General features: G+C 39.0%; 1 protein-coding gene across 1 annotated transcript; it reads right to left on the minus strand.

Moving 5' to 3' along the window:
• Window positions 1–17507: 17507 nt before the first annotated feature.
• Pten (phosphatase and tensin homolog) lies at window positions 17508–89122 on the minus strand. The gene is made up of 10 exons (XM_057777593.1): window positions 88996–89122; window positions 88302–88964; window positions 69083–69167; window positions 50776–50820; window positions 44604–44647; window positions 42307–42545; window positions 32727–32868; window positions 26648–26814; window positions 24423–24647; window positions 17508–21957 (listed from the first exon to the last, which is right to left on the minus strand). The coding sequence occupies exons 1-10, from the start codon at window positions 89120–89122 to the stop codon at window positions 21772–21774; spliced, it is 1923 nt and encodes a 640-aa protein (XP_057633576.1). The 3' UTR covers window positions 17508–21771.
• Between the last annotated feature and the right edge of the window lie 21746 nt (window positions 89123–110868).

Consider the following 110868-nt stretch of genomic DNA (forward strand, 5'->3'; position numbering starts at 1 on the left):
TGGCATAACTGGATGTCAATATGTAGAAGAATGAAAATAGATCCGTATCTATCACCATGCACAAAACATAAGTCCAAATAGATTAAAGACCTCAATATAAATACGACCACACTGAACCCAAGAGAAGAGAAAGTGGAAAGTAGTCTTCAATGCATTGGCACAGGAGACCACTTCCTAAATAGCACAGTATCACAGACACTGAGAGCAACAATAAATAAATGGGACCTCCTGAAACTGAGAAGCTTCTGTAAAGCATACAGTCAATAACACAAAAAGGCAGCCTGCTGAATGAGAAAAGATCTTCACCAACCCTACATCAGACAAAGGACTGATCTCCAAAATATATAAAGAACTCAAGAAATTAGACATTAAAATTCTAAATAACCCAATTAAAAAATGGGGTACTGAACTAAACAGAGAATTCTCAACAGAAGAATCTCAAATGGCCAAAAGATACTTAAGGAGATGTTCAACATTCTTAGCTATCAGAGAAGTGTAAATCAAAACAACTCTGAGATACCTTCTTACACCTGTCAGAATGGCTAAGATCAAAAACACTAATGATAACTTAGCTGGAGAGGATGTGGAGTAAGGGGAACACTCATCCATTGCTGGTGGGAATGCAAACTTGTACAACCACTTTGGAAATCAGTATGGCGGTTTCTCAGAAAATTGGGACTCAACCTACCTCAAGATTCAGCAATATCACTCTTGGGCATATACTCAAAAGATGCTCAGTGATGCTACAAAAGCATTTGCTCAACTCTGTTCATAGAAGCAGAGTAGAGAAAAAAGTATACGAAGAAGAACTAACACTAAAGATATTTCAAAGAAGTTACATGGGAATCCACTACTATGGACATTGGCCACCCTGACTTTTAACTCCATTCTTTTTAAACTGCCTGGTTCCTGCAGGTATTTCAGGATTTCTTATCACTTCAGTCTGGCTCCAGTGCACCAAAACTAACAGAAATTCCATGAATTTTGCGGAATGTGGTTGGCACTATTCCTTGATTTGGGTTATTTTGTGTTTATGTCTCTTGGACATTTTAATTCTGAAAAAAAAAAAAAACCCTAAGAAGCTCATATACAAACTAACATCTTTCCAAGAACTCAGTGGCCTCTGACTCGGGCTTCACTCATGTCTCAATATTCTCATAAAAACAGAGAATATAAAGTACAGTTTTTAAAAAATAAACAATTCCAATTAAAAACCTAAAACAGGTTATGTTTTGGTGCATACTAGGTCGCATCTTGTAGCTCTATTTTGATTCATGTATATAATGTTAATAAAGATGCTTCAAATTCTAATGCCAACAAAATATGGTATACTTACAAAAATTAAATGCTATTAAGTCATGAAGCACAATGCATGAAATTTGAAAACATCGTACTTAGTGGAAGAAGCAGATACCGAAAACCATATGTTGCACAATTCCATAGTGTTCAGAAAAGAAATGAAGAAAATTACTGATTTTCAGTGTAGTGAAGGGAAGTGGGGAGTAATTGCTACTGGACACAGATAATATAAATGTTATGGAATTAGAAAGTAATGGTGATTGTAGCACATTCTAACAACATATTAAATATATGAAATAGATGATATATATTGCATTTCAAAAAATTTAATGACATCTTCTTGGGGCTTAAGACCTGTTGACAAATTTCAAGTCATGGTAAGCACGGTCAAATAAAAAGCAGAACTGACAGTTATACAGAAATATCCCTTCCTAAAGTTGCCCAAACTACAGTTTTTTGTACCAATAATAAAACTAGTATATTGTTAAATGGTCAAAATAAATGGAGTTCTGAAATGTATATAGTGTTGTCATTCATCAAAGATAAAGAAAAAAGATCTTTTGTGTAAGCATAAAATACCTTTAGGCAATAACATAAAATAATTGGTGACAATAATTGTCTTAAATATGTGACAAGATGGTGGGCTTTTTCCTTATGTGTTCTGATTTTAAATTATGAACAAAGTGCTGCTAAATTAATTAGAAATGATGTTAATACTGTATAATTACAGCTTAATCAGCCTTAGAGTAAATGCACTCTCAACTATGTGGATATGTCTATTTTTACTGTCAGCTCTATTAGCTTTTGTTTCGTACATTTGGTACTCTGCTATTAGTGCAGGTGCATTAAAAGGAACTATGCCTTCTTATTATCCTGTATCGTTAGGGTCTCTCTAAACCTCTCAACATTTCCTGTTTTTAAAGTTTACATTGTCTAATAACAATACAGCCACTTCAGCTCTCTTCTGACTTACAGTTACATAATATTTATTTTCTCATTCTTTGATTTTTAACTTATCTGCATTTATTATGAATGTGAGTGTGCACATGTATGTGTATAGGTGTCTACAGAGGTCAAAAGGGAGCATTGGATCCCTTGAGGTTGGAGTTTCAGGTGTTTGTGGTCACTGGGACTCAGAACTCTAAGAGGGCGGTCATGGCTCTTTCCCTCCAAGCCATCCTTTCTGTTGCTATCTGTATTTTATATAAAAAGGTGATTGCAGGCAGCATATAATTATGATTCTCCTTTCTATTCTATCAGACATTTTTTGCCTTTTAATAGAATGTTTTAAAACTTTTATTCTTAGTGTTTTGTGAGGTATTTGGCCTTTCAGTTACCTCATTAGTATCGGTTGGTCTATGCTTTGTGCTCCCCTTTTTATTCTCCTTACTTTCCTTTGAATTGTTGTGCTATTTTTTAATCATTGCATTTATTTTCATTAATGGCGTAATTGCTATGATTTTTTGTTATCAACATGGTGTGGTTGTTTTAGGACTTGCAATACACTTTTTTTTTAAAAAAACATTCATACTTATCTATAAGTCTTATATCACCTCAAGTATAGGTGTAAGCATTTTACAATTGCATATCTATGTATCCTCTGTCCATTCTTTGTACTGTTGCACTAATTCTAGATGTTGTAAATTTTATAGTATGTCATCATCAAATATTTAATAATCAATATTTAATTTTATGTGTAAAATTGGCTGGGCCATTACTGCCCAGATATTTCATCAAATCTAAGCATAGATGTTTATTAACAGTATTACTGATTGATTTTTATGCTGCACGTGTGTATGTACACAAAGACACTAGAAGAGAAAGTCAGGTGTCTCCTGCATCACTTTCCATCTTGGTATTCCTTTGAGGCAGAGTCTCTCCCTGAATCCAGAGTTCATGGTTTTGGTTTTGGTTTTTCTATGCTGGCAGTCATACAAGTCCAGTGAGCCTCCTGTCTGTCCTTATGAGTGCATGAGACCATGCCCAGCTTCTACATAGGTAAAGTGACCCTGTAGCCCTCGTAATTACCCAGAAAGTGCTTTTAACTACTGAGTCATCTCTCCAGCCCCACAATAAAACACTTTATAAATAAAATTAATATTTATATCAGAGTACCTTGAGCAAGCAATTACTCACCTTAGTGAGGGTGTGTTTCACAGTTAGTCAAGATCTTAGTAGAGCAAAAACTAAAATCTTGTCCAGAAGGAACTCTGCCAGTTTCTGAGTATGATGGCAGTTTGATGTGGCAGCATCACTGGGCCACGAATGCCCAGATGTTTGGTTAAACATTGTTCTAAGAGTGTCTGCAACTATGTTTCTAGGGGATATTAATGTCTGAGCAGTGATCTGACTGCTCCAGTGTGGGTGGGACCCATCACCCTGCTCAAGGCCTGAATAGAAGAAAAGGACTTCTGCTGAACGTGATGACTTATGTCTCTAAGTCCGAGCACTCAGGATGCCGAGGCAGGAGAATTGTGTGAGGCCAGCCTGGGCCTCAGAGTGAAATTCTGTTTTAAAAAACAGTAATACAGAAAAGTACATAAACAAAAATGTGCACACATCACTCCAAAAGATGAAGAGGTTTGTTTTGGGATATCTGTTTGTTTTGTTTTGTTTTTATTGTTGTTTTTAGATTGTTTGTTTTTGAGACAGGTTCTCTCCACATATCCCTGACTGTTCTGGAACTCACTTGTAAACCATGTTGGTCTTGAACTCACAGAGATCCACCTGCTTTTGCTTCCTAAGTGCTGGGACTAAGGGTGTGTGCCAACACACCTGGCCCTTGGCTTTGATTTTAATAAAGGAGAATGCATGCTGCCTGTTTCCAAGATGGGATTATAGTCTGTCTTTAGAACAGAATTTAATAATATCAACTTCCTCTTCTGTTTTACTGAGCAGTCCCATATCTACCTTCCGGTTCAAATTATATATCTTTCTTCAGTCTCTGGCCTACCATCCTACCTTGCAATCTACCAAACCTCCAGAAGATTAGAGGGAAAAAAAATGGGAACTATTTATCTAGAGATCCCTAATACATTTATGTTTCAAAGAAGCTGGAAAAAATGATAGAGAAAAAAATCTTTTATTTACCGATGCTCTTTATTTTCTAAGTTTTATTTTATTTGTAATTATATGGGTGAATATCCTATACGTGTGGGCACCTACAAAGACAAGAAATGGGAGTCAGATCACCTGGAGCTGGAGTTGTAAGCAGTCAAGAGCTACCTGTCCTAGGTTCTGGAAACCATGCTCAGCTACTTTTAACCCCTGAGCCATCTCTCCAGTCCCTACCTGTGTTCTCCTACTTAGAGTATTCTTTACTCATTTGAAGAGAAACGAACAACAATGCTTTTGTTGTAACAAAACATCAGAAGAGCACATTCACTGCCAATAGATTCTATGATAGAAATGTTTCTATGATACCTACAAGGCTCAGTGTTGGGTTGCTGACCTAAGTTTCATAGGTTTAATGGAGGAGAAGATATGAAATTTCTCTTCAGGAATGAGAACATCAGTGTACTAGAAATACTTATTTCTTATATTTTGAATTAATGTTTAGAAAGATTAGGAAGGCCAGCTGTATGTTTTACCTTGCAGTGTTCAGTTGCAAGGATACAACTACCTGGAATGCACACCGTAACTAAATGTCACGAGCAGAAAAAAAAAATCAGTGAACGAGCTGTGAGAAAGTAGAGAAAAAAGCAAATTTTTATTTTAAGTTTTTAGTTTTAAAAAAGAAAGATCAGTCTTGCCTAAATACAATGTAAATTAAAGTCCCTCCTTTTATTAAAAAGATTAAAATTAGGAATATTGGTTGTAGACAGACTGTCCTGACAGTCAGCTCTGTCCCGCCAGCTGACCCCCAAACAACCACACAGAGACTTATTAGTAATTATAAATGCTTGCCGATAGCTTAAGCTTGGTACTTAACCAGCTCTTACAACTTGAATTAACCTGTATTTCTTCTCTGTGCTCTACCTCGGGCTGGTTTCTTTTTCAATGTGTTCATCTCCCGTCTGACCCCTTCCTACCTAGCTACCGGTCAGTCAGCTCTTTATTAACAGTGAGTGAGAAGCACCTCCACAGGTTACAAAAGAATTATTCCACAGCAATCGAGAGATCTCCCCGGGAAATGATCCAAAAGAGAATTAAGTGTTGTAAAAAGAAAAGAAGGAGATTGATCTAGAACTAAATGTGATCTGTCTTTAGAAAGAGACTAAGAGGCGGAGCAGAGGACAAGGAGAGAAACAGTTCCTGCACTCGTCCGTGTTGCCAGCAAAGGCAGGATGAACACCTGAGGGTTTGAAACTTGTCCTCTGAGCCTCAAATAATGGAATACCAGTTCTCTCTCAAGAAAGGCTTCCGACGTTTTAGGACACAGCGGTGCCTTTGGGTTTCTCTTCTCTCAAGGAAAGTGCTTAGATTTACACTCTTACCTTTTACACTTGTTCTTTTTCTGCAAACATTTTGCATATGGCAGGTATTGCAGTAGGGATTTTCAACCAAAAGAGAGCTGATTACACCAAGCATGCTACAAAAAAGCTACTTTCAACTGTCTTACACAAGTGTTGCAGTTGTCCATCTGCAAATGTCCATCTGTCATGTAGCACACTGTACACATGACCACACAGGAAGACTACAATTTGAGGTGATTTAAAGATGGCCTGTATGACCTTCAGGACAGCTAGTGATCACTGAGTTTATTTTTCTGGTGTTTATAAAAACTGCCTGATACCAAATATATATTAAACTTTTTTTTTCTGGGAATTTATGTTAAATATACACTACCCAGAATTCATCTTTCTAGAGAGAGAAGGCATTCTTTTTTCATTTCTGTGTGCCTGAACTCTCTATTTCCCTTAATTTAGCAGACAATGTTGTTTGTGACTCTGAGAGTCCATTTTCAAATTCCGCAGCACTCTGAAAAATTACTTTGCTTGGATCTTTTAGATAAATATGCTTGTGTTTGTTCCTCCCAATCAAATCTCTTACACCAGTCATCTTCAAAGGATCGGCACAACCCCTGCAGAACACTGAGACCCTTTCCAGGAAACAAAGGACATTGCTTGCCAGTGACAGATTTCAAGCTTTTTATAATATTTCAGAGGATTGGATCTGCCATTATGAACTTGACAGTTTCTCAATATGTAAAGGCTCATAGTAAGCTCAGTAGTGATATTAACAGGTGTGCAATGTGTGTGTGTGTGTGTGTAAAGAAATTGTAGTCATTGGGGAGATGTGTAAAATTTAGTATGATAGTTAACCTTGACTGTCAGCTGCCTGGGGTCTGGAATCAATTAAAGATAAGTTCTGGGGCCATTTCCAGGGGTATTAGCTAAAGGGAAAAGAGCCTCCTTGAATGGGCAACACCTTTCAGATTCAGAAGTCAGAGGTTAAAGCAGTGTTGCCCACGTGCATTGCTTCTTGCTCTTGCTGCTGCTTTCATTAGACTCCAGTTTCTTTAGCCCCAACGTGGACTGAATGCCAATGAGTCCAGGAATCTTCAAGAATGTCAGCACTGGATTGGGACTGCTAGAGGCACCCAGCTTCCTAGACTAAGCTGGTCTCTCAGCCCCTCTAACCTGAATCCATCCCATATTCTCTAAACCAGTCTTCTGAATCCCCAACCCCCTATCTTAATCTATACATTCTACTGGTTCTGTTCCTCTAGAGAACAGTAACCAATACACACACTGCACTATTTTCCCCCACATAATTAATGGACTAAGTAACAAAATTGAGGAGCACAGATCTATTCACAAAATAAGACAAGGGAATAGTACAAAAAGTTCATTGTGGGCTTCTGATTCCACACTTTAACTAGTTTTTAGTTAGTTTTAGCTTTTAGTTACCATGCAGCTGGACATGGTAGTGTGCGTCAGCTATCCAAACTTTCTGGAAAACAAGACATGAGGATTGAGGCTTACATCAGCTAGGCAACATAGTGAGTCCAAGGCCAACCTGGTATATATACATATACTTGTATAGGTACACACACATAAATAGATAGAGATAGATATACATGATATACATAAATATGTATGTTTATGAAAGAGAGAATTACAACTTTCTTGCTTTGAAAGTCTTAAAAGGCTTTTAAAATGCCTCTTTTAAAACTGTATGCGATATGCTACAGCCGGAACAGCAGAGCACAAGTACAGAAGTAAACACACAGCAAGTACAGAAGTATACACACAGCAAGCCAGGTATTTTCTGCTAAGCCAAATGTTCCAGAGATATCAAGAAGTGTTTTCAAAACAACACCCTCATAACTAAAAATTTTGCACAGGAAAATGTATTTTTAAAATATTTACAATATTTATGTAAGTATGGAATGGGTTATTGTCATTTTAAAATCAGTAAATATTGATCAGATAAGAAGTAATCTGTTTTAGTTTCCAATATGTTCAATATCAGTAGCAAAGCTTATTTAAGGCCTTTACACATTACAAGAGTGCAGAGGGGTGGGTCCTGAGAACTCCGTTTCAGAGTCACCACTGACATCACGATTCTACCCATTCCAGTTTGAAGCCTATGCTCTTAAAGAAAACAAGTCTAATTAATGTAGGAATTAACATACACAATGAACCTTAGCTTAGCAATCAAATTGACCTCTTCTGTTGTGTTATTTGGCATTCTATCGCTGTGATAGAAGACTTGAGATAATCACTTTAAAAGGAGTCAAATTATGTCTTCGCTTACAGTTTGGGGAATGCCAGTCCATGGTTTCTTGGCCTTTTGCTTAGGGCCTGTGGCAACACAACCTCATGGTGAGAATACATGATGGAGAGGGGATGTTCACAATGGCAAAGAAGCAAGAGGCAGACAAGAAGGTGCCTCTTCAGGGGCACACCCCCATTGCTGTAATGTTCTCCTGTGAGACCCCACATACTAAGGTTCTAACCCTTCTCACACAAAGCAGGCTTGGGCTTCAACACATGGGCCTTTGTGTGTATTTGAGATTCAAACTATAATTCCTAAGTTTGGATCCTGGCTCTGTCAGGCACCAGATCTGGTACATTCAACAAATTCTTGAACTTTTTCCATTCCTCTGGTACATATCCATAGCATAGATAGAATGTGCTTCCTATTTTATGAGAATTAAATGCAACGGTTGAACATTTAAAGCAAAAGTTAGCCCAGACATTACAAGAATCTATACCATCTTTTAAAAGTTTTAGTTTGTGGGCTGGACAGATGTCTCAGTGGGTTAAGAGTAGGGGCTATTCTTCCAGAGGACCTGGGTTCTACTGCCAACACCCACATGGCAGCTCACAACTATCTGGGTTCTAAGGAGACCAGGCACCATCCATGTGATACACAGACATACATGCCAGCAAAATACCAATATACATTTTTAAAAGTCAAAAAATGAAAAAATTTGTAAGGTTATATGTTTCTAATATACCAGTGAGAGTTACTCTAAAGCTTTGAAACTGTGCTCCTTAGTTAGAAAGTCATTTCTCCAAACACAAATACTGACTCAGTGTTTGTGTGTGTGTGTGTGTGTGTGTGTGTGTGTGTGTGTGTGTTTGGTTTTTCGAGATAGGGTTTCTCTGTAGCTTTGGAGCCTGTCCTGGAGCTAGCTCTTGGAGACCAGGCTGACCACAAACTCACAGAGATCCGCCTGCCTCTGCCTCCCGAGTGCTGGGATTAAAGGCATGCGCCACCACCTGGCTTTTGACTCAAGGTTTTACCCAAACCTGCCTTAATGTTTTCTCAATCACCTAGCATCATATTGACCTTTTTTTCTCCTAAAATATTTGCTACTGAAAAGCATGTATGATACCTATATGACAGGTTGATTTTTGTATGACATCTTCGTCTAGGGGGAAAAAAAGGTCACAGGTGAAAGGTCTGACTACCAAAGCTGCATCTAAGAGTTAACTGTAGCCAGCAAGCACAACAATCACTGGGTGCTAACTCTGGGGATGAACTTGACCATGTTCTAGGGGTGACTTTGCTAGGTTTCCAAATTGCTCCCACTGCAGGCGTACAACTTAATAGATACTTAATAGCAAAACTGTGGATGGAACATTCAGAACGTTCTTTATTGTTTTAAGACTATCTAGAAGTGTTTTTCAACCTGTGGGTCTTGACCCCTTCACAAGGGTCGCTACTCAGATATTTATATTGTGATTCTTAACAGTAGCCAAATTACAGTTATGAAGTACCACTGAGATACTTTTATGGCTGGGTTGGGGTGTCAGCGCAGCATGGGGAGCTGTATCACAGGGTTGCAGCATTGGAGCTGAGGACCACGCCTCTGGAGCATCTTTCTTTATAAAACATTTTCATGATCGCTATGGTTGAGCTTGTGATGGTGCTAATTCCTTACGCAGTGTCACTAAGAGCAGAATCTTCTTCAGGGTGTCTAGGGGGGGCACATAAAAGCACCAGGTTTATTATTTTAGTAAGTACTCTGTAGCTGGTTACAGTCAGATTTTGCTTTTCCAAGCTACAGCCCCTTTAAGGCTCTCAAGCCATTATTAAGATGGGTATGTATCAAGTCATCATCAAGTTTGCTGGCTGGGCTCTTCCTTGTCACTCTTCTATTGTCCATGTAGTATGTTCTTTTTTTTACTTCAGAAACCATAATTTTTAGTAATACCATGATTTTCTTTGTTGAGATCATGGGTCTTTCCATTCAGCTGTGTATTTTTAATAACAAAGAACCGCAATAGCTGTTTTCTGTCTCGTCATTTTCATCTGGGTGATCCTGCAGTGGCCATCTCTTGATTGTCTCTGTCCTTGTTATTCTCATTTTTCTGGTTCTTCCCAGTTAAAAAAACACTGGACAGGCTGGATGGTGGTGACGCATGCCTTTAATCCCAGAACTCAGGATGCAGCTCGAGACCTTGAACTCTGTGAGTTCAAGACCAGCCAGGTCTACAAGGGCTAGTTCCAGGACAGTAGGGCTGTTACAAAGAGAAACCCTGTCTCGAAAAGCCCACCAGGCCCTTAGGGCTTTGTCTGAGGTCAGGAGTGCGAGAAAGAAGCCTGAAGTTTACCAACTTTCTTTTCTCTTTTTGGCCCCTTTCCCTGGGAGGGCACTGTCAATGAAGCGATTGCTTTGACTCATCTTGAGACGTTCTCAGGCACTCAGTCCTTATGCAGGAGTCTGATGTAACAAATACCGATCAGTTATGCTTAGATCTGTCTGTCAAACAAAACTAGCTTAATTTAGATGGGGAAAAAAAAAAGATTTGCTTTCTCTGACCTCATCTTTCTACAGATGCCTTTCTTTCTACACAGTCCAGTCAGACACACGATTACATTTCATCAAACTAAATAAGACGTTACTCATCAAGTTAAGAAATTTTCATTAACTTTGTCTCTTAATGTCCCCCCAATGAGGCCATGATAGAACAAACCCAAAGGCCAACTTCTGAATTTGAACTGATAAAAAGTTTCTCAAACTCTCAAGCTAGACTAATGGCTTCCTCCACAGGGTACATCCTGTACTGGACAGAGATGGCAAAGAAAATACTAATCTCGCTGATGCCAACGACAAGGTTCTTTAGATGGTTGTGCTCTTCCGCTAATAAAGGCAAAACTGCTCACAACAAAAGTTTTTTTTTGGAGACAGCATCTCTCTACATATTTCTGACTATCCTAGAATTTACCCTGGAGGGCCCTGAACTCAGAGACCTCCCTGCCCTCTGCCTCCTAGACGATGGGATTAAAGACATGAGCCGCCATACCTAATCTCCCCAACAATTTTCTGAACTACTTTTAGTAGGAATTGTAGTAGCTGTTCTGTGTTACAGATCCTATTTCACGCACATAGCTAGCTGCAAGGATGCACAGCCACTATATGGCTCTTGTGTTCAGAATCTTTGGCATTGGCGAAGTTTATCAAAGCCCCTATGAGCCCTCCTCAGAGGCACTCTGCTGCTCCTATGCTACACTTTTCCAGCTTGGAATACATTACAATGGTCTGCACCCCAACACAGCTAACAGTAGTTAGGGTGGCCTCTGAGAGGGGAACGAGGGACTAGGAGAGTTACACTAACCCTTGGTTGGTGCAGAGATTTTTAGTTGCTATCTGTGGGATTGGAATCTGCAGCTTTATTCTGCTCTGATCATGAGCTCCTCTGACAAATTCTCCAAAATTCACCTTCTACTACTTACACTGCTATCAGCTCTGCCTTCCTCTCACTCATGATTTCCAAAATGGTTATCTTTGTTCAGACGTCAAATCAATTGCACTGGCTCCTCCCTCGCCATAATATATACTGACTTCTCTGATATCTACACTGGAATAATTCTAATCTGAGGCATGACAGACTTGCTGAGGACCAGCAATTTAAACAATCTGGGTATTCCAGGTCAAACAAAAATAAAGGACATTTATGTAATGACTTTCACACCAGATTAGCAAATCAGAATTCAAATTCTGTCTACTCAAACAGGCCTTTATATGCCCCCACCTTACCGATATAACCTGCCAAGAACTTCATGGCTTGAATGATTAAACCTTTGCCTTTTTAAAGATTTTTATTTTATGTGGATGAGTGTTTCACTTGCATGTGTGCAGCACTACAAGCATGCAATCCCATGGAGGCCAGAAGAGGGTGTTGGATCACCTGGAACTCATGTGAGTGCTTGAGAACCGAACCCGAGTCCTCTCCAAGAACAGCAAGTGCTCTCAACCACTGAGCCATTTCTCTAGTAGTCCCTGATGTCTATTATCCTTGATGTCCATTTTGCAAGATTCGTATCTTATACTGGTTTGCTTTTTAGTATTTCTAACAAGGAATATTAGCTCCATGAAACAAATTACTTTAGAGCTTTGCTTTTTGTTTGTTTTGTATTTGATTCTAAGAGACAGTGGTCACATCATGGCAGAAGCCAGACTGCTCTGCGTTCAAGTCCAATTCATTACTACCTGGCTGAGTGTAGGTACGTTTTTTGTTTTGTTTTGTTTTTTTTGGTTTTTCGAGACAGGGTTTCTCTGTGGCTTTGGAGCCTGTCCTGGAACTAGCTCTGTAGACCAGGCTGGTCTCGAACTCACAGAGATCCGCCTGCCTCTGCCTCCCGAGTGCTGGGATTAAAGGCGTGTGCCACCACTGCCCGGCTGGTACTTTACGTTTTTATGAGTGAGATCACCTACCCTAACCGAAGGGAAAACATGTGTTCCGCACACAGCAGACTCCACACCATCAGTCTGTTCCCCTGCATCTCTGGCTCTCCCTATTCTTCCTTCATGTTTGACATTCTCTTCACCTTCAATATTTTTCTGTGTTCCTGTTTTGACTTCCAGGAAAGCAAAGCTACATTACCACAGAATTCCTTCACATTCTAAATGCGTCTTCAGGTCTTGAGGTGGTTTAACATTTTGGAGATTTAATCAAGTGCCGCTTAGTCAAGATTTTACACCTGAGTAAATCATGTTCATTATGACATTGTTTTAATCTTACTAGATTTTTATAGAAGCAACAATTCAGTCTTCTCTATGGACAGCTGAACACATTAACTAGTGTCTACTGAGTCTGACCTTTTTTTTTAACCTGCACTTTTACCAAAGAGTAAACCGGTCATTTAATGTATAACATTTAGCCGTCAATGCTGCAAAACCTCTGTAATTTCAGCATTAGCATCTGGGAGAGTATTGTAGGCCAACCTAGACTAAATAGTGAGTTCGAGGCCAGCCTAACTACATGGTGAGACCCTGTTTCAAAACAAACAAAAAAAGAAGAATACTTGCAATGCTAAAATACAATCTTTCCATCAATCAGTCCTTTCCACCACAAAAAAAAAAAAAAAAAAAAAACCACTGTTGCTCATGTGACTTACGGTAGCTGTACTTTCTGAAATACTTGTTAAAGAATGGCTTGTGTGGGCAGGTGAGATGCTTAGCAGGTGAAGGCACTTGCCAAGTCTGACAGTCTAAGTTTGAGTCCTGGGACCCACATAGTGAGTGGGACGAGAGAACTGCCCACGGCATGTCCTCTGACCTCCACAGATGCCACAGCAAACATCTGCACATGCATAAACATACACACAAATTTAATAAACAACAAAACAGTTTGTGGCTCCACTGTTAAAGGTAATCACAAAATGTTTGGTTTTCTACCAATAATATTCTCATGAAAACATTAAAACTAAAACTTCTAGTTGTTTTCAAATATTTTTGAGATTATAATGTAATTTACTTATGTCATTTCTCCCTCCACTTTCCTTCCTCCAAACCCTTCCATATACCCTTGCTCGTTCAGATTCAGTCACGTTTTTTCATTAATTACTGCACACACATATATACATAAACATATATTCCCAAATATAACATGCTCGGTCTGTATAATGTTCCTTGTATTTTCAGGGCAGACCATTTGGTAGTGGGTTCCTAATCAGTGTAGTCTTCCCAGGGAAAGACTCTCTCACTCAGATTCCCTAGTTGTCTGTCGTTCTTGAACATACACATTCTTGAAATGTGGATGCATTACTCTACAAAATCCAATAGACCAGCTCATGACACGATCTAAGTAAAGTTTAACAGTTAAAGCAGGACCAACAGAACTTGTGATAATTTTTCTACATTTACATAAATTTTCTCCTACTCAGTGGTTCTATAGTTTTTCTGAACCAAGACATCTTTCAACTCATCTATTTTAAAATTAAGTATCGAGTTAAAAAAAATGAATAGCTAGTATTTCCTTTTAGAATTTCATGCCTGGGACGGGGAGGGCCTAGGGAGATGGCTCACTGAATGATGTGCAAGGATGAGGACTGGATTAGGATCCCAGCACCTACATGCTCAGCAGTACACCCACCTGTAATCATAGAAGAACCAAAAAGCTCCAGGTTAGGGAAAGAACCTGCCTGTCCTCCAACCACATGTACATACATACAAGTTACACATGTGAACGTGCATACACAAAAATAAATATAAAAGATTTCATATCCAAGTCTATGGCCCTGATTTGAGGGGAGGACCCAGCCACCAGCAAAATATTGATGACATAATGAATATACAAGCTTCAGATGTCCAGTGTATTGGGTTATTAAACTATTTTGGATCAAAACCTTGAGATGAGGTGGGAATTTCATATTCATGTGAAAATATTGCTTCTGATTTTTGACATTTTTCCAGATGGTTTTAAGAATATATAGTACCAGGCCATAAATCTCACCCATTTTCTGAATAGCTCAAAATTCACATCATTTTCCATCAGCAAATCATAAATGACATGACCCTACAGCGTTACAGTGTTTAAGGTCATAATGAACTTTTCAAAACACAAAGAAAAATACTAAAGAAAAGTAACTCTGAGAAGAGGAACCAATTGTTTAAATAAGATTTACCAAATCAATTTAGACAACAGAATGGTCATGGCTACTTAGAGTGGGATTATTATAAATTCTCCTTAGCTATACTAAAAATTTTGAAACTCAAGATGTCATAGTCTGAATAAAGTTTTGTGGAGGCTTCTGAGTGCAAATTGCACACTCCTGCTGAATCCATCCCCTAATAACCCATCCAACACTGCAATCACCCCACCTTTAGCTAACACATTTCCCCAAATGTACCTATTAGCCTCTGTCTGGGCTCTTCATTCTCTTCTCTGGCTAGAATGCAAAGCTCACAGACAGGAAATCGCTCTCCACCCAAGGTGCACACTGAGCACCCAGAATAATGCCCCCTGAATACCTCAGTAGCTATTTCTCAAAAATGTTTGGATGTCTTGCATTTTGTTAATTGAACCAGGTAACCTAAATATGTTGGGTTTTATTATTAAATCCCTTTGTTGCTCAAGAAACCTGAAGTTTTTGAAGCACATTAGAATAAACTACACTTTAGTGGTGTACTAACCCAAAATAGTAACATGATTGTTTCTTGGTGGGGCTAAGAGTTTGAAGGGGGGTGAAGGAGGAACTTTAGGACTCTTAAGAACTGTATGCAGTATCTCATGGCTGACAGAGCCATGGCATACAATAAGACATACTTCAAGTCACTGCAACAAAGAAAGAATGGATAGTACAGGGATTTCTCACCGCCTTTACTTGGTGAAGTGTCTCAGTACTTTGTGGCTACTGCACTGGAAGCCTTGGAACTGAAGGGATGGAAATGCAGGGGTGCCCACAGAATGTTAGAGATCCGCACAGTGGAGCATATGCATGCATCTTGAGCTTCCCAGCACACCCCACAGCCTTTAGGTAGTTTATGAGTCTAAACTCTTCACCAGAAGGACAGGATGTGCCTCTTTTACTTGGTAACATTCCAAATACCTGTTATTCACAGCAGGGTGTTAAAATTCGTTGGATGAATAAAAAGCTAAGAAACAAATCATCAAAAATAATGAACCTTTTTAATTGTTTAAAGGAAAAATAGTCTCCACAGGAAGGTACTTCTAGTCTTATGTCCATTGGTAGCCAAACGGAACTTCATAAAAAAACACTTCCACAACTCCAACTTTGGTTTAATGTACAACTTTGATATATCTTATTAATGTACACATCAAGAAGCTACTAACAAATTCATTAATATTCAATATCTTCCAAGGTTAACATTTTATTACAATGAACTGCAAAATCTCAGTGGGAAAATTCTGCTTGAACCAAATTTCATCTCTGTTCTAGCACTTCCAAAACTAGTTCTCCCATACACACCCCACAAACACACACAAATGTGCACACCTGCAAACTCAGTAGAGAATGGGGGTAATTTAATGGAGACATAAAATAGATACTAAGATGGTATTTGTAAATGTAGGAGTATCATTTAGACAACTGCACAAAACAGGCAGAAAAATCTCAAAGGCATACATGACAGCCAGTAAGTGAACACATTTAGACATTAAGAGTTTTACTGTAAGCTCAAACACACGCCTTGCTCTATTCTACATAAATCTAACCATTGTGACAGAGATCCCACATATGAGAAGACATAAATTACTTTTAATCTTAAAAAACAAAAAATATAAATCCTTGTTAAACACTTCATTTAAAAATATGCAGCTTTATTTTAAAATGCAGTATGCGCAAAAATGGCAGTTAATGTCTCCCGTATACGTTAAGTTTCTTGAGATACACATTTTCTTATAAATTATAAAATGCTTTCAGCTAAATGGTTCATGAAAATTCTCAAATGACTGTCAACAGTTTGTTATAAGCCCATCACAACACTAAATATTCAGAGCTAAAAGGTAACAATTTGTGAACTATTAAGATTCTCATGTGATGCAAGTCACAGGAGCACACATATAAAGAGAGCTGAGTGGTAAATCAGTAGTAGTAGTTCTTGCTTTTATTTAGGGGACAAGATTAGACACGAGTTTGTTCTAAACCGAACAACCGTTTGCAAACTACAAGAGGAAGAGAGTGATAAAGGTCGCTGCCCATCAGTGCTTCACACACCCTGCTTTAAGATGGTTCTCGAAGAGAAATATCCACATTAAGGTTGCTAGGCTAAACCAATATAACAGTTGTGCTTACTTATTCACCGCCCTCATGCCAACGATAAACATTCAGGTAGACCCACAGAACTGGAACGGTCTCTAATGCACATATCCCATACCTGCTGCATTAAAAAGTGACCCAATCCGTGTCCATTTCCTAAAAACTAAGCTAAAGGCTTTGGAGACATACACAGTACAGAATTAAGTTTTAAACAGAAAATGTACAGGAATAAACCAAAAAAAATGATTGTTTAGTCACTAAAATATATTTCATAATATGGGGTGTGTCTCCAAGGGAAAGGGAATTGTGATGATGTTATGTCAGGAAAGAGTTCTCAGAATAGCTAAATTAAGAGCCAGAGGCCTGTTCTTAATGACATTGTCCTGCTGTCTTCACATTGTAAGTGTTTAAAGTTACCCATCCACATCTTGATACCTGTTCAAAGATGGAAAAACAGAAATAGTATATAACCATAAAAATGTGTTCTAACATTAAAAGGAATTATACCAGAAGACTTCCTGTTGCAATGTAATTCCTTAGGAAAATCAGTCTCTGTGGCTGATCTCCATCACCCTGTGGGTGGGACTTTAGGTGCTGCTCTCTCCACCAGACCAGACTGGGTGCTGCTGTTTCCCTTCAGCGACATTCCTCTCTGCCTAGCACAGCACTGTTAAGTAAACGCTACGTGCAAGCCATTTAAGACGATGCTTTAGATGTATCACAAATTATCTAACAAAATATGAAATAACTAAAAGTTTCATATTAGCAGTTAATTAACTGGAATTATGGGTCTTGATTTTTTTGGGGGGGAGCCTTTCAGAAGCCTGCATGTTAAACACTGGTGATTTTTAAATTCTCAATGGAAATGGTGATGGCATTCACTGAACCAAGCTAGTTCAAATTACAGTAGAATGGGGATATGATCTAAAAGCAAAACACCAGGAAACTGGTAATCAAACATCAAACATCTTATAAATCAAAATACCTTTATATTCAAGTTTTAACCCATATGCACTACCTAAGAAATCTAAAGAAAATGTGTGAATTCATTCAATCTTCAAATCTCTTTACATAATTACATGTTACTCAATTTACTTTTTAAAAAAGGTCACAGAGAAACTATAAACTTTATGTAACATTAAAATTCCACAGTGGCATGAATGGTCTGCTTCCTTTGAAAACATCTGTACAAACTACACTCTCACAAATGACCTTACTGTCCCCTGAAAGGCTCTGCCTTGTTCTTTAACCTTTAAGAATATAAGAAACGAGATTATATTTGAGCCCATTATTCCGAACATTCATCTTCCTATGGGGCAAGTCCTGATGAAGCCTCCCATGTGCTGATAGCCAACTGCTGAGTTAGACAACAGAAAGCCACAGAACAGACCTGGACAGTAAGCCCATGGGGGGAGGAGGGGAAACACCTATCTTCAGATATCTGGTTTTATAAAACAGAAATAAGCACTGTTTTTTTTTTTTTTCAAAAAACCTTTAACTTTTTCAAGATTAATATATTCCTTACTGTGCCTGGAATAATTTATGACGTGATGACTAACTCAGGCTCTAAGTGCTTCTCTTAGCCACGAGTAGACAGATAGGAGTCTACTCCCGAGCTGACAAAAGGCATGCTTTTCTAATAGTCGGCTATGAAGAACACTGAGGAGGGGGAAAAAACTGAAAAACCTACAGGAACTTTGCAATCGTATTTGGCTGCCCATTACTGAACATTTCAATGGGTTTAAGTAATTTGAATTATAAATACTCTCATTTAATAAAACAGCCACACAATGACAAGAATGAGACTTTAATCAGCTTTCAGTGGAGTTTATAACACTAAGATAAAGGGTTGTTAACAAACACAGTAACAAATGGACATCTGATTGGCATGAGGCATTATCCTGTACACGTCATACTTGTGTATCCTCAGTGCATAGCATTTACACACAGAGCCACTGCTGCACAGCACAAGAGTATCTGAAGAGGCTGAATCGGAGTAAGGCTGTTTTACAGACTCAGTTTTTTAGTATATATATTCTATATGAAAACAGATTGAACTTTTGAACTGGCAGGTAGAAGGCAACTCTGCCAAATACTACAGTAAAAGCCCCCAGTTTAGTGCACAGTTCCACCCCTTCCATCTGCATGCATGACACATTAACAGTATTTAAAGGTAAACGAGGCACTTTGTGGCAACCACAGCCATCGTTATGAACATATTGCACAAATTTTCTAGAACTAAACATGTAACTTGTAACCTACTTTTATTTTTAAAGCTGAAACATTTGATGCTGCCGGTAAACTCCACTTATGTTTATAACCTGTGCCACAGCAAAGAATGGTGATGTTACTAAATTCAACTAACTACCCTTTTACAATTATGGCAAAAATGTCCACGAGGAATTACAGAGGACTTGGGATGGCACAGGGCCCAACTGTAAGCCTTCTTAAAAGATGGTGTCTTCAAGTCATTTCAGACACGTAAGCTGCTGCACACCCAACAAGTCTAAGAGAGCATTCCAGAAACACGGGAGAGATTACCTACAGAATGCATTTCAGGCTAATCGCGAATACTGTCATAAATAAAGTTTTAATTAGGACTCAAAAACCTTTCAGTCATAGCAATTCTTGTCAAATTCTATGGGGATGGTAACTGAAATAAGGAAGGAGAGTATGTATAATATATATTTATATATATAATATATATATAATGCCATTTTTCCATTTCCAATGACTACACCATAAAATGTAAGCAAGGCTTCTCAAAAACACTGAAACATTCAAAATCAAAACCCTCATTCAGACCTTCACATTCCAAAGGAAAAATATTAACAGTGCAACAGCCCATTGTAATGTCATTATTCATGACCTGGCCCTCTGTGTTACATATTGGAACAATACAAGTTATAGTTTAGCATGCTGTGCCCAAAACTAACAAAGAACAGTGTTTATCACTATCTCCAAAACACTAATAGCTGCTTTTCATTTTAGTCACCACTTCAGCTTTTAGGAAACACAAGGTGGCATACAAATTTCAACGGTGAGAGTTTAGGAAAAGTTGTCTCTGACTTTATCACTTTATCAACAGTCATCGATATTCATGTATCAATGTTTAAATATAAATGTGTAAATCCTAAGAGCTTTGTTACAATTTTAAAAATTTTATTGGTTGAATGAAACTGATGAGGTATGGAAAATACATCAACATTATTTTCTAAGAATATTTTAGATGACGTTCTGCCTAATCTACTTACCATCAAACTATAAATGCTTCTCTGGTGGGTCCTACGCAATCTGTACTTGTAAATTAACTAGGTCAGACCACAGCTAGTGAACAATTTCAGCACCAATAAGTTATTGAAAATGGGACTTCACACCATTAAGAAATATAATGGCTGGATATTCAAATGTCAAGGTCAAGGTCTAATTTGAAAGACACCAAATTCCCAGGAAAAAAAAATCCTTTTTAATAGTATCTTCACATTACCATTACAATAGTAGTTGTACTCTTGCTTTAAATTGTATGCAGTCTGGGCATATCCAACATATAATGATATTTAAGAAGTAAAATTGAAGCCCTAATCCCAACTCTACACTATAAAGAAGTGACTCAACACTGCACATTAAAAAAAGATCTACTCTTTCAATAGCAAGTCGATAAAGCATCTGCAGGACAATTTCTACTGAAAAACTTAAATGCCTTATTATTCGTGCAGTGCTGAAAATTTACTGCAACTCTAATTTCCTTTTTAACACAAACAACGACTTTTTAATATACACATTATATGTATTCAGTATTCAAGTAAAATTCCCTAACAGTTAATGACATTTAAAAAATGTGCAAAACTGCAAAACTCATTGTAATAGAATGTGTAAGGTCAAAAGGGTGGGGCATCTGACGACTACTGGACTGAGTAAGTGCATCATCCTCTTTATAGAAAAAAACTGCTTACTGTTGAATCTCAAATTGAAATTTCCTGTGAAGAATTACAAAATATTTTATATTGAACAAGAAAAAGAAACTGGCAGCCAGCACATGAAGCATCCACAGTAGGTGTATGATTGAAAACTAATAAAAAAGATGTGAGTTGTTGACTGATGTAGGTACTAACAGCATCTGACTTTTAGCATTGGCCTTGAATACAGAGGAGATGGAGCAGTCATTACAACTGAGAAAGCATACTGAATAAATCATTGTCAATTTTTCTGTTTCCAGCCATTCTTTGTTAATAGCCTCCACATTTGTATGGTTAAGTCATTGTTGCTGTGTCTCTTATCTATGACCACCTTATTTTCATATCCCTTCATTTGTAGATTCTTAAGATGCTGTAGAAGGTTCATTCCTGTACCCCAATACAAATTTAATCGCTCTAGCTGCCTTTTCTAGCACCAATAATGCTCTTAAAAATGCACAAACAACAAGCAGTGACAGCGGCCAATTCCTTCGATGTCCAGATTAGTAACTGTAGCATGCTAAAGAAAGGTGCTTGTAAGTAGCTGGAGATGGTATATGGTCCAGAGCCCAGCTAAAAATATGCCTTTCTGAGCATTTCCTCCATTCCCTCAACCCAAGAACATGCATTAGAATGTAGCAAAACCCTGTAGAAACTTCTCCTAGCCAACTGAAGACTTATCTGTTGCCACAAGTGCAAGGGGGTAGGACGTGAACCTGGGAATCTGAGCTCTTCAGCCACTTCAGCTGGTGACAGAAAATAAAAGGAAAAACTCCTACGTATACACATCAGTCTGTCTCCACTTTTTATAAAACTGGAATAAAATGGGAAAGTGCCATTTTTATTTATCCTAATTGAATTTTAAATGTCCTTTTGACACAAAAAGGTATATACATGACACAGCTACACAAGGTTTTTCAACTGCACAACAAGTGTCAAACCCTGTGGATGTATAGGGTAAAACAAGATTGGTCAGGAAGAGAGAATTGTTCCTATAACTGCAATCTGACACAATGTCCTATTGCCATTTAAAAAAAAAAAAAAAAAAAAAAGGTCCATTTCAGTTTATTCAAGTTTTTTTTCATGGTATTTATCCCTCTTGATAAAAAAAAAAAAATCAGACTTTTGTAATTTGTGAATGCTGATCTTCATCAAAAGGTTCATTCTCTGGATCAGAGTCAGTGGTGTCAGAGTATCTATAATGATCAGGTTCATTGTCACTAACATCTGGTGTCACAGAAGTTGAACTGCTAGCCTCTGGATTTGACGGCTCCTCTACTGTTTTTGTAAAGTATAATTTCACCTAGAGAAAGAAAGTGTAAGATGAAAATGAACAATTAAGATGAGTTTTATATTAGCAAAGGCATTTGTTTTTACAAATTCACTTGAAAGGACTGTAACAAACTTGCTTTTCAAATGACCTTAATGCCTAAAGAAACACAAGCTATATAATTCTAGAAAAGAAATGCAAAATGAAACCTCAGGAACTTACCAAATACATTTTCAGTCCAAAATTCAACTTACAAATGCTTAAGTTTCAAACATGTTTCTCTTTCCATCCCTGCCTGAGATAACTCTATATTACTAACACTGCACAAACATGGGTTGATAATAATATGTTCAAGATCTATTAGCCCCAAAATCTGCACCTAAATAGAGAATGGACGAAGCTAACAGAGACCACACAGTGGTCCAAAGAGTGGGTCAGTAGTCTTTACACACAGGGCTACAGTAAACTTATTAAGTATTTCCATTTTAAAGAAAAAGAAACGAAGAACCAGGAGACCAGACAACATGTTAACGGACAGTACCTGGTGAATAGCAGACAGGAGGCCGGATTTAAACCGGATCTTTATCTGTAGCTTCTCTCCCGTTATCTAAGTCATTATATATAAACTTTCTTACAACTAACATTGGCTTTAAGCTCCCCCTTCCAAGAACTTTACTAATTTTATCACTCCTTTCTGTCACGTCTTTAGAGCATGTAACCACTACCTCTCATCTACACTAACTTGCTGCCAATGAGCTCATTTCTCCACTCATCCCTTCTTCTATCCTTCTTCCTAGTTTCCTACCCAGTCTCATATAAGGAAGTTAACTGAATATTTAAAGGCAAACTCAGATTACATCTTTTCTATACTGAACACTCCATATCATCACAAGAAGACTGGTTTCCTTGGGAATCGCTTTCAGTAAAACTGACTTTGTCATGAAGTTACTTTTATATTGATCCTTAGTCTGGAACTAGACCTTCCATTTAATCCATAAATAGCTCTGAAATACCTTATTCTATTGATTTGACTGCATTTACTTTTCAAAATTTACTATATGTATATATGTGTACATATGTATGTATGTGTATATATAGCTGTTTGTGTGTGTTCTAATTATATAACATGGTAAAGATTTCTAAGCAACTCTAGTCTGTCAGACTAACGACACACTCTGCTGTTCAGAGATACCATTTATCCCATATAGGGGTTTAAATTGGCATTTTGTTGTGTTCTTTGTTCCAAGCTTAGATCAACATTCTCTTTGTGTGTACATATAGAGACCAAAGGTTGATGCTGGGTCTCTTCTTCAATTGTTCTCCACTTTATTTCTTGATACAAGGTCTGTGAGATTATAAAACAAAGATGGTATCTAAATATCGATACCTATGGTTATCATTTGGCTTGCCTGCGTATACATATACTTCCATATACATGAACATACACACATCCACACACAATTTTTGGTAATTTCTAAACAAGTTTTAAAATTCTGGCTTAGTTAATTTTCAGTTTCTTAATTCCAATTAAGTTATGAGTCTTCACAATATTGGTGACAGGGTTTACAGCATGATTTTAATTAAACTTCTAAATAATAATAATAAAAAAAAACTGACTTTGTCCACTCCAATCTATCAAGCTCATTCCTGCCTAGGATTCTTGCACCTACTCTTCCTTTTCCCAAACTGTTGCGAGTCTGCCCAGTTCATTTAGACCTCTCTTTACGTATCAGGCCATCTTTGCCAGTTCTATGTTTCTTCGTACTTACCTTGATTTATGTGTTCAGTAACAAAGAAAACAGCTTTCATGTACAATAACTTTTTCTTTTATATACTTTATTTTTAAGGATTGTTTCTGTAGTACTTGGTGTTGAACTCAGGGCATCACCCATGCTAGTTAGGCAAGCACTGAGGTGCATTGCCAGAGAAATATCAAGACAGTAAAACTAGAAATACATTTAAAAGAAAGTGGTGACGCAGGAGGAATGCCAGTTCAAGACCAACCTGGGTCTACACAGCAAGACCCTACCTAAAAAAAACAGAAAGCAGAAAAATGGTTGACAGAAATATAAATTTATAGAAAAGAAATTAAAACCCAGGGATTCTATAGGAAACTTAAACTTGAGAGTCAAAGACTGAATATTATTTTCATTTGACACATATAATTACCTATCTCTACTTTAAGTATGAGGAGTACTATTATGTTAATACATTTATAACCTATGGTTAAGTTTGTTACAAGCGAATGAAACAAATACAACAGAATTAAAAACAGAGAAGGGAAAGGCTGAAGTGAGGAGGGGAGGAAGAAAAGAGGAAGAAGGGGCACGAACACATAGAGCAATAAAGAGAAAAGGAAAGACGAGGCAACCCTGTGGAAATGTTCCAAATAGAAGAGCAGTAACACATGATTAGTCTGAAAGGAGCAAAGCCAAGTTCTCCGGCTACACACGTTGGATAAAACACATGCTCCCACCCCAAAAATGACTTTAACTGACCTTAAAATTTGGAGAAAAGTATCGGTTGGCCTTGTCTTTGTTTGCTTTGTCAAGATCATTTTTTGTTAAGGTGAGTACTAGGTACTCTTTGTCGTTCTCAGCACGCTCTATACTGCAAATACTGTCAATTTCCTGATCACAAAGACTTCCATTCTCCACTTTTTCTGATGTTTCCTCTGGTCCTGGTATGAAGAACGTATTTACCCAAAAGTGAAACATTTTGTCCTAAGAAAGGAAAAAAGTATTTGTTTCACTTATTTAAAAATGTATCACAAATAGTCAACATAATAAACCACACAAAAGCCAGTGTTCTAAGAGAAGGCAAACAGCTTATGGAATGCCACATTCTTATTCACTAAGTCTTCTTTCGCTCAAATCTCAGATGAAAATATAATCAATCATGCACATCTGGTAACTTACTTTTATGTTAAAACTCTAAAATATTTTCTATTCTAATACTGGATTTTAAAAATGTTTTGAATTTATGTGATGTAGAGAGAAGCAAAGTTCAGATGTCTTAGCAACAGAAGTCTAAGAAGGTTAGTACCAACTCCCTAAGGAAATTTAGCAACTGCATTTTTGCCTAGATATACATATGTGCACTCTGTGCATGCCTGGTACCCATAGAGCCCAGAAAGGAATTCAGATCCCCTGGGAATGGAGTTACAGATGACTGTAAGCCAATTTATGTAAGTGCTGGGGACGAAACCACGGTCCTTTAAAAGAATAGCCAGTACTTCTAACTGCTGAGCTATTTCTCCAGTCCATGATAAGCCTTTTTAAAACCTTATTGGTCTCAGTTATTTTAGCAAAGTTGTTAACTTAGCAATTATATTTTACTTAGAAAAAAGGTAATATTATTTAAACTTCCAAAATGTAGCTCATTGGTGTGTACTAATTTTCTGAAATTGTTTTTATTTAAATCAAAACAGGAACATAACTTAGTCAGGAAAATCTAAAATAAATGCAAACTTATGTAAAGTAATCTAAGATATACAAATATAAATATCCAATCTTCAGTTTCATATACATAAGTGTGCGACTGAGATCTGAAGTAAAGAATAGCACAGTCCTAAAAATACAAGGAAATGGTGAATTAAGCATTAAAAGACAATATAAAGCCAAGTGTGCTGGTACACCCATAATCACAACACTTGGGAGGTTAAGGCAAAAGCACTGCAACCTGGGCTACTTAGTTCCAGGCCAGCCTGAGCTACAAAGTGAGAACCTATCTCCAAACATACAAACAAACACTAACAAAAAGAAAATCAGTGGGAAAAATGTACACACACACATACAATTTTACGTGAGCCAGAATTTTATAAGAAGTAGGAGAAGAAACCAGAGCCTTCTAATTACCTGATTTTTGAAATATTGGCATACACCTATTGTAGTCTCAAAAACAAAATCAAGGAAACAGTAACTCAAAGATACCGAGATAAACTTAGCTTTTCCCCCTTTATTAGAGGCAGAAAATGAGTCTATGATAAAAATATTAATTTGGTATGCTTGTGATTTTTCTCTTTTAACTACTTAGATTCTAGAAAACAGAACCATTTCTCCCGATAAATCAAATTAACATTGAAAAGCTTTACAGTAAGTGAAATTTCCTTCAATTGCTTGTAAAAAAAAAAAAAATCTAAAGATTGAGAAGATGAACCCCCTTTCTGGAAATGCCCTGTCCTGCGTGTTTCACAGGCGTCACTTCTACTAGCTAAAGCTTCTACACTTTAAACACATTTTAAATGTTCACAATACTCCAAACTGAGGATATTACAGCTGAGTACTGGCCTTCTCTTAAGAATATCCCAAGCCTCGGTAATTCTGAACATAGATGTCTAAGTATTAGTATTTTTCTTTTTTTTTTTTTTTATTTACTTCTTTGTTGTCATTTCTTTGAACTAAGTAATACTGACTAAACTCTCAGCGAATCTGGGGAAACAAATGTAAAATAGTCCTGTCTCGATAAACATAAACCCAAATGGGTAAAACTCAGCTTGCATCATTGCACAATATCACAGAACAAACCCAAAACAAAAACACACAAAGGTACTCCTTAAACATGTCTCATCAGTACCACAGATGAGACAAGGTATATTGTCTGAAATCTAACAAGAAACCCATCAGAGCTCAGTGGACAGTGAAGAAATACTGTACTTTTTTTAAAAAAAGGCCTGAGGTCACTAAGGATGGCTATTTCTACCCAACAGAAGTGAAGCACAAACCTTTTTGAGCATCTTGTTCTGTTTATGGAAGAACTCTACTTTGATGTCACCGCACACAGGCAACGGCTGAGGGAACTCAAAGTACATGAACTTGTCCTCCCGCCGCGTGGGTCCTGAATTGGAGGAGTAGATCTTCACCTTTAGCTGGCAGACCACAAACTGAGGATCTACATGGTTAGATGACATATGATCATTTCACAGTAAACGCCTTTAACACTTAGATGATCCGAAACTATTTTAATGATAAAGTAACAGAAGTAAAAATAAAATGATAATTCTTCATATCGACTGCTGATCTAAAACACATTAACAGAAATAAATTGCATTAAAAACAAAACCACTCATTCCAAATAAGGATCGCTCCACTTTGAACCTTTATGTAAAGTTCTATTACAGATAAAAAATCAATTGCTACTTCTTAAATAGTAAGTCCCAAGACTAGACTTTAACAACATATTAATATCAAAGCTTTACATTAACATTAGGCAAAAGATCCACCATAAATTACCTTAAGCATAAAATAATTTAAACAACTTCCTAGGACTTTTGTAAACTGCATAAAGGCAATATAACAAGAAAATTTAAATAAACTGTACAACATAAGCCTAAGCATTTATAATTTATAAATATAAAATATTCATCATCATTCTTTTGACCTCTATTCCATGTATTTAATACTTTGTTTTATTAATTCCTTGAGAATTTCATATATGCAATCAAAGTACTTTGATCTAATTCACTTCCCACCTCTCCCTCTAACTCTTTCTGGATGCGCAACCAAGTTTCCTCCCGAACTTCATGTTTTCTGTTTTTTTGGTTGAAACCCACTGAGCCCAATTTGTGCTGTCCATATTCACACGGGGTGGCAGCCCACATTTATTTTAAAGGTATGGAAACTCACAATCATGACAAAAAGAAAGGAAACTATCCTACATGTCCACAGGAAATGCAGCAGGCGCCAAGGGAAAACTACAGCCGGGCTCTCCTTCCCTCTAAGCACTGCTTTTATCAACAATTATTTGGTTCCAATCCAGGTCTATTTTAGAATTACTGCTTAAGTTCAACTTCTCATCATCAAATCATCACGATTTGATTAGCAACTCACAAAAGATGATTACAGATGTGGAAAGGAAAAGATGCTTTTGTTGTTTTGTGGGGTTTTTCACTTGTTTGGTTGGTTTATTTTGGTTTGGTTTTTTGAAACAGGTTTTCACTGTGCAGCCCTGGCTGTCCTGGAGTTTATTTGTAGATGAGACTGATCCAAACTCACAGAAATCCACCTGCCTCTGCCTCCTGAGTATTAGGATGAAAGGTGTGTACCACCATTGCCTGGCCTTTTATTTCTAAGATGTACTCAAATTCATTTATAGAGAGAAACAGGACATTAGTATGTTCAAATTAGAAGATTTGTATGTAGACATGTGGCATAAAAATATCAATACCAACCAAAGGTGCTATTTCTTTCAAGATGAGACTTTTTTTAAATCAATGTGACGAATGACTGAAAAAATGCAAAAGTCAAACCAATCAATCTAAGTGAAATTTCTAACTTAATAAACACACAGAGTTCCCATATTTAACATATAAAAGCAATAACACAGCAATCATCTCATAGGAAACAGGACCCTTAACAAAGCATATGGGGTTATTCTAACATGGATTTACAAGACATTTATCAGGAAACCCACCCAAAAGAAACATTACAGCAACAAGCTGCCAATACATTTCATTTCTGTGACTAAAGGTTCAAAGTGCAAATGCAAGGAGACAGTTTACAAAGTTCTATACAATAATGAATTGTAACATGAAGCAAATAAACAAAGCATAGTTTCAATGCTGTGGTTAAAAATTATCAGGACAAAATGCCTTATAATCTTATTAATGAATTATTCTACTAGTTCAGCATCTGATACTACTGGTTTTAGGATTTGAAAACTGATAGTACAATCTGGAATTCAACTAAATAACATCTAAGGGTATACATTTCCAAGGTTTGAACAACTGTTATAAACAATCGACAAGTTAATTACAAATCCATATTACTTAGAACTTCTACTAAAATTAGGGTAAAAATGTTTCATTAAAAAATAATTTGCCTGACCATGCTGCTTGTTGGCAGAATGTGGACCTTGGATTAGGACTTTGGCTTAACTGGCCAGACTACTAGAAGCATGGAGGACAGTGGTGCCCTGAGAGCAGTGTGGATAGAGGAAGAGGCTCAGTAGTGGAGTACCTGCCTAGTACACTGTAGCATGGATAATACAAACCCAGAGACAGATGTCGGAGTTCAATCAGAACATCAGAAAAGCAAAGCAGCCAAGCCACTAGAGAGCCTTTACCTTTATAAAATCTTTAGACTGAAAGAGAGCGAGTTCCTGTCTCATCCCACCTTATATTCCTCTCTAGTTTTGAGATTAAAGGTGTGCACCAATACCCCAGGCCTCTCTGGCTAACTACTATAGCTCCTGGTATTAGGGGTGTGTTCAGCCACTGCCTGGCCTGTATGGTTGATTAATGTGGCTGCTTTAAACTGACCTTAAGGCAAGCTTTATTTATTAAAACACAAATAATATACCATTATAACATGTAAGACCCTGGTCTCTACTGTGTGTGTGTGCATAAGTGCACCGCGTGCATTGAGGAGGAGGGCTGTTGAGCGATTTTTAACTCAGTGTCTGTGGTAGTTTGAATAAGGATGGCGCCCAGAGGCTCATATATTTCAATGCTTAGTCATAAGGGAATGGCACTACTTGAGAGGAATTAGGAGGTGTGGCCTTGAAGTAGGTGTGCCCTTGTTGGAGAAAGTATGTCACTGGGGAGAAGCTTTGGCTTTCAAAAGCTCAACCCAAGCCTAGTGTCTCTGCTCTTCCTACTGCCTGCAGATCCATATGTAGAACCCTCAGCTATTTCTCCAGCACCATGTCTGCCTGAATACTGCCATGCTGGTAATGGACTAAACCTCTAAAACTGTAGGCAAGCCCCAATTAAATGCTTTAAGACTTGCCATGGTCATGGTGTCTTTTCACAGAAGTAGAACACTGACTAAGGAGAGTGTCCTTAGCTGTCATGTACAATAAAACAGTATAAAGTTTTTAAAGAAATGAATAAATAAAGCATTTCCTAAAGCCACTAAGAAAAAAAAATCTCTGGTATAATATGAGTTACACATTGGGATGAAGTCCTAACAACAAAACTCTAATACTATTAAAGTTCTTCTGACTTCTAACCTACACATTTGAAACACAACGTTTGATATGTTAATTATGTTCTAAAGAAATGACAAGATCTAGACCCAGTAAACAAAGATGAAAAGTACACTTTCCTGGGGAGAGTGTATCCCAACAGAAAAGTATACTGATCTTCCTTATTAATATTTATAACCCATACACTAAAACCTTCCTTCACTTAGAAACACCAAGACAATAATCAAGAAAGAAAAATGCTGCCAGCTCCTGGCAACTGCAGAAGATACTTTAGTTTTCATTACTAGTTTTATCTGTTTCACAACACTGTCTCTTTTTCTTGAACCTTGCTCCTCCCCTTTCTCAGTCTTTACCCTTTCCTACATTAACAACATACTCAACCAAAAGGCTAAATTACTATCTTGTTCCTGATGTTTCTCCCAAACAAATATAATCTCTCACCTAGACTTGAATCTATGCTCATATCCACCAATGATCTAAACACTGAGCATCTTCCGCACAGCCTTGTGCTTTCCAGTCCTAGTCAAGTACTGCACCCAAGACAAACCTCCAGCCTGCACATCTTCCCATGAAGAATTTGTTTTCATTAGATTTAAAACAACTTTAAAGCCAAAGTGATAATATTTATGGCTCCAAATTTCAAATGTCCCTTTCATCTTTCTGTGAATCATCCACCTGAGCAAGATCAAAAACTTTAACAAAAATCTCTGGATACACACAGCCAAAGAAAAACCAAACAAAGCCCATTTCATTGCTCTAGAAACATCTGGCAAGTTGCACAGCTGGTTTTACTCCCCCAGCCACTAGCACAACATTCTATAGAAAATACGACTGTCCTTAAAACATGGCTATAGTCCCTAAAAATCACCATGACATCAACACTCAAGATCCTGTAACAGTCACACCTTCGCTTCTTGTCCAGCTCGTTTCCTGCTGTCTGCTGTGCTTCAGGTCAACCTACTTCCCAATGCCTGCAACATTTCCTTCAGACTTAACGCCAATCTGAGCTGTACATGCTTTCCAATTGGCAGACCTTTCCCATGAAATTAACAGTTTCCAAAACCTTTTATGAACATAGCATTTATAATTTATAGACACCGCCATGAACAGTACTTTAATATAACTTCAATATACAGTATTAAATCCCAGCACATAAATAGGTAACTAGAAAATTTTAAAGAAATTAAGTAGTCAATAATTTTAAGTCTAGAGAGGTATTGTGTTTCACAAAAACAATATTGTGAAACCAGAAGATAACAAAACAGTGTTTAATCACACACAGGCAAAGAGGCAAAGTAGAACTTACTTCAGTAAGATTCAGGAGTCTAATAACACTTTTTTTTCTTTTTTGAGACAGGGTTTCCCAGCCTGTTCCCAGTCATGGAGCCTGTCCTGGAACTTGCTCTGTTACTCTGTAGACCAGGCTGGCCTTGAACTCACAGAAATCCACCTGCCTCTGTCTCCTGCGTCCTGGAATTAAAGGTGTGCACCACCACTGCCTGCTCCTAAAATTACCTCCGCATCGCTCATTTGGTTCTTATACTGATACATAAACCATAGGAAGAGCATTAAGTTTTAACCTTTCTCCTTTTTTCTATGAATCTGGTAATGTTCCTAGGTCAATCACGTTCAAAAGTCCACTGTGCCTTGTACACAGGTTTTTTAAATTATACTGATATGATCAGTGACGTTCCTTAGCACTTTCCAACAAGCTATATTAATAAATCTGGAACCTCTGATAAAGTTGTCACACACATGGTAATGAGACCCACCAGACAAAGATAGATGACTTCTAGAAATTAATTTTCTCCATATAAATTATTTTAGAGAGAACAAATTAATTTACCTAAATAAATTAGCTTAAAGCTAAAAACTAAAATCACTAACAAATTGTAAAGCATCCATAAAATAAGGAATTCTAATAAGTGACATCTATCTGAAACTATGGCATTACGTTGTAAATACAAATAGTATAAAATATGACTGACTACTCCCAGGTGACACTTAAAGACATTCAGTGTCAAAACACTGTTACAGAACAAGAGATGGTGCAGCAGCCTGGTCTTCTGGGGCTGCATAAAATTCCTCCATTTAGTTTCCATATACATCCCACCCACACATTCTCCTTCATTAAACAACTGCCATGGGTCCAGGTATTGGGATTCCTAATCCTAGAGTTATGTTGCTAAGAACTCTAGTCATGAACAACAGGCAAAGAGAACAAGATCAAAATGATCGCGGTGGGTTGATCCAAGGTAGGCAGAGAGCTGCTAAGGTAAAAGAGGAATCACAGGAGATAGCAATGTCATGACAGTACTTATCAAGGGATGGTCAGAATCCAGGATCTCTTCCTTTTACTAACAAGCAAATTCAGCAAGGCAGATGACATGGCCAGTTCACTGGCCGAGGGCTGGAACCAAGAGCTAAACCCAGGTTTTCTGACTCACACACCCTTCCTCTTTGTAAGGAGGTTGCTGCAGTGGCTTCTCTCTTCCATCACCGTGACTGTAAACATTTGTCTCCCTCAGACGGGCTTGGTTCCTGCCTCAAGACCAGTAAATCGGCGATCCCACCGCAACTTTCACGCTGGCCTCCAAGAGTGTCCTTCAATTGTTTGGTCAGAAGGGAGATTGTAGTCGGTAGTTACAATATACAACATTTCTCCCATAAATGTAACTCTCTTCAAGAACACTAAAACTCACCATTCTTAACTTTCTTAGCCCAGTGAGCTGAACCACTTGAACTAATTAATTCCAACACTTCAGAAATAGAGTCTCCTGAGTAAGCTTTAACCAGGTATGTTTATTTCTAAATTTTTTACATACACATTTTGATATTTCCAGCACAACAGAAGCACGAGAATTTGGAGCACTTACTGCAAGTCCCGCCACTGAACATCGGAATAGTTTCAAACATCATCTTGTGAAACAGCAGCGCCACTGGTCTGTAATCCAGGTGGTTCTTTAGCAGGTAGCTGTAATAGTATACATAGCGCCTCTGACTGGGGATAGTTACTCCCTGGTGGACAAGAAAAGAAAAAAGGGAAGTCAATTTAAAAGAAAAATTTCAGTAAAGTTACTGCACTAAATTGCTATGATAACTGGATTATTCCAAAGTTTCTCTAAGTGACTACACTCATTCTAACTCAATATTAGAATCAATGAAAGCAACAGCAAAAGAAAGGAAAATATCAGCCATTCTTAAAAATGCACTGATTAAACAACTCATTTGTTCAAAGATTAAATACTGCTTTGATCTATGAACCCAATAAACAGAGGCCACTGCATATCTAAAGTAACAGCCAACGGCCTCTGTACTATAGCTATGTTTTTTATACCCAAGGTTCCTCACAAAGATGGACTCATTAGGCACATAATTCTTCACAAAGCTGCTTACCTACTTTCTTAGCAAAAGCATATCAGAATCAGCACACTAGAGAGAAATGTGCTGCCTTTACTGCCTTTATGCAGAAAAGCAGCAGAACATGAGTCTGACCTTGGAGCCTAACAAAGAACACGCAGCTGAATAATAGCTGCAACAACCTGTTGGCAGAGGTACTAAAGGCTTATCTTTTTGTACACTGTGAAGATGTGTCTTTGCCAAGGCACCTTCTGATTTGATTTAATAAAAGAGCTGACTCGGGGGCTGGAGAGATGGCTCAGCGGTTAAGAGCATTGCCTGTTCTTCCAAAGGTCCTGAGTTCAATTCTCAGCAACCACATGGTGGCTCACAACCATCTGTAAAGAGGTCTGGCACCCTCTTCTGGCCTTCAGGCATACAGACAGAATATTGTATACATAATAAATAAATAAATAAATATTTTTAAAAAAAAAAAAAAAAAAAAAAAAAATAAAAGAGCTGACTATCGAATAGCTAGGCAGGAATTTCAGGGCAGAGAAGGTGCTGGGAAGAAGGGCAGAGCTGTTAGGAGATGCACAGAGGAAGCAGGACATGTAGAAGATGAGGTAACAAACCATGAGGCACATGGCAGTACACAAATTAATAGAAATGGGTTGATTTAAGTTGTAAGAAGGAGCTAGTTAGTAACAAGCCTACGCTATCAGCCGTGCATTTATAATTAAGATTATAATTTATAATCTCTGTGTGGTTATTTGGGAGCTGGCCAGCAGTCCAGATGAAAAACTCCACCTACACTAAAGGGCATGCCTATGCTAGCCATTCCTTAAAGAAATTAGGGAAGCATGAAATGGCTTAGAAAAAAATGAGGTGAATATTTAAAAGATGTAAGTCATAAGATATTTAAAAGGGGACCCTAACCAGGTATGGTGCCCCACACCTGTAATCCTACCACAGAAAAATCTGAGAAAGGATTACTATGAAGTTCAAACTAGGACTACTTAGTAAGTTCCAGACCAGGCAGAAATACATAAAATCCACACCCCCGCCCGCAACACACACTAATATACAGGCTGAGATGATTCAATCAATAAGGTACTGTCCTTGCAAACATGAAAGACCCAGAACCCATGTATGTATGTATGTATGTATGTATGTATGTATGTATGTATGTATGTACGTACGTATAAGAATAAGTGTGTGGCCAGGCGGTGGTGGCGCACGCCTTTAATCCCAGCACTTGGGAGGCAGAGGCAGGTGGATCTCTGTGAGTTCGAGACCAGCCTGGTCTACAAGAGCTAGTTCCAGGACAGGCTCCAAAACCAAAGAGAAACCCTGTCTCGAAAAACAAAAAAACAAAACAAAACAAAAACAAACAAACAAAAAAAAGCCTTTCTGAAATAAACATAAGCAAGGAAGGAAAAAGGAAGAGAAAAGAGAGATTCTGGATATCTGCTGAGCATTTAGCTCCAGATCTGAGCTTATAGGCTATATTAAGAAACAGCCCCGCTGGACGGTGGTGTGCATGCCTTTAATCCCAGCACTTGGGAGGCAGAAGCAGGCGGATCTCTGTGAGTTCGAGACCAACCTGGTCTACAAGAGCTAGTTCCAGGACAGGCTCCAAAACCACAGAGAAACCTTGTCTCGAAAAACCAAAAAAAAAAAAAAAAAAAAAGAAAGAGCCCCTTCTATTTAAGCTTAATTTCTCTAACCTGAAACTGGAAAACTCACTCATTTAGAGCAGCGATTTTTCTTTTTCTCCCCCGCCCCTTTTTTTTGCGTTATTTTCTATTTTAGGAATCAAAAACAAAAGGAAAAAATTAAGTAGAACTTAGTATAGCAGGGAGAAGACAAGGTTCAAAATTAGGAAATCTGACTTTGAGTATGATGAAGAGAGATTGTGACTTAGGACAGCTTGATCTTTGCAGATGTACTTTGAAGTAAGAACTGCTTAAATCTTTGAAAGCATAAAATTGCACAACTTTCTTTAATCCCACACTCGGGAGGCAGATGCAGGTGGATCTCTGTGAGTTTGAGGCCAGTCTGGTCTATAAGAGCTAGTTCCAGAACGGCCAAAGCTACAGAGAAACCCTATCTCGAAAAACCAAATAAATAATTAAATAAATAGAAATTGCGCAACTTTATGAACCTATGGACTGGACGATAGGCTAAAATAGTATATATCAAAGGAAAACACATTACCCCTTGACAACTGATGTCACAGGAAATTCAATTACAAGAATTTGTTGTATTTTTTGCATAAAGGCAGTAACCATAGCTTATTTGGTTTGAAATAAAAGAGCAAGCAAGAAAATTTCATAAGGTTATGATATGGGGAATTTAATAAATGAAACTTAAAAAAACTGATGTTATAAAACTTCACCTCAGAGAAAATAATAAAATCCCTTGACATGAAAGTAATCATTATTATTTTAGTAAACTTGACAAGCTGAGGCACTGAGCTCACCACACACACACACACACACACACACACACACTTGCATACACCTTTCAAATAATTAATTTGGGAGCAAAGAAAAAAATAAATTAAAGCTTATTTTGCTTGCCATTATTCAAGGGCAGGGGAGAGCAGTGACTCTAAGGTTGACAACAGTGTCTTTAATGCAGAAGTTTGGGAAATCATTCTAAAATATACACTCACCAGCATTCCTAAGGTTTTCCTCTTTCTTCACAGTTTACACAATATAAACTATGTATCGCAGCTCTGACACTCACGTGCAGAGGCAAACAGCAAAGAACAAGTGAGAACAACCCCAGGCGGTGACTCACAGCGTGGGGTGGGTGCCCTCGTGGCTTTGCATTTGAACAATTTGCCATACTTTCATAAAGAAAAATATCACCAGGCGGTAATGGCACACGCCTTTAATCCTAGCACTTGGGAGGCAGAGGCAGAGGCAGGTCGATGGTCTCTGAATTTGAGGCCAGCCTGGTCTACAAAGTGAGTTCCAGGACAGTCAGGACTGTTACACAGAGAAACCTTGTCTTGAAAGACAAACAAACAAAACAAAACAAAAACAAAAAATAAATTAATTAAAATATCAACTATACAAGTAAATAATTTCCAGGGAAATGGAGTAATATATTTGTTTTGTTTGACTGAATAAAAGATACGAGTCTTTGTTCTCTTGGGAGATGTCACCCTTGGGACATTTCTCTTCATAGGAAGTATCAACTGCTGGACTTCTCTGCGCCATTCAAAACCTAAAGCATTGTTTGGACATTAAGAATACAATGCTATATTTTATGATTAGCTTGTATATTAAATCTGCACCATGTCTATATGTCAAGACCTAGTCATATTATTTCGAGAAGCTATGCAAAGTCCACAAATTTTTCAAAACAATATGCCAAATGTCTCCTCCTTTAAAGTAAGAAGAAAAAGATTCCTCACCAGAGCATAGTTTTCTTCAGCTTGTTATGGTGCCTTCACAGTTAAAGTTAAGAAAATACAGCAAAAAAAAAAAAAAAAAAAGGCCATTCAAGTAAAATCAACTCCACACAAACTACAAAATGGATTTTTAAAGTGTTCCCCTCCAGTCATTTACAATCACAATCACACAAATGTAAATCCATAGGCTCAACCTAAATGACAAGTGGGTAAATGTGAGACTGGGGGGATTCTTAGCTGGCATACAAAATGCTAGGTATTATTATGGCATTTTAAGCAAAATTCCATTGTGTGTACTGTCACAAGCTTTAGAATGAAATCACTCAGAGTAATCAATTATATTTATTATAAGGTACTCACTTCTCAAGAAGAATTCTGAGATAAACAGCTATCTCATCCTTATCTATTTTCTTGTGATGAAAACAAGCTCAAGCATCCATCATGTCACTGCCGCTCTGATCACCAGGCAGATGAGGGTGCCTTTAAAGCTTGTTTTACTATTTATTTGTTGTTAATAATGTGTCTCATTATGGCACTTCCACACACACAGGAATCAGTGCACTTCCTACTGATTCATCTCCCTCCCCCAGAAAGCTCCTTTTGCATTGTGTCATGTAGCTGACTTTCCCCTCCCCATTTTCCCTTGAAATCTCCTCTTCCCCCAAAGGTCTCCTTTCTACTTTGACAGTATGCACACACGCACACCTCCAGTCTAGGTCCTTCACATGAGAGAAAACAAGTATCTCTTGATTTCATTTTCTTTACATTTAAAGTTTTAAGAAAATTAACTGCAAAAACTGTAAGGAAATGCTCAGCATTATATTTACAAGACAAACCATTTCACCCTGTTCTTATTAAACACATTTGTTTGTAAAGAAAGACATAAGACTGAGGAGCCTTGCAAACACCATCAGCATTACTGAACCTTTCAGCAGAGCCTGGAAAGAGGTAACATCCTCAACAGCTCAAAGTTCCTTCTGCAGTTCAGAACTTGAAAACTTGATACTATACAAAGAAACTGAACAACAAACAACATGGCGAGGGACTTGCTTGTACTCTAAATGATGTCATGTACGTATAATTCTGATCACAAGAGTTCACTTTTCTGGGCCTTTACATATTCTATAAAGAAGCATTTTTGAGGTAGGGGTATCTTAAGGCTTTTTATCTGCATGTGGCTTTCTAAAACTACTGCAACTTAAAATGCAAATAAAACCATTTAGCAAAACACAGCCTGGTCAACAGCATCTGTTCGTAAACTCTTTCCTGTCTTTAAATAAATGAACGAATAAAGGTAAGAAATGTGTATAAGCTTTTTTAAATCCATGTATAATTTATCCAAAACACTGTCTCAGTGTATTAATCATATACATCAGCTAAGCACAGTAAATCCTACTGATGTAACAGTAAGATGCTAAATTACTTAAGGAATCTCCTTATAATACAATAGCTAAACATCAGATGTACCAGCCACATCTCTAACAATGTGGACCACTTTGCATTTTCTATTTACATTAGTCTATTATCTTCACTTGGGGGACATGGTAAAGAATGGAGAGTGCCTGCTGCCCAGAGCAGTTCTACTAAGGACACAGGTATCACATTTTATTAAATGACAGTAGAGGCTTCACATTTCACTCTCACAAATACTTCCTCAACTGTCTTTGCAGTCTGGCCCCACTCTGTCACATTCCCCAAGACTTCCTGTCATTTCCACAAACACCCTCTCTTCCTCTCTAGAGGCAAACAAGCTATTGTTACCAGGTTATAATAAATAGTCTTTGCACTGGCAGATTAACATGACCTCACTTTCTGACCTGGGCCTCCTGCACCTAAACCTGAACCCTGTACCTAATCTGGATCCTGTATCTAACCTGAACCCTGTACCTAACCTGCATCCTGCACCTAACCTGGATCCTGTATCTAACCTGCATCCTGCACCTAAGCTGCATCCTGCACCTAACCTGCATCCTGTACCTAACCTGCATCCTGCACCTAACCTGAACCCTGCACCTAACCTGCATCCTGCACCTAACCTGCATCCTGCACCTAACCTGCATCCTGCACCTAACCTGCATCTTGTACCTAACCTGCATCCTGCACCTAACCTGAACCCTGCACCTAACTTGCATCCTGCACCTAACCTGCATCCTGCAACTAACCTGCATCCTGCACGTAACCTGCATCCTGCACGTAACCTGCATCCTGCACGTAACCTGCATCCTGCACCTAACCTGCATCCTGCACCTAACCTGCATCCTGTACCTAACCTGCATCCTGTACCTAACCTGCATCCTGCACCTAACCTGGACTGGAAACAGAAAACTTACAGGAAAGTTCAAGTGCCTCTGAACTCTACTTTTATCCTTGAACATGAGGAAGACTTTCCCAAGAGGTTTTCACATCTCACCATCCTCAACAGATTGCTGACAATACTGAAGAAATAAAGGGAGAAAGACTCGGGATGGGCAACAGAGCTTAGAAAAGCCTAGACCATACCAAGAGAAAAGACTTTGATTGAAATGGCCGGAGGGAGGGAAGGAGGGAGGGGAGGGAGGGAGGGGAGGGGAGGGAGGGAGGGAGGAGGTCATGTAGTTGAACATGATGAAAGCAGCAGGTAACTATCTCAGAAACAGTTCAACAAGGACTGAGGATATAGATTAGTAGTAGTAGATACAGATTACAGTGTGCCCATCTGTAAGGCATTCTCACCATCACAGAAGAACAAGTGGAGAGAAAAAAAAGGAAAAAAAAGTAAAGCCAAATATCTGAGGCTCTTAATGGCAGGAGAGGTTAATACAGTCACAGGACCTTAATCAAATAATCTCATCTACTTCTCCAAAAATAACATTTTTCTCTAAAACTATGAGACAGGCCATAAAATGCATATACATTATAAAAATGAATAAATAATCAACAAATATTATAGGGCCCTATTTGAAAAGGTCAGGAAAAGGTTTTGAAAATGGTGACATAGCCTTGCTTCCCTCTGTCTCCCAGGCCCCACCACCAAAATATATAAATAATTTTTAAAGATCCTCTTTAAGAAAAAGAAACTTTGTCTGGTACTAAAAACCTAGTCAACTGATAGGCGGTGGTGGTACACACTTTAGTCCCAGCACTTGGAATGCAGAGGCAGGTGGGTCTCTGAAGCAAGCCTGATCTACAGATCAATTTCCAGGACAGCCAGGGCTACAAAGAGAAACCCTGTCCCAAAAAACAGAAAGAAAGAAAAAAAGAAACAAAAACCCTAGCCCAACTACCTGGGGTCAGGGAAGCCATGGATCTTGGAAAAGAACTTAAACCACTAATTTACTAAATAAGCATAATCCCTAACTACATTCTAAATATTTATTTTTATACCAAGAGATAAGTATAGTCCTCACCCCTCATCAAGGTAATTTCTCTTTGCAACAGGAGACCATTACAGAAAACCACAAGAGATCAAAATACAGTTTCCAGGCCCAACTGAGATATCCATAACACAACTCCTCTACCTAAGGCTTGGGGATCACTGCAGACGAGGGGTTAGAAAGACTAAGAGTCGGAGGACCAGGGACTTGGCTGAGTTACACACATAAAGTCTAATCAACATGACTTCCCAAACATGAGTTGAACAAGGAGGACAATAGATGTTAGTGTGGAAGGGGGAAAGCTCACTAGGTCTCAACCCTAGACAAAGATCTACTGGCAACTAAGAAATGCTGAGCTGGGAAGAAAGAGTACAATTGGTTATCCAATACCAATTCAATGGTCAGCACTGAAAACATATATCAGCTGATGGTATTTACACACACACACACACACACACACACACACACACACACCACACTCATAATTTTATTATAATCTCAAAAAACTGTATTGAAAAAAATTTCAATGTTTAAAAAAAAAAGTCAATTAAAATTGGCTAAGAAAGATCTGCTCTTGAGGAAGAAACCTCCATATACTACCGTTGGAACGCTTTACCTACACCACCTCTGGTTCTCCTGCACCAGGAAAGGTAAATGATCTCTGCCATGGTATCTATGCTCACTGCTGCACTGGGCAACAAGATCACATTAATCCTAAAAGAGCCTTGTCTACTGTTACAAAAAATTTTCCTACTAATAAACACACGTTTTAAATTATATCCTATGCATGATTTGTTATGGAAAGCCTACTTCTGTGAAAGACCCAAATTCATGAGAGCCAAGACTTTCAATCAAGAGATTCTCAAGATGCTTTGTCAAGAAACAGGAGCATAACAAGGATGACCTCTATTTATGATCCAAAACTGAGCTAGATAAAATTAGGGCTTAAAAGAAAAATAAAGAAGGGGGGGTGGATAGAGGAAGGAGGATGAGAGGGAGACAGAAGGGAGAGCGGCAAAAGAACAAGTTTAATACTAGAATCAATTTTCAAAGTTGTCTTACTTCCTAGAGCAGCCATGTACAACTCTTTGACATTGCAAAATGATGGTGTCATTACAAAGTCCACACTCCAGAACCATGCAATTGGATTACAAAAGATTGCAAACAATCCAACCTTTTGTAAGTTTATGATCTTGTGTTGGGCCATAGTCACTGCTATCCTGAGTTTTTCAATTTATCTGGAGTAGTTTAGGCCTTTTCTTTGGAGAAGAAGAAATGCACAAAAATTCTTTGTATCGAACACTTTTCAACTTACTTCCCAAAGAAATGGGTCCTCTAAAAAAAGCATTACAAGAATTTGCTTTTGCTTTAAACTGTACTACTTACTAAACATGTCATTCATTTTCAACAGTCTTTAGTTTTCTGAATCAATGAATCTTTGATTAGTTAACTATATTAAAATATTCATACCAGAAAATGTTTTTATTTACTATGAAATTGAATATCATGCTTTACTAGGTAATGGCATCCAAGTTATCAGCAAAATACATCTTGTTTTCATGTATGCCTCTGAAATATCAAGATTACAATTTTTATAAATATATCCTTTTATTTAATTAAGCCTTATAAAGATTTCCATTATAATTAGTGGGTAAGTTTGCTAGTATTATTAGAAAACAGCAACATGAGGAAAAACACTCAATGAACTGATTACAAACTGGAAGCATTGGCATATTTCAATAATTGCTACACTTCAGAGGGTCAGCCTCAACTATATAGAAAGATCCTATCTCAACAAAACAAAAAGATTTAAAAATAGGTATTAGCTCATCTCTTAAAGGGTGAGATGTACGAATAACTTCTATTAGTTAAAAATAGGAGCTGGACTTGGGAGGCAGAGGCAGGCGGATCTCTGTGAGTTCGAGACCAGCCTGGTCTACAAGAGCTAGTTCCAGGACAGGCTCCAAAAAACCACAGAGAAACCCTGTCTCGAAAAAGCAAAAAAAAAAAAAAAAAAAAAAATAGGAGCTGGACACTTAGACTGCACAGCATAGCAGCAAGAGTTAACAGCATATAGCATTGTGAGCTTAGCAGTTGCCAAGCAGATCTCAACTGCTCTCAGTACAGTGAAGCCAGCGGGTGAGGGATATAGTAAGTGGATAAAGCTGTGGTAATGACAATGTAACATTTCTCAAAACATCACATGGGCGCACTGTTAAGTAGATCAGACTTTTATTTTTCAGTTACATCTCAATAAAGGAAGAGGAAAAAAAACCCGTTTCCCACTAAATTCTTGGGTCCACATGGAGGAAAAGGAAAATAAGTAATACAGCTTACCTTTTTGTCTCTGGTCCTTACTTCCCCATAGAAATCTAGGGCCTCTTGTGCCTTTAAAAATTTGCCCCGATGCAATAAATATGCACAAATCATGACACCAGTCCGTCCCTTCCCAGCTTTGCAGTGGATCGCTGCAACATGATTGTCATCTTCACTTAGCCACTGGTCGAGATCTTCACAGAAGGGTTTGATAAGTTCTAGCTGTGGTGGGTTATGGTCTTCAAAAGGATACTGTGCAACTGTTGCAAAAAGATAACCTCAGTGTAAGATATCCTAAATTTTTCATTACAAAGTAGGTTAACTTTAAAAATGTTATATATAAACTTACTGCTACTTAAAAGAAGCCTAACTTTAAGGAAAATTTAACTTACTGCTTATTAACCTAGCTTTTTAATAAAAGTCTCTTATTAATTCTTAAATGTACTCATTAGCCAAGGAAACATTCACAACCCAAGTGTTGTGCTCTTTGCTCCACAGAGGAGAAATCTGCTACACGAAGGGAACATGACACAGCATATCAGTACAGCTGAATGCAAATGGATGTCACCCAGGCCTCTTGTCAAAGAGTAACTTCTAACAGAAGGAGCAGTAACAGACATTACTGCATCACCACAAAACGTGTTCTAAGGAAAGTATAGATTATCAATAGAGTCAACTATGGAAAAGACTGATACCTAATAATAAAAATACTATTATACAAAAATATATATATATTATTATTATTATTATTATTATTATTGATTTTTCAAGGCAGGGTTTCACTGTGTGTAGTTCTGGTTGTCTAGGAACTCACTCTGTAGACCAGGCTGGCCTTGAACTCATAGAGATCCACTTGCCTCTGGCTGCCTAAGCGCCTTATTTTTAAAATAGTCTCACAAATATTGTAATTGTATATCTACAGCTTGAAAAGCATATATGTGCACATATATATCCCCTGAAATTAATGACTCATAAAAAGCATAAAATTGTAGTAAAGTTTACCAAATTAAGTTTCAGATTATTTTCACATGAATTAAGAATCAAAGCTATCTTCAGATAGGCAGAGTTGAGCTTTGTGGGGGTGGTGCTTTTGTCTAGAAACAAGGCTCCGGCTCTAGCCCTCTTCACTTTTATCTCACTAGGGTATGTCTTAATGCTTCTCTACAGAGATTCTTTTTTTCTTTTTTTTTTTTTTTTTTGGTTTTTCGAGACGGGGGGTTCTCTGTCTATAGAAATTCTTAAATTCTAACGAGAACTCTAGGGATGTAACTCAGTTTGCCAAGTGCTTGCTTAATCCCTGCTCTGCATAAACACATAGCTGATGATGAGGTGAACATCTGTAATCCCAAAACTTAGAAGGTGAAATCAGGAGGACCAGGGATTCAGAAGTCTGAAGTCACCTCAGCTACACAAAGGAGTTCAAGGCCACTCTGGGACACTGAGACATTGCCTTAAAATTTAAAAAATAAAATAATAATCCTGATGGATATTGTTCTAGTTATCTGCTATATTATCTAATATGCAAAAATTACGATATATCTCAACTGAGCCATCATAAAGTGGGATAAGAACTATCCATCTGATCCCCTCTGTGAAAGGAGAGCTCTCTGGTACATGAGGGCACGCAGTTACATAGGTAGCAGGCTAGCTTTCACTCAATCATCTGTCTAACTGTGCCCCCCATCTCATTTCCCCAGTGGCACACAAGACCACTCAAGAGAGTCTGTTAAAATGTACATTTAAAATTAAGTAAAGTTCAACTGTGGTATGCTTCCTAAAAAGCAGTAGCTTACATCTATCCTACAAAAGAAACATTCCTAGTAAATTGTTCTTACTCAGTCCTTCATGCTTCACAGTTCTCAGACCATGGTTAACGTGCATGCTGGATGACAAACATCAATCCATCTTTTATAGTGTCCATGGCAGTCTCTGCAGGCTCTCGGACAGAATGGACCAAGCTGCTCTAGCCTTTCCTCTTTTATGTCATTTTTCTATATAGAAAACTTAAAACAGTTCTGCTGTCTTCCTGTAATTGTTTTGGGGCACCAACTGCCCCAAAGAGTCAATAAGTTCCTCCTTATCTTAGTTTAGCCTAGTGATCTCCCCTGATTCTCAATCTACTCTTTGATTTAGCTTTCTTGACAATTTTGGTAGATTTATATGACCTAAAAAACAACTCTGAAATTAAATTCACTTTTTAAAGCAAAGGCCATTCTTAAGATTTTTATCTCAATAATCCGATAACTATCAACGAGGCAGTAAAGGATAGTCTATTGGTCTTAAGTTACACAATACACTATGGTTACATTTATACATACCTCTGCAGTTAAATTTGGCGGTGTCATAATGTCTTTCAGCACATCTACAAGAAAGTTTAAATGTGGCGTAAAGTTACCTTTCACATTTTGAAGGAAGAATAATTATCCCAACATTTATTCACCTTTATACTATGCCAGGCATTGGGCTAAGTGTTTTTATGTTCACTATTTCAGTTAATTTCAAGAATGCTGAAGTAAGCACCATTATTATTATTTGATAATTAAGAAAACCAAAGCTTAACAAAAAGGTTAAATGCATACATGCTATTAGAGTGCGTGTATTTGTTCATACAGTTTGTGACATCAACACACAGCACTAGGAATTCAACTGCACTGGCCCTGTACATTTCTTGGATGAAGACTGTACATGCCTTTTTTTAATTAATTATTTATTTATTTATTATGTATACAATATTCTGTCCGTGTGTATGTCTGCAGTCCAGAAGAGGGCACCAGACCTCATTACAGATGGTTGTGAGCCACCATGTGGTTGCCGGGGATTGAACTCAGGACCTTTGGAAGAGCAGGCAGTGCTCTTCACCTCTGAGCTATCTCTCCAGCCCCTGTACATGCCTTTAAAAAGTGTTTATTTCACAAATACCTGGGAATCGCTACTTTTAATATTATTTTTACCTGCAGATGATCATATACAATCTTAAACCATTATTTAAAACAGACATGCCAGAGACAGTGAAAACAAAAGAAGAAAATGTAAAAGACAATGGACTGATACTAATTAATTTACTTAACATAATGTTTACTAAAAATTATAAGCCAAACCTTTATCCTTTTATATACAAATGTCACAGTGTACAAATTTTAGTATCAGATCATAATAAAGTAACTAAGTAAAACAAACCGAAACAGAATAGCAAAAGCTGGCACCATTATATCTTCACAATAACACTAGCGGCTGTTATTATGCAACTGGCTCGCTTTAAATTAACAAACTATGAAATAAAGATTAATTGGCTCAAGGGGGCACCCCACATTTTAGTGGGGTCAGCAGCATCCTGGTGACTCCAACTACCAACAAATCAGACATTAAAGAATCACTAAAAGCTAGGCGTGTTGGCACGGGCTGTAATCCCAGCACTTGGTAAACTGTGACAGGAAGATTGCCTCGTTAAGATCAGTCTGCTATTCAGGGAGTTCTAGGCCGGGCGGGGCTCAAAAAACCAAGAAAGGAAATTACTGAAAACAAAAGTTAGCATTTTAAAACAAATAACGTTCCATTACTCCTTAGCCCAGAAACCCAAATCCCGAAGTTTTAAGTATGTAATCTCAGTTTTAAGAGAACAATCTGAGGCTGCTCAATAACACACAATAACGGGGCCAGATTCACGCCGAGTCCTAGCCAATCCACCACATGGTTACTTGGGTAACAAAAGGATATGCTCCTCTATCATTTTTTTTTTGAAAGCTGAAAATTTCTACATATTGAAATGTAGCTGATCCAAGACTTCCAAATAAGCAGCTGTGTGTGGACCTGCAGTATGCATCTGGAATCTACACAACTCCTCAACTTTAAAGTCTCAAAACCAATTCACATGAAAACTGAACAACTCATACATGAACTACAGCCCATTGGATTTATAACTGGTCAGACTGAGGCAAATCAACTTTTGTATTATCACACAAAACAAGCTTTTTCCTTTTAGTGTATTATTTAATTATGCATCCATGCTAAATAATCTTGTGTTTGCTTATATAAAAATAAGACAGGAAGAAGAGAACTGACACACAAAAGAGAGCATTTACATTTTCCTTTCCCTCTCATTTGTTTTTTCTGAGTCAGAATCTTATATACCCAAGGCTGGCTTTGAACCCCTCTTCCCACTACCTCCCAAGTGTTGGAATTCCACGCAGGGCAGCCAGGATCTGCTCTTCTGAGAGACACAGTGGTAAAGAACCCACAGTGGAGCATAGACATGAATCCTGGAGACACTTAGTTGTCTCAATCTCCCATGCTTGTTCAGGACTTCCAAATGGCTGGTTTAGGGTCTGGGATAGCACGTGTCTATCAGGTGCAAAGAGGGCTACACCCCAACAAAGAAAAGAGTGCCCCAGAGAAAGAGAGCGCAAATACTCTCAAAAGCCTGGTTTAGTGGGAATTGCTTAAGATTACCATCACAAATGGTTCTGATGGATCAGTTAAGATGATGATATGGAAGCGAAAATAAAGCCAAGACAACTCAATGTCTATGAAATGTACACACCTTACAATAACATTTGTGTTCTCATCCTCACAATCATGTGACAGTTTATATCCCCCACATACAGATGAAAAAAGCATACAAAGAAGAAAAAGCATACAGCTCTGAGAGGGCGAGCATGGTCGGCCGCACTACATGCTGAGGCCGCACATGGAACAGTGCTCAACAGAAGAGTCGACAAGGAAAGAAGACTTCCGTCTTATTTAAAATCTCTGCTATATAGCCAAAATTCACATAGGAGTTTTTTTTAATTTCTTATGGCATGTTAACAGTAAGTCACTCAACATACTAAAATGAAAGATAGCAAATAACTGAAATTTAAAATTCTTTATAATTAAAACTCAAATGACATCTTTGTCCTTACCTTAAATTGGCTTATAGGAAAAGAAATGAGGAAGCAATGAAAGAGAAAGGTTTTAAAAGGTGGATACAGACCGTAGAGGAAGGAGCATGATTAAAGAGAAGTTTGCAGAGAACTAAGACTCCGTCGGTAGGAAGCTCTCTTCTTTACTCTTTACAATAAAGCTATTGCTCTACTTTACAAAGGAAATTTTTGTTTGTTTGTTTCATTTTTCGAGGCAGGGTTTCTCTGTATAACAACTCTAGCTGTTCCGGAGCTCACGCTGTAGAACAGGCTGGTCTGGAACTCACAGAGATCCACCTGTCTCTGCTTCCCTGAGTGCTGGGATTAAAAGAGTGCATCACCAACACCCAACATAAAGAAAATCTTTTTTTTTTTTTTTTTTTGGTTTTTCGAGACAGGGTTTCTCTGTGGTTTTGGAGCCTGTCCTGGAACTAGCTCTTGTAGACCAGGCTGGTCTCGAACTCACAGAGATCCGCCTGCCTCTGCCTCCCGAGTGCTGGGATTAAAGGCGTGCGCCACCACCGCCCGGCCACAAAGAAAATCTTAACAGATAAATAACAAACCTAAATATTTGCCAAGAACTATGTCAAATATTTATGAAAATAAAACTTAAAATTGTATATTCTCTGAACATGGAGAAACAAAAAATGAAACATCATTCCAAAAAAAAAAAAAAGACTAACGAGTGTTACCCTTTCTTAAAATAGTTAATGAATATCCAAGGAAACTCAAATATAAACAAGTGATTATCAGAAAGCTTCTAGTAGGAGTTCTTTGTCCATACACAACAGCTGTCATAAAAGGTTTCATAAACTACTAATTATGGGTATGTCCAATGAAAAATAAGATTTTCAAATATTCCAAGAAAAAATACATACCACATGTAATTGCTATCCTAAGACAAAAAGAAGTAAAACTGCTAGTCTCAGTTACCTAAAACCAGACACATAGAAAGCAGGGGAAAGGAAGTCCTAGAAATTAAAACAGCCTGGCAATGGTGGTGTGCACCTTTAATCCTAGCACTCAGGAGGCTGAGGCAGGCAGTTCTCTGTGAGTTTGAGCTCTGCTCTACAGAGTGAGTTCCAGGACAGTCAAGGCTACAGAGAAAGCTTGTCTCAGAAAAAAAGGGAAGGAGGGAGGGAGGGAGGGAGGGAGGGAGGGAGGGAGGGAGGGAGGGAGGGAGGGAGGGAGGGAGGAAGGAAGGAAGGAAGGAAGGAAGGAAGGAAGGAAGGAAGGAAGGAAGGAAGGAAGGAAGGAAGGAAGGAAGGAAATTAAAACACTCAATTTCATAGATGTTGAAATTTTTGAAGTGATAAAATATGGAGAAGAAAAACAAAGACCTGACAAGCAGGCGTGGATAACCTGTTACCGGATGTAAAACTATGAGTCTTTGGCCAATTCACTTAACTTCCCTAGGCCTGATTCACTATCTGTAAGGTAAGAAGGTTCTACTAAACGATCTTTCAGTTCCTTTGCCATTCTGAAAGCCTCCGTACAGGTGACATGGGAGTAAGTTAATATGCACTAAAGGTTATTCTCACCTAAAAAAAGAGATAGTTCCTTAAATTGCAAATCAAATGCTTAGAAACAGGGAGTCAGTTTCTAGGCTCTGACCCAAGGCCACCTTTAACTATTCTAAAACAGAACAAAGGAGATAGCATAAACCTAATCCCTAAATTCTAGAAGCAGGAAGCCACTATACACGGGAATGAAAAGAATTTCCTCCCTGTTCTTTGGATATGTTAAACAGGCATAAAATTTCAACACAGGCAAAATGTGTCTTCTAGTGTCTTTCTACTTCCCTTTTGGGACTCTAAATCTCCAATCCTGACAGTGTGAGTCCGAAATGATTCATTTAATGAATTCCAGCTTTCAACAGTTCTTGTCCTTTTTTTAGTCAGCTTCCCAATGCAGCTGTTCAACACACAGTTTTGTGGCTTGTCCTATGCACCTTTTATTATTATAACCCCACCTAAGCCAGCAAAAACCACCACCTGCCAAAAACAATTTATCTCCATATCTCAAAGACCACTTTGCTATTAATCTCCTAACTTGCCATGCTCCACACTCCTCAGCCTAATAGATAACCCCTACGGATTCTGATTAGCAGAAAAGCCTAATGGAAATATTTCAAGATCTTCAAATGTATGTATATGCAATGAAAGATATAGCACATATAACTGCAGCCCTAAAATTAAAAGAAAGCAAACTCCTGGTGTTAGCTTGTCTACTCCAAACCAGGTGTGTAACAGGGAGGAGGAGAACAAAGAAGGAATCAGAAGTAATCACAGCTTAAACATCCCGCCCTTTACAAAACCTTCCTATGGGGCCCAGTTCCTATGTCTACAGTTCTTCCACTGCTCAGTCCTATAATACTCAGCTTAACTTTCACATTAACTGTATGCCACTTGAGGACTGGAAGTATCCTTCTGAGCACTATAGCTATATATTTTATCATGACTAAAGGGATGCCCCTAACTAAAGGGCTCCACCTTTCTGAATCTGAAGTCAACAAAAACTATGAGAAACAATATTGACTACTGCACATGAATACTTCTAACTCTTATCAAAATAAAAATATTATTAAAGATTGAAAGAAAAAAAAAAACAACATCCAGCAATCTAACAAGGCACACAAAAAATCCTCTGGATAAAAATTCAAATGCCTGCCAGACAATGGTGGTAACACACTTCAATTCCAGCACTGGGGAGACAGAGGCAGGCAAATCTCTGTGAATTCGAAGCCAGCCTGGTCTACAGAGCAAGTTCCAGGACAATCAAGACTACATAGAAAAACCTTGTCTCAACAGACCTCCCCCCCAAATCAAATGCCCACTGGAAGCGGAGAATACTTGCGCTTATACTTGATAAAGTCTATAGAAAATAAAAATTGCTAATAGGTATTTAACATTGCATAAAATTCCCCTGCTGTATAAATAAATTATAAATATAAAAGTCAAAAGGCATATGGAGAAATGATAACTTATACAACTTTTAAAATTAAAAAATGCTCAGTATTTGGGGAAAATAAGAAAGGTGTTCAAAGACAAAAATGTTTAATGTTTTTTTCTTTTTTCCTTTCTCTTTTTCACATCTTTACTCCAAAAGTCAAAAGAAAGCACAGGTTTAAAGACAGGTCTACAATTTCTAAAGGAAAATTCCTAAAATCCTACACCAGACAATTAAACAGTGCTGGGTAACTAACTTCTTTAGATTATACACAGAATATTCAAATAGCTGTTTCAATTGACCAACAAGCACAGAGGACACAAAGTCTGTCCACCCTGGAGTCTGCCTCCACAGAAGCCATCATTAACATTAACAGCAGCTCTGCTGTGGATTACATTTCAAATTATCACATGATTATGGGCTCAAGGATGGGCTAGATGCCAAGTCTTTTAAGGCAGATCAAGTAGCATGAATCTGCCAGCACTGCTGCAGCTCTCACCACTTTCTAGAGTCAACAATCCTCTCTATCGGACTCCAACTGTTTGAGGAATCCAGTGCTATTAAAATATATTTTTAACTCCAACAAAGAAATAACTTTTACTTAGCTATTTTAACAAACATACAAATAAGAAAACATACTTACAGATTGTATATCTTGTAATGGTTTTTATGTTTTGAATCCAAAAACCTTAAAACAAAACAAACAAAAAGCCACCATTAACAAAAATGAGCTAACATTTCAAATTACAATAATATTAAGAACTAAAACATTTGATTTTCTCCAATCTCAAATACTATTAATAACCCAAATGCATATTCTCTCCAATTTCATGTTATTTATTAATAATCATTACATTACATAGATTTATACAATCTGAAGTAGAACCAACTATATCAAAAACTATTTTCATCTCTTCTGTCTCCAGCCTAATAAATTAATAATGTCTTGAAAACGCAATCTTAGCAATTCCCATGTGTACCTAGCTCATACTGATTTCCACAAAAAGCATAAGCAATAATGTACTCTTTAAAAAGTTTACTGTTTTTTTTGTTTTGTTTTTTGTTGATAGATAAACCTGAACTTCTGACCACGCCCCCATCCCTCCTTCCCTGGAATACTGGGATTACAGGTATGTGTCACCAAACTGGTTTTATGCAGGTCTGGGGATTAAACCTAGAGCCTCATGCATGTTAGAAAAGCATTCTACCAATTAATCAGGCCCAACATGAGTTTATCAAGATGAAGGAATAAAGAAATAGTCAATAAAATTGACTTAAAAGAAACACACATATCTTTATGTAATTTATAAATGCCAAAAATATCACAAGACCCCAAAGTCTGCTAGAAAAGAAATAGCATAAAAACAAAAAGGCAAAGATACTACCATTAACAGCACCAGCTTCTAAAAATAACTACACAAAGTCTGATCTTCAGGAAAAACTACTTCCAGCCTAGAACGCTGTACCAAGACAGACTATAAATCACGGGCAAGTAGATAATACAAGCATCGGCTAAGCTACGAGTCCTCCTATTTTCCATACACTGTCGCAGGAAGTTGTGAAAGATGCTGAGTGAGAGTAGAAATCATGGAAAGGTGATGGTAGGTTCTAGAAATTGGGGAAGCCCATTTGAAAGAAAAGAAATGAGAATCCCAAGAAGAATGGTAAGGGGCATCTCAGGCTAGAAAAGGAAACCATTAGTTCACAATCAAGCAGATCAGGAGGAGACTCCAGGAGAGGGAGAGACTGATGAGCATCAAATGTGCTCAACCCCAGTGGCCAGCAGTGGTGGCGCACTTTAATCCCAGCACTCAGAAGACAGAGGCAGGCAGATCAGAGTTCCATGATAACCAACAACCAGGGCTACAAGAAGAAACCTTGGGGGTTGAGGGGGGAATGTGTGTGACATGACAAAAAGCGAGAGAGAGAGAGAGAGAGAGAGAGAGAGAGAGAGAGAGAGAGAGAGAGAGAGAGAGAACAGAAAAAAATGTGCTCAACCACAGTGAGATTTATAGAACTGAGGGCAGGCTTGTGAATAAACTAAAATAGAGAACATAGATCTTTAGCAGATACATTAGAGTTTCCAGCTTGGTGTTTCTATGGTTTCTGTGGGAGCAAATGAGTGTTTCTGAGTCTTTGTGTTGCTTGTGTTTTTCCTTTGGCTCTTTCTCTTCATTTTTTTGTTTGTTTTGTCCTATTCTAGTTTGTTCACCTTTGTATTATTTTACTCTACTACTTTTTGGATGTCTCTGTTTTATAATGAGAGAGAGAAAGGGTGTGAATTTGAATGGGAGGGACTGGGAAGAGTCGGGGGAAGGGAACTATAATCAGAATATATTATATAAAAAAAATCTGTTTTCAAAAAAAAAGAAAATTAAACAGTATGACACAACATACTTGTATCCTAATCATGTAACAGAGTGGGTATATCCTTGGAACAATATAAAACTAGGAGAAAAACACAGCAAAATATTAGGAACTTTATACCTTTTAACTACTGCAGTTTTTTTTTAAAAAAAAATATTGAAATGCTTGGTCAGTTCTCTTTCACAGAGAATTTTTTTTTTAAAGGAAACTACAACTCTGGAACTATCAGGAAACAGGGAGAAAGTGTTCGTGTAATTTTAGAGTTCACGTCAGACAAGGAAGGAAATACTGGCATAGTGAGATACGATACCAATCTGTAAAACATTTCAAATGCTTCATTTCATCAACAGCCTGTGAATTTACAACCAAACCTAAAAGAAAGACTATAGCAAGGATTTAACTGTAAGTCCATAGGGCAACTTTAAACTATTCTAATTTTTTTTAAGATAGAGAAAGAAAATGCTATTATTTTTAAAAAGACAAAACATGAAGACATACTTTGATTACTTAAAGAAAAAAAAACGCCCCTTGAGTAACATGGTGAATATGTGTTATCACAATACACTTGTAAACACAACACACAGAAGACAGCCAGGTCTATGTAATGAGTTTGAAGTCAGACAGGACTAGAGTGAGACACTATCTCAAAAGAAAGCAGCAGCGACCATAATAACAATGCTATGTATTTGGTAAGACTCTCTAGGATTCTCTTTTGTAATGAATTCTTTTGCAACAAATTCTTTAAGACCAAAAAGGAGGGAGGTGGTGGCACACACCTTTAATCCCAGCTCTGGGGTGGCAGAAGCAGGTGGGTCTCTGTGAGTTCCAGGATAGCCAGGGCTACAGAGAGACCCTGTGGAGAAAAACCAATATATACCTATTCGGTATATACATTACTAAAGCAAAGTTAGCAATCAGTAATTCTGAACAAAAGATAGCGCATCAATTTCTGTAATCGATGCTTATCTGAATCTAATGTCATAGAAGGAAAGGGCATTCTGTAATGGGATTGATGACATCTTAAATGTCACCATAGAACCTTCACCCAGCAACTGATGGAGACGGGCAGAGACCCACACCGGAGCACTGGGCTGAGCTCTCAAGGTCCAGTTGAAGAGTGGGAGGAAGGAGAATATGAGCAAAGAAGTCAAGACCATGGTGGGGACACCCACTGAAAACAGCTTATCTGAGCTAAGGGGAGCTCACCAACGCCAGCCGGACAGGGAGGAACCAGCATAGGACAAAGCCAGACCCTCTGAATGTGGGTTTTATGGCTGGGGCAGACTGGAGGTACACTGGCAGTGGCACCAAGATTTGTCTTTGCTGCTTGTATTGGCTTTTTGGAACCCATTCTCTGGATAGATACCTTGCTTAGGCTGGATATAGTAAAAAGCCTTGGTCCTTCCTTGGAGCAAACTGCTTTGCCCTGTCTGGGGAGTGGATGGGGGTGCAGTGGGGGAAAGGTGTAGGGAATGGGAAGAGGGAAGGGAGTGGGAACCAGGATTAATATGTAAAATGAAAAAAGATAGTTTGTTTTTTTTTAAAGAAAGAATATATAATTTTTAAAAGTGAAAAAAAAATTACCGGAAGGGCATTATAAAGCCATGTCTACAAAAGGAATCAAAGTGGTTTCCTTACGTTTTAGAGTTCACAGAATAATTAAGGGGAAAACAATCTCAAAAAATATAGTAAGTTGAAAAGAAAGTCAACACATAACCACCAAGTGTACACACCATGCCCAACTAGATTTGGTAATTTATAAACAACAGAAATTAACTATCATAGCTCTGGAAGCTGAAAAGTCCAAGAGTACACACACACACAAAAAAAAAAATTGAGTAAATGATATTAAAAACAAAAACACAATGTTTTTTTCTATGTGTAGACACAGCTCCAAAGATCTAAAAGAGGAATAAAGTTAAGCACCTCACAGGGAAGCCATCCTTATGCTGACCAGTCAGCAAACACTACAGAAAATCAGAAGCAAGTGTTTCTTTCCTAACTTTCTGTGTTAGATGCTGAAACCTACAGAGCTAGAAGCAAGTATAGGAGAACAGATTCTTCAGGATGCTGGCAGGGCAGGAGGAGCATGCATAGCAAGTGACCTAAGCAGACTGCAGCCCCTAATATCTCCTAGACATTCCATGTTTCCTAAACTTCTTTCCAAGACAGGAACTTCCTAAGAAGCTTTATTCCTTTCTGATTAAGTTAAAGACACTTTCTGCCCTTTGCAACCAAGAACTCATAATTCTTTCTAAAGGGTATTTCCTACAGTATATTTTAAGTTAAGATTAGTGAAATCATATTTGTGTGTCCCACTATGGTTTCTTAGCAAGCATGTGAGCCACAGCAAGACTACCAGCAGAAAGAAGCCCTTTAAAGGATACAGTACAGCATTTGAAAGAGGTGTGTGTGTGTGGCAGGGGGATTCTCTCAAAGAACTTGAGTACTTAGGAAACATTCACCACTTCTGTCACCGTCCTCTCTGGAATTTCATGACCACATCTGGCTCAGCTTTTAAGTCTGACACAACAGAAAGGCAGGGGAGGAGGGAGGCAAGGAAACAGTACTTTCCAAAGAGAAACAAGTACACTTGCCTACAGATATTTAGAAGGTAGAGACTAAAATATTAGACAAAAGCAGAGAGGCAATACTCCCTAAACCTGCACAATCTATGACATCTCTTTCATAATACCATACTTGAAGCAATTCTGGTATGTATACCCCCCAACTACTTTCTCTTACCCCTACTCATACCCCTGCTGAACCCCTTCTTTTCATCTTTGATGTCAGCCAGGTAGTGGTGTCACAGGTCTTTAATCCCAGCACTCAGGAGGCAAAGGCAGGCAGCTCTCTCTGAGTTCGAGGTCAGTCTGATCTACAGACAAACCCTGTCTTAAACCAAAACAACAACAACAACAACAAACCCGAAACTAACTTTGGTGTCTTTGTGGGTATATGTGAGAGTCTAACTGAGGTTGCCTGCATGAACACAGAAGATTTCTTATGAAATAAATCTAGGTAAGCCACGAGAGTGAATTTTTAAGTTACATTACTAACATATTTCATATGCCAGAAAAGTGTTAACAAACAAAAAAGACCAAAAACAAATACAAAAAACTAGTTAAAGAAAGAGAACAGAAAAGGCAGCACCAGAAATCAACATTCATTTACCAACTGCATTGGCAGAACCTTTGCCATGTGCCCACTCAGGTTCTGGGTAGTCTAGACAAAGGCTGACAGTTTCCATGAGTAACACTGATGTGTGTGTGTGTGTGTGGGGGGGGTGTTCACCTGTGGGGAGATCAACAAACCCCAGGATCCAGTGCTCTTTGCCCCTATCCCACCACTGGCGTCACAAAAACACACCACACCACCTGGCACAGCTTCTAGGGATTTGAACTCAGCTCTTTTTCATGCTTATACAGCAGGCACGTACCAACTGAGCCATTTCCACAGCCCTGACTTTAGCTCTTATGCAGCAGAGTCTACTCATTCCAGCTCATAATACACAGTCAGTCACTGATATACCTCCACAGAGGCCTGTAACCAACTCGCAGAAGCCAAGGTTACTAATAAAGACATGTGTTCCAATATTAGCTATCTGTGTTCTGGTCACTAATTCCTGCTTTTATCACACATGAGGAGACAGAGAGGAAGTGGATCTGACCATGCTTGCAAACCCCACCAACTGAAGACTTCAGGGATTTAAAATCTAGAGCCTTCTTCTGCCCCCCTCCTCCTTTTTCCTACGAAAAGTCAAACATATAAAAGCTGTAATAATAGAGAGTAATTACACAGACAAGAGAAATTAGGAAGTCATTTCCTATGTCTAGAAAAAAGCCTAAGTCTAAAAGATTTTAACTTTATAGCATAAGCACAAAAATACCCACCAAAAAAGCTGGCAAACTCTGGAAAAGGGGAAAAATTGATTTCTACTCCAGAAAAGTCAAATTCCAGTTTTTAGAAACAAAATTTATAAGACTGAGACAAAAACACACATGCACCCCAAAATAAAAAGTTATGAATCACTCAAAGGGGAAAAAATAAGTCAAAAAATTATCTCTCAGAAAAACCTCACAGCAAATTCACTACACAAAAATTTTTCTTTACCTTAATGGTGCTCATAGATCTAAAGAGAGAAATGAATGAGATCAAGAAAAATGATAAACATAAATATCAATGTGAAAGAAAAAAACTTGAATGTGGTGGCACACACAGGTAACTCCAGCATTCAGAAGGTCAAAGCAGGAAACTAGAGTTTCTGGGTTGTTTTAAAAATGGCGTGGGGGGTAGGGGGTAGCAAACAACTAACTAGATGACTCATGCATAGGTCAAGATGGTTGCCACCAAGCCTGAAGATGAGTTTGGTCTCCAAGAACCACATGGTAGAAAAAAAAACTGTAAATTGTCCTCTACACATGTGACATGTCACAAGCATGCCCCCCCAACACAAAAAATAAAAAAGGCAATAATTTAAATTTTTAAAACTGTAGAATTCCAGGGCTAGGAAGATGCCTCAGTTAATAAAGCACACTACTCAAAGGTATGAGGACCTAAGTTTGAAGCCCTAGAGCCCACATAAAAAAGTACAGCAGCACACACTTTTAACCCCAATATCACAGCTACTGCCAAGGCTACTGCTTCCCTCCATAACCAGACAGTAAGGTCCTGTTGTTGGAGATACCACTTACTGTGTCATCAAACACAGAGAAATTGAGCTGGTGCCCAAGCAGAAGCACCACTGAAGTTCATGGTGTTGGAAGGTACTTTGCACACTACGGGAGGAGAAGAGTAGTCATCAACATAACCCAGTTCCGAACCCTTCGACCTACAACAGAGACCTACCAGCATGCGGGCATATATACTGGTTCAACAGTGGCACAAATGTTATAGGAATAATCAATTACTGTTTTAAAATTGAATATAAGGCTCATGCCATAAGACAGAACTCATGTCTGCCCCTTCTAAAGTGATCAAGAACTTGAGACTAGATCTATGTCATGGGTCTAGGGGAAAACCTACTATTATTCTGTTAAAGGAACATAACAATCACATGATTCCTAACAACATAAGTTCTACCCATAGATGAGTGAGTGCATCTCTCAGCCCTCTGAGAGAAGCTTCCTTTTGCAGTAGATGGTGATTGACACAGAGTCCCACAACTGGACAGTGTGCAGACTGAAAGGCTACGGAGCACTGAGTCCTAAGTAGGATGTCTTTATTGAAACCCTTTCTTAAGGTTCAGAGACCTGTGCAGAAGAAGAGAAAAGATTGTAAGAACTATAGGTAATAAATGACCCCAAGGACACAGTGTCTTCCAGACACAACAGGGGTGATACACATATAAACTCAAAGAGACTATCATGGCATGCACGAGATTTGCTAAAGTGCAAACCAAACAAAATCCCAGGAGAAGTGGACACAAAGTCCTGCTCCTAAACAAGAAATTATCTGCAGTTGATACCTACTAAAAACAGAAAATCAGGTTTCTCCAACAGATTGTTCTTAGGTGTAGCAGCCACATTCCAGGTCAGCCCCCATGCCCAGGAGTAGTTGGCCAATACAAAACAGACTCCATGGATATGTCTTCTGATATGTCATTGTCTTTTGTTTGTCAACAGGGTTTCCCCTGGGTAGCTCTGGTTGTCCTGGAGCTCATCCTTTAGATCAGGCTATCCTAGAACTCACAGAAATCCACCAGCCTCTGCCTCCCAGTGTTGGGATTAAAAGTGTGCCATGCCACCACAGCCCGGTGTTTGTTTTGATTTTTTTCTTCTTCTTTTTGAGAAGGTCAAAGAAAAAGAATACAAAGTTGGGTGGATAGGGAGGTGGGAAAGATCTGGGAGGAGACGGAAGAGGGGAAAGAATATAATCCAAACATATGAAAAAATTTTAATAAAAGTAGAACACTATCGTAGTATATACTTGTAATTCTAGCCATGGTTGAAAAATACAGTAAATAGAATAAAAACATATTAGAAGAAGTCAAACGTAGATCTAAGCACAAATGTTATAGGAGTAACGACTTTTTGATTAGGTTTAAGGTCTGTTCCATAAGATGGAATCCATATCCAACATTGCCAAAATGAGGCCAAGAGCCTGTGGCTAGATAGGTCAGGGACCTTTGGTAAAAAACCTGTAGCACAAATTCTAATTACTCTTAATAAAAACCCAGAGTCAGATATTAGGGGGTGAAAGCTAAGAGATAAGAGAAGCAGAGTGGCCAGCCACTATGGAGGACCTTTTACCTCTATCAATGCTCAGTCCAAAGGGGCAATCTTGTCCTCAGACAGCCTCCTCAGACTGCCCTTGAGCTCCTGTCTCCTACCACCTTATATTTCTCTCTCCACCCAGCCATATCACTCCTGTCTCCATCTCCCACCTCCCATAAAATCCCAAGTGCTAGGATCACCTTTGTGTGGGCTGTTTCTCTTCGATCTTGTGTAGCCCAGCATGGCCCTGAACTACCAGAGATCCTTCTGCCTGTGTCTTCCGAGTCCTGGGATTAAAAGTGTATGCCACTATTCCCTGGCCTCTAGTGGCTAAGTTCTGTACTCTGATCTTCAGGCAAGCTTTATTTGTTAAAACACACACAAAATATCACCACAAAAACCTGCTATTACTCTGCTAGGTAGACAAAGCAATAGAATGACTCTTAATGACTTATTGCTATACCGATACATCAGCGTATCACTCAACCCTCATCAGAGAAGCTTCTTGTAATGCCAATTAACACAAAGACCCACAACTGGTCAGCATGCAAAGAATAAGACTTCAGAATGCTAGGCTCTAAATGGCATTCTGTACCACACCCCTTTCCTCGAGGCTCAGGGATATATGTAGGAGAGGGGCAGAAAGACTTCTAGGAGCCAGAGGTGAAGGGTGACTTCAAGGAAACAGTGTTTTCCAGGAACAACAGGCAGACGCACACTGCAACTATAAAACATGACAGACCTGTGAAAGCTCTAGCCAAAGCCCCGCCCCAATCCAAGGCAGGCAAAACACCCAGCAGTGGGTGTTCAACACTAACTGGACCTGATTTGGGGAGAACACAACATAAAGTTATAAAGGAAGAGAGTTGGGGGAGAGGGATAAATATCAAAATACTGAAAGCAACTTACTGAAGAAAAGTAAAGATATTAAGCAACCTGTAAGACACCATCAACTGGGCTAAATTATTTATCTGGAGGATTTCAGAAAGACAGCTATATGCAGAAGTAACAAACTTCTCAAACCTGATAAAAGAGAAACATACAGAATTTGTGGCTCAATGGACTACAAGTCACAACAACTCAGAGACTCACTAGACAGATCACAATCAAACCATCAAAAGACAAATACAGACTGGGGATGTACCTCATTTGATAAGAGCATTTACCTAACACACACAAAGGCCTGGGATCCATTCCAAGCTTTGCATAAACCTCTCATGGTGAGAGTCACTTAAAATCCCATCACTAGCCAGGTAGAAGCAGGAGGACCAGAAGTTCAAGTATTAGAGAGCTCCAGGTCAGTATATACTGTGAGACACTGTCTTTAGAAAAACCCAGTCAGTTGGGCAGTGGTAGCACACACCTTTAGTCCCAGCATTCAGGAGGCAGAGCCTGGTCCACAGATCAAGTTCCAGATCAGTCAAAGCTACACAGAGAAATCCTGCCTTGGAAAAGAAACAAACAAAACAAGGAAGGCAGGAAGGCAGGAAGGGAAAGAAGGGAGGGGAGGGGGGGGAGGGAGGGAGGGGGGAGGGAGGGAGGGGGGGAGGGAGGGAAGGGGGGAGGGAGGGAGGGAGGGGGGGAGGAAGGGAGGGAGGGAGGGAATCTGCAGTCTCAATGCAGAATGAAAGAAGCAACTTGTCATAAAGAAAAGAGTCTCAGTGCAGGTTTTTTTCCCTCAAAAATCTTGAGGAACAGGAAGCAAAAATACAACAATATTTAAAGCCCTAGAAGACAAGAATATCAACCAAAAATATCCAGCAAAACTGTACTTCAAAAATGAGGAATACTTAGATATTCCCAGAGAAACAAAAATTAAGGATATTTATTACCAAAAGACTAGTCCTTCAAAAAAATGCTGAAGGGAGTCCTTCAAGTGGGAATGATGGAACACTAGCCCCAGAGGACACACTACACTACACTCTCCTCCCATAGTGGTTGCCTAAAGCTGTAGTCAGCAACAAACTATATATACACATTTTTCCTATACCTATTTATCTATGATAGTTTAATAAACTAGGCACAGTAAAACATTAACCTTAATATTTAAACACAACAATTTTAACACTACAATATAGTGAAAGTTATATAAATATGGTACTTTTCTCAAGAGGAAAGGCAAATAGTATTTTTGAACCACTATTGACTACACCTAAGCTGAAACCTCAGATAAAGGTAACTACAGCAACTTGAAGCTACAAGATGAAATGATGAACTCTGAGAAATGACAATTATAACAACAAACATCAAATCTAACAGAAGTATAACTTTAACTTGGAATTCCACATTTTGTTTTCTACATGATTTTAGATATGGTATTTTTAAAAATCCAATTGTTAAATAATGGATAAATGGCATTAAAAAATACAACTTTACAAATTTTTTAAAAGCTAACAGGAAGTAAGGATGGAACTGTACAGGAACCAAGGCTTGAATACTACTAAAGGTAAACTGGTATTGCAATTTTAGGATGTTCGATGCAATTCCTATGGTAACTACAAGGAAAACAGCTCCAGAATAAAAACACCAAGAAATTAAAACATTTCATTATAAAACATCAACTGAAGAAAAAACGCAGAAAGGCAAACCAGAAACAAACAGCAAACTGTAGGGCAGTAAGTGTGGACACGCTAAAAACCCTCCAATAGACAGAGACTGGCAGAAAGCATACAAAAGACATGATCCAACAACATACTATTCACAAAACACATAAGCACAAACAGATTTTTTAATTTACAAACACAAACAGATTAAAAGAGGGCAAATAAAAATTCTATGTAATAATCAAAAGAGTGAGAGTAGTATCAGAAAATATACTAGATTTAAAGTATGAGATTAAAAATAAACAATAAAAGGATCAACACATCAAGAAGATTCTAAAAATTGTAAAAACTTAGACATCTAGTGGGAGACCATCCAAATACCTAAAGCAGCCAGGCAGAGTCACACCTCTGTAATCCCAGAGGTGGAGGCAGGAGAATCACATATTCAGGGAATAGACTACATAAGACCAGTCTTAACAATAACAAAAATAAACCCAAATAAATAAACAAAATTTAACCAAATGAAAATAAGAGATAGTTCTGGAGGAGTAAATGCACACCTTGATATACAATATACTTCAACACAGTAGTGGACGGACAGGCAAGTGGGACTTGAATAGCACGGTAAAGACTACCAGCCTAAGACTCCTCACACAACCTGCTCAGCAACAAAAGACACACCATGTTCAGATAAACTCGATGTTCAGACACAAATGAACTCCACTAGTTTGTGACTTTTAACTAGACATCAAATCAAAGAATAAATGTAAATGAACAGACATCAAATAAAGTATTTTCTTCTACACAACAGAATATTAGAAACAAGTAGAAAAGAAAGTAAAGTTTCCAAACATTTGCTTGTTGTGACTTCTGGGAACTGGAGATCAGAATTCTATGCTGATCCTCTGGTGTGTTTAAGAACAATGTTGAAAAACAGTACTTTTAAAGATTCTTTTAAATTTTATTTCATGTGCATGAGTATTTTGACTGCTTGTACATTAGTGGAGAGCACATGAGTGTCTGAGGGCATCAGATTCCTTGGAAGTGGAATTACAGGCAGTTCTGAGCACTTGAGCAAACTGCCTGGGTGCTAGGAACCAAACCTAGACCTTTGGAAGAGCAGCCAGTTCTCTCAATCTTTGTGCCACCTCTCTAGTCCTTTATAGCACATTTTCAGTTTTACAATAATTTACTGATTGTGACCAAAATCTTGCTACACATTCACTAATAAAGCAAAAATACTGAGTATACATAGCACAGTTACAGTTGTTAATGCCTAATGATGAGTCTGTTAGAAGAGGAGAAATGGCAACTTAACCATGTTGTGACAAAGGTCAGGCATTACACAACCCTAGCTGATCCGGCACACAGGAATATGACTCCAGTTTTGACAATTCTGTCAGTTTTTTAAAATAAGCTAGAAATGTTGGTTTCAGAATGAGGCTTCCTGGTTTTTAAATATGGTCAGATTTCTACAAAGGTTTCCAGATTCTGTCCTGTGATACACAGAAAAACAGATATTAAGGAAAGCAGCTCTGAGCTCTGCACAGTGGTAGAACACCTAGTGATTGATATCTTGGAATTCAACCAGCAGAACTGCTCCCCACCCCCAATAAAAAAGAAAAACCTTGAACTTTTGCCAAGCAGATTATACACCCAGCATTAAGGATACAGAGTTCAGAGGATCATGAGTTCAAGACTGGCCTTAACTACATAATGAGACCCTGTCTCAAATACAATAACAAGCAATAAAGAAAAAAAATCAACTTTGGAATCTTACAGACATGGACTCAACTTTCAGCCTCTTGCTACTTCCAAGATGTGGTAACTGAAGATTTTAATTTCTCTTAAATCACTTATGAAAGTGAAACAGGGATTAGATTCACTCTAAAACTTAATAAGATGGTAAATGTAAGCTAGTAATATAATAGTTAACACTATAAATAGTAAGTAAATAATGTACAGAAAATAGTATCTACTATTAATAGCAAAGCTAGATTTGTGCCCATAATATTTTAATTGTCTAATAGACTAAATCTCCCTATGAGCAAAGAAATATAGCTTACAAAACTGAGAGACAGGCAGCCGAGAGAAATGGGGCTTTCTTCAGGAGCGACAAAAATGTTCTGGAGTTTGGTATACATGGTGAGTGCATCACCTCTGGCTACAATGTGAAAATATTAAATATCACTCAAATTACACGGTTCAAAAGCAATGATTGATTTTTATATGAACTCACTTTAAGTGGGAAAGAGGCAGGCAAAATGAGGGAAGGAACAAGAAATGGCAGACAAGAAGAACAGAAGTAATATATCCTTCCTAGTCATTATTGTGAAGTTGGCCTCTGATCAATCTGTTTTCAAGTCTCATTTTTAAATGACAGTCAATAATGATGTTAGAATAAATACTTCTTACTTATTGAAAATCAACAAACATAATTAAGCTTGATTGAGGAATGTACATATAACTAAGAACTGAACATTTGCAAAGTTTCTTCAGAGAAAAAATGTATATGCTAGCAGCCAAGAAAGAATAGTCTTGAATCTATAACAGGTTACACATGGGTAAGGAAGTCAAGTACACAAGACAGTAATAGATACTCTTGTGCTAAATCGTTATGTCATAAAACTGAGCTCTAATTGTTTCCTTATTAAAACCTTGGGTGAACATGCTAGTATGGCAGCACCCATAGATGAAAGTGTAAGGATCATGAGTTCAAAACCAGCCTGGACTATATAAGTCAGCCTGGGTCGTATAGTATGACCCTACCTTAAAACACAGCAAAGTTATAAAAATGTTCTTATTATAAACTTTACAATAAATTGCCACAGATTCAGACAAGGAGAAAAAATTTGTACACGTAACTTTTTCATTTTCAACATTTCCCAAATCGAGCTCCATGAAATGCCGTCTAGAAAGATGAGAAAACATGGAGGAAACATAAAAGGTGGGAAAGGTGCACATGGTGGCACTGTGGGTATCTGCAAAGAAGGCAGTTTGCCTCTGCTCCATCTACATTTTCCTGACTCCTTGGGCGCAGAACAGTTCACAAGATACACTCCTTCAGTACACTATGCACCAGTCTGTTAAAGACTGCTTAAATTTAGAAATGGCAATTTCATCTTGGCCAACGTAAACCCACAAATCAAAGAGTAATGAACTATCAGAACCAAATGTGGTTTCATATTACCCCTAGCTCAGGGCAAGATCTTAGCAAGAAATACAGAGAAGAAAAAAAAAAAAACCTAATGCAGAGATGCTCTTATATTCCCTCCCTTAAACTGTGTTGATCATCAGTGTTCATCCCTCAGATTAAGTAAATCATCTGCAATTAAGAAAGTAAAGTTCCGTTGTGTGGTGGAAGCACAAGCCTTTAATCCCAGCACTTGGAAGGTAGAGTCAGGTAGGTGGATCTCTGTGAGTTTGACGCCAGCCTGACCTACAGAGCGAGTTCTAGGACAGTCAGGGCTACATAGAGACAGGCATGCCTGTCTTGAAAAACAGAGACAGATAGAGACAGACACACAGAGAGAGAGAGAGACAGAGAGACAGAGAGAGCACACAAAGTTCCAACTTGATTTCTTTCTCCATTTACATTGTTTATATTAATCCCTGATCTCAAATGGAGAAGTTAAATATTTGTCTCAAATTCTCAAATATGAAATTTCACATTACCATGACACTAAATATCTCAAACCTCTAATCACAGAACAAAGTTTTTTTTTTGTTGTTTTGTTTTTGTTTTTTATTTTATTTATTTTTTTTTTTTTTTGGTTTTTCGAGACAGGGTTTCTCTGTAGCTTTGGAGCCTGTCCTGGAACTCCCTTTGTAGACCAGGCTGGACTCGAACTCACAGAGATCCGCCTGCCTCTGCCTCCCGAGTGCTGGGATTAAGGGCGTGGGCCACCACCGCCCGGCTCACAGAACAATGTAAGCATGTAAGCTTAAAGATATTTGCAATTTAAGTTTGCTTCACTCCACGTAACAATACAGTACAATAACAAAGACTAAGTTTTATACAATATCTCTTGTTTGGGGAAAATCATAAGAAAAATGGAATTAGATAAAATACTTCAAGATATCCTTTGGACACCCCACTAGACAAAGTGAAGAAAGCTCAACTGAAAAACATTAATAAAAGAGCAAAGCTGTTATGCTTTGTGGAGCCTTTTGGAAGTAAAATCTGGCTGTCAGAAATGAGTCTCTAGGAGCAGGTATCTGAAGAGTCCTCTAGTCCCTGCTTCCTATCCACTACCACGAGGCGTCACTGATACACACTCCTTCCACCATGAACTTCTGCTACAAGTTCATGATGCTATGGATGGATGAATCTGGGGTGCCTCTGCCCTGCATTCTCAAATGCAAAGGCTGAAATCCTTCTGCAACAATGAGACAAACCTGTTTCTGCCATGTTATTTGGAGACAGACGCTAATAGTAACTAATATAAAAGGTATAAAAAATGAAAATATTTCTGAGATGTTACTAACTTTAAAGCAAAAAAGAATCACTATTGATTATTTCTAATATCACCAATATAGTGTAAACAAACTAAAGTCACCAGTTATTAAGATGTTGGACACAGATGTTCTTTGAAAGAGTCAATCCCAAAGGTTGTTAACTAAAAATTATTTGTAAGGGTGCCACATAGTGACACATGCTTTTAATCCTAGCACTCAGAGGCAGAGGCAGGCTAATGTCTGTGAGTTCAAGACCAGACTGGTCTACATAGGGACCTCCAGGCTAGCCAAGGCTACTTAGGTGAGACCCAGCTCCAAAATAACACACATGCACATGAAAAATATTATTTGTAGTCATTTTAGTGTGTAAGGAAGATGTTACCTTCCTTTCTAAGCACCATATAACAGAGGGTGGGGAGCTGGTAAACAGAAGCCATCCACACCTTGCTGGTCATTTAACTTATAAAATAAACCAAGAACAATAACAACAAATCACATCGGGAACATAGTTTTATGCACAGCTAGTTCTCCATATGCTATGCTAAAAACATAGGAAGAGGTGACAAAATCAGCTGGCTAAAAGAACAACTAGCTAAACAAATAATTTAGATATGAAACTCTTTAGGAGAAAACATCTGACAAAGCCCATAGGCTAAATAAAACAAACTAGAATAGATAAAGTCAAACTGAATCAATTTCAGTCTTGGTTACTAATTACAAAGTGAACATAAACCTTTTAACTTGCAAGTCTAAATATAGGAATTATGAAACCAGAAGATTCAGGACCAAACTAACTTCCCAACACAACATATTCTTGGCTGAGTTATTATAAGGTCTAATAACCAGTGATGAAGGTCTAGAAACTGGATTCTGCCAGTAACCTGAAAGATTATCAGTCATCCTCACTGACTAATCCATACTTAGCAGAAGCCAATATAAAATGAGCATGCCAGATTACTCAGAAGAACCTTACATGCCAGAAAATGTTCCCTCTACTCAAAGTACTCGTACCCTTTTTTGATTTAGAAGCTGAAGTACTAATTTGGCTTTGTTAAATTCGTCCTTGGTTGAATATAAAATTGATGTGAAATAGTTCATCTTAAGAGACATTACATGCAGGGCATAAACAATTCTGCATTAAAGCAGAAAATATATTAACTGGTGACTCGTATCTGGCCAGACTGCTCATTTACCACATTCTGCAACCTGCAGTTCAAACAATCCCCCTTTGCTCTGTTTTCTATGGCTTATTTTATTTTCTCTGTGTCATCACCGACTACCAAGCTGCTACTCCTATCGGTCTGCCGTGCAAACTATCCTTCTGTTGTGTGATATTTTTATTGCACTGACATCCCTAAGACTGGCAATAAAGTTTGTTTTGAATCAGAGGGCAGAGCTAGCTGACCAAAACCACAAAGGTTTCAGAGAACTAAGGACAGATAGATAGAGGAAGTAGGAGAATGGAGCCAAGAGCATGTCCTACCCGTATTGGATAGAAGAGCGAGAAAAGGGGGGAGGGATGTAGTATTCCCCTCTGTATGCTGTGAATGTTTTATTACCATTGGTTAATAAAGAAGTGGCTTTGACCTATGGCAGGGCAAAATACAGCCAGGCAAGAAATCCAGAGATAGAGAGCAAAAGAGGTCCGTCAAAGAGATGCCATGTAGCTGCCGAAGGAAACAAGACACCTGAACTTTACTGGTAGGCCACAGCCTTGTGGCAATACACAGATTAATAGAAATGGGTTAATTTAAGATGTAAGAGCTAGTTGGGAATATGCCTAAGCTATTATCCAAACAGTATTGTAATTAATATAGTTCCTGTGTGATTATTTGGATCTGGGCGGCAGGAAATGAGGCAGGCAGGGAGGGAGAGGTGAGAGGGCGGAGAGAGAGGAGGTCACTGGTGGCTTCTCTGACACTTCTCTGATCTTTCAAGTTCTTACCCTGATATCAGACTCCCGAGTTTTTATTGTTAGAGTATAAGACAATCACTTCACCCTTCCACTATGTTCTATCTAATTATGAGAAGGCAAATGCATTTCCCTACTTTTAAAAGTTTTAAACAATACTTCTGACAGTACAACCTAAAATTTAATGGAAACCACAAAGTAGTACACGGGGCTTAGGGGTTTTGGTAGATTTTATAGACAGTGAAACTTAAACTTGAACAAAACATAAATAATACTATAAAATCTAAATGAACACAACTTAATACAATAATTAACCACTTAGAAAAACTGATAGCTAACTCATATAAAGTCATGTATTCATACACTACTACAGACGCATACTACCTTGTAAGTTACAAAGTGCTTTTCCACCTATTTAAGTCCACATAATAACAAAGTAGTTAGAAGTCCCAGGAAAGATACTTTGAGTACAAGAAATAATCCAGAATTTTAACTTTTAACTATTCAAGTATTTTAAAAAAGTATAGCAAACATAGCAAGACCCAATATTAATGAATCATTATTAATGAACATTACAGTTCATACTAAAAATTTAATGTTCATTTACATGTATTTTTATTCTGAAATTAGAAAATATGTTCAAACTAATTTGCCCAACAGGCAATTTCATATATTCTTAGATCATAAAGTATTTTTATTTATTTATTTATTTATTTATTTATTTATTTATTTATTTATTTATTATGTACACAATATCCTGTCTGCATGTATGCCTGAAGGCCAGAAGAGGGCACCAGACCTCATTATAGATGGTTGTGAGCCACCATGTGGTTGCTGGTAATTGAACTCAGGACCTTTGGAAGAGCAGGCAATACTCTTAACCACTGAGCCATCTCTCCAGCCCCATAAAGTATTTTTGACTGGGCCTTGAGGAAGACTTTTCTGAATTGAATCACAATTATACTTGGAAAATTATGTTTATCATAAAACTCTGAATTTATTCTTTCATGTGTCCCAACAATTCCCTTCTATAACCACTGCATCAAACATTAGTACATGTGTAAGTTCCACATAAACATGACTTACCAGTCACCCACACCTCAGTGTGAACAACTAAAAAACTCAAAGATTACTCCAAATGTAAAATTAAAAACTTGTACTGTGATAGAAGCCAGACACTAACCTAGTAAGAGGCACCTTACCAGATACAAAAAAAAAAGAAAAAACAAAAAACACATCACACAAACACATGATTATATATGAGGTCAGTTCTTATCCAGTGAATTGCATTCAGTAAGAGCTACCAGATGTTTAAGTTATAAACTTTCAGAGCACTATCATAACAAAACAAACTCTACATCATAATGCACATACTGCTCTGTTTTAGGAATCTTCTAAATAAAATACATCAATATAGTTTATTAATAAATGAATTAGAAAATCAAGAGTTCTTACCTTACTACATCATCAATATTGTTCCTGTATACACCTTCAAGTCTTTCTGCAGGAAATCCCATAGCAATAATATTTGGATAAATATCTGAGTATTTAAATTAAGGAAATACCTAAAATATGCAACTATACAAATATTCATGCATTTTAAAACATTAGCTTCCCCCACTATAGCTATAATTATAAAAGGTTGTCAAATGTATGTATACAACCTATGATGTATAATTAAGAAATACCAATAAACAAATCACTCTAAAAAGGACTTTCAAAACAATTTTACAACAAAATACTGTTAAAAATTCTCTATTTAGTACCTTGAAAAATAAACCTAAAGCTGAGCATAATACAAGCCTATATTGAAGGCTATTCTTGGACATGGAACAAATTTCAGATGAGCCTAGATTACAGTGAGAAACTATCACAAACATAAAAAAATTAAACAGCAGGTAAGAAGCTGGAAGGCCTTTAATCCCAGCACTTGTCAGGCAGTGGCAGAGAGATCTCTGAGTTGAAGGCCAGCCTAGTCTACAGAGTGAGTTCCAGGACAGCCAGGGCTACACAGAGAAATCCTATCTTGAAAAACAAAAATAACAATAACAACAACAACAAAAACCAGTAAGTAAGTAAGAACCGAAGACAAAAGGTCATCTTGATATTTACAATGTTAAGGCATAAGGAAAATAAAACCTCCATATTTTGTAAATCATACAGCTAGTGTGTCAGGGTGAACTCAAAAACAAAAAACTGAACCAGCCTGAAAAGACATAACAGTACAACTTCTCGTTTTTCCTGGTTAACAATGATCAGAACAGTAAGAAAGAAGTAAATACAGAGAAACTCTGGAAGATAGAAAGCTAGTGTCCCTTGAGCTGTATAACCTGGACAAATCACTCAACTTAACTTGGACTATTCTACACAAAGACTGAGCTGGAAGAGATAACCTGGAAGACCTCTAGCCCTCTACTAGTGAGGTCACAATACTCAATTGAGGTTTAAGTCTGGTTACTCTCTCCTAATCAATGTAATCAGTACCTAGCATGTCTATTAGTTTCAACTCTGTTGCACAACAGTTAACACAGAATCAAAATCTCTATACTCAGGAAGAATTTAGTTACCTAAAAAAGTCTACATCTCAATGAAGCCTGCCCATCTTTCCAGCTCTCACTTACTCTGGGGTTCCACCCATCCGCTCTCATCTCATGATTAACTATCAGACTTTTCACATCAACTAAGCCAAACTGCTCCCTTTAAAACTGTCACTAAAGATATCTGGCTACGTTTTCTGGATCTATTTGCCCCCCTCATGTAACTCACCAATCAATCTCTGAGCCACTGAGAAAGCTGCAGTCATATACACTACGGGGCAGAGCAACATCTGTGATGGCCAAGTATCTTTAATACTAACTCACAAAGCCTTTAGGTAAAAATGTTAACTCATAGGAACAATGTAGATGGCTAAATGTCATCACACAAGAGTAAACAAGACAAATTACACATTCTGCAGGACATTACCTAGCATCTTCACCAAGTCTAGTTACATTATAGCCTTGAGGCTCCTAATTTCTTAAGTACATGTATAGACAGACATACATACTCTGATAGCATTCTCTGTGCCAGGAACAATTTTGTCACTCTAAGAAGACATAAATTCACCTCAATCAAAAAAGAATTAGAAAAGTTCCAAAATAAAATGATTATCATTTAAATATCGTAAATATTACCTGTCATCTATTATTCTAAATTGGGAAATGGGTCACACCTAAAAATACAGCTCTCCTTTAATTATTGAAATGTGCTGGTTATATTATGTTCAGTAATGAGGGAAAAAAGCAAGCAAGGAGAGGTTTAACCAAGACAAAAGCAATACAACTTTGAGTTGATTTTTTAAAAGATTCAATTTTTTTTTAGCACAAACTTAAAACAGTAAATACAAGCAAAAGACTGAGTCACCAGAATAGAGGCCCAGTCATAATTATCATTACTCTGAAATTCCCACCCAAAACACTGTAAATTAGTTTTGGTCAAAATATAAATTGAGAGGTTGGAAAAAGACAGTTTATTGACAGAGGGTTTTGCTTGGTTCTACACAACACACACAAAGAAAAAAACATATATACATATATGCACACCCTTAAAGATTGGAGTAATCTATGCTTTACTGAACAACGCAACAAAGAACTGAATTTTATTAAAAGAAAACAATTATCACCATTCTCAGTGAATGCTAACACTTCCCTCCTAGAGAAGCACAGAACCAAGTCTCTCAATATGTGGTAATTCCATCTAGAGCTAACTTCACATTTAGTTCTGTGTCCTGAATACTAACGAACTGAACAAGTTGGCAAAGATTGGGTTAATTTCCTGACCTCCTTTCGTTTGCTGTTAGTAACTGCAGTGCTTCACCTCTGAGCACTATCCCCAGCCTGGTTATCGTCCTAAAGAAACTATTTGTCCATAACCTCACAGAAATGGATGCCACAGACTTCCTAAACTCAACGGCCCCTCCATCTATGAAATCACCCATGTACTGAACATTCTATGCAGTGGGCACTGGGAGGCTATGTCAAGACTATTGCCCTCAAGGAGCTCCTGTTCTTTCAAGAAAGACAGGCATAGAGACCTACCTACAGCAGCACTTAAAGTACTATTACATTTTTTAAAATTAAGATGCTTTTAGATGAAGAAATTAATTCTGTGAAATAAACTATCACCAAGTGAATACTATGGTTCATAACCCTCTCAAGAGCCTTGTCTCAGTGACAAAAGAAAATGGGCTGGAGAGATACCTCAGCATTAAGTGTACTTGTGGCTCTTGCAGAAAACGGATCTAGGTTTGGTTCTCAGCACCCATATGGCAGCTCACAACAATCTGTAACTCCAGTTCCAGGAGATGTTAGGTCTTTTTCTGGCCTCTGTAGATATCAGGCAGACATAAATGCAGGCATAACACACTCATAAAATAAAATTTATATTAGAAAAGGCATAAGTGGCTAAAAGGGTCCAAGCAGAGAATGAAGAGAGATAGAAACCGAGCCAATAAGACGCACACAAAAAGGATGGAATTTACTTAAAGCACAGAAAGGGTTAAGGATGCCATGGCAAGCAGTTCAATTTAATTGGGCATATATACATAAATGAAATCAGAGTCAAGAACAAGGGAGTTCGGGGCTGGAGAGATGGCTCAGAGGTTAAGAGCATTGCCTGCTCTTCCAAAGGTCCTGAGTTCAATTCCCAGCAACCACATGGTGGCTCACAACCATCTGTAATGGGGTCTGGTGCCCTCTTCTGGCCTGCAGGCATAACACAGACAGAATATTGTATACATAATGAATAAATAAATATTTTTAAAAAAAAAAAAAAAGAACAAGGGAGTTCTCTGTTGAAAAAAATCTTGATCACGGCCTATCCGATCAGCAAACACCAAGAACTGCCCACATTTACCATTTCTGTCTTCCCTTGCTATCTGCCAGTGCTTTCAAGCAATGGCAGTAAAAGTTTACATGTTACATATTACAAGGAAAATAGGGAAATTTAAAAAAACAGAGGGAACTAAAGGGGCTTTAAGAACTAAAGGGGCTGTGTAACTGTTTACGAGGTACCAGGCCCTGTTCCAACCATGGGACGATGAATATTTCCCCCTGCTACAGAACACCAAAGTGACACCTCCAAATCTGCAACATGAAGCTAATGACTCCAGGTAAATCAATGTCTGGGTCTCATGTGTTAGGTTTGCTCTCTGTAAGCTAACAAAATTTCTTACATTTAACTTCCATGCTAGTTGATTCAAGTAAGATATCTGAAAATATCTTTCAATCTATAAAAGGGAATGGGCTCTATAGTTGTAACCAAGAGGTTATTATTATGGGTGTGGTAGTCACAAACCTAAAATTCCAGCATTTGAGAGGCAGTCAGTAGGGCCACAAAGCTCCGGGCCAACCTGGTCTACATAGCGAGTTTCACACCAGCCAGCCAGAGGTATAAAATCTTGTCTCAATTTAAAAACAAAACAAAAGAACTACAAATAATTGTATTCAGACATCATGGCATATGCCACTGATGCCTGTAAAACCAGCACTTCAGAAGCTAAGGCCAGCGGCCTGCAAATTCAAGGCCAACCTGGGTATACAGATCTTGCAGGGAGATATTGCTAGCAGTTTTTCTACTTAATAAACAATACTATAAACTGGTACACTTGACAAGGAATCTCTAAGATATAACTATAAAACATGTATGTTTTCTTTCTGCTCCAGCAATACAGTTGAGGAAAATAACCACACAAGAAAGCTCAGTCTACAAAGATTCCGAGTAGTACCATTCATAAGAGAAATGGAAATAACTACAACAGAGTACAGAAGCAAACCATGGCATTTAGCATAGTTGGTAAAAACAGTAATTATAACAGCTTGAAAAATAATAGGCCAGAGCCGGGTGGTGGTGGCGCACGCCTTTAATCCCAGTACTCGGGAGGCAGAGGCAGGCGGATCTCTGGGAATTCGAGGCCAGCCTGGTCTACAAGAGCTAGTTCCGGGACAGGCACCAAAGCTACAGAGAAACCCTGTCTCGAAAAACCAAAAAAAAAAAAAAAAAATAATAATAATAATAATAACTGGCTCAGCAGTTAAGAGTGCTGACTGTTCTTCCAGAGGTCCTGAGTTCAATTCCTAACAACCACATGGTGGCTCACAACCATCTGTAATGAGATCTGGCGCCCTCGTCTGGCCTGCAGGCATACATGGAGGCAGACTGTTGTACACATAATAAATAAAATCTTAAAAAAAAAAAGCTTTTATAAAAAAAATAATAATAATAGGCCAGGCAGGCAAAGTTCACACCTGTAATAACCCCATCACCTGGAGACCCACAGAGATCCACCTGCCTCTGCCTCCCAAGTGCTAGGATTGAAGGTGTGCACCACCACCTTTCTGGCAAATTCCTTTTGATCCTTCTGCCTCTTCCCCCATTTACTAAAATTACAGGCCCCAAACCCAGTGCCAGTGACAACTTTTGAGACAGAAGCAGTCTGGTATAGTGGTACATGCTTATAATATCAGCTATTTGGTAGGTTTGAGAAAGGAAGATCACAAGTACGAGGTCTTCTGACTTTAAAATTAGCCTGGGTAACTTAAGAAAAATGTAACTCAAAAGTAAAGAAGGGGACAGTTACCTCAGTGGCACACTTTGCCTTGCATATGAAGTCCCCAGCAAATTTTTTGCTGGTTAAATCCCCAGCAAATTTTTTTCACTGAATTCCTCCAAGTTTAAGAATCCTTCTGAAGCCAGGTGGTGGTGATGCATGCCTTTAATCCCAGCACTAAGGAGGCAGAGACAGGCAGATCTTTGCAAATTCAAGGCCAGCACAGTCTACAGATTGATCTCCAGGACAGACTCCAAAGCTACACAGAAACCCTATCTCAAAAAAAAAAAAAAAAAATCCTTCTAAAAGCAACTCAAATCCTACATGCATATAGATTAAAATAAACTCAATGCAAAAACTTTCACTTTGGGCTGGAGAGATGGCTCAGAGGTTAAGAGCATTGCCTGCTCTTCCAAAGGTCCTGAGTTCAATTCCCAGCAACCACATGGTGGCTCATAACCATCTGTAATGGGGTCTGGTGCTCTCTTCTGGCCAGCAGGCATATACACAGACAGAATATTGTATACATAATAAATAAGTATTTAAAAAAAAAACTTTCACTTTCTATATGAAAGCATGAAAACAACTTACTGAATAGCTTTCAAAAGCTTGTGAACAACCTCATGAGAACTAAGCCAAACACAAATTTTCTACAGCAAAATCGCAATGGTGCATACAAAAGACTACGAAAGTTAAAGCTGTGATTGACCCAACCTTAGCATAAAGTTCATAGGAATATCTCTAATGTGCTATACTCTTCATGTTTGATATTAGATTTCTAAGTTACTCCTTCAATATGCTGCTTAAAAAGAAACAAACAAACAGAAAACAAAAGCAAAACCCACTAAGTTTTAGCTACTTAATAATCATGCAAAAGACATTACGGTCTCTAACTTACCACAGGAAAGATATTCCTACAGGTAAGATGTTAAGATGTTCCAGGGATGTCCCAGTAATTTGATAACACCCAGTCATACTTGGTATCAATTCCCTCAGTAGTAACTGCATTTTGAAAAAACAAAACATTCCAAAGCATTCACCTGTACCTGTACTGATTTTGCAGGTTCAAAGAGCTTAGATTTTGCAAGTTCAAAGAACTTCACAGGTTCTAATACAAATGCCCCCAACAATAGATCTTTCTCTACTAGTTTAGCCAAAATTGCAAAATTTTTACACTTGTTTTCAACAAATCAAAATTTGCCCTTCAAAGTAAAGTCTTTGAGACTATTTAAAACAGAAAAACTCCAGATGTGTAGACTGGATTAGTTCACTTTACATATGGCTTTAATGTGATATATGAAATAAAACAAGTTTTTTACCCTATACTTCTAGCCTAGAATCATCAGGAAATGACTTAGTTTCTTTTCCAAGTGATCTGAATCAGTCTGCCCCCAACAGATTGTTTTGAATTGAAGAAAAAGAACATGAACCGGAAGTAATATGTACGTTTTAAATCATGCGGACATATATAGTCACTCATAACTCTAGTAGAGAATCATATTAATGAACTTATAACTGCCTTGTTTTAACACTGGGAAAGGATTCCTTTCCCACTGAAAGCATTAACAATTATAATCAACTTTATATCTGAGTTATAAATTATTTCCCAAACTCTGAAATTATATACAAATGTTAGTCAAAATTCATTTTAGAGTATGAAATTTTTCAATGACATTTTAACTGTATTGATGATTGAAAGTAAGAACAAGTCTTTGGTGCATGTTTAAATAAACAAATGCCTTACTTTTAGTAATATACTAAAGGAGCACAATTTTTGGAAGAAAATAACTCCTGCCACTGTGAGAGAAAGCACCTTTGCAGTTAGTCAACTTCATGTTCAAAGAACATATTTTAAAAATGTAGAAAGTACTTAGGCTAAAATTTTGAAGAAAAAAACTGAAGAAAGTCAACCTTTCCAACTGATAAACAAGTGGTGTTTGGCTGCGGTGAAGTGGAGCACTCCTAACTCCAGGAGGCAGAGGCAGGAAGGGTTTCAGGCCAGCTGGGACTACACATGAGGCCCTAACAGAAAGGAAGAGGGAGCTACAAAGTTCAGTATCCAAGAAGACAAAAACACCAATTAAATGGAAATAACATAAATGAAAATAATGAGAGAGGAACCCTTTCAAGACTCCACATTATCCACAAACTAAATGAGCAGAATGGGTAATTATTTGTAAACTTTCAGCATTTGAGTAAAAACTGAATTTAACAGGGTAAGAATAAGAATGATCATTTGCATACACACTGGCTTCCAATGCAAAAAGGCCGCGGTTTCATGGCCTGTAATTCAGTCTTGACCAAAAGAAAAGCCATGCCAGTCAACATCCCAAAACTATACTAACACAATCTTCTCCCTCACAGACACTAACCTGGTGAGGCTGAAGTACCAAAAGTACAGGCCCCAGGCAAAACTGGGTTTGAAAGTACAAATTCAGTTATCAAAACTTAAACCATTACTTTTTTATTCTAGTAACCACTTGGCACATAAAAAAAAAAAAAAACCTATTCAAGAAAATAAAAGTAAATTAATATAATAATAAAAAAAAAGCTAATCCTGGGGGGTGGGGAGGTGGCACACGTCTTTAATCCCAGCACTTGGGAGACAGAGGCAGGTGATCTCTGAGTTTGAGTCTAGCCTGGTCACAGAGTGAGTTCCAGGACAATCAGAGATACGTAGTAAGACTTTGTCTTGAACAATCAAAACCAGCTGGGCAGTGGTGGTGCACGCCTTTAATCCCAGCACTTAGGAAGGCAAGAGGCATGCAGATCTCTGTGAATTTGAGCCCAGCTTGGTCTACAGAGTGAGTTCCAGAAGAATTAGAAATACACAGAGAAACTCAGTCTCCAAAAAAAAAAAAAAAGGAAGAAAAAAAGAAAAACCAAAAACCAAAAAAATTGAAAAAAAAAAAAACTAAAATTCATCAAATTCTATGAAGGCACTTTAAAGATTTCTATACAGCATAACTAACATCGAGTTAGTTCATAGGGATGAAATGTTTAAATTAGAAACAACTTCTTAAGTAGCTTAGGATTCAGGAGAAAATGTTTAAATGAGCTAGTTCTTTTATATACAGATCAGAATAAAGTTGTGGGAGGAAAAAGAGCACAAGACTTGAAAAAATACTTGAAGCAAATGCTTAAAGTTGCTTAATATATCAGTTCCCTCACTAAGTTTCATATTATCAATTCTTATGTAACTTGTTAAAAACCTAGCTTGGAAACCTCAAAATATCGTGTAATTTGGTATTTCAAGTGAAAACACAACACTTCTACTGAAGCATCCAAACACTCCAGGCTTGCAGCAGCAGCATTAGCAGCCCCTGAGTGGCTTATGAACGAAGTACAAATGATAGCAGATCTTAGGCCTAAAACAATCTTAGGTCTTAAAAACTACTAGATGATTCCAAAAACACTACCACTTAGAACAGGTGGCAGGCCTGGGCTCCTAGACACCACACAGCAAAAACAACCTGTGACCTCAGGAGTGAAATGCAAACACTCTTAGTAAGGACCCTCACATATTTTCAAACACACAATTGTGATCACAATCTGGATATAATCTAGATAAAGAATGCATCTCACTGCTTAATATACTTTCATGCAAATTTCCGATAAACTAGTCCACAGAAACTACTCAAGACACTGGACTGTGTCTGCCACCCTCCAAAGGGCAACACAGAAAGACTAAAGAAATAGTTTTGCCATCACTAAGTTTTACTAGAACCTAAGACAGCAAACATCATGCCTAGGTGAAAATCTCAGTTTAAGTTTCATTTTATTTGGGGGAAAAATGTACTTAATAATAAGTAATTTTTTTATTTGACTTGGTTTTTAAGTTTTAAGGGTCTCCTGTGGCGTAGGCTAGGCTTTAACGTTACTATATAGCCAAGGACAACTCTGAATGTCTGATTTTCCTGAAGACAACTCCCAGGTGCTAAGAATCAGGCCATACAAACACACCTGGTAGTAACTTTGTTTATAAAAATAAGACAATTGTGTTTGTATCACTTTGTTTTAAATATTATGTTCAAAAATATTAGTACAGTTCACTGATAAAGATTATCAATTAGTTGATAAGGATAAAGGTTTTCTTTTAGTATCTGACTTAAAAATAATGTCTAACAAAACTGCTAAATTCACTTTTCACTATAAATAGTACTTGTTAGTGCAAATGCACAAAAAATTTTCATCAATTAACAGTATAACAATAACGTGGGCAACTATGCAAATATAAACCATATCATTCAAAATACAAAACAGTAGCATCATGGCAAGCCAATAACCCTGGATTCAAAAAGGACATCAACAGAGCTATGCCCATTTTAGTGTGAAAATAGTTTATTCAAATTGCTTCTATTCCACTTCAATTTTAACACAGCAAAAATACTCCAAAGTAAATGAAATTAACCTATTAAAAGTATTTTGGTTCTGAAATAGTAATACAAGCCTATAATCACAGTCCTTAAGAGGATGAAAAACTAGGATATATATAGTGAGACAGGTCAGCATGGGCTAGAGAATCAGAAACTGTCTCTCATATATATATATATATATATATATCCTATACATTATATATAACATATTATATACATATATGTTGTCTTCATAAGTAATATAAACATTAAGTATTAAACGTACAATAGATTTCCTAGAAGTAATTTTGGATGGAGACATTTCAAGGCTCTAGTACTTAGTTTTTTTGTTTTTTTTTTTTTGTTAAATCTGAATCATAAAAACTGTCCCTATTTGTCACCATAAGTCCACTCCAAGGAACTATATTAAGAGAAAAAAATGGAGAAATCTTAATGTATAAGTAAATAAATATTTTTGACAATTTCCATTATGGAGCATTATGCAAATTATTCAAAAAGAAAAAGGCATTTCTTTAAGTTCATCATGAATTAGAAAACAATGCAAAGTTATTAAGTTTTTTAAAAGGTGATTTTGTTGGGCGGTGGTGGCACATGCCTTTCATCTCAGCACTCAAGAGGCAAAGGCAGACGGATCTGAGTTTGAGGACAGCCTGGTCTACAAGAGCTAGCTCCAGGACAGGCTCCAAGGCTACAGAGAAACCCTGTCTCAAAAAACCAAAAAGAAAAAAAAGCTACTTTTTTTTCTTAGTAATCTTTTTATAAAAAGAATTTTCTTTATTAAGCAAATGAGTTTTTAACTCATAGACTTAATCACTATAATTTATCCAGCTGGATTAAAGCAATGAAGACCATTTGCTTTTCTTTCTGAAGGAGGCTACTGTAATAAGTCACACTGGCTTTACAATATTTATTAGTATATCTAAACATCTCTCTTTAACTTTAAGAATCAAAATTCTAAATCAGCACTTAAACTTCCTATGAATTTAGAAAATAAGGTCTTGACATTTTATTCTGTGTAAAGTGAGTGTAAAATGAAATTGTAAAATTAAACAGAAAAAAAAATTTAGCAACTAATCTATTCCTAGAACACTTATAATTATGTTTGTGATCCCTAAAAATAAAACAAGAACTCCAATGTCCTTTTTACTCCCTCGGTTTCTTTGCATCTCTGGACTAATTGAAACTTGCACCCCCAAAGCAGAAAAACTTCACAGTGGTTTCAATTTTTATTTTAGGTAAGTAAAACACTTTAATTCAACCAAGCTGACAACAAATGGAAGGCTCAGAAAAGAACAAGCATCCAATATTGCGGTCAAGTAGCCCCGTCCTCCTCATCCGGAAAAATGTAACTGTTTCTGTTATTACTTGTTAGAAATTTCCATTTCACATCAGCATATTTAACTTCATCTGATCTGAAGAAATAAAGGGTTAGAGTAAAAGTCTAAGACTAAAGAAAATGTTAAACAATAGTAACATTAAAGACACTAGCAACAAACTAACTCCCTAAACCATTATAGAGAAAATTGTTCACACATGAAACAAAACAATCCTTCTATTTTAGGGTCTGACTGTAGAACTCAAAGTATAGCAGTACAAGGTTGCCCAAGCTATCGTCAAACATAAAACAATCCTCCTGCCTCAGCTTCAAGAGTGCTAGAATTGCAGGCTTGAGTGACACATTCGACTTTACCTGCTTTAAGTCCATCCCCTCCTGCATTCCCTGTGACACCCTTCTCAACAACATACACACAAGTTTAATTTTTCTAACAGGTCCAAAATCTCACAATGCCAAAAGACATGAGACCTCATCAAATAAATCGTTTACTTACTAGTGAAATCTTTAGTGGACAAAGTTCTTATCAAGAAACATAAGCCCCACACCAGTCAGAAAACCTAGTTAGGCCCATCCACAATCTAAGGCATATCAGACACTTCATCTAGCATTTGCCAGATCCCACGTCCTGCAGATGTCTAAATGCAATCAAGTCTTCTGCCACCTGTTATGGCCATGCCCACCAAAATCCAGACACTAGCAAAAGTCCCACATGAAGTAGGAGGGGATCCTCCTGAGTAAGCACACTATACTCTGAAAATACCACATACTTCTAACGAAAACACGTACAAATCACAGCTTTGCCTCATACTAGAAAGATGGAAACTGGGACAGGAATTTAAGCTGTATTTGGGGGTCTGGCTAATTCCAAGCTATATTCTTTTGCATTCCAGCAGGCTGCCTTTCTAATTCACTGAGCCTTGTCTACAAAATCAGCATATTTCCTATGTCCGGCTATGTAGGACTTATGTCTGTTGATAAATATTATCAGTTCAAATGAGTATCCCATGGAGGCTGAGAAATTGGTGCTATAAATAAAGCAAACACTTACTATGCAACCACAATGATCTGAGGGCAGGTCCCCAGCACCAATGCAAAGCCCTGGATGGTGGTGCACATCTGTAAGCCAGCACTGGAGGGTAGAGACAGAAGACAGACAGTCTAGCCAAATGGGTGAAGTCCAGGCTCAAAGAAAAACCCTGTCTCAAAAGATAAGGTAGAGAGCAAAAGAGGAAGGCACCCATGTTGATTGCTAGCCTACACACATTCATATACATAAAGTGTAATACATCAAGTAAGGTTTGTTTGATGAAAGATAATGTAATACAGAGACCTAGAGGCAACCTTAATAATATCTCCCAAAACTTCATTCTAGGAGTAAAAGAAAATCTTAAATTCTACTTAACCTCTAGTTTAGAGAAACACAAATACTCAAAAGCAAGTCTCATTAAAGAAAAAAAAGTTAATGAAAAAAAATCAAATCAAAAATTTGCTTCCAACTTTAAACATGTATATTGATTTTATGAATCATTTTTAGAAATACAACTCTTTTAAAGATAGCTGATTCAAAGCAGAATTACATACCTTGAGTAATTACATCCTATTCAAAGGTTCCAAAGTAAACAAAATTAGTTCTGCAATCACTAATTTAAAAAAAGAAAGAAAGAAACTATTCTACTTCAGTCTGAAAATCTACAGGATTTTTTTTTTATTTTTTAAAGAAAGAAAAGTCAGTTATTCTGCAGAGCTCTAATGATACAGCACCTATACACTTGCCATAGTACAAGTACACAAAAGAAAGACGGAAATTGATTTAGACAATGTAGCAAAGTCAGACATGAAGATATGCAACTCAATTTTACAACTTGTGTTACACCAAAAATACAGCTAAGTTACAAAACTGGGGGGCGGAGTTCATAAGAACAAAGTCCTGAAATGGTTCCAGCAGCATCCACGCCATCCTTCTGGAAACGAATATGCGCTACTGAGGATACTAAACATCTGAAAAGCCAATACAAGCAAAGCAAAGAAGTAACATTCCCTGTCACAAGCAGGCAGCCAGACCTTAAGCTTACTTCCCTCTCCTTGATAAGAAAATGCATGTAAACTTCTATGATGGCTCAGTAGGGCAAAGGTGCTTCCTGTAAGCCTAACAACCTGAGTGCCATTCCCAGTGCCAATAAAGAAGTAGAGAACCACCTCGATAGTTCTCTGCCTCCACACTGAGACCCTGGTACATACATGCCCCATTTCATTCCTCCCATCCCAACCCCAAATAAATGAATGTGATTTTTAAAAACTAGAGTACATGAAGAAAAAAAGAATCCTTTTAGCTTTTTCTTCCTATTTCAAAGTTCTACTTATGTGGAAAATCTTGGCCAAACATGAAAAAGGGGGCAATATTACAGGATTAACACTAACTTTAAATTCTTACACTAATTCGCTGCACATTATATTGAATATGTCTGTTATAATGAATGTAAATTGGCAGGGCTACATAACTACCCCATAAAGCTGAACTTAAAAGGAAATGCTAATATACCTTTACTGATAAAGAGTTTACCTAACTCTGAGTTATACATTAGAAGTTCTATTCACTAGTGATGAGGATTATTCTTGGTAAAAAAATAACTATGATACTAGCCAAGAATAGCCACGAATTCCAGACAAATCAGAGCTATATGGTGAGAACCTGACTCTAAAGAGCAAATATATCATATCTGCATCATAGGAATACTATATAAACACACATACTATGTAATAGATGTTATATATTTCAATCATCTATAGAGTACTAAAAGAAAATTTAGGGGAGAGGGTAAAAAGGGAAGGGGGAGAGGAAAGGGAGTAGAGAAAATTGTATAGCTCAATTAAAAACAAATATTAAAAAAAATTTAATCTTACAACAGATAGTTTTAAATTCACTATGCTAAACAAAGTTTTCACCTTCCCATCAAAGCAGAAAGCAAACATTTTCTGATGAGCTCGATAAACTTCATTTTGAGCAACTCCATGAGGAAACAGTAAATTAAATTCCTAAAAAAATCCGCCATTTTTAAAAAAAATATCTTGAATCAATTAAAATTGCAACAGGTCTCAAACTGAGCAAATTCATAAACACTGCTCATTCTAGAAACGAAAATGCAAAATTTTCTAACATCTGGGAAATTGTTAAGAGTAGTAGCTGTGACAGAAGTCTTTACGATGAGGTAGACACCATAGTAAGGCACTGATTATGGTACTGTCTGTTGCTTGTTCAGACAGGGTCTCACTATGGACCCCTGGCTGGCTTGGCACACACTATGAACAACAGGATGGCCTCAGACTCACTATGCAGTCCATCCAGCTGCACTAAGGCTTACCAAAAATCCTCCTGCCTCCGCCTCACTGGAATGAGTTACTATGTCGAGATACTTCCATCATTTAATGAAGATTAACTTTTGTGGTGGGTACCATTATCCTACCCTTATTTCAGGTAAAATAAGACTGAGGAAATTAAATAGCACAGAGACATCCAGCTACTAACTGACAGAGCCAAGATCACAGTACAGACAGCTGGCCCCAGCCCACCCTGTCTGCCTAAAACTAAGATGAAACAATGTATAACTTCAGAGTGTAGACAAAACCTGTTGTATTTTAATGTAATTTAAGAGACTCAATCAATCATGTTCTAAAATGACCTCCAAAAAGACTCAATCATGTTTTAAAATGAACTCCAAAGCAGTCTATTCTATAAGGAGAAAATCCATTTTCTAGAATAATAATATATACTATACACACAGAAAATTCAAATATTTATAGTTAGAATAACTGTTCATATGTAAAGGGTTGTTTTTTGATTATATTTAACTAATTACACAAAACATAGCATATTTACAGTCTTTTCCACACCATATACATACAGGTAAAGAAGATTCTTTGCTAGCAAAAGGTATTCAACTGCAATGCCATCTCTCCAAAGTTTCAACACTACCAACATGTACAAGTCTAATACTGTAAAGACTGTAAAGACAAGTGTCCTAATGCCAACCGTTGCAATGGAAGAGTGTGCTATTCTGAACAAAACTGAAACTTCCCTGCCAAAATCAATTCATTCCTAAATCACGTTTACTGTGATAATATATTCAATACAAAGAGAACCAATAAATTATGCCCACATCAAAACACTTTAAGCACCTAACCAAGAAAGTCATGTGATGGCTGCATGACCTATAAAAAGGATGAGTAAACGCTATTTCATCTATCCTCTATATCGGTGATATCTCCAGGAGCAACTGCATCAATTTCAAATCGACCACGCACGAAGCAACTACAAAAAGTAATGAATATTTACAGAAATCATTTTTGATACAATCATACAAATGACCTAAATCCTGATCTTTAGAACAAATTCTTGTAACTCTTCTTAAATGTAGATCACAAAGCCAATTCTGCAAATCAAGTTTATCTACAGGGTGAAAAAAAAAGGAACAAAACTCAAGAGTCATCAGCTCTGGGTAGTAAAACTTCTCTTTTATGAGCCAGTAGTTTCTACGGAAAAAGAAAAAACACTATCCAATAAATTTCTTAAGCTGTACTAATAACTAGTACTGTCTTCTGGAACTAAACACTTCTAAGATGGAATAGGCCTAACATTTCATGGAAACGAAAAACTGTCCTATGTACACAGGCTTCTCAGTTTAACTTTGCCAACTATGAATGCAAATACATTATCAATATAAAAACACTGTCTAAAAAATAAATAAATAAAAATTAAAAAAACATATAAACACTGTCTATATTTTGGGCTTACTAAAAAGACTAAGACACAAAATAAAATATTGAAAACTGAGTATTTACTGAAAAGAATATTCAAACTTTGTTCTTTCCTGCATGAATAATTTTCTAATCAAGTCATCAAAGTGACTATTTTAGAAGCGGCTTAAAAATTGTTAATACTGTTAAGCTACAAACAAACGAAAGAAAAGCACACGAAGACAAATCTCAAGTTGTAACATTCGTTCAAGTTGAATGAACTAAATTCATTTCCAGAAGGTAAGCTAGTTCGTAATACTTAAGATATATATTTTACATAATTATGAGAAATTAGACATAACGTTCCACACAAAAATTAGAATACACTGTCTTTCTTTTGTTACTTAAATAAAAATTTTAAAGCCAATGAATCTCCACTTTCTAAAACCAAGTATAAAATGAACATGGTAATGTCATATTTAACTTGAATTATTTAACCTTCAATTAATAATACTTTAAAAGCAATCTTAGCCTGCATCATTATACTGTGTCAACTTTTACAACTGACAGTAATGAAATTGCTTTTCCTTATATTGAATTATATATAACTGAAAATTACTCGTTTTGACGCATTTTATTCTTAAGTAAGTTTTAGGGAAAATTAAATTTTCAATCTATTATACAGCAATTACATAGTCATGTTTTTCAGGAAAGAAACAGATGACTACAAAAAGGCAAGATTAAAGATTTTTTTAAAAAAGATTGCACAATCTTTAAAAAAAAAACTAGAATTACTTTCAACAATTACTCGCTTGTAACAAACAGCTAACATTAGCAATCACTGCAAGGTTCTACTGTCCCGAGCGGATTGGTGTTTGAAAGGAAGCACACCTACCACACAAACTGTCACAGCAGGCTGGGCTCTGCGTGTGCTTCAAAGACACGAAATCTCGCAATCTCACAGAGTCTGTTTTCCAGACTGCTAAGAATAAAATCCAACCAACAAATTCTTACAATACAATTTTGCAAAAGATTTTAAAACTCAATTTTCCTTGACTTTCCTGAAAGTACATCACTGTTAACCCTTCAGCAAATAAAATTTTTAATCCCACTCACTACTTTCATAAAGGAATTTAATTTGGCCAGCTTCAGTGACAATACTGACCAGCAGTAGTCTTCAAAGAGCATTTTAATTTTAATTCCTGCCCCCGAACACAGAACACACTGATAAGGAACCAAGCAAACCCTCTGGCTTATCAGAATTATTGGAAGAACAACTCTCAGAAGAGCAATGCCTTCACCGCCTTTCCCCTCCTGACTCTTTTTCATATTAACATTTGGCTCAATAAAACCACAGCTCTAGAAATTAAGTGTTTAAATTAATCATTTGATGCACTATTTGATACTCTTTCCACGCACATCATAACTAAAAGTACAGTTTTAGACTTTTAAGTCACATAAACTGCATGCGCAGAAGCCCATGTATTATGAAATCAAATAAGGAACTGCAATCATGTCACTGCTCATACATAAAAATTTGGCAAAACAATCTTGAGGTCCAATACCCCTGACAATTTTAAATCAAGTGGGAAAAGCATAAGTCTACTGTGGAAGTTAAGAAACTCGACTACCAAGCTTTCCAGATTTTTCTTGAATGAGGACCTATTTTTTTCAATTAAATAGATACCTGACTAATTCCTCCTATATCTAGATTACTACAACTAATTCTCACCAACAATAAAATGCCTTGAAGCAAATAATATCTCAGAATTTTTTCCAATTACCTTCAGAAAAGGTCAAGTTCATCCTGAGTAAAGCTTTATCAATTAATGCAAACTGGAAAATTAAAGATTCCTCTCAAAGTGTATTTTTAACAGAAAATTAGCCTGTTTCTGAAGCCAGTTCTTCAGTGAATTCCATCTTCATTTCAGAACAAAAACTCGACCAAAATTAGCTATGCATGTTTATATGCCGCTAATGCAATTAAAAAAAAAATCGAACCTCTTCCAAATGAAAACATTTTATTTAGTTAAAAAAAAGTCCTCTCCATAATGCTCTAATTATTAGCAGGACATGTATAGGCAAGTTGCTGCCCTTCTGCCTTAAGAAAATGTCTACTGATTTACTAATTTACTGATTTACTAAGAAATAACTTTTACCAAGAATACATTATTAACAATTACGCAATTACTTAATTTTAACTAAATATTGTTCATTGTTACAAGTCTCGTGAAAAAAATTGGGGGTTGTAACAAAAGGCCTAATACATCTTCAAGCCTGTCAGACAAGCAACTTGTGTTTCCACACACCTGACACACCGGCCTCCCAAAAGCTCTCAGTATCTGTCAATACTTCCTCCAAAAAAGGAGGGCTCTCTTCCTATGCCTGATCAAAACCAGTACCATACCTGAAACTGCAAAGATCAATGCTTTAAGATAACCGCGAACTTCTGAAGTACAAAGAACTAACTTTTAGACAATCAGAACTATACACCGTTAAAAAATTCTTGGGTTTCTGTCTTATTCAACGAGCTGACTCAGTAATTTGCTGCATTTAAAAAGCTAGCCTACTGACAGTTCTGAAGCCAGTGAGCCACTTTTGTTAGTATCTCTGGGTAGTAGCTGGTTACAGTTACACTGACATTCTATACAAATCAGGGTAAAACTCATGGACAGTCAACCGGTCAAAGCACCTGAAACTTAAAAAACATCAACAGCAAATTCTAGCTCACGGTAATACTTAAAATTTCATGCGAGAGCAGAGCTTTAACCTCTGCAATCATTTGCCACATACAATATCCTTCAATTCACACGGGCATCATCATCTGGGATCAAAAACTGTTCAATCTCTAGCCTATCACGTATGGCAAAGCCAAATGAATGCTAAATACCACTGAAACACAAATCTCAGGCCCCATCCCACGTCTCATCAGGAAACAAAGTCTAATTTAACAAAGTTCTATTAAAAGGTCCAATAACACATATTCTGACACTGTTGACCGCAAACTACAAAACTTCTCAATCTAGCTCCAAAGTCTTAATTACCTCAGTTTAAACACACAAACCTGCTTTTACCCTCAAATGTGCACCATCTATGCTGAGGGTGGCTATGCCTATAAAGTTATGCAAATCAGTTCACAAGTCACATTTTAGAAAAATCTATCAACGCAACCCAGGAAACTAACAATCACTGCAAGATTCTGAGGCAATATGCCTACGTGCGGCACGGACTTTCATTTTAATCTGATCTACACCCTACATCTAGGGCCTAAGTCATGATCTAATCGAAATATGCACAACCTCCCAGCGTCTATTTTTTTGGTTCATTTAGGAGACTTGGATTAACGAGCTCGTTAATCCAAAGTACAGTACTCTGCATTCACGGACAATAGATTTTAAGAAGAGACCTCGGAGCTAGACAAGAAACCAACCCGTGCCTTGACACTTGCAAGCAGGCATGAGTTCCGTCTAGCTGAACACTCCCTAGGTTGAACACCCTGCAAGAGACAGAAAATACACGATCTAAAAATGCGACCAGGATTAAACGTTATAGTCACCCCCAACTACGGAAAATTTTCACATCCGTCTACTCCAACGTTATCAGAATGACAGAAAAGCAAAGAGGAACAGCCGCAGAAATGGATACAGGTCAAGTCTAAGTCGAATCCATCCTCTTGATATCTCCTTTTGTTTCTGCTAACGATCTCTTTGATGATGGCTGTCATGTCTGGGAGCCTGTGGCTGAAGAAAAAGGAGGAGAGAGATGGCAGAAGCTGCTGGTGGCGAGGCTTCTTCTGCAGGATGGAAATGGCTCTGGACTTGGCGGTCGCTGATGCCCCTCGCTCTGCTGCCGCTTGGCCCTGGACCGCAGCCGGGTAATGGCTGCTGCGGCGGCTGCTGGATGGTTGCAGCGACTGGGCCTGCTTCTCCTCAGCAGCCAGAGGCCTGGCAGCCGAGGCAGCGGAATGGGGAGAAGACGGATAATCCTCGCAGCGGCTGCCTCCTCCGGCGGCCTCCGGAGCCCGGGCCAGGGGGGGTGCGGCGGCGGCGGACGGGAGGCTCAACACCGGCCCGGGTCCCTGGACGTGCCGCCGCCGCCGCCGCCGTGTTGGAGGCAGGAGAAGGGGAGAGAGCAACTCTCCGGCGTTCCCAGCCCTGGCAATGGTGACAGGCGACTCCGACCCCCTCCCCGGAGCCGCGGCCGCCGCCGCCGCTTCTCCCCCCCGCTCCAGGAGCGGGAGGTGCAGCCGCCGAGCCTGCGCCGGCTCCCGCCCGAGCCCACGGCTTCCACCGTCTCTCTCCGAAGCCGCTCAGCAGAGGGCTGCCCGGTTAGAACAGACGACGAGGAGGCGAGGCCCGCCGCCGCTGCCGCCGCCGCCGCCCGGCCGGCTCCCCGAGGGCGCTGCCCCCGCGGCTGCTCACAGGCGCTGAGAGGGGCTCTGGGCCGCGGCCGCCGCCGTCTCTCATCTCCCTCGCCTGCGCCGGGCCTGGCCTCACAGCGGCTCAACTCTCAAACTTCCATCATGGCTGCAGCTTCCGAGAGGAGAGAGCTGAGCGCAGCCGCGTCCCGACGCCCAAGCGCGTATCCTGCCGCAGTGCACAAAGAGTCCCGCCACATCACCGTGCGCCGGCCAGCCCGCCCCCTCCGCCGCCCCGCCGGGAGAGCCGGGCGCCTCCGAAGCCGGAGGGGAGGCGGGAGGCGGGCGGGGGGCGGGCGGCCGAGCCGGGGGAGGGGCGGAGAGGGGCGGGGCGTCGGCGGGGAGGGGCGGGGAGCGCCGCGGAGCATGCCCAGTGTGACCGCGCTTCTCGCCGGGAGCTGCGCCGGCTTCGGCCTCGGCGCAGAGACCTGGCAGAGGTAGGGCAGGTAGGGGCCGAGTGAAGCTGCGCTGAGCAGGATCCCTAACTGCTCTCCGGTCCGGTGGGTCAGACTAGTGGCGGCGCTGGTCTGGCCTTGCGGCGGGGGACACCTATCCTGCCTCCGTCCCTGGCTTTCTTCCATTCCCTGCCCTGCGCTGTGGTCAGATTGCGGTGCTTCGCTAGGATTTGTCGGCAACAGTCTTACCTAGCTGGTGCACCTCTCCCCCCACGATGTCCTCAAGGTGTCAGTCTTTGCACAAAGAACAACCCCCTATTGTGTGTCCCGCGTGGGTCACCTCGTCGGGCTCGGGTTCCCTGCCCCACCTCCTGCTTCCCAGGCAGCTGGGTTTCTTTGCCCGAAAGATGAACGCTCCCAGCCAAGCATGATGATTGTGCATACGGGGCGTGTACACACACGTCTCCCCTGAGTTCCCAGGTCCCAGAGGACACCCCTGGGAGAACAAAGTGGATCTCCACGAATAGGGCGCACCCCTCTACTGCCGAGCGCTGAGACCGGCAGCTCCCCGCAGCGGTGGGTCTACCGGATCAGTCAACCTCCGTCTCGAAGAAACTAAGCCTCCCGTCCCCTTTGCGGCCTCTATGAAAACCCGGCCAGAATTGCATCGCTGTGGCCAGGTGCTGCCCCAGCAGCACGATGCCCGGTCCGGGACCCGGTTACCGGCCCGGGGTGTGCAGTATGGAACGGTCGGAAGCTGCAACCAGCGAGTGGGCGGGGCGAGCAGGCCTGGGAGGGCTCTAAGGCGAGGTGGAAGGATACACGAGCCACGGCCGGAACTACTTTCAGGAGGAGGTCACGTGTGGTCCTAGTTGGGGAACTTTCCAAATTCCCATTCCCGTATCTGTGTGCTGCTGAAGCAAGAGCCTGGACTCCTCGGCTCTACTAGATGGTTACCCCAGGTGGGGGCTTCTGGACCCCAGCTCTCCCCGGTCGGAGCGGAGAAAAGCACCCACGAGCGATCCGCAGGAGCGCTGTCAGGGCCAAGCGCCTGGGGAGCTGGTTACACAAGCACCCACATCCAAGCACGTGCCCCCGCCACCCCTCTCTGCTGGCCGCCGCCGGTTTGTGCACGGTGATGCGGAGAGTCCCCAGCCTGTTACTCCCTTTCGCTTGCAACCCATAGAGCGAGCCAGAAGGCCGAGACACTAGACTCTGGATCTGCCCGCCCCGCGCGTTCCCAAGCGTGGGAAGAAGAGGCTGGGCCTTAGGGGGTCTGACGCATCTCCTTAGCTAATGCAGTGGACCCTCTCTAGATCGGTACTCGCGGGGCAAAAGGGTATCTCCTGTTGCTGCTGGCTGCCTGAGCCTACCGATGTTGCAACAAACTTCCAGTCACTGCCCCTGAACTGGTGAGCGCGCCCCACCTACTGTAGACTCAGCCAAGTGACTTATCTGAGCACCTAGTCAATGGCTGTCCGCCCAGAACAAACCTGTCAAGTAAAAGCTTACTGCCGGGATTGGCTGACCTGTCGCGGTCGAGAGAGCTGGTTCAGAAGTGCTGATAACTAGAAGGCAAGCCCCTCCTCCCCGACCAGCCAGCCACAAAGCAAGAGATCACCTTGAGCTTGGAGAAAAATGACATCACCAACGCTGGGATTTCTTCCTTTTTGTTCTTTTCCCAGAGGACTTAGTTCTCAGGGTAACAATTCGAGTCCGAAAGTATCTGATTTGAGACCTAAGCTAAGGCACTGGGTCGTTTTAGAAATCTGGAGATTAGTAATCAATTATCATGGGTATTGCAGTAATTGCGAGTAGGTGTGTCTAGGCAGGCCAGCAGAGGGTTTATGAAGTATAGGAGAAAGAAAATTGCGTATGTGCACAGCATAGTTGCAGGCAGCTCCTGAAGCCTAGAAACCTCAAGAGGCCTGGCTCAGAGAGCCATGGGCCATTACCTAACTCCAGGACTGCTAATTAAACCAGGGATATTTACAGTTCTATTAGCGATCTCTGAGGCTACTCAAAGCTTGTATTTGGATGCATCCTTTTAAGATCTCTCTGCAGGAGTTAGCAGCTCAAGCTCAGCAAGCATTGATGTTTATTGCAAGCTGTTTCTGTGCACAGTTCTTCTGGTCAGTTGGGGGAGGCAGAGAATACAGATGAGGGCAATTTGAAAACAATAGAAGAAAGGCCTACATTTGGTTTCTAAAGATGTGAATAAATCTCACTTATACAGCCTACTCTAAGATGGAGCTCTATTTTAGATGCAACCCCCAAAGTCAAGGTGTTACATGAGACGCATGGTAAAAAAAACTAAATTGTGCCCAGTGGAGTGTCTACTACTCCTCGGTGGGAAAAATAAGAATGAAGTTACATCAAGAGAAGTAGGTTGAGGAGGGGAAAATACCCCACGTTAGTGCTTGTCCCCAGAGTCCCCGTTACTGGCATCACCCTGTTTTGCCTCTTCCCTGGAGCCATCTTGTGTGACATAGTCTAAGAGTGTCTAAGACGCTCTGAAAGCTTTCTCTAAAGAAAAGCAAAGGCATTTATTCCTAAGCTTCCTGATGCTGGACTGGAGGAAAGGGGACCCTTTTCTGTTTCCAGAACATCACTCTAGAGCACAGGGGAAGAACATCACAGCACTGAAGTGCTGGAACTTGACACCAGCCCAGAGGCACGTCCAAGTGAGGGAAGAAGCCGGAAACCAGTCAGCTGCTTCCCTGAACCCAGGGTCCTCTCCTCTTAGTGGTTAAAGAATAGATAACCATGTTGACTGGTGTATGATCAGGCTGGCAACGTCAGATTTTGTTCGGAGTTTCCTCTCACAGTATAATATGTTTCTCAAAGAAATACTGATATAGCCTTTTAAAAATGTTGGTGTTTTTTGCTTCTTTACTCCTTTCAAAGGATGTGAATAGACGAGGAAAGGAAAAACCCAGATAGCAATAAAAAATACTTAAGTTCAAATGAAAATAGATCTGCTTGGCTGACCTGATACTACAATACACTGGTTTCCAAGCACTTCATTTTCTTACCTGTCTGGATTCAAAACACCCCAGGGAGAAACAGAAGCTTATAACAAAGGAGGAATTATACAAAGCTCCAGGGAGACTAACTTTATAGAATAATTAGGGAGTATGATAAACCAGCTTTAATTATAGTTTCTAACAGCTGATTCCAAAACTGTATTGTTTCTACATGTAAAAGATGTACAAAGAAAAATCTTTCTTGGTTTCTTTGATAAGTGGGTCACCAAGAACTGGATGTGGATAACATAAATACTTAATGCACTGTTGTAGGCTCTGCACTAAAACATGTTGTGTGTGAGCACTCCTTTCCCACACTCTGACCCTTCAGCAAGAGAGTTAAGTCAAGTGCTTTAATTTTTAAGCAAGTGTCTCTATTTTTACCTAAAAAACATTTTCTAAATAATAGAAAATAATGAATTAGGTAACAGATAATTGGCTTTGAATTTAAACTGGTCTGTTCTTCTATGGTTCTGAAGGCTTTCCTCTTATTTATTCTATCATTATTTAGATTTTTACATTTACATTTATTGATTGTGCAAGCATGCACCAGCACATATACACAGCCATAGCACACTGGTGCATGTCAGAGGACAACTTGCAATAGTTGGCTCTCTCCTTTCACCACACACCTTCCACAGATCTAACTCAGGTTGTTGGGTTGGATGGAACACACCTTTACCCATTGAGCCATCTTACCACCCCCATTAATGTTCTTTTAAGCACAGTGTGCTCAGCCTTTCTCCAGAAGACACTCCAGTGACTCACACACAGACTGTATTCTAGGAGAAAATTTCGAATTACTGTCTGTAAGCTTTCCATACCCTAAACCTCTCCCAAAGCTTTTGCAAATGGCTGTCACCTTTTCTGTCTCTGGAAAGAGATATTCTGTATGAAATCATTAGTCTCAGACAAGCAGAGGCTGAACTGGGTACTCCCTGGGGTACCACAGAGCAGACCAGACCATGCTACTGTGTCCACTGGCACACAGGAATTATCACTCAGGGAGCAGTGACACGAAACAACTTTATTTCCATTAACTTTGACTGCTTGATCCTCTACTTTGGTCTTAACTCTCGTTCTAGCCCTATGGAACATGGTTTGCTGTTTTAGCGCTTCTAATAATAGAAACTAAATGTTTCAGGGTAGCCTGCATGTGTCTAGGTTTAGGAGGGGCATTGAGATGGAATCGATATGGACAGAGCGTCTAGATAATCAACTCCTTTGGAGGACGAGTACCTTTTTTGAAAGAGAAAATACACAAAACCTGCTTAAATTATCCTCATAGTGACGGGAGCCTTATCTCTGTTCTTGTAATGATTCAGTCAACAAACACTTGGCACTTTTATGTGCTCCTACAGTTTTCAACTGTATGTGTAGAGAGGTGCCTGGACAGCTTTGGGAGCTGAAACTATTGCAACCTCCTCACAGCCCACACGGTCAATGACTGTGATGCTTGATAACTGATTCAATTATCTATTGCTTCACAGCAAATCACAGTAAAACCCAGTGACTTGAGAGGACCATCTTTCTTTTCCCACAATTCTTGGGGAAGAGTATGGCTGTGCAATTCTTTTCCCCATTGATGAGATCAAGGGACAGTTGTGGTCTATTCCGTGGTGAGGTTGGCTGGATCTGGAATGTCCAATGTAGTTTCACCTACGTATCCAGGAACTCAGCTGAGAGAACCAAACTCACAGAAGGCCTCCCTGTCTTCATATGGTGGCTCCAAAGCTGAGCTATCAAGAAGAGCATGGGTATAGCGTCTCATTTTGCAGCCATCTCGATCTTTATATCAAGGGCATATTATAAAGTTGACCCCTGAAGCCATTTCTTACACTCTTCATTACTAAAGAGACACTCCTAGGCCCCTATATTTTCTAGAAAACCTGATGTCTGTTCGGGAGTCTGGTTCTTATTTATCACAGGCTGGTCTTGAACTCACTGTAACTGACAATAACCTTTCACTTTTGATCCTCCTGCCATGTGTGTGTGTGTGTGTGTGTGTGTGTGTGTGTGTGTGTGTTCATCTAAATACATAGAAAATATCTGAGAAATAAAAGTCTGAAAAAGAGGAAAAAGCATTTCAGAGAGAGAGACTGAGTTCTCTTCATTTGTTATTTGTTTCTTTGTGTGTTGAAGGCTTTTTTGGGTTATTTGTTTCATTGTTTTTTGTTTTGTTTAATTGTTACAGTTTTCGAGACAGGTTTTCTCTGTGTAGCCCTGGCTGTCCTGGAACTTGCTCTGTAGAGCAGGCTGGAATTAAAGGTGTTCTTTACGGTTATCATTTTTGTTTTCATAGGACAAAAAAAGTGATTTTACTCAATGTAATTAAAGCTAAAAATAAATGTTTATTATCAAAAGAATATCAAATAACCAGCTCTAGTTTCATTTTTAAATAAATGAGCTGCCCTCTCTTAGGACTGGAGGGAAAGGGGGGAAGGGTGAGTCGGGGAGCTGGAGGGAAGTGGGAGGAGGGGAGGAAGTGGAAATTTTGAATGGTATTATTTATAAAGTAATAAAAAATATTAGGATAGATAGATAGATAGATAGATAGATAGATAGATAGATAGGCTCACCAAGAAATTTCAAGCATTTAAGCCTAAAGGTCTGCTCAGTGTCTGCCATAAATGATATCTGGAAGAAATGCTGTGTGCCATAAAAATGCTGTGTGCTCCAGGGATGCTGTGTGCTCCAGGGATGCTGTGTGCTCCAGGGATGCTGTGTTCCACAGGGATGCTGTGTGCCACAGGGATGCTGTGTGGTACCAGGATGCTGTGTGTCATACAAGATCTGTCTCAGTCCAAGTATCCTCTCTTCCCTGAATTAACTGCTTCAACTATGTCTATTTTTCAGTTTGTGTACTACTTAACAATGTTCTGCTCAAACCATTTTCTTTTTCTGCAAATAATTGTCTTTCCACAGCACCACAGACTTCTTCCGTCCTACATGGCAGCAGACTTCTCTGTGGTAGAAGGATGAAAGATCAAGAAGAAATCTCAAAGACCCCCTTATTTACCAACCTCATTGGACAGCAAAGAAACTAGAACTGATGATTTACATGCTCCCATTACACAAAACGTTTTAGATGCTTAGGAGCCTGGGAAATGTCTTTAGTTAAACAAAAATGGGGCAAAGGCCTATCTTTTTTTTTTTTTTTTTTTTTTTTGAACCTGAACATATTAACACAGGGAAACTGGGCTAGAGATGATTGTTCATGGCATTTCCAGCCCTAGAGTTGGACACAGAATATGGGGATGGGATTGGTGCTCACTGTCTGCCCTACATATCCTGAACTTAGTTCCAAGGATGAGGACCTTAAAAATCAAATGTGAAAGCCAGGCAGTGGTGGCTCAAGCCTTTAATTCCAGCACTTGGGAGGTAGAGGCAGACATTTCTTTGAGTTTGAGGCCAGCCTGGACCACAGAGCAAGTTCCAGGACATACAGGGCTGTTAACACAGAGAAACTTTGTCTCAAAGAACCAAAAAACGAATCAAGTGTGAAAACATGAGTTGCCTCATGTTGTAAAGGATGATCATGGAAAGTATTTCCAAAATGAATGGGAAAGGCGCACATGAGTGAGGACTCAAAGGACTCAAAAAAGAAAAGGTCATGAAAAGAACCTTCTTTAGGAAGAAAACACCAGACTTCACCAAAGGACAAAGGGAACGCTGCCACCTGCTGAAGGAGACAAGGAGCATTGAGCAGAGTCTCAGGCGGAAGAAGGCTGCCTGGGAAGAAGGCTGAATTGCGGCTTTCAACAGGCTCCTACTAGTGTAAGATGGTAGCGGCCCTACTGCCCTACCCGCTTTCTTCCAGAACATTTAGGACTGTTATCATTTTATCCCCGCTCCAAGCCTAAATCTCACAATTCTAAGGTGTTTATTCAAGTATTACATGCACGTGGGTAGAAGTTTCCCGAGCTCACCATTCCTCCTCCTCAGAAACAGATCTCTTTTTCCACTTTTGTTTTTTACACTCCTTTTTCTTCTATGGGCCCCTTTAATCCCGCCCATAGGGAGGCAGAGGTAAGTGGACCTCAGAGTTCCAGGCCAGTACGTTCTAGGATGGAACCAGGACTACATAGTGAGACCTTGTCTCAAAAGCAAACAACAAAAATCTTGCAAAGAAAATTTTCTTGTACAGAAAATTTACAAGAGAGAAGGCTGGAAGAAATGGCTGCTGTACCTCTCATCTGTCTTCTTTTTCATCTACACCTCCACTCTCCTGTCTCATGTCCTCTCTCTTGCCTGTTCCATCCTTCTCTTTTGTATCCTTCTATTTCAACATGCCATCATGCTGTTGTTTGGTGCCCTTTGATTTTCCTGTCATATGAATGAAATACCCTTTTGTTTGTTTGCTTGTTTCCTTGCTTGTTTGCTTGTTTTGAGACAGGGTTTTTCTATGTAGTCCTGGCTATCCTAGAAATTGCTATGTAGACCAGCTTGGCCTCTAACTCACAGAGATCTACCTGTGATCTGCCTCTGCCTCCCAAGTGCTGGTATCTTTAATTTCTTTTTTAACTGATTTTGGCACCTAGTAATAGACCACATTTAGTCCCAAGATTACACTAAATAACAGTCAAAGGCAGCTATAGCCTTTTTCCAGTTAGGGCGGGTTTTTTTCATTTTATTTTATTATTAAAAGAATGTGTCAAGATCCATAAATTAAGTTTGTGAGATACAGTTCTGCCACAGTAACTGTGGTTTCTGTGTCTCCTAAGAACAGAGAGAACACTAGAAAAAAAAAAAAACCCTAATGTCAGATTCAACTTGGAAATTCTAACTTTTCAAAATATAGTAAAAAGATAGTTCTCTTGTGTGAGTTCTGGCCACTTAATTGTATATCATTAATGTGTTCTTGTGGCCTTGTTGTTTGCAAGATACAAGATTGTCTATGATGTGGGATTCCCCTCTGTATGCTGTGAATGTCATTGGTTAATAAAGAAGCAGCTTTGGGCCTATTGTAGTGCAGAATAGGGCAAGGCAGGAATTCCAAGCAGACAGAGGAGGAGAGAGTAGGTGGAGTCAGGGAGAAGCCATGGAGCCACCACAGGAGACCAATACCTCAGCTGAAGCCCACCAAAACTTTGCCAGTAGGTCAACAGCCTCATGGTGATGCACAGATTTATGGAGATGAGTTAGTTTAAGATATAAGAGGTAGCTAGAAATATGCCTAAGCTATTGGCCAAACAGTATTGCAAATAATATAGTTTCTGTGTGATTATTTCAGGTTGGAGTGCCTGGGAACAAATGAACAGCCTCCAACTACATATCTGCATTTCAAATCCTGTGTATTTTACAATATTGAGCATTAACTGGCCAACTTAACTATTAACTGGTCAGCTTTTTCTGTAATCTGAACTTGGCATGTTAACATTTCTAAGTCTGTTCATTATCTTTTTGTAACAGGATCTTTAAAATTGCTCTTAGATTTATCTATATTATTTTATGTATATGGGTATTTTGCCCCTGTGTATATCTAGGTACCACAGTGTCGTGACTGGTTGTGAGCCACCATGTAGGTGCTGGGAATCGAACCTGGGTCCTCTGCAGGAACAATGAGTGCTCTCAACCACTGATCCATCCCTGTGACAGGGTCTTGATATGTAGCCCAGGCTAACTTTGGTTTCATGGCCCTATGTGGTTAGATTACAGGTATGGACTTATCACATCCAATTAAACTTTCTCTGTTTTTTTTTTTTTTAAATTCAGAACTTGTCTGAATTAAACTCTCTTAAACTCTCTTGCCTTACAAAACCCATTACATTAATTTTGGAAAAAATTATATACATTTATTTTATATGTTCCTTTAGAAATAGAAATACACTGTCTTTTTCAACTATATAAGAAATTTGGGGTTTTCCTTTCTTTTTTCTTTTTCTTTTTTTTTTTTTTTCAATTTTTGCTCCAACACCAATCTCCTTTGACAGCATCCTCAATTTGAGTCTATATCATAAGTTAGGACAAGAAATCTTGACCCTAGTTCTCCAAGACTGCAGAATACTTCTTCCTTCCTTCCTTCCTTCCTTCCTTCCTTCCTTCCTTCCTTCCTTCCTTCCTTCCTTCCTTCCTTCCTTCCTTCCTTGCTTCCTTCTCCCTTCTCCCTTCTTCCTTCTTCCTCCCTCCCTCTCTCCCTCCTTCCTTTCTTCCTTCCTTCTTTCCTTCTTCCTTTCTTCCTTCTTTTCTGAGTCAGGGTTTCTCTGTCTAACAGCCCTGGCTGTCATGAAACTCATTCTGTAGACCAGGCTGGCCTCAAACTCACAGGGATCCACCTGCCTCTGCCTCCCAAGTGCTGGTACTGAAGGCATGTGCCACCATTGTAGAATATTTCTAGTAACCTTCTTGTTCCAGATGTCTATTTTCTTTGTAGTTTACATAGAACAAAGAAGGACTTAAAGAATTTGAGCTTTAGGGCACAGAGAATAAGTGAATTATAGTGCCATCCTTGCCCCTTAATGTAGAGGATACCTTTAAAGAAAAGGCATGGAACTCACAAACAGAAATACTTACAGAGATGGTCACAAACCAAACTACAGAAAAAAATTAAATGGTTCACAGAACTCTGGAGGGCTGTTCCTTCACCAGTCACCAGTTATCCAAATAAAGTAGCGATAGAACTGCTCAAAAAGTAACGATATGGGTGATGGCTCAGCCACTAAGAGTACTCGTTACCCTTTCTGGGGTACCTGAATTCAGCTTCCAGCACCCATGGTGGTACATCATGGAAGCTCACAATCATCTGTAACTCCAGCCCAGGGGATCCTATGGCCCTCTTCTGGCCTCCATGGGCACTGTACACATATGGTACACACACATTCAAGCAAAACACCCACACACATAAAATAAAAATAAAGATACATACACCTTAAACACACAGGTCTACAAGGCAACTGTTCCCAGGCCTTGAGAAGCATGACGGTGTCTTCAGTAGTGTACTTCTGCACGACTTGGAAGCACCAGCAGCAGCAGCAGCAGCAGCAGCAGCAGCAGCAGCAGCAGCAGCAGCTCTAAGCAGGAGCATCAGCAGTGAGAAACAATGTTCCTACTGTTACAGGTGTTGATTGCAAATCTTTAACTGTCATAAGTACTCCTAAGAGCCAGTCTAGTGGTTTTCCTGATCTCTTCACAGTAGGAGGTTCTCCTACTTAAGAAGGAAAGGCATATGAATGCTGAAACAACATACAGTGAGCTTCTGTATCCTTAGGTTCTGCATCTGTGTGTTCACCCAAAACATGAATTAAATATACCCAGGAAAAAGTAACCTCTGTTCTGAATATGTGTAGACAGTTTCTAAATGTTATCCTTTAGACCAAGTATAACAATTATTTACATAGCATTTACATTGTAGGTGTTATACATAATTTTTTGTTTGTTTGTTTGTTTTTGTTTTTTGAGACAGGATTTCCCTGTAGCTTTGGAGCCTACCCTGGAACTCGCTCTGTAGACCATGCTGGCCTTGAATTCATAGAGATCTGCTTGTCTCTGCCTCCAAGTGCTGGGATTAAAGGCAACAGGTAATCTATAGATGATTTACACGGAAGTCTAAATACAGGTTATATGTAAATTCTGTGCCATTGTATAGAAGGGTCATAAACACTCATGTACTCTGGAATGAGAGAGTGGTCCCAGAGGTCAACCTCCCTCAATGATGAGAAAAGACTGTACCGTAAGTGTAAAACCTGCAAGGAACTAAGGAGAGAAAGAAAAATAACGAAACTGGTAGTGAGGAGCTGAATGACTGTTACTAACAGATTTTTTGGAAAGCAGTTTTTTTTCTGGTAAATTGAAGAAGAATATATTCAAATTGTCCATTGATAAGCCACTGAAACTAAAACCATCAAGTGATGTATAGAATGCAATTTGGAAAGTTTTAACATAAATATGTGACATAACAATGCGAACCTCCCACTCACCATCTGCTTATATTTTTGAATGCTGCTACCCAAGGTTTATAAAATAAAAGTAAGCTGGTGGCGGTGGCACGCACCCTTACACCCTTAATCCCAGAACTCAGGAGGCAGAGGCAGGCAGATCTGTGTGAGTTTGAAATCATTGAAATCAGCCTGGTCTATAGAGCAAGTTCCAGAACATCCAGAGCTATACAGTGAGACCCTGTCTCAGAAAAAAAAAAAAAATGTTGGAGAGATGTCCAGAGGACCCAGGCTCAATTTCTAGCATTCCATGGAAGCTCACAACTGTCTGTAGCTCCATCTTCAGGGAGTTTGACACCTTCACACAGACACACATGCAGACAAAACACCAATGCACATAAAATAACCAATTCATTTTTAAAAATTAAAGTAAGCACTAAGGATAGATGATCTAGTGTCTCTCATAGAAATACAGAAGGTTCACATATGACATATTATCAACTTTTAGAGCCCTACTAATGACCAGCATCGCTAGTCAGGTGTATTGACACTTATAATGTTAGCACTCTGGAGACAGAGACAGGTGACAGCACCCACATCAAGCAGTTCACAACTGCCTGTAACTCCAGCTCTAGGGGTATCGGACACCTCTGGCCTCTTCAAGCACCTGCACATATGGACACAGACAAACGCATAATTTAAAATAACAAAAATGTTTTTTTAATCACAAAATAAAATACAAATTAATATGTATAGCAAAATGTATCTGGGTATGGTGACTCATTCCTGTAATCTTAACACTTGGGTGAAAGCGAGAGGATCAGAAAACCAGGGCTGGCTAGATGGCTCAATGGTTAGCATGGGATGCAGTTCCCAGCACCCACATGGTGGATCTCAACCATCAAAAATTCCAGTTTTAGGAACTCCGACACCCTATTCTGACTTCCCTGGGCACCAGTCATACATGTGGTACATATACACGTGCAGACAAAATACCTGTACACATAAAAATAAATAAATCTTTTTTTTCTTTTTCAAGACAGAGTTTTTCCATAGCTTTGGAGCCTGTCCTGGAACTAGCTCTTATAGACAAGGCTGGCTGCGAACTCACGGAGATCTGCTTGCCTCTGCCTCCCAAGTGCTGGGATTAAGGGCGTGTGCCACCACCACCACCACCCGGCTTTTTTTTTTTTTTTTTTTTTTTTTTTTTTTTGTATATAGGGCTGGTGCAATGACTCAAGAAGCACTTGCCACCAAGCCTGATAACCTAAATTCCGTCCCTGGAACCTGCATGGTGTAGGGGAAAAAGCAACCTCCACAAGTCCTCTGACTGCTACCTATGCTCTGGGGCACACACACATACAATACATTTTTTAAAAATGCATAAATAGTATAACATATAAATCAGAAAGTTATGCTTCCATGTGATAGAGCATTATAAACCAGGATAAAAGGAGTCAGTTCCATCCATCTGTCACCATGGAAATATCTCGAGTTTTAGTAACTGCTGGTTAAATCTGGCCCACAGAATAAAAATAAAAATGAGCTCTCTCTTCTCACGTGTTCCATCCTTCTCCTGACTCAAGAGAGTGCAGGAAGATGCTAGGCTCCGTGATATCTCTTAGATCTTGGTCCTGAAGCAGAGGATGCTGACAGGGTGTGTGATGTATGCAGTTGTCTGACACCTGCTGAGAGGTTACCAGAGGAAATGGAGGAGGGGGCAATAAGGAAGGCATCGACTAGGAAACAGACAGTGGTGGCGCATACTTTTAAAACCAGCACTCAGGCCGGGTGGTGGTGGCGCACGCCTTTAATCCCAGCACTTGGGAGGCAGAGGCAGGCGGATCTCTGTGAGTTCGAGACCAGCCTGGTCTACAAGAGCTAGTTCCAGGACAGGCTCCAAAACCACAGAGAAACCCTGTCTCGGAAAACCAAAAAAAAAAAAAAAAAAACCAGCACTCAGCCAGGTGGTGATGGTGCACACCTTTAATCCCAGCAATAGAGGCAGAGGCAGGCAGACCTCTGTGAGTTCAAGGCCAGCCTGGTCTACAGAGGGAGTTCCAGGACAGACTCCAAAACTACAGAGAAATCTTGTCTCAGAAAAAAAAAACAACCAAATAAATAAATGAAACCAGAACTCAGGAGGCAGAGGCAGGCAGATCTCCGAGTTCAAGGTCAGCCAGGGACGTATAAAAAACCCCTGTCTCAAAAAAAAAAAAAAAAGAGGAAAAAAAAAGAAAATTATTTTTTATTTTCTCACTGACTCCATTAAAAATTAGGAAAAAAGCCGGGCGGTGGTGGCGCACGCCTTTAATCCCAGCACTCGGGAGGCAGAGGCAGGCGGATCTCTGTGAGTTCGAGACCAGCCTGGTCTACAAGAGCTAGTTCCAGGACAGGCTCCAAAACCACAGAGGAACCCTGTCTCGAAAAAAACCAAAAAAAAAAAAAAATTAGGAAAAAATATGAAATGGGGATGTAATAAAAGCAGTAGCAATATGGCCCCGTGAGATGTGATAACTTACTCAGTAGCTTGATATAAAAGTATAGCTTTCACGCCAGGCGGGGTGCTGCACGTCTTTAACCCCAATACTCGGAGGCAGAGGAAGACAGATCTCTGTGAGTTCGAGGCCAGTCTGGTTTACAAGAGCTGGTTCCAGGACAGGCCCCAAAGCTACACAGAGAAACCCTGCTTCAAAGAACAAAACAAAACAAACAAACAAAAGAAGTATAGCTTTCATCCAGTAGAGGAAAAAGAAGAAAAAGTCCGCAAGATGGCACAGGGGGTAAAAGGAACTCCTGCTGCAGGATATTTGTACACTATGTAAAGATGTTTTTCTGTGATTAATAAAGAGCTGAGCAGCCAATAGCTAGGCAGGAGAGAATAGTCAGGACTTGTGGGCAGAGAGAACTCTGAGAAGAAGAAAGGCAAGTTCTCCAGTGAGATGGACGCCAGGGAAGCAGGACATGCATTACGGCAGAACGTAGATTTAAGAAATATGAGTTAATTCGAGTTATGAGACCTAGTTGGTATAAGCCAAAGCTAGGGCTGAACTTTCAAAATTAATACTAAGTCTCCAGGTCATTTATTTGCGGGCTGGCGGTCCCAACGAGAAAGTTCTACTACACACTCCATCAAGCCTGAAGACCTGAGTTCAGTCCCTGGAATCCATGTGGTAAAAGGTGAGAGCCAGCTCCTACAAGCTGTCCTCTGACCTTTACACATGTACCATGACATGCAAGCACACACACACACACACACAATAAATAAATGTTAAGGATGGGAGAGAAAATAACTCACATTTATTGTGACTGACATTCAGAAATGTGTGAGGTCGTGAAAGAGCACACGCATCTTCTAAAGATCCCTTGTTTCTACAGAGACACTATGGGGCAAGCATTGCTTTGCAAGTAATAATGAATTGATTACAATAAGGATTGATCGTCTACTACTATTAGGTGACCTACAGGTATGAGCAACCTGAATAGAACTCACACGTATTTCTGGCAATGTGGCCCTATACCAGTTCGCTATTGCATGTGCTAAAATCATCCATCTCCTCTGACTGACTTTTTGTAATCAGTTCTGCAGGTTTTTGCCTGAAGGAATTTTCTAAGGTTTTCAATATCCTCTAAGTACTCCCTCTGCAGACTCATCCTGTTAGTCCACCTGACTAACCCAGACAGATGCGAACCTCAGTAGTGAACGCCGCCTTCTTGCAAATATACTTCTACCAGGAGAGGAAGAAACGAGAGGACTTGCCATCTGAATTGTTGTATCTCCTACTCGGGGTATATATCTGAAAGACTGAAGCAGCAGAATGCACACTCTAGCCATGCGCATTAAATTAAATTGGATTTACCATCTGTTGGTAAATATTTCCAACTTTGTGCTTCGTGCAATACTTCTCCACGACTCCATTCTCTGTTGAGCAAACTAAGGCATTTCCTTTTATTTATTTATTTATTTATTTATTTATTTATTTATTTATTTTTAACTTTTATTTTATGCATATGAGTGCTTGCCTGAATGGATTTGTGTAGACCATGTACACACCTGGTTTGGGTGGAGGCCAGAAGGTGGAAGCAAATTCCGTGGAACTGGAATTACAATAGTTGTGAACCACCATGTGGGTGCTGAGAATTGAACTGGGGTCCTCTTGAAGAGCAGCCAGCACTTTTCTTACCAACTGAGCCATCTCTTTAATCCTTCCAAAGCACTCTTTCAGCTTGTGTTGAGCTGACATAAAACTAGCCCACACAACATTCCCCACTGTCTCACCCTCAACAGGAAAGTATGTACCACATACACTCATATCAAAGCTCCTTTGGGGTCTCACTAGCTTGAAGGTTTAAAAGCCCCATTTCTGGAGCCAGAATTTGCTTTGCAATTTTGCAGTACCACTTACCAATTGAGAGATATTTGACAGTTACTTAATCTCTGTGTTCCTGCATCCTCATCTTAAAGTGAGGCAATAATAGTACCCATCTCATACAGCTGTGAGGAAAGGAGACGGAGGGAGGGATGGAATAGAAGGGGAGATGAAAGGAGACAGAAGGAGGGAGGGAGGGAGGGAGGGAGGGAGGGAGGGAGGGAAGGAGGGAGGGTGGGAGGGAGGGAGGGAGGGAGGGAGAGAAGGAGGGAAGGGAAGGAGGGAGGGGGAGAAGGGAGGGAGGGAGGGAAGGGGCGATGAAAGGAGACAGAGGGAGAGAAAGGGAGGGAGGGAGGAGAGGTACAAACTGGTGCACATCATAGAATATGTCACTGAAGGCAGATGTTGTATTTTAAATATACTCTTTACTGCCACCCCAACATCCTGCTTTGACATTGATAAACTACTTCAACATATGCTGAATGATGAATTACTATCAATAAATACATGACAGTTGGTGAAAAATAAAAATAAGAATTAAGCTATCAGAATAAAACCATCTTGAAAATATTTTTTTTGTTGTTTGCTTGATTGTTTGGCGTTTGGGTTTTGTTTGTTTCCTGTGTCAAGACCGGGTTTCTCTGGGTAGTCCTGGATGTCCTGGAATGCACTCTGTAGACTAGGCTGGCCTCAAACTCAGAGATCTGCCTGCCTCTGCTTCCTGAGTGCTAGGATTAAAGGCATGCGCCACCACTGACCAGCTTTGAAGATAGTTTAGTGTCTTTTATTAAAATATCGTGCGCCAGTGTCCCAGTTAAGAGCTTAAGTGAACTACTTTTGCCTCTGGAATCTTATGTTGGTATTTCAAGGACAGTCCAATCACTCTGAGACAAGCTGGATCCTTCTCTTAAGTCACAATAATGCCCAGCATTATGACATGAGCAAGAATGCCCACAACCTATATTCCTACTTATTCAAAGTTCTACATGAGAGTCAGCTTCAAATGTTACCTCCCTTATGGACTAGCTAGCTCCTGGTGTATATCTCTGACAAACTAGAAGGATGCTAGTTCCAGCTGAAGTGTGCAAAAAGCAAAGCAGCGTGGGTTCTCCAACAACCAGCCTCAGTCAGAAGGTACAGTGATGCTTAGAATCAAGCTTCATTCCCACTGTGCGTCACTCAATGACTGAAAAATTATATTCTCTTTGTCAGCTTGTTTATTTGGTTTTTCAAGTCCTGGGATTAAAGGTGTGTGCCATCAGCACCCAGCGGAAAAACTATATTCTTTTCAAATACAAAACTTAAACATATAAATGTAACTTATCAGCTGGACAACATATTGTCCTGAAATAAAGCCATCCTTATGTTTCTTTACATGACCAACCCATGTTACATAATCATTTCTTCATACAGTCATGGGATGTTTTCTTAATTACTATGTCCATCTTTTGTTTCTTAAAGGAATTGTCAGTTGCCAGGCTTAGTTGATACTCTGTGTTCTAAAGTGGAGAAGGGGCCACATGCATTTATTAATTACGAACCAAATTTTATAGCTTTATCTCGCTGCCGCACTACAAATAACCCAAATTCTCCAGAATATAGAGGTCTATTTGTATTTAAGAGGCCAACTTTTCTCTTTCAATCGAATGTATTGATGAAATTATTTTTTTACTTCTTTAATTTCTCTTTAGATGAATCCAAGTATGGATTCATTTATAAAATCTAAAATCCCAGTCTTGGGGACACTGAAGCAAGAGGATCACCCCAAGTTTGAGGCCAGCCTGACCCTAATACCCTGATATACTGATACCGTGTCTGAAAAAAAAATCTTTGTATATGGAAGTAGACAAATCATAGGTTTGATTTCACATTGGTCCCAATGAGCTTGCAACAATGCAAAGGCTTAATAAAACTCTTAACATGGAAAATCCTGCAGTAACACGTGTTCTTAGTCTACAGCTGGGATTAGCAATAACCTTTCTGTTTCCAAGTGAGTCAGCAGTTAATTTGTGTCCTCTGAGCAATTGTGGCAAAGGTGAAGCATGACCTGGAGGGACATTGCAGAGCAAGAAAGGAAGTGCGGTTTTCAGGAACGAATGGAGAAAGAAAGGCACTTCCTTTGAAGATCAGCGGCTTCCTCCTTCCTCAGATCCCACTGTGTTGGTCAATCCCAGCTCACAGGTGTGGAAACTGTGAGGAAGAGAAAGAAATGAAGCAGAGGGGATGAGAAAGGTGGCTGGGAAAAACTGTCTAACTGATAGAGAGCAGAGAAGACAACACGAGATGGCCCAAGTGCCAAAACTCACTGACGTGTTCTAGAGTCTTCGTACCACTTGAGATAAGGTTCAACCGCCAGGTTCTAGCTCAACTCGACAATTCCACCATAGTAACCAGGGTGTATTCTGTTGCTGTAATGCTGGAGATCGAACTCTAGGCCTGGCACATGCCGAGACAATGATACTTCCAGTATAGCTTTACTGTCTTTCTCCCCAGTTCATCATGGTTAAGAATTGCTTGGGTTGTGAACTGGACATGGTGGTGGATACATGTAAATCCAGCACTCGGGGAGGCTGACACAGGAGTTCATGGTCATCTTTGGCTAAGAAGTGAATTTAAGGCCAGCCTGTGACAAACATTACCAGATAATAAATTCATTTAAAACTAATATCAGTAGAAGATAAGCAAACTTCTTTATATTTATTCATATCAACAGTAAGTATTCAAGACAACCCTCATTTATTATATTTCAATGGGCTACGAGTGAATGAAATAGATAGACTGTGGGCTCCTAACCATATTTTCTCTCTGATTCAAGTTTCTCAAAGACATAAAAAATAAAAAAACAATGGACCCCAATGGGACCTAGCTCACTTAACATTTATTTACAGTGAAATACTGAATAAATTAATCAAGGGGACTTAGGATCAACCAAGTCGTAAATTAAATAAAAATGGAGATATCAAAATGTCTATTTGAGGGCTGGCAACATGGCACAGTAGGTAAAGGCACTTGCTGCCAAGCCTGCCAAGCCAAGTTTCATCACCAGGATCCACAGGATGGAAGGAGAAAACAACACCCACAAGCTGTCCTTTGACCTCTACATACAAAATGTGACATAAGCACACTCCCCTTTCACACACATACACACACTCTAAATATGTAATTATATTGTTTGTATGTATGTATGTATAGATGGATGACTTTTTGAGCCATGGTGACATATACTGATATTCCTAACACTAGGAAGGCAGAGGTAGGAAGACCACAGGAAGTCCAAGGTCAGCCTGATCATGGAACCCATTCCAAATCAGGCAGGACTACATAGTGAGACCCTGTCTCAAAACAAAACATGGTAGGTGAGATAGCTCAGGGCTCAGACACTTTCTATCAGGGCTGACAACTGAGTTTGAGTCCAAGGACCATGATGTTGGAAAGAGAGAAGTGACTCCTGTAAGTTGTCTTTTGACTTCCACATATGGGCCATTATACACATATGCCCTCTGCACACACACTCACAATAAATAAATAAAATGCACAAAGATGAGAACACAGAAAATTGAGCTGGCAGTGTAGCTCAGATGGTAGAGTGTTTGACTGTCATACATGGTCCCCACGACCAGATATGGCAGAGCGTGCTGGCAGTCTCACCTTTCAGGAGGTAGGAATAGAAAGATTAGAAGTTCAAGGTCAAGCTGGGCCTTTAAATCCCAGCACTCCAGAGGCACAGGCAGGTGGATCTCTGTGAGTTCGAGGCCAGCCTGGTCTACAGAGTGAGCTCCAGGACTGAAAACCCTGTCTTGAAAAAAGAAAGGAAGGAAGGAAGGAAGGAAGGAAGGAAGGAAGGAAGGAAGGAAGGAAGGAAGGAAGGAAGAAGTTCAAGGTCATCTGGGCTAGCAAATTGGAGGCTAAGCCAGAACACATGAAATTCATCCTTCTATACACAGACACATACATACTTACAGACACACACACACACATACACACACAAAACCAAAACAAAATCAAAATAGTATTTCAATCTCTACCAGTCTAGTTTGGAAAGAACTGGTTTTTTCTCTCTTGCTTTTTCTTTCTTTCTTTTCTTTCTTTCTTTTTCTTTTTTTCTTCTCTCTCTCTCTCTCTCTCTCTCTCTCTCTCTCTCTCTCTCTCTCTCTCTCTCTCTCTCTCTCTCTCTCTCCTGTCTTGGCATTTAAGCAAATATAATCTATTAATAAATCGTGTTCAGGTGGAATTATAAGGAAAAGTACTAATTGAATTGGGAACAGAGGCATAGTATATTGTGCCATGTGTTTCTTGGTAAATATTTTAACAATTATCTTAATGTGCTCAAGACGCCACAGAAGAATGTTAAAGGATAAATGAGTCACTTAATTGCCTCACCTCAAGATGACAGCTGATAGATACAGCTCAGAGATAAGTTCAGGAAAAAAAAAAGATGCCAGCTGATTTGGTTCCCATTGAGGACTTGCAAGTGGCCACTTTCCCTCTGTATCCTTATGAAGGAAAGAGATAAGAGAAGAAAGAAAACTAAAATAAAAGGGCGGTGGGGCGGCCGGGCAGTGGTGGCGCACGCCTTTAATCCCAGCACTCGGGAGGCAGAGGCAGGCGGATCTCTGTGAGTTCGAGGTCAGCCTGGTCTACAAGAGCTAGTTCCGGGACAGGCACCAAAAAAGCTACAGAAAAACCCTGTCTCGAAAAACAAAAAAAAAAAAAACAAAAAAAAGGGCGGTGGGGCAAGGGTGCAGAGGGAGGCTGTTCTTTCCTGGGGGGACTTGTCTCAGCTCAAGGGCCTCATCCTCAGCATCTCATAATCCCAACTACCTCCCAGAGGCCCATCTCCAGTGCCAGCATGCCAGGGGTTACGGTTCAAACTTCTGAATTTTAGGGGACCGCAAACACTCAGTTCATCACACCCGAAACGCAATGCTCTGGATGGAGTTCTGGGTCTCTGGAGTGAGGGTGGTCCGCCTGTCTTTTGCTCAGGAAGATAAGGAGTAAGTAGGTGAACTGAGGAGGAACAGATTCCAAAACACCCCCAAAGCTGGTGGTGAAGTTGTCCAGATTTTTCCCCCAGGCAGAATTATCTGGTCTATACAAAGACAATCTGAGAATCACAGCCTAAGACCCTGTACCGCAGCAGAGACAGAGAGCTTAGAGAGCAGATCACTGTTTGCCAGATGTGGAGTAGAAGAGAGGGGATAATCATGAAGGGGTCACACCATGGAGGTCTTTGGAGCAGTCGGACTGCCCCGTATTAGAATTAAGGTGGGGTTTCTATGGATTTCTTCTTGTATTAAAATTCATGGAGCTATACAGACATACATAGACTGTTTTACTGTATGTTAATTTAAGGGATTAAATGTGAGCCTGTTTTATTTTAAAGATTTTATTTATTTTGTACATTGATGGAGAAGACATCCAAGCATAGGGTTCATTGGGTGACCAAAAGATCATACCAGGGAGTCGGTTCTCTTCTTCCACCAGGGATCAAAATCAGGTCCTCAAACTTGGTGGAAGTGCCTTTACCCACTGAGCCATCTCTCCAATCATGTGAGGCTGTTTTAATAGTAGACAAGAATTTCTGCAGGAATATATAGGAACACATCAAAATTGGAAGACACTGATTTTTTTTTTTTGACAATTACATAGCTGAAATATCAAACGTGGCAGTCTTAGAAGCTGGTCTCCCAAGCAAGGGGTTGAATATTGTTTCCAGTCAACGTTTTGCATTCCTCTACATCATATCCATGGCAACTCGAAAGCTAATGAGATGCCTGGCAAGCCTGACAGCCAGAGTTTGATCCCTGGATCCCACATTAAGGCGGCAGAAGAAAACCACTCCACACACGTGCTGTGGCACACTTACACAACACACGCATCCACACACTCTCATACACACACACACACACACACACACACACAGAGATAATTTTCAAAGGATATTTTCCAATAATGCTTTCATAAAACTTCTCATTGTAGACCTAAAAGTACTAACTTACCACACTTCTTTTAAAGGGCCAGTGATAGCCTGTGCATTGTTTTGACAGGAGCCAGGACAGTGAGAAAGAATGCAGGCTCTGGACTGAGACTGTCTGGTTTAAGTCCTGACTCGGTACTGTGATGGCTCATT

Source organism: Chionomys nivalis, chromosome 8, assembly GCF_950005125.1.
Source record: "Chionomys nivalis chromosome 8, mChiNiv1.1, whole genome shotgun sequence".
In the NCBI taxonomy this organism is placed as follows: Eukaryota; Metazoa; Chordata; class Mammalia; order Rodentia; family Cricetidae; genus Chionomys; species Chionomys nivalis.

Coding starts and splice junctions, on each gene's coding strand:
- Pten (XM_057777593.1), bottom strand. CDS start 89,122: ATGAGAGACGGCGGCGGCCGCGGCCCAGAGCCCCTCTCAGCGCCTGTG. Junction 50,821..69,082: donor AATATTGATGATGTAGTAAG/GTAAGAACTCTT, acceptor TTTTGTTTTAAG/GTTTTTGGATTCAAAACATA. Junction 24,648..26,647: donor AGAACAAGATGCTCAAAAAG/GTTTGTGCTTCA, acceptor TTCCTTTCTTAG/GACAAAATGTTTCACTTTTG.